Here is a 132327-nt window from a genome sequence, read left to right on the forward strand (position 1 = left end):
TGATGGCTGTCACATGGTACAGGGGGAGTGGAAAAGACATAACTTTTAAAATAGTCAAAAAAATAAATAAAAAAAATCTACTACTCATTTGAAGTATTCGTGTTATTGCATTGTCTTGTTATCTTGCATTTGTTGATTATGCAAATCTACTGTGTTGACTGGTCCTTTAAGATTGTCTAACTGTACAGCTTCTGTGACCGGGCTTTTAATCTAGCTAAGAGCAAACCCTTGCAGGGGAAGAAAAACTGAGTATATAGACCCACTTGATATGGGCTAAAGTGTTTTCTCATGTATAGAAGGAGCCAATATCAATACTGAGTTGCAGCTTGTTGTGGGGGCTCCAAAGAGGTGCTGCGGCGCTCATAAGTAAATTAACATGGGAATCTGATATCCTTTACATATCATGGAGGTGTGTATATGTAGGCTATCTATGGCATATCTTGACAGTACTTTATCTTTATATATGGAAGAGGAATACATGGTGTCATTGCACATAATAGGGGGGAGAGCTTTTCTTTGCATCAGGGCTGCAGGGCAAAATATAATCAGTGTTAGTATCTGAAGGTTAGACTGGTAGGAGCTATGTAGATGAGGGAGGTGAATGGTGAAGCCATATAAAAATAGACCTCAAGCAAACGTAATACATATATACAAACTTATTTCAATGAGTTTGTAGTCCAATTAACAGTCTGTGCAAGAATATGTTCGTGCATGAAACCAAAGAGTCATTGTTAAGAAATGCCTGCCAGATAGGATTGATGTAGATGCAGACCTTACACATACACCTGCCTGTGCGGTCAATAATAAAAAGAGACATTACCCAAACCCAGTACGTATGGTGATGAACCCATAGCAAGTAGAGCAAAAAGAGTAGTTGGGACAATGGCGCTGATGTTGTGGCTTTGTCCACCACGAAGCTACCGCAATACTAAGAACATGACTACCAGGTATCATACTTGATCTAAGCCTAGAAGTCACTGAACAGGGTTTGAATGTGAAGGTGGCTTCTAGAATGCAGAAATGGTCCGATCTATGATCCAAGCGGCCGGCCCCATACGCCCGGGCCACAAACAGTCCCTCCTGCGTTGCTGTTACGGTCTCAGGTGAAATGGCGGTATGGCAAATGATCCACGGTATCTGCATGTCCTTGTCGGCTCCCTGAGGTTTCTTGTGCGCATCTCGAGTCAGCAGCGATCTGTCGTGGACCGGCTTAGCCATGCGGGAAAGGGCTGCGAGTAGCTGTGTGGTTTTAAACTGTCTGCGTTAGCCACCATATTGCGCTCTACAGAATCTCTCTCCCCAAGTTCCCTGTACTCCTCTTCAGTTGGATCCAGCAAACTTGCTATGTTTAGCGCTGGAGCATGAGCCGTATCTTTTTCAAAGGGGTTAACAATCGCTGCCCTCAGACTCACGGACAGGGAGTTAAACATCTTGTGAGTGAGCTGATTCAGAAGCATCACTATCTGTCGCCATATTTGCATACAATAGCTGGTTCTCAGATGTCAGAGTTGTCTATGAAAAAGGAGTGTATTCAGAGCTGTTTAGTGTGTTACACTCAGCCGACTGAGGCTCATAACCGGTCTGACTTCTAACCAGGGGGGATAGAGATGGTGAGATATAGGCCGCCGCCTGCAGTTTGTCGATTCGGAGCTTCTAAAATCTGGTTCACAGTACAAGAAAAAAAAAAAAAAGAAAAAAAAAATTATATATATATATATATATTAATTATATCAGTAGACTCCGGATATGCTATTCAATGTATACCTTCAATTATACTGTTAGATCAACTGTTTGCTTATGACTGGTCATCATTTAGATCAGGATACAGTCGGAGCTACTGGAATCCGTGACTGAACATTGCGACAGCGTAACCACGCCCCCGTCTTTGCTTTACTTTTAACATTTTGCTACCCCTTTGCGAAAGCCAGTGTTGGTTACACTGTTCTTTCTTTTACATTCAGGTCCCTGTCTGCGGCCAGATGAGGCTGACAGACCTGCTGTAAATGCTCCACAGCAGAAGAACCTGGAGGGTAAGTCCTTTATTAAATTTTTCTTTGCACTAAGAGTGAAAGGAAGAGGACAGACCATCAGGGACCTGTTACCCACAAAAAGGGTTTGTATTTTACTGAAGTCATCTCCTCAAACTTTAGGAAATTTTTTGGCAGAGCAGATTCTTGGGTAATCCAGTGAAAGATTAATGAAATCTAATGCCACCTTTTTGAAGGGTCAAGTATCATAGAGACCCAGGCTTATATTGTATGGGGTCAGTATATATATATATATATATATATATATATATATATATATATATATATATATATATATATATATATATATATATATATATATATATATATATATTTGGCTCCGAGTCTTCCCACTGACGCACTTCACTCTTCTCTCCTCTCTCATTTTCTTTCTTACTCAAATGAACATTAACTGAACTTGTATATTTGTCAGGTATTCAGTAACAGTTATTAAGGACTACTCTAGGGCTTTAGCAGTTTCTTGTATATCAAAGTTAATAGTGAACTACCTTAGTGTCAATTACACATCCATGAGAGCAATAGTTTCGGTACACACTATAGCCGTTAGACATAGTATTTGCAAGCAAAGGTGTAGTTACCATCTAAGCTAAGAGTAATATGAGGAGATATGTATCAAACTTATTGCACACTTAAATATCAAAATAGAAGCAAAGTATCTACAATAGTATTATCATTTGGATACTAGTATGTAAAAGGTTAGCTCTCGACTACTTGATTTAAAATAAATAAATGGCTATATATTAGTTGATGTCTATGAGTTATTAAATAGGGCGCAATATATCACTGTTGATGTTTTGATTCATTGTAATAAAATTATTGTATGTAATAACACCTTAAAATATACAAGATGATATGGCACCGATACTGTAGACAATAGCGATACAGACTAGCAAAGGGTTAAGTATTTCTCCCATTAAGCAATTAGTTATAACCCAATGAAAATACAGCTAAGGGTATACATTTTAAATGTGATTGTTGTTTTAATTAAGTCTATGATTAAGGCCACAAGCCGAAACATGTTAGACCATTCTATATATATATACACACACACATATATATACCGTCCGTTGGATTCAGCTCATTTGCTCTAATATATATACACACACATACATATACACACACACACTTTTACATAAACTCACTAATGGTTTAGGTTGTATATAGGGAAACTAAGCTTCTTTACAATCAGGGGTTCTGTATTGACGACAGATTTTATTTATAATTATTTCCGTCTAAGGCTGAATGTGTACTAAGCTGTGGGCACTAAGACATTATTTATGCACACAAAAATGATTGTTAGGATCGTTGATACGATCAGGATTTTATGTCTGCACTCATGGGCAGATAGCATATTCTACAATCCTCTTTTTCACGCCTTTTGGAAAAAGGCACTCTTCTCCTCAATTTCTGTCCGGGTAAGGTAAAACATGAGAGCTCCTTATTGCATTAGCGGAGCAGATTAAAGTGCCTAAAATCTTTTAGCTGCCTTGCTAGCATTGTGGTACGCGGTTTAAATAAATTACTATGATGCGCAGTGTGGTAACCTAAGTGGTTACAATAACTTACTATGAGTTGCGCAGTTATATCTGACCGGCTTCGCCTAGAGAATTTGGTTTGGGTGCGTGTCTGCAGAATCTTCAAGAGAAGCTGTATCTATCACCAACATTTTGTCAGTAGAATTAACAGTTAGCGGAAGGGGTTTGTTTTTTATTTTTATATGGGACTAAGTACTTTTGAGCAATCTTAATATAGTTCTGGGTGCTCTCAGAACTTTAAATTGCTTGTCTTTTACAAATATGTTGTATTCTATGCCTATATCTCAGGTTCAAGTCAGGTTTTTCTAAGGAAACTGTAATTCTAGAGTCTAAGCATATATGTTATGACTGTATGGGGATTGTGTTGTTGGTGTGACGTACTTTGTTATAATGCTTTAGCCGTTATGTTAACCTCTTCCTTATCGGAGGTTTCACTTGAGTGCATTCCCTCTGCTCCCTGCATACAGTTGGCGCATATTTCCCTATTGGACCCTTTTTATTTATGCCGTTAAGAAGTATACAAACAGCGGTCCATTAGTTCTTTGTTGTAGGAATTTTTCAGGTAATCTTTACTTAAGGTGTTACACAGTATTTTAAATTATTATGTGTAATCTGACTGTAGCTGTATGCTTGATTAACTAGTTCCTGTATGTTTTTTGTAGTGGACTGGTTAGAATATAGTACTTTTTACCATCTGTACTTTTTACTGATATTCAGGAATTGTCAGTTCTTTGGTGAACCCAGTGGCGATTAAGAGTAACTATTATATATTATTAACTTTTCTCTCAGGGTTTTTTTGTGCCACAATTTTGTGGCAGTTCCTCAAATTCTTAAATATTTTTTCTTTCACCGTGGATTGATCTCCGTGTCAGATCACTGAGATTTTCTTGGGCATCCAGTGTCCTTATGGTGACAGGACTCCCTCTCTATATTTCAGGAACATGACTGGAGCAATCTTAGCATAGTTCTGGGTGCTCTCAGGACTTTATATTGCTTGTCTTTTATAAAGTTTTTTCTGTAAATTGGAACATGATTGCAGCTGTTTCATGTCTTGGCATTTTCTATGGCCACAGGTTTATGCAGTACTTATAATGTCTAGTGCTTTTTTCACTAAGACCTTATTTTATGTCCCTAGTTTGGGCATCGTTGCTCTAGATTATCAAAATAGGATATGTCTTGCCCTCCAAGGGGCAGATTTCTCCTGTCAAGACTATCCTCAACCCAGATAAAAAGAGAGAGGCCTCCTTAAATCGCGTAGAGGATCTATCCTCCCTGGGAGTTATTGTTCCAGTCCCTCTAGAGGAACAAGGTCAAGGATTTTATTTAAATCTATGTGTGGTTCCCAAAAAAGGAGGGAACTTTCCAACCCATCCTAGACCTCAAGTGTCTAAACAAATTCCTTAGGGTTCCATCCTTCAAGATGGAAATGATTCGTTCCATTCTTCCTTTGGTTCAGGAAGGACAGTTCATGACGACCTTAGACCTACAGGACATGTATTTACATGTTCCCATTCACAGGGATCATCATCATCAGTTCCTAAGGTTTGCCTTTCTGGAAAAACATTTTCAATTTGTTGCCCTTTCGTTTGGTCTTGCCACAGCTCCCAGAATTTTTTCAAAGGTTCTCGGAGCTCTATTGGCAGTGATCAGATCCCTGGGAATTGCGGTGGCACCGAATCTAGATGACATCTTGATTCTGGAATCATCTTTTCAACTAGCAAACTCTCATACAGAGATGTTCTCTTCTCAAAGTGAACTGGAAAAAGAGTTCTCTAGTTCCAGCTACAAGAGAGTATTTCCTAGGGACAATCAGAATGCCTGTCCAGGAAGATTTTCCTGACGGACGTCAGAAAGTCTGAACTTCTTGCTGCTTGTCTTCTCTCCAGTCTGCCTTTCATTCAAATGTGGCTCAATGCATGGAGGTGATTTGTGTGATGGTGGCTTCCATGGACATCATTCCCTTTGCTCAGTTCCATTTGCGAACAAAGCAACTTTGCATGTTCAGTCAACGGAACGGAGACCATTCAGACTTCTCACAGAGGAAAAATCTGGACTCCCTGAAAAGAGACTCTTTCGTGTTGGATTTCTCAGGAAAATCTTGCTCGGGGCACTTGCTTCCTGAGAACCTTCCGGGTGACTATGGATACCAGCCTATTAGGCTGGGGAGCAGTTTGGGGCTCTCTAAAGCTCAGGGTCTGTGAACTCGAGAGGAGTCGTCTCTCCCCATAAACATCTTGAAGGTGAGAGTAATTTTCCATGCCATTGTTAGCTTGGACTCAATTATCTTTAGTACGGTTTATCAGATTCCAATCGGACTACATCACCTCCGTGGCTTACATCAACCACCAGGGAGGAACTCTGAGTTCCTTGGTTATGAAGGAGGTAACTTGCATACTGCAGTGGGCGGAATCTCACAATTGTTTCCTATCTGCCATCCACATTCCAAGTATGGAAAATTGGGAGGCGGATTTTCTGTGCAGTCAGGCTTTTCATTCCGGGGGAGTGGACTCTCCATGATAACCCTCATGTGGGGGTTCCAGGGTTGGATCTGATGGTGTCTTGTCAGAACACCAAGCTTCCAAAGTATGGTTCAAGATCAAGAGATCCCCAGGCTGCCCAGATGCCCTGGCGGTTACGTGTTTTTTCGGTCTAGCATACCTATTTCCTCTGTTTGCTCTCCTTCCACGAGTCATTGCTCGTATCAAGCAGGAGAGAGCATCTGTGTTTCTAATAGCTCCTGTCTGACCTTGCATGATCTGGTTGCAGATCTGGTGAAGATGTCATCTCTTCCACCTTGGAGGTTACCTCTGAGGAGGGACCTTCTAATTCAGGGTCCTTTTCCTCCATCCAAATCTGGGTTCTCTGAAGCTGACTGTTTGGAGATTGAAAGCCTAGTTCTTTCTAGACGTGGTTTTTCGAAAGCGGTCATTGATACTATGCTTCAGGCTTGCAAACCTGTTTCTCGCAAGATTTTCCATAAGTTATGGAGTAAATATCTTTATTGGTGCGAATCTAAGGGTTTCTCCTGGAGCCGGGTATGGTTTCCCCATATTTTAATCTTTTCTTCATGATGACCTGGAGTAAGATTTATCAGTCAGTACTCTGAAGGGTCAGATTTCTGCATTATCTATTCTTTTGCACAAACGTCTGGCAGAATTACCAGATGTTCAAGTTTTGTACAGGCCCTGGTCAGAATAAGGCCTGTGTTTAAACCTGTTGCTCCTCCTTGGTGCTTTAATCTAGTTCATTAAGTTTTGCAGCAGGCTCCGTTTGAACCGATGCATGTTGTTGATATCAAATTGTTATGTATAAAAGCATGCAAAGAAGTTTGCAACGCAAAGAGAAAAGACTGCCTGTCTCTGAAACAGTTAATTACAAAAAACCCATTCAAATTGTATGTGGTCAGACAAACAGAAGGATCAGTGAAAAGATACAGATTATCACAGGCATACACACTTATACAAAATAACTTTATTGGAGAAAAAATATGAGTCCGACTAGACTAGTACTCACGCACACTGTTTAAAACTAGTTTGAACTCAGGTAGATATTTATACAAAATGCACATAGTTGATCGTTTTATATTTGCAACCATCCAGAATATATGTTGTATATACCTTTAATAAAATATTAACTGATGGTAGCAATAAGCTTTATACTACAGACAGTTACGTGATAATTTATCTTATTTGAGTTTTGGCCTGAAGCAAAAAACCCAACAGTTGTCTTGAGCAAAAGATAAGGGATAAAAAATAATTATACTAATATCGGTCTGTCCAAGTAACTTCACAGACAGATCGCATAAGCATAAATGTAACTCAGTTTTGACTCAATTGTTGCAATGTGTGTTGAGTTTTAAATTCGAATGTTGCCACACATATATGTGCAAAGGACTTTTTAAAGGGAACTCCTAACTATAAGGATATTTGCCAATTGTGGTTACAATATAGAGTATTCAGTAAATAAAGTCTATAGCTGTATATATTGGAAATAACAATGGGTTAAATTACCACTTATTTACCCTTACACCTGTATCAGGTAACTACCGGGAAGGTTATTTCTATTGCTATAAGACCTGTAATGTTCAACAATGTGAATCACTATATGACCCAACAATATGAAGCATCTCTCCGTGAGAGCAATAAAAGCGAGCCCCTGAAAAAGCCTCTACTATATTGGAGGCCACAGTTAATATCAATCTGAGTAGAACAACAGGCTAAGCTCAAAAAGGTCTCTTCTATAGCGGAGACCTGTTTAACGTTACACTGTCTGATTCAAATTAGATCAATAAGTTCGTAACATTTAAATATAGCTGAGTAAGCTTCTAAAAGCAGAGAGGTTCCATAACCTTGTGGTAGTGCCCCAAATTGTTATCTTGGAAGGTTTTAGTTCTCCTTGCTTTTTCTTCCGCTTGCAGAGTTTCAGAGCTTTCAGCTCTGCAGTGCGATTCCCTGTACCTTATCTTTCCTGCAGATAAGGCGGTCCTTCGTTCTTAAAGGACCAGTCAACACATTAGATTTGCATAATCATCAAATGCAAGATAACAAGACAATGCAATAGCACTTAGTCTGAACTTCAAATGAGTAGATTTTTTTATAACAAATTTCAAAGTTATGTATATTTCCACTCCCTTTGTACCATGTGATAGCAATCAGCCAATCACAAATGCATATACATATAGTCTGAATTTTTGCACATGCTCAGTAGGATCTAGTGACTCAAAAATTGTAAATATAAAAGACTGTGCACATTTTTTTTAATGGAAGTAAATTGGAAAGTTGTTTAAAATTTCATGCTGTATCTGAATAATGAAATTTTAATTTAACCTGAGTGTCCAACTTTAAATCAGGAATTTGTAATTCCTTCTTTTTGTCCTAATCCTTCTTCATAACTTGGATGTTATGCGTGCTCTAAAGCTTTACCTTCAAGCTACTAAAGATTTTAGGCAATCTTCTGCCCTGTTTGTTGTTTTCTCTGGAAAACTTATAGGTCAGAAGGCCTCTTCTTCTACTCTTTCCCTCTGGTTAAGGAGTATGATTCGTTTCGCTTATAAGACAGCTGGACAGCAGCCTCCTGAGAGAATTATGGCTCATTCCACTAGGGCTGTCTCCTCTTCTTGGGCTTTCAAAAATGAAGCTTCGGTGGAACAGATTTGCAAAGCGGCATTCTTATTCCAAATTCTACAAATTTGATACTTTTGCCTCGGCTGAGGCTTCTTTTGGGAGAAAAGTTCTTCTAGCGGTGGTGCCTTCTGTTTAGGTCCCCCTGCCTTTTTCTCCCCCCCGGTCATTCTGTGTCCTCTAGCTTGGGTATTGGTTCCCACTAGTAATTGGAATGACGTTGTGGACTCTCCATGTCATTGGAAAGAAAACAAAATGTATGCTTACCGGATACATTTCTTTCCGGACATGGAGAGTCCACGACCCCGCCCTCTTTTTAAATTATCATTCAGCAGTTTTTTTAGTAAACCTCAGGCACCTTTTCACCCTTGTGTTTCTTCTTTTCCATCGGGAGAATGACTGGGGATTATGGATAAGGGAAGTTACACTTAATAGCTTTGCTGGGGTGCTCTTTGCCTCCTCCTGCTCGCCTGGAGTTGAATATCCCACTAGTAATTGGAATGACGTCATGGACTCTCCATGTGCGGAAAGAAATTTAACATGTAAGCATAAATTTTATTTATAACAGTATGTGATTTCTTACAAGGAAAACCATGCCAATGCATGATAATTGGTGTCACTATGATCATATACTTTATGCTGACTACGAACTATCGCCTTGTAAAAAACAAAATATAAAATATTAGTTTTAATGTTGAAGACATAGGATATGTGATTACCTACTATCTATCTCCAGCTGTTGGTTTTAATATTCTCATGGTGTTATTAGTATAGTGTACATTGATTTATCACTTCTACCTGTAATAACTAGATACACATTATTTTGACATTACCCAGATGACATTTATTCTTTTTGTGTAACTTGTATTAGTAACAATTATTGAAAAGCCTCATGAAAAACAAACTATAGCTTCTGATTCCTGACAAGATCCTAAAAAGTTTCCCTTTCTCAAAGTCAATTTCTAGGTGCCATGTCTCATCCCATATTAAACAGAGTTTTTAATCATTAAAGCCACTAAAAATTGGGTTGCTTCGTTTGAAAAGTGTCTGTAAGCCAAAAGATTTTACATTTTTCACTCTTTTTAGATATGCGTTGGAAACTCTACTTTTATTCTGAGGTTAATGAACGACCTTTTGAAACTTATACTTGTGCAGCGTTTGTGCCCCAAAACCCTAATCCGAAAACTTAACATGGCTATAAAACAATATACTTACCTTACTGACTTGCCAAAAAAAAAAAATGCAGGCACTACAAGGTGTGAAGAAAATATAAAAACATTTATTTGAACTTCTTAAAAGTAAAATCCACAACCAAACATGGTGGCCAAACAGAGGGTGTCAGTCTGACACATTTTGTGCTTCCTAGTCTATAAATAAGCTCCACTAGGGGGCGCGAAACACTTCAAACTGACACCCTTTCGGCTAGATTTAGAGTTTTGTCTGTAAAGACCCGCGTAGCTAACGCAGCTTTTTTTCCTACCGCTGCTTCCAAACAACGCTGGTATTTAGAGTTGTCTGAAGGGCTGCGTTAGGCTCCAAAAAGGGAGCGTTGAGCCGAATTTACCGCCACTTCAACCCGCAATACCAGCGTTGCTTATGGTAGCAGTAAGCTGGCAAAACGTGCTCGTGCACGATTCCCCCATAGGAAACAATGGGGCAGTTTGGGCTGAAAAAAAACCTAACACCTGCAAAAAAGCAGCGTTAAGCTCCCAACGCAGCCCCATTGTTTCCTATGGGGAAACACTTTGAAAATCTTCACCTAACACCCTAACATGAACCCCGAGTCTAAACACCCCTAACCTTACACTTATTAACCCCTAATCTGCCGACCCCGCTATCGCTGACACCTGAATTACACAATTAACCCCTAATTTGCCTCTCCGGACACCGCCCCCACCTACATTATCCCTATGAACCCCTAATCTGCTGCCCCCAACATCGCCAACACCTACATAATATTTATTAACCCCTAATCTGCCCCCCCCCACAATGTCGCCGCCACCTAACTTCAAGTATTAACCCCTAATCTGCCGACCGGACCTCGCCGCTACTATAATAAATGTATTAACCCCTAAAGCTAAGTCTAACCCTAACCCCCCCCCCTAAATTAAATATAATTTTAATCTAACGAAATAAATTAACTCTTATAAATAAATTAATCCTATTTAAAACTAAATACTTACCTGTAAAATAAGCCCTAATATCGCTACAATATAACAAATAATTATATTGTAGCTATTTTAGGATTTATATTTATTTTACAGGCAACTTTGTATTTATTTTAACTAGGTAAAATAGCTATTAAACAGTTATTTACTATTTAATAGCTACCTAGTTAAAATAATTACAAAATTACCTGTAAAATAAATCCTAACCTAAGTTACAATTAAACCTAACACTACACTATCATTAAATTAATTAAATTAGCTACCAATACCTACAATTAAATAAACTAAACTAAATTACAAAAAAAAAACAACACCAAATTACAGAAAATAAAAAAATATTACAAGAATTTTAAACTAATTACACCTAATCTAAGCCCCCTAATAAAATAAAAAGCCCCAAAATAATAAAAGTCCCTAACCTATTCTACATTACAAAGTAATCAGCTCTTTTACCAGCCCTTAAAAGGGCTTTTTGCGGGGCATGCCCCAAAGTAATCAGCTCTTCTGCCTGTAAAAAAAATACAACCCCCCCAACATTACAAACCACCACCCACATACCCCTACTCTAACCCACCCAAACCCCCCTTAAATAAACCTAACACTACCCCCCTGAAGATCTCCCTACCTTGAGTCGTCTTCACCCAGCCGGGCCGAAGTCTTCATCCGATGGGGCAGAAGAGGACATCCAGACCGGCAGAAGTCTTCATCCTATCCGGGCAGAAGAGGACATCCGGACCGGCAGACATCTTCATCCAAGCAGCATCTTCTATCTTCATCCATCCGGATCAGAGCGGAGCCATCTTCTTCCCAGCCGACGCGGATCCATCCTCTTCAACCGACGCCTACTCGCCGAATGAAGGTTCCTTTAAATGACGTCATCCAAGATGGCGTCCCTCGAATTCCGATTGGCTGATAGATTTTTCCTACCTTAATTCCGATTGGCTGATAGAATCCTGATTAGCTGATTCAATCAGCCAATCAGATTCAAGTTCAATCCGATTGGCTGATCCAATCAGATTGAGCTCGCATTCTATTGGCTGTTCCAATGTTGGCTGTTTAGATTAGGTGTAATTAGTTTAAAATTCTTGTAATATTTTTTTATTTTCTGTAATTTAGTGATTTTTTTTTTTGTAATTTAGTTTAGTTTATTTAATTGTATTTAATTGTAGGTATTGGTAGCTAATTTATTTAATTAATTTAATGATAGTGTAGTGTTAGGTTTAATTGTAACTTAGGTTAGGATTTATTTTACAGGTAATTTTGTAATTATTTTAACTAGGTAGCTATTAAATAGTTAATAACTATTTAATAGCTATTGTACCTAGTTAAAATAAATACAAAGTTGCCTGTAAAATAAATATAAATCCTAAAATAGCTACAATATAATTATTCCTTATATTGTAGCTATATTAGGGTTTATTTTACAGGTAAGTATTTAGTTTTAAATAGGAATACTTTAGTTAAGAGTTAATTTATTTCGTTAAATTAAAATTATATTTAACCTAGGGGGGTGTTAGGGTTAGACTTAGCTTTAGGGGTTAATACATTTATTAAAGTAGCGGCGAGGTACGGTCGGCAGATTAGGGGTTAATACTTGAAGTTAGGTGGCGGCGACGTGGGGGGGCAGATTAGGGGTTAATAAATATTATGTAGGTGTCGGCGATGTTGGGGGCAGCAGATTAGGGGTTCATAGGGATAATGTAGGTGGCGGCGGTGTCCGGAGCGGCAGATTAGGGGGTTAAAAATATTTATTATAGTGGCGGCGATGTGGGGGGACCTCGGTTTAGGGGTACATAGGTAGTTTATGGGTGTTAGTGTACTTTAAAACACTGTAGTTAAGAGCATTATATACCAGCGTTAGCCCATAAAGCTCTTAACTACAGCCTTTCCATGGGCGTTAGGAGTCTTGTCGGTAGAAGTGTAACGCTCACTTCAGCCAAGACTCTAAATACCGGCGTTAGGAAGATCCCATTGAAAAGATAGGATACGCAATTGGGGTAAGGGGATCTGCTGTATGGAAAAGTCGCGGCTTGAAAGTGAGCGGTACACCTTTACCTGGCCGACTCTAAATACCAGCGGGCAGCCAAAAGCAGCGTTAGGACCCCTTAACGCTGCTTTTGACGGCTAACGCAGAACTCTAAATCTAGGCGTTTGTTTGGCCACCATGTCTGGTTGTGGATTTTATCTTTAAGAAGTTCAAATAAATGTTTTTATATTTTCTACACACATTGTAGTGCCTGCATTTTTTGTTTTTTTGGCATAGCTTTTGCTATGGCCCTCCAGACTAGGCGAGTATTGGGTAACCTTTTGTTTTACTTCCAGTACCATCCTGGATGTTTGCTCTGAGCCGTGGGACTTGTGTTACCTTACCGACTTCCCTGTCTCGGGATGTGTGTGGGCTTTGAGCATGTGCTACAGTCTGTTGGCATCACCGATGTAGCCAGTATGAACTAACCTTGTAGAGTAGCACACAGGGAATTAAGGTATGTGTGTGGGTGCATGCCAAAGCTACTTGAACTACTTTTTAAAATATGTTTATGGAGAGACATTAAAGGAATACAATAATCATTTCCCTCAAAATCATACAAAAACTCAAAACTTGCACTTACTTTTTGGCGATTTAATGAAAAACACTTGAATGGTTGGTGGTGGTCGACAACGTTTATGAATTTCAACCTACTTTATGGACTACCTAGGTCAACAGTGTAGAAATCAAGTTTTAAAGGGATACTAAAGTAAAAATTAAACTTTTGTGTTTCAGATCTACCATGCAATAAAAAAAAATACGAAAAAAACAAACCTGTCTGAAGCATGAAAAATAATTTATTATGAATTTACTGTTGCTTTAACCTTGAAACAATAAAGCCTAGAGAAATTATGTATAAAAAATATAAACTACCACATCACAGCGCAACATTCAGATGAAATCAAAAACATTCAGTAACTTGTAAGTATTCCAGAATAAAACTTTCATAATGTTCAACACTTGCTGTTACAAGGTGAATAAAATAAACAGCTCTGTAGACTTATAAAACACTAGGGTGAGCCAGAGGAGCAAGTCCTACAAAGAGAATATGTGTTCAGCCAATTTCCCTTCTAATTTGACACACTATAAAAGGTTACTAGAAGCCAGCGCTTCTCGGTGCCATATAGTGCGGCCCCCTGTTTAAAGGGCCAGTCAACACTGTAGATTTGCATAATCAACAAATGCAAGATAAGACAATGCAATATAGCACTTTGTCTGAACTTCAAATGAGTATTAGATTTTTTTTCTGACAATTTTAAAAGTTATGTCTCTTTTCACTCCCCCTGTACCATGTGACAGCCATCGGCCAATCACAAATGCATACACGTACCATGTGACAGCCATCAGCCATTCACAAATGCATATACACTTATTCTTGCACATGCTCAGTAGGAGCTGGTGACTCAAAAAGTTTAAATATAAAAAGACTGTGCACATTTTGTTAATGCAAGTAAATTGGAAAGTTGTTTAAAATTGCATGCTCTATCTGAATAATGAAAGTTTAATTTTGATTGAGTGTCTCTTTAACCTCCGTAAAATCTGGTGGATACAACTGGGAATTGCCAGGAAATCCCCGGGAGCCAATCAATTTTGTTTGAGTCACGTGATCACAGTGATGAGCAGTCAATGAAACCATGTGACATCCGGTCTGCATTTCCCTCTGCTTCTCTATCCTCGGTGTGATCTGAGGCAAGAAGCAGAGATTACTCCTACAAAAAGCCACTATACATCCTGCAGCATTTGGAATTTTTATGTAGGATCTGGCACAATCTAGATGTTTTGTAGGGATGTGCATTTGTCAGGTTCGTTAGCTGCCAAATACAGAAGGCAGCAACCCCCTTGAAACTTTCTGCTCTTTTTGTAGCCAATTTTTTTTTTTTAATTATTGTAAAAGTCCAACACGCTAAGATCTGTGCAAATCCAGATCGTATTGCGTTTCACTTTAACAAGAAATCCAGCTTGGAAAAGAGCCAAATGTCGAGAGCATCCGCCTTCTTCCAAAGTCGGCAGCTAACAAAACTGCCGAATGCACATCCCTAATGTTTTGTATAAAACAGTTTTGGCTCAAGAGTGTCTAGATGTGTTTGCGGAGAAGACACTTGGATCTGTGTGTATCTAAATTTGTCATGGATTCAGCTACTTTTCTGGAGGAAACAAGTTTTTGTTTTTTTTGTTTTTGTTTTGTTTTTTGAGTATAACAACAGTGTCTGGATGTCTTTGTTTGGACAAGACAGATCTGTGTTTGTCTAAATTAGACATAGATCCACAGGATCCAGCTGTTAACGGTAAAAAAAGAAAAAAATGTTATTGGATCTAACAGTGTCTAGATAGGTTTATGTGGAAGATTGGAAGATAGTTATTTGTGGGGAAAAGACTTGGATCCTTGCATATCTTTTGTAAATTAGGCATGAATTTAGAAGGATCCAGGTGGGTTTATGTAACTAACTCAGTATCCATGTTTTTTGTATGGGAAAAAAAAAAACAGATGCAGTAGGAACCAGCTTTTACCCACATGAATTACAAAATTATTATAGGTCATTAAAATGTAGATTTTAACATCAAAGGAACAAAAAAATGCCAATGTGTTCAGCTAGCTCCCAGTAGTGCACCGATGCACCTTCAATAAAAGGATACTAAGAAAATTAAGCAAATTGATAATAAATGTGTGCTTTACCGGAATCATAAAAAAAAAACTGGGTTTCACAGACATCCCAACTCTCCCTGAAGTCTCACTCATTGCAATAGCGGCTCCCTGAAGTCTGCACATTAAATACAATATCCTGGAAGTCAGCTGTGTCGGGATAGTTGTCTCCGTTACCATGATAGCAGGACGTGATGCGCTGAAGCCGTTTGAGAACGCACCAATGAGGAGCATGCAGGGTGAGCACAGAGCTGAGCTGCTGTGACTAAGTGCCGGTGAATGGTTTGTAACGCGGTGACCCGGAGAAGGCGAGTGTGCTTGGTGCAATTTAGAGTATCTAAAGTCCCATATAAGTAAACATCAAGGATTACACACGTTTTTATCATGTCAGCATTACTGCAACTTGCAATATGTATTTTACTGGGACACCCAATTTACAGAGTGTTCATTCACTTGTTTCATAGTACACATGTCTCTCAGAAAGCAATTTTTTCTTTTTTTTCTTCTTCAATTCATGGCTGAATATTACCTCTTGTTTCCCTGAGCCTTAGCAGCACCAATGCACTACTAGGAGCTAACTGGTGGTTGGCCGCAACACACATTTGTCTCTTGTCATTTGCTCACCAGGTGTGTTCAGCTAGGTCCCAGTAGTGCACTGCTGCTTTGGAGCTGACATCTAAATGACAGAGTGACATACAAGGTCTAGGAGGGGGACTTTAGAATCTGTGAGGGGGGACGAATTTTGCCCTGGGAGCCAGATTCTCTAGAAACGGCCCTGCTTGCAATTTATCTAACCAATGTGTCAGATAACTTGTACATCTACAACTATTCCAAATACTCATCCTTTTCCCACTCAGGTTGCATTGAGGCTGAAATCAGTATATTTTTAAAGTTTATATTAATCTGTCAATTGAACAGCTATTTATTTACTTGTAGATAAAACCAATGTAGAGATCTTTAAAAAAAAAAAATATATATATATATATATTCAGGACTTAAAGGGCCATGATACCCAAATGTTTAAACACTTGAAAGTGATGCAGCATAGCTGTAAAAAGCTCACTAGAAAATATCACCTGAACATCTCTATGTAAAAAATAAAGATATTTTACCTCAAAATTCCTCAGTTACATCCCATTGTAAAGGACTTCTAAGCAGCAAATCAGTATGTCTGTCTCGGGACAGCTAAGGGAGTGAGCTTACGTGCACACTCATCTTATTTCCCTATTAAGTTTAAGGAAGTTTACTATGAAATCTCATGAGATCACAGTAAAAGAGTTCATGACCTCAGCACTGCTGATGCCGATTGGCTGCTGTTCATTTCTTTATTTTTTTTTTACCTGCAGCTGAGCAACAGCCGAGTATAACTTTTTAGACAGAACTTACTCTGCTGAGATGAGGAAGTTGTGAGGTAAAATATCTTCCTTTTTTACATAGAGATGCTCAGGTGATATTTTTAGTTATACTACATCAGTTTCAAGTGATTTAGTATATGAGTATTATGTCCCTTTAAAATTAAAAAAAAAAAAAAAAAAAGTCTGAAATTATTTTTTGGAGGTTGGGATGTCTGGTTTGATGTCCATTTTAAAAAAAAAAAAAAGTGTGATTGATATTAGATTAAAATGTCTAAGACTATCTGTACAAAAAAAAAATATATGCTGAATAGCTGAGGAAATTCAAGGTTTTAAAAGGTCAGTACCTAAATGCTTTACCACACAGATTATATTTTGAGACATTCGTTAACACACACTTTCAAACTTTTTTTAAGTCATAAGATTACATTCACTGAAACACTACAAACTAACTTTAGGCAACAATAAGAAAATGAAATAAATTAATATGTTTCCGTAAAAAGCAACACAATTAAATGTTGGGGCACTGGGGTCGTATGTTGGACCATGGTATCAATTAAAAAGATCAATTTTTAAGTCGGCATATCTGTATTAAAGATAAAAAATAAACTAAATCACGTACCATGCGGTACCGGACAAACAACCGCTTTACTATCACTAATTTAGTCGAGAGAAGAACTCCAGTTGACCTCAGCGTTCGCGCCCTTAGTCTGCGCATGCGCAGGACAACCGCATTGATTCCTCAACCCCATTGGCTACTTATGGTCACTTCCTTACATTCCCAGGGAGTGCAGTTTTTTCCCCCCCACAGAGACAATTGCTGCTAGAAATGGCATAGTGTCACGTGATCTGAGATTACAGATTTGAGTGAGGTGAGGCCCTACTTCTGGCAGCTGAGTGGACTCGTGTTCTTATATTATCCTTACGGCGCATGGGAGGGGCTTGGTTATTAATTATGCATACGGAGGCTTTCCTTAGGACAAGTGGGTTGAGTTACCGTGATGTTTTTTGGGTTAAGGGGCGGATGGGCGGGGTTATCTCCATTGTCACTTTATAATAGCTTTTGGGCGAGGCTAATGTGTCAAGTTTTCTATTTCCGCTGTCAATCACAGCGAGTAGATGGACGTGCCTTATGGTGTTGACATTTAGTTTAGGCGTCGCTCATTTGCGGGGAGTGGCTTCTGCGCTTCGTTGTAATATGATTGGATAGTGTTTGCTAAGTGGGCGTTCCTTAGCGCGGATCGCTTTCTTTCCCTGTTCAAGTGAGTCATTCCACTGTCAGCCGCCGCCCTGTCCTATCTGGAGATAAGTGGGTGTCGGAGGTAAGTAGCTGGGGCCTTTATATGTGACACTGTGTTTAAATTCTCTTTTTAGTAGTGTTTGCTGTATAATGACTATAGACTGTGTTGTGGAATGTTTTACCAGAATGTGTGCTAGACTGTAAAGTGATGTGAGTGTGAAATAGATGAGCATCTGAGCCACCCTTTCTATGCCTAGGGCAGCAGGATGTAGAGGAATAACACATTTTGTTTGAGGGGTAGTGTTGTGTTATGATGCTTTCCTACTCCTATGCAACTCCTGATTGTCTACTAGGTGTGATTGACCCCATATAGATCCCTGGCATCTAGTAATCAGAAATGTATGATGAAAATAAGCTTAAATTATTTGGGGTGGGGTTTGTTGGGCAAAATAAATCACTTAGTGCAAATTAATTGAATACCCCATATGGGTCAATGCTTTTTTAAAGGGCCACAATAGTCTAAAAATGACATGTTCTAATTGGTTAGAGCAGCTAGTGAGCACCCTGCACTGCTGTGTGTTTAAGCCCTGCTTGTTACACAGCTGAGTTTTGCGACTACTGCTGCTGATTGGATCAGCATTGGCCTGTGGGGCCTGAGCGGTACTTCTACTGTGTGTTTAAACCTTTTTGTTTTGGTTAAAAACACAGTAGTGCATTGTTTATAGTCTTAAAATTACTTTCTCTAACAAATTAGAGTGTAATTTTTTTGACTACTATATCCTTTATTGTGTCACCCCCTCATAGGCTCCTTCTCTAGCTTTCCAGTTTGCCCACATTTTGCAGGGTCTGTAGCAATATTCCCCTTCCTGTATGTTCCTGTTCCCTTTATATAGTGTTCAAATTTGTCTACACTGTGCCAGCCATGTACTTTGTTTCCTTTTGCTTGTACTGTGCAGTGTCTGTCCTTATGCTCTTCTTTACCTTCTCTATGTCAGGCTTGTACCAGTGAGTACCCCCTTCCACTGTATCAGACCTATTTTGGCTTTCTCCCTGTGCTGGGCCTGCCTTGTTTAAGCCCTGTACTTTTTCCCTTCACCTATACTGTGCTGTGCCTGTCATAATGTGCTGAGCCTGCCTTGGCAATTCCCCCTGTGCCGAGCCTGCCTTGGCAATTCCCCCTGTGCCGAGCCTGCCTTGGCAATTCCCCCTGTGCCGAGCCTGCCTTGGCAATTCCCCCTGTGACAGGTCCTGTATTAGTGTGTGTGTGTATATATATATATATATATATATATATATATATATATATATATATATATATATATATATATATATATATATATATATATATAAATTTCCCACACATGCAGAATCAAGTGAAATTAACTTCCTTCAACCCCTAAGTAGCATCACTGAAAAGAGGCTTTGCAGGAGGTAATAGAGTGTGGGCTTGGCCAAAGGTGGATTTTTTTTTATTTCCAAGCTGCAAAGTCTAGAATCCAGCCACACCAAGCTAAATTTTAGGTGAGCTTGTGGAAGCCAGCGTGAGGATGTGGGGGGCACCCATGGGTGGAAACGAAGGAGCCAGGACCTAACTTTAAAGGGACATAAAACCCATTGTTTTTCTTTCATGATTTAGATAGAACATACCATTTTAAACAACTTTCTAATTTATTATCATATTTTCTTTGTTTTCTTGTTACCCTTTTTGAAAAAGCAGAAGTGTAAGCCTAAGAGTGTGCACGTGTCTGTAGCACTATATAGCAGCAGTTTTGCTTCAGGCATGTGCACACTACATAGGTATCTCTTCAACAAAGAAGAACATGATAATTGAACTAAATTTGATAATAGTAGTACATTGGAAACTTTTTATAAATTGTATTTGATGAATCATGAAATACATTTTTGGGGTTTAATCTCCCTTTAAGGTGCCAGTGGCTACTTGGCTCCTGGGCTTGTCAAGCTATATATTAGCTGCTCTAGTGTCCTTGTCATCTCTTTTTCAGCAAAATGTCTTATTCTAGGCAGATACAGAAAAACCAGTTCTCCTGGTCTTCTCTTTTTTTTAGAGCGGCGTGGACATAATTTATGCCCTTAGGAGTAGTGGATTAGTCTGTGTTCTCTGACAGTCTTCAGCCGGCTGCATTTTTTACATATGCAAACACTACACCAACTTGCCTAACACGTTTTTAACCCTATCTGTACACTCGGGTACAGTGAAGGCGTACAACAACCAAGGGCGTAACTGTGTACATGTAGCTTAAAAGTCATAATGCTTTGTGTATGTATTTGGGGCAGGTTAGGATTTCGACCATTTTTTGGTGGCCCTACTAAATTTGTGTAATACAGGTGTGTGCATTCATCTAGATAAGAGAGAGAGAATGAGGAACAACAATCGGTATGAATAAGCAAATTTAAAATGTTCTTATCTACAAAACTGGTGCACACAAAGAGAAAAGCACATGATAAACTTACAGTAGCAATTATTATATTTTAAAGGGACAGTCAGCGCAAAAATTGTTATAGATAATGCCTTTTACTACCCATTCCCCAGCTTTGCGCAACCAACATGGTTATATTATAACATTTAAAAGAACACTGAACCCAATTATTTTCTTTCATGATTCAGATAAAGCATTCAATTTTAGGCAACTTTCTAATTTACTCCTATTATCAATTTTTTTTTTCTTCATTCTCTTAATATCTTTATTTGAAAAGCAAGAAATGTAAGTTTAGAAGCCGGCCCATTTTTGGTTCACAACCTGGGATGTTCATGCTAATTGGTGGATAAATTCACCCACCATTAAACAAGTGCTGTCCGGTGTTGTGAACCAAAAATTGGCTGGCTGCTTAGCTTAGATGCCTTCTTTTTCAAATAAAGATTGCAAAAGAACAAAGAAAAATTGATAATAGGAGTAAATTAGAAAGTTGCTTTAAATTGCATGCTCTATCTGAATCATGAAAGAAAACATTTGGGATAAGTATCCCTTTAAGCCTCTAAATTTCTGTCTGTTTCTAAGTCACTAAAGACAGCCCCTTGATCACATGCTTTTTATTAGATTTTCAGAACAGGGGAGTACTAGTTCATGTGAGCCATATAGATAACATTGACCTCACACCCATGGGTTCTAACAACACAGCACTAATTTGCCTAAATGTTATAAAGTCATGTGATCAGGGGGCTGTCAGAAGATGCTTAGATACAAGGTAATCGCTGAGATAAAAAGTATATTAATATAGGGGGGGGCGTGTCTGAACAGTGACCTGGAACGGTCTCACTTTCTTTAGCTCCAGCGGAATCTCCAATAATCTGCCGATTACAGGAGTAATCCTACACATCACCTTCTACAGTGTACTATTGGATTGCGGAGCTACAGATATCCCACAACACGCTGTATTAATGAAGCTGAAGCGGGGAATATGACATCAAAGGCCTAAAGCGATGGCACACAAATAGGCAGCGCTTCCCCCTCTGTGATTCAAGGTTTTCAGTCACAGCTGAACACTCCAAAATACCAGCCAGCATCCACACATACCCAATCCTACCAACTGAAGGATACAGAGGAAGAGACACCGAAAATAGCCACACAAAAGTAGTACAGCGTAAAAAAAAAAAAAAAAAGACACAGGGGAACTAAAATGGCCGACACAGGAGACACTGGCTTTCAACGCATCTCTAATGATAGCTGGCGCAGGATTGAAGAACTTTTTCAGCGCCTTATTGAGAAGGCTCCGCTAGATACATTAATGAAACACTTCACCTCTATTAGCATAAACAAAGCTTTAAAAATTGATGTGTTGGAAGGCGACCAGCACCAAACAGAGCTCCCAGATACCGCTACCGCATCACTTCATAGCAGGCTGGACGACATGGCATATCCGGAAATGCCATACAGCTTACAAATGCCAACATCTGAGAGGAAAAGCCCATCAAAGGCAGTGATCCAAGATATCACCGGCTTCTCATGTGAATCTCAGCGACATGGGGACATTGCGCCGCAGCCCAGTGGGGGGGGGCCCCCGGGAGGTAGCGGCCAAAAAGCAAACGTCACACAGGCCTGCAGCATTGCATGATATCCGCGCCCGCTTTGGTAGCCGACCAGAGAATACAACCACTCCATACAGCTCCTCTCCCACAAGAGTTAACGTCAAGGGGGCGATTGAGGTACTCGCATTAAAGCCTCCTTTGGAACTGATTAGCTATCTATATTCCAAGAGACTTACTCGTTACCGATATGGCTCTTCTTTACGCCAGAAGCCCATGAGGCTCTCAGAACTTGATGACTATGGATAATCGCTTACGACAAGGGGACTTCATATAACATTCTGATCAGATATTGATGATTAGTATTAATTTCACACACAATCCTTTTTTCTAGTGAATATGTTCCTGTTAAGAGTATGATCGCATTAATTTGTGAATCTCTAGTTGTACCAGTATTTACAAGTTATAAGTAAGGCAATCTTTTTAGATGTACTTATTTTAGTTAGCGTGGAAGAGTATTTCAGTTAAAAATGTATAGCTCTATTTTTCTCTATGCCCCTCTAGTAAAGTGTAAATGTGCCCTGTTCCCATCTGCTTAATTTACTTCAATTGCTATAAATATTTTTTTTTTTCCTTTCACTACTATGTGCAACATGAAATCTACCAGCTACAAAAGCATGGGAGCTCACATATGACAGATGTAATGTCTAGCATGTTGTCAGGCTGAAACCCCTTGGTATATAACCTATACAGGGTTCATTATAAACATGGGAATAGTCTGAACACATTGATGTACACAACACTTTAGTCCTGATCCTGTGGCTTACGACCGGAGCCGCAGAGGAAAGGACATTCTACAGAGTCACAATCTACAGAGCTTCTAGCTATACTCAATATACTACACAGTTATATTATCACTGTCCATAATGAGCAACAATGATAGCTTAGTTGTTATTTTCCTATGTGTATTGTTCATTGTACTACTGGTATATTCAGTCCTAGGTTTTACTTATTTTCTATTTCAGGATGACAAAACTCCATACTAGATAGTTACCATAACACCACTGTTGATACTGTGCAAAACTGAAAGCATGCTTGCTCTTTTCCTCTGTGTATTGCACTGTTTTTTTGTTTTGTTTTTATTTATAATGTAGGCGTGTTTAGCTCTGATTATTGCATCTTTATATGTCATTTAAGCATACCAATATAGTATTGGTTAGTATTATGATGCAAATTGTTGCTTTTTTTTTTTTTTAAAGCTACCCCCTGATCACAATCTGTTATAACGCTTTGGGTCCAAAAGAGACCTTCACTGTTAATTAAGAGGAGAAAAATATGAGAACCATAATTTCTTGGATGCATTTCAGAACACAAATTATGTAAAATAAGGATTGTGTCCAGTATTATATATCTGTTTATGTGCAATCTTGTTCTCAATAAAAAAAAAAAAAGTATATTAATATAACTATGGAATGGGTAATAAAGGGATTATCTATCTTTTTAAACAATAAAAATGTTTGCCTTGACTATTCCTTTTAATTCTCACCATAGGAATTGCACTCACTAGTGACAAAGTATGATGCAGAACGTAAAATCCATCTGGTCATTACACACTTGGCTTTCCTATTCAAAATACCTTCCTATGGGTACCTTGTAGGGCCAAAAGTCAGTACAGTATATGGATGTGAATTGAGAAAGGTCTTTATTTCATACATCTGTTTTACCTTACCTTTTTTAAGTTCTTAGGCACTCTCAGTATCTGCTACATATTTTGTCCACATTGTTGTAGAGACTTTTTCAAGAGGGCAAAATATCTGAATATATCAGCTAGTGAGCTTGCATCCATGTAACAACTTTTGACCCTACAAGCTGTGTTCCCTCTAAGGCCAGTTTTATGTGCAGCCGAGCGGTGAAGCAGTTAAGGAAACCACGGCTTGCAGTCTGCATTGTGTTTGCTACACCTGAGTGTACACATAGGGTTAGTTCACTGCTTAGCCGCACATAAAACTGGTCTTAGAGAGAACACTGCCTACAAGGTACCTGTAGCAAATAAGCTACATTTTGAAATTATTATTATTATTATTTTGTAAAGCTGTGCCAAATTCCATGGAGCAGTGTTTAGAGCTTTATAAGTTAGGGACAACATTTTGAACTGGATTCGAACACAGGCATACAAATTTGCCCCTATCCGTCCCAGCTCACCTCTGGCGGGCAGCAATCCGCTGCTGGAATTTAAGATTGCACACAAGCATTATTTTTGCGCTTACGTGCAATCCCACCCGCGGACAGCCAATCGCGTGTGGGCAGGAGCTGTCAATCTCCCTAGTCCGGAGTTTGAAATTCTCGACCTAATAAGTGGAGAAGAGGCTAGGAAGCAGCGGTCTAATGACTGACGCTTGATAAATACTGACTGCAGGTTCTCTTGTGAGAACCTGCAGTCGTAGGGAGGTGAAGGGCTTGATAAATCGAGCCCTTAAAGTGATGGTAAAACTCTCCCCTTTTATAAAAACAGATCCGGAATGTTAGTGACATTTTAGATGGAGTTTAATTCATCGGTTGTAATAAAGTGGCGCAATAGCTTACTTTTTAATATAGATATGAAATTCAAATACCCCATGCTCCGCCCCCCCCCCCCCCCTTCAAAAGCCAATTTTTCTGTGAGCTAAAGATTTGAACTGTTTACTAATCAATGCTCTCCCCTTTGGACGCCCTTTGTTGTAGCTAGAGCGCTGATTGGACAACAATTCGAACTTTTAGCTCACGGAAAAATTGGCTTTTGAAGGGGGCGGCGGAGCGCAGGGAATTTGAAATTCATATCTACAATAAAAAAGTAAGTTATAGAGCATCTTCATTACAACTGATGAATTAAACTCCATCTAAAACATTACAGATATGTTTATATAAAGAGGAGATTTTACCATCACTTTAATGGACTACTAAATACAGTAGGATTGGCTAATTGGTAAATGCACAATAAGAAGACAATGCAATAGCACTTACTTCAACTTTGAAATGAGCAGTAGAATATTCTCTGGCAAATTTCAAAGTTAATCCAATTTTCTCTCCCCTGTATCATGTGACAGCCATCAGCCAATCACAAAATGCTTATACGTATATACTGTGCACTTTTGCACGTGCTTAATAGTAGCTGGGGCATCAGAAAGTGTGCATATAAAATTAATGTGCACATTTTTCTTAATGGAAGTATATTATAAGGGTTTTTTTCGGGGGGGGGGGGTTTAATTGCATGCTTTTATCTAAATCATGAAATTCCAATTTGACTTAAAGGGCCACTAAACCCAAAATCTTTCTTTCATGATTCAGATAGAGAATAGAAATTTAAACAACATTACAATTTACTTCCATTATTTATTTTGCTTCATTTTTTAAATATCCTTAGTTGAAGAAAAAGCAATGCACATGGTGAGCCAATCACACAATGCTTCTATGTGCAGCAACCAATCAGCAGCTAGTGAGCATATCTAGATATGCTTTTCATCAAAGAATATCAAGAGAATAAAACAAATTAGATAATATAAGTAAATTAGAAAGATGTTTAAAATTGCATTCTCTTTCTAAATCATAAAAGAAAAAATGTGGGTGGCAAGTCCCTTTAAGTAGAGGACTCAAGTTGAGGCGTTTGTTAGATTTGAGGAAGGAGACGTGGAATTTGGAAGTTCATCTAGGAGTAGTGTGCGGTAGTCAATACAAGGCAGAATGAATAAGTGATTTGGTATTGTGGTGGTGTCTTGGGTAAGTAAAGGCTGAATTGTAGAGAGATTCTGTAGGTGTACAGAGCAGAATTTGGAAAGCTCTCGTTTAATGAGAAATGAAGGACATTTCAGAGTTCAGTGTCCATTCTCACTTGTGTGCCTTTTTTTTTTTTTTAAGAAAACCATAGGAAATAAGATGTTACTTCTGTAGTGTTTGCTTTTGGATGGAGATCTCTTCTTTGCACTTAAGGAATTAGATGGTAGAGTATGTGGCATCTTGGTGAATGTGAGTATGTTGGCGAAAGGGTATCTGGATCCAGTCTGCAAGGCCCTCGGGTAGTGGAAACTCCTGTTACTAGTGCAGGGCCCTCGGGTAGGAGAAACACCTGTTACCGGTGCAGGGCCCTCGAGGTAGGGGAAATGCCTGTCGACAGTGCAGGGCCCTCGGGGTAGGGGAAACTCCCGCTGCCGGTTAGGGATGAAGGTGTGTCTGATATTTTCAGCGCCATTGGGGGGAACTATATAAAGCTTCAGTAAAAGGCAGCCTGTGTCAACTAACAGGCTTCTGGACCCAGCCATGAGATGCAAAAGATAGCGGTCATTGTGTGATGTGATTTTTTTTTTCTTTATATAACTTTTTTTCTGGTTTCAGTCCTAGGTTATCACCATGTTTATGATGAAGCAGCTTATGGGGGGTGGCGGAGGAGGATTCGGTTCTTCTGGAATCTTTGGAGGTCTTCTCAATGTAATCGGGTGAGTATTGTGTACTGATTACTAATATAAGCTCTTTGGTCACATGATTTATTTGTAATGTTCTAAACTGTATGTTTGAAGAACTACCAGAGAAGTTTAGAACTGGGATCATACAACATATTTGTAATAACTTTTATTAGAAGCATTTATGCTAAGGGAAGAATATTGCAAAAATGCTTCTGTTTAAAATTAAAATGCATTCATGCACACGTCACGTTTGACGTTTCTATCTCTTTAAGGACATTAAACCTTTAAAATTTTGTTTTCAATATTGAAACAACTAATATATAAAAAAATACATCTACATATTATACATTCCATCTAGCATTTGTTTATTGTTAAACGTCTCTTTTAAAGGGACAGTCAACACCAGAATTTTTGTTGTTTAAAAAGATAGATAATCCCTTTATTACCCATTCCCCAGTTTTGCAAAACCAACACTGTTATATTAATACACTTTTTACTGCTGTGACTATCTTGTATCTAAGCATCTTCTGACCGCCCCAATCACATGACTTTTAGTTATTATCTATTGACTTGCATTTTAGCCAATTAGTGCAGTGTCTGCCACTAGCCACGGGCGTGATCACAATGCTATCTATATGGCCTACATGAGCTTGCTCTCCCCTGCTGTGAAAAGTAAATAAAATAGAGGCAGTCTTCAAGGGCTTAGAAATATCATATGAGCCTTCCTAGGTTTGCTTTCAACTAAGAATACCAAGAGAACAAAGCAAAATTGTTGATAAAAGTAAATTGAAAAGTTGTTTAAAATTACATGCCGTATTTGAAAAATGAAAGTTTTTTTTTTTTGGACTTGACTGTCCCTTTTAACTAGTCATAGACTTAAAGGGACATGCAATTCAAAATTTTTCTTTTATGTTTTATATCGAGCATATAATCAAATTTGCTTCATTCTCTAAGTATCCTTTGTTGAAGGAGCAGCAAATATACTTCTGGGAGCTAAGCTGAACATGCATGAGCCAATGACGAGGCATATATGTGCAGCCACCAATCGGCTAGCTCACACTAGTGCATTGCTGTTCCTTAGCCTACCTAGGTATGCTTTTCAACAAAGGATAACAAAAGAACAAAACACATGAGATAATAGAAGTAAAATGGAAAGTAGTTAAAAAAAAAAAATGTATGCTCTTTCTGAATCATGAAAGTGTTCCTTTTAAATTCCCAATGGATTTCAACTAATCCCTTAAAGGGACAGTCTAGTATAAATTAAACTTTCATTATTCAGATAGGACTTTTAATTTTAATCATCTTTCCAAATTACTTTTATCATCAAATTTGCTTTTTTCTCTTGGTATTCTTAGTTTAAACTAAACATCGGTAGGCTCATATGCTAATTTATAAGCCTTTGAGGGCTGCCTCTTATCACATGCTTTTTAAATCTCTTTTCAACACAAAGAAACAAAGTACACGTGGGCCATATAGATAACACTGTGTTCAGGCACAGGGGGCTATTTAAAGGGACACTCAGATTTTATTACATTTTCATGATTCAGATACAGCATGTAATTTTAAACAACTTTCCAATTTACTTCCATTAAAAAAAATGTGCACATTCTTTTATATTTACACTTTTTTGAGTCACTAGCTCCTACTGAGCATGTGCAAGAACTCAGACTATATGTATATGCATTTGTGATTGGCTGATTGCTATCACATGGTACAGGGGGAGTGGAAATATACATAACTTTGAAATGTGCTAGAAAATAATCTACTACTTATTTGAAATTCAGAGTAAAAGCTATTGTATTGTCTTGTTATCTTGCATTTGTTGATTATGCAAATCTACTGTGTTTACTGGTCCTTTAAGATTTAGCACAAAACAATGCTAAATTTAAGACAATAGATAATAAACAGTCACAGTCATGTGATCAGGGGGCTGGAAGAAGGTTCTTAGATACAAGGTAATCGCAGAGGTAAAAAGTATATTAATATAACTGTTGGTTATGCAAAACTGGGGAATGGGTAATAAAGGAATTATCTATGTTTTAAAGCAATAACAATTCTATGGTAGACTGTCCCTTTAAAAGAGAAAGTTCTTTAAAGCCGTGTTTCTCAATCACGGCCCTCAAGTACCCCCAACAGGCCAGGTTTTCATTATAGCTGAACTAGAGCACAGGTTGAGAGCAGGTTAGTTACCATGGTTACTGATATGCTGATTATTTCACCTGTGCTCTAGTTCAGCTATAAAGAAAACCTGGACTGTTGGGGATACTTGAGGACTGTGGTTGAGAAACGCTGCTTTAAAGGACCTCGCAATGCAATAGAATTACTTTCTGAGAATTTTTTTTTTTTCTCCCATTTTCCAGCCCCTTGTATCATGTGACAGACATCAGCCAATCACATACTAGTATGCGTATACTTTGTGAGCTTGTTCACATGCTCAGTAGGATCTTGTCCCCCAAAAAGTGTGAATATAAAAAGACTGAGCAAAATGTGATAATGGCAGTAAATTGGAAATTGTCTTAAAATTGCTGCTCTTTCTGAATCATAAAAGTTTATATTGACTTGAGTGTCCCTTTAAGGATTTTAAACAGGACATTCCGGTTCCTTAAGGTTTTTAAATAGCATATTATTGGCTTTAGAAGGATCATACTTTTCAGTTGTTAAGAGTTATAATTACTGTCTAACTCAAACATGTCAGATCAGTTCTTTTACCGTTCATCAACAAACTGGCTCATTTATATCTGTCTGAACTCAGAGGTGATAAGCTAAGTGAAACCCTTTACTTTCTGATAACTAAAACCCATTTCTTTAAAGGGACATAATACTCATATGCTAAATCACTTGAAACTGATGCAGTATAGCTGTGAAAAGCAGAAAGGAAAATACCTGAGCATTTCTATGTAAAAAAGGAAGATATTTTACCTCACAATTTCCTCAGCTCAGCAGAGTAAGTTCTGTGTAAAAAGTTATACTTAGCTGTTGCTCAGCTGCAGGTAAAAAATAAATAAATGAAGAAATGAACAGCAGCCAATCAGCATCAGCAGTTCTGAGGTCATTAACTCTTACTGTGATCTCATGAGATTTCATAGTAACCTTCCTTAAACTGAATAGGGACATGAGTGTGCATGAGGCTTCCTCCCTTGCTTGTCCCGGATCAGACATACTGATTTGCTGCATAAAGTCCTTTACAATGGGGTGTGAATATGTAGGATATTTTGAGGTAAAATATCTTTCTTTTTTACATAGAGATATTCAGGTGATATTTTCTAGTCTGCTTTTTACAGATATACTGCATCGCTTTCAAGTGTATCAACATTTGGATATCATGGCCCCTTAATATTTAAATTACAATTAAAGGGATCCCTGAGCCTTCAGGGAGTTCCAGACTGCCCCCCCAGCCTAGAAGGCTGGCATCTGTCGTTACAATTGTCCAATCTGGCCTGCGAAAGGTCATACCTTTTGGACAGATGGACCCGAGATAGCCACCAGAGAAGAGAATCCCTGGTCTCTTGATCCAGATTTAGTAGAGGGGACAAATCTGTGTAATCCCCATTCCACTGACTGAGCATGCATAGTTGCAGCGGTCTGAGATGTAGGCGTGCAAACGGCACTATGTCCATTGCCGCTACCATTAAGCCGATTACTTCCATACACTGCGCCACCGAAGGGCGAGAAGTGGAATAAAGAACACGGCAGGAATTTAGAAGTTTTGATAACCTGGACTCTGTCAGGTAAATCCTAATTTCTACAGAATCTATTAGAGTTCCCAGAAAGGAAACTCTTGTGAGAGGAGATAGAGAACTCTTTTCTTCGTTCACCTTCCACCCATGCGACCTCAGAAATGCCAGAACTATGTCCGTATGAGACTTGGCAATTTGGAAATTTGACGCCTGTATTAGAATGTCGTCTAAATAAGGGGCCACTGATATGCCCCGTGGTCTTAGGACCGCCAGAAGTGACCCCAGAACCTTTGTAAAGATTCTTGGGGCTGTAGCTAACCCAAAGGGAAGAGCTACAAACTGGTAATGCCTGTTCAGGAAGGCAAACCTGAGAAACCGATGATGATCTTTGTGTATCGGAATGTGAAGATAAGCATCCTTTAAATCCACTGTAGTCATGTATTGACCCTCCTGGATCATAGGTAGGATGGTACGAATAGTCTCCATCTTGAATGATGGAACTCTGAGGAATTTGTTTAAGATCTTGAGATCTAAAATTGGTCTGAAGGTTCCCTCTTTTTTTGGGAACCTCAAACAGATTTGAGTAAAATCCCTGTCCCTGTTCCTCCTTTGGAACTGGATGGATCACTCCCATAACCAGGAGGTCTTGAACACAGTGTAAGAATGCCTCTCTCTTTATCTGGTTTGCAGATAATTGTGAAAGGTGAAATCTCCCTTTTGGAGGAGAAGCTCTGAAGTCCAGAAGATATCCCTGGGATACAATTTCCAACTCCCAGGGATCCTGGACATCTCTTGCCCAAGCCTGGGCGAAGAGCGAAAGTCTGCCCCCTACTAGATCCGTTACCGGATAGGGGGCTGATACTTCATGCTGTCTTAGGGGCAGCAGCAGGTTTTTTGGCCTGCTTACCTTTGTTCCATGTCTGGTTAGGCCTCCAGACCGACTTGGACTGGGCAAAAGTTCCCTCTTGTTTTGCATTAGAGGAAGTTGATGCCGCACTCGCCTTGAAGTTTCGAAAGGCACGAAAATTAGTCTGTTTGGCCCTTTTGGACCTATCCTGAGGAAGGGCATGACCTTTTCCTCCAGTGATATCAGAAATGATCTCCTTCAAACCAGGCCTGAATAGGGTTTGCCCCTTGAAGGGAATGTTAAGCAGCTTAGACTTTGAAGTCACGTCAGCTGACCATGATTTAAGCCATAGCGCCCTGCGCGCTTGAATAGCAAAACCAGAATTTTTAGCCGTTAGTTTAGTCAAATGAACAATGGCATCAGAAACAAAAGAATTGGCTAGCTTAAGTGCTCTAAGCTTGTCAAGTATGTCATCCAATGGGGTCTCTACCTGTAAAGCCTCTTCCAGAGACTCCAACCAGAAAGCCGCAGCAGCAGTGACTGGGGCAATGCATGCAAGGGGCTGTAGAATAAAACCTTGTTGAATAAACATTTTCTTAAGGTAACCCTCTAACTTTTTATCCATTGGATCTGAGAAAGCACAACTGTCCTCGACAGGGATAGAAGTACGCTTAGCTAGGGTAGAAACTGCTCCCTCCACCTTAGGAACTGTCTGCCATAAGTCCCGTATGGTGGCATCTATTGGAAACATTTTCTTAAAAATAGGAGGGGGAGAGAACGGCACACCTGGTCTATCCCATTCCTTAGTAATAATTTCTGTAAACCTTTTAGGTATTGGAAAAACATCAGTGCACACCGGCACTGCATAGTATTTGTCCAATCTACACAATTTTTCTGGCACTGCAATTGTATCACAGTCATTCAGAGCAGCTAAAACCTCCCTGAGCAACACGCGGAGGTGTTCAAGCTTAAATTTAAATGTAGACATATCAGAATCAGGTTGAATCTTTTTCCCTGAGTCAGAACCATCACCCACAGAAAGAAGCTCTCCTTCCTCAGCTTCTGTATATTGTGAGGCAGTATCAGACATAGCTCTTAAAGCGTCAGTATGCTCTGTATTTGTTCTAACTCCAGAGCTGTCTCGCTTTCCTCTAAACCCAGGTAGTCTGGATAATACCGCTGACAGGGTATTATCCATGACCACCACCATGTCTTGTAAAGTAAACGCTATGGGCGCACTAGATGTACTTGGCGCCATTAGAGCGTGAGTCCCTCGAGCGGGAGTCAAAGGGTCTGACACCTGGGGCGAGTTAGTCGGCATAACTTCCCCCTCCTCTGGTGATACATTTTTTAAAGACAGAATATGATCTTTATTACTTAAAGTGAAATCAGTACATTTGGTACACATTCTAAGAGGGGGTTCCACCATGGCTTCTAAACATAATGAACAAGGAGTTTCCTCTATGTCAGACATGTTTGTACAGACTAGCAATGAGACTAGCAAGCTTGGAAAACACTTTGAATCAAGTTAACAAGCAAAAAATAAAAACGGTACTGTGCCTTTAAGAGAAACAAATTTTGTCAGAATTTGAAAACCAGTGAAAAAAAGCAGTAAATCAAACTAAATTTTTACAGTGTGTATAATAAGCTAACAGAGCATTGCACCCACTTGCAAATGGATGATTAACTCCTTTGTTAAACGTCTATCGTTTTTTTGATCCGTTTTTTGAACTGTCACAACAAACTGCCACAGCCCTGCTGTGTGCCTACCTTCCCAAACAAACGACTTTGGAAAGCCTAAGAGCCCTTTAGAGATGTCCTATAGCATTCAGGGGACTCCTGGAGGAAGCTGGATGTCTCAGTCTGTAAAAGTTACTGCGCAATAAAGCACTAAATTAGGCCCCTCCCACTCATAGTAACACAGTGGAAAGCCTCAGGAAACTGTTTCTAGGCAAATTTAAGCCAGCCATGTGGAAAAAAACTAGGCCCCAATAAAGTTTTATCACCAAAGTATATATAAAAACGTTTAAACATGCCAGCAAACGTTTTATATTGTAAATCTATAAGAGTATTACTTTAGAAAGTAAGCATGATACCAGTCGCTATTAAATCACTGTATTCAGGCTTACCTTACATAAATCTGGTATCAGCAGCATTTTCTAGCATTCACATCTTCTAGAAAAAAAATTTAACTGCACATACCTCATAGCAGGATAACCTGCACGCCATTCCCCAGCTGAAGTTACCTCTCTCTTCAGTTATGTGTGAGAACAGCAATGGATCTTAGTTACAACCTGCTAAGATCATAGAAATCACAGGCAGATTCTTCTATTTTTCTGCCTGGGACAAAATAGTACAACTCCGGTACAATTTTAAAATAACAAACTTTTGATTGAAGAAAAAAAACTGTTTCACCACTTCTCTCTTACTACCTCCATGCTTGTTGAAAGTTGCAAGAGAATGACTGGGTATGGCAGTTAGGGGAGGAGCTATATAGCAGCTCTGCTCTGGGTGATCCTCTTGCAACTTCCTGTTGGGAAGGAGAATATCCCACAAGTAATGGATGATCCGTGGACTGGATACACCTTACAAGAGAAATATATGTATTGTAAAACAAATTGTTTAACTTGCAAATAAATGAACTGGTTTAGGCAAGTTGCAGCATTTTGCTTAATTTTTTATACGATTTTTAACATGTATTAATAATACATGTTAAAAATCGTATTAAAATTATGCAGCAAACTGTGAATTTAAATTACTCAGTAAAATATTTATTGAAAAGTACAGTAAATACACATGTTCTTTCTAAATCATGAAAGAAAAATGATGGGTTCATGTCCCTTTAATACATTATGTTGTATACGCTTTTAAAGGGACAGGAAACCCCAACATTTTCTTTAATGATTTAAACAAACAATAACTTTCCAACATACTTATTTTATCAAACTTGCTACATTCTCTTGTTGTTCTTTGCTGAAGGAACAGCATTGCACTACTGACAGTTCGCTGAACACATCTAGCTGACCAATCACAAGAGACAAATGTGTGCAGGCACCAATCGGCAGCTTGTTCCCACTAGTGTAGGATATGTGCTTATTCTTTTTCAACAAGGGATACCAAGAGAACAAAACACAAAAAAGTGTCTTAAAATTACGTTTCTATCAAAATCGTGCAAGTTTCATTTTGACTTTCTTATCCCTTTTAACAAATCTAATATGCAAATATAATTTTCACGTTTATTGTTCATTTAGTCATTTAGAAAAAATGCAATGAGGTACAATGTAGTTTTAAAATTGTACTGAAAAGTAGAAAATTCAAAGCATGCTTTTCTTTTGTAGAATGAGTCGCACATACCTGAACAGGGCTGTTGCTTTGTCGTGTCTGAAGTTTTAGGTCTCATCGTATACGCTAAGTGTTTTAGACCTGCAGGCCTAGTCGTTTTCTGTCACAAAATGTAAGAAGGCCAGTTTGTCTTAAAGGGACATTCAACACTTTGAGATAGTAATACAAAATGTTTAATTATATGTTGTAAAACAACTTGGCAATATACTTTAATTATTTATTTTGTTCCCTTTTCCTGTAATTTAATTCTGAATATAGTGGGCTTCCCAAATTCCTGTTAAAAGTGGAAGTGCAGACACAACTGTAATCCACACAGTGATTGGTTGCACACTCTAGTAAACCCTTTATAACTGTTCCTGATTGGCCTTAGCAGAAAACGAAACCTAAGTTACAATATGGTGGCACCCACTGCTTTTATGGAGATAAAAAGGTTACCTTTATTTTTTCAATATTTAAACTGTAATTTAAAAAAACATGTGTATGTATTATTATCAGGTTAATATTTGCTCTGAATACATAATTCTATAAATTATGTATTTAGTGTTTAATGTCCCTTTAAAGGACCATTATAGTAAAAAAAAAAATATCATGCGCTATTCCGTTAGACTGGGGTGGGGCAGACTTTTGTTAGGCAAGGCCTACCTCTAATTTTATTCCAAGTGACGTGGTCACCTAACTAAAAAATAAAACCCACCAGTTTTGATGATAATAATAATTACGATAATGTAATTTATTCAAAAAACAAAGAATAGTCCAGCATTGTCACAAATAGGAGCTACTGGCTGACACAAATAATACAGCTTTAAAAATCATCAGCGCTCTTTAATAACCAATACAGCAGCGTCCTGTCTTTACTTACTGCAAGAGCTCTCTCTTTACGTCACACTTGGACCGTCAAGCAACCTTTATCTGTGTTGCGCGCTTGCGTATGATAAGTAGTCTCGCAATCAAGACAGCTCGAGACTCATTCTACAAAGCAGCTTTATTGGCTGGATGCCATGTCAGGTTGATTAGGGGGCAGGTCCTGTAACCAAAGCTGGGGCAGCGAGTTCAGCTACAGCTGGGTCGCGCATGCTGAAGTACAGTGCCCATACCGCTGTCCTACACATAGCCGATTTCAAAAGTCTGAATAAGAGATTTTTTATTTTTTTTCACACATCTAGGGTGACGAGGCTTTTTCACTCAGAATCTAGAGTCTATCTAGAATTCTAGATTCTGAGTGAAGAGCCTCGTCGCCGTAGATGTCTGAGAAATCTTTCTCTTATTATGCAGACTTTTGAAATCTTACAGGCGGTCACCTCAAAATTCACTCGTGGTCCACTGGTAGACCGCGATCTACCTCTTGCCCACCCCTGCGTTAGAGCATGTAATGCTAAGACTATCAACCCCTGCAAAGGGTTTAAATATACAATAGTAAACACGGTTGGGACTAGTAGAACACTGCTGGTCCAAAGCGAAAAATTTTGCGGATTTAATCAGCAGCGCTACCACATGACTCCATTATTGTACTAGCACTGCTGATTGGATCATGTACATTTTCCATTCAGGACAAGCAGTGCTCAGTGAGTCCTGAGTGGTATTTCTACCAGTTTACAGGGGTTAAACACACAGTATTTTAGAGTAATTGCCTTAAAGGGCCAGTCAACGTTGTTATCAATGGTACTGAATTCTGCACAATGTGCAGCGTTATGTAACATAAGCCTAGCACTGCCTGTATAAAAAAAAAAAGACATATTAAACCCCCTCCTAACTTTATTTTCCTTCCGCTCCTCCTCCATTTATTTTTTTCTTTTCAAAAGTACGCCATGGGCACTGTGTCTAATCACAGGGCGCCTTATCGCTCCGTTGAACTACATGTAGTGTGCCCCCGCACTGGGTAAAACTGACTTCTGTTTTACCCAGAGTGGAAACACTCTACGTGTAGTTAAATGGGTAGGAAAGTCAAAATTAAACTTGCACAATTCAAATAGAGCCAGTCATTTTAAGACACTTTATATTCACTTCTATTTTCAAATGTGCTTTGTTCTCTTGGTATCGCTTGTTGAAAAAGAATACGCATATATCCTACACTAGTGGGAGCTGCTGCTAATTGGTGCCTGCACACATTTGTCTCTTGTGATTGGCTAACTAGATGTGTTCAGCTAACTGCCAGTAGTGCAATGCTGTCCCTTTAACAAAGGATAACAAGAGAGAGAAGCTTTGTGTGTGTATGTATATGTATTACATTACAGGTATTTCGAAAATAATTCCAGTTTTCCCACTTCTAAAAGCTTTGCACGTGTAGCCTGTTATGAATAAACCAACATTTTCCGGTTTGTGCATCCTCCTCTTCCAGTAAACGAGAGGGAGTCGGTTGGAATTGGCAAGAATTACAAAAGTGATACTGATGATTTAGTCTGTTTTTAGGTTAAACCGCTTTACTTCTTAATGGGGCAGTAAACCTTTTGAGCTTGTAATTTAAAAAAAACTTTGAGTAGCACAACATCTTTGCAATTTACTTTTCTTATTATTTTTTTATTACCCCACACACACCTTTTTTTACTTTTTTATAACATTAAAGGGCCATGATACCCAAATGTTGAAACACTTGAAAGTGATGCAGCATAGCTGTAAAAAACTGACTAGAAAATATCCCCTGAACATCTCTATGTAAAAAAGAAAGATATATTTTACCTCAAAAATTCCTCAGTAGCCACATCCCATTGTAAAGGACTTCTAAACAGCAAATCAGTATGTCTGTCTGTCTGTCCCGGGACAGCGAAAGGAGCGAGCATTTGTGCACACTCATCTTATTTCCCTATTCAGTGTAAGGAAGTTTACAATGAAATCTCATGAGAGTTAAGTCAAATCTCATGAGATCACAGTAAAAGAGTTCATGACCTCAGCACTGCTGATGCTGATTGGCTGCTGTACATTTCATTTTTTTTATTTTTTTTTACCTACAGCTGGGCAGCAGCTGAGTATAACTTTTTACACAGAACTTACTCTGCTGAGCTGAGGAAATTTTGAGGTAAAATATCTTCTTTTTTTACATAGAGATGCTCAGTTTATATTTCCTGTCAGCTTTTTACAGTTATGCTGCATCAGTTTCAAGTGATTTAGCATAAGAGTATTATGTCCCTTTAAGGCAAAACCTATTTTGAACATATTTAAACGCTGCTCTTGCATATTTTTCTAACCATTTAAAGTAACACAAGTCATAATTAAAGGGAAAGTCTAGTCAAAATGAAAGTTTCATGATTCAGATAAGGCAGACAATTTTAAACAACGCTCCAATTCACTTTTATCATCAAATTTGCTTTGTTCTTTTGGTATTATTTGTTGAAAGCTAAACATAGGTAGGATCATATGCTAATTTCCTAAGCCCTTGAAGGTTACATTTTGACAGTTTTTCAGTTACAGTGCTAGTTTGTGTGTGTCATATAGATAACATTGTGCTCACGCCCCGTATAGTTATTTATGAGAGGGCACTGATTGGCTTAAATGCAAGTATGTTAAAAGAACTGAAATAAGAGGGCAATCTGCAGAGGCTTAGATACAAAGTAATCACAGAGGTAAAATATATATTATTATAACTGTGTTGGTTATGCAAAACTGGAGAATGGGTAATAAAGGGATTATCTATCTTTGTAAACAATAACAATTAAGATGTAGACTGTCCCTTTAAACTTTCATGATTCAGATAGAGCACACAATTGTAAACAACTTTCCAATGCACATCCATTATCAAAATGTGCAGTCTTTTTTTTTTCTTTATATGCAAACTTTTTGAGTCATTAGCTCCTACTGAGCATGTGCAAGATTCACAGAATATATGCATTTTGTGATTGGCTGATGGCTGTCACATGGTACAGGGGGAAGGAAATTGAAATTTGTCAGAAGAAAATCTACTATTCAGACTAAGTGCTTTTATGTTGTCGTTAAACAAAGTAAAATTGCAAAATCAACAAATGCATAATATAATGGTCCTTTTTAAATATTTTGTACCTTTCATGCAGATCTTTTGCAATATAGTGATTCAGTATTAAAGGGACACTGAACCCACATTTTTTATTTCATGATTCGGATAGAGCATGAAATTTTAAGCAACTTTCTAATTTACTCCTATTATCAATTTTTCTTCATTCTGTTGCTATCTTTATTTTAAAAGCAGGAATGTAAATCTTAGCAGCCAGCCCATTTTAGGTTCAGCACCATGGATAGAGCTTGCTTATTGGAGGCTTACATTTTCCCACCAATAAGCAAGCATAACCCAGGTTCTCAACGAAAAATGGGCCGGCTCCTATGCATCACATCCCTGCTTTTTAAATAAAGATAGCAAGAGACTGAAGAAAAATTGATAATAGGAGTAAATTAGAAAGTTGTTTAAAATTGCATGCTCTATCTGAATCATGAAAGAAAACATTTTGGGTTTAGTGTCCCTTTAATGCATCAATAAAAAAATAGCTTTATTGTCCCTTTTAAAGGGACATAACCCCACTTTTTTTTTTTTCTTTAATTTTTCAGTTAGAACATACAATTTTTAACACCTTTCCAATCTATTTCTATTAAATTTTCTTTGTCTTTTTGTTATCCTTTGTTGCGAAGCAGAAAGATAAGTTCAGGAGTGTGCGCGTGTCTGCAGCACTATATGGCAGCATTTTTGCTACAATGTTATACATTAGAAAGAGCACTAGATGGCAGCACTATTTCCTGTTATGTAGTCCTCCAGATAGATATCTCTTCAACAAAGAATAACACGAGCACAAAATATAATTAAATTGGAATCTTTTTTTTATTTATTTTTTAAATTGTTTTCTCTATCTGAAAAAATTAAAGAAAAAAATAGGTTTTATGTCCTTTTAAAGGGACAGTATACACTCATTTTCATATAACTGCATGTAATAGACACTACTATAAAGAATAAGATGCACAGATACTGATATAAAAATCCAGTATAAAACGGTTTAAATACTTACTTAGAAGCTCCCAGTTTAGCTCTGTAAAAAAGGTAGCTGGAAAGCCCCCTGCAAGTGGTTCTATAGCAAAAGAAAAAAGTAGACACTCCCCTCTCTGCTTATGAAAAGACTCTTTACATAAACAGGAGCAAGCTGGAGTTTGTAGACATCGGTATTCTCCTAAAACTTTGAGGCTGGGTTAGGAGTCTGTAGTGTAAATCAGCACAAAGTTATTTAAAAATAAGTTTTTAACATACTGTATGGGCTATATAAATGGATCATCTACAAAACATTTATGCAAAGAAAAATCTGGTGTATAATGTCCCTTTTAAGGTCTAAAAATGTTTGTGTACTGGGTGTGACATCGCAACTGTCGCGTTTTACGTTGTCACTAACGATTACTCTTAAAAAAAAAAAAACTGTCAGCAAGTTAAATGGTAGCAAGATGCTGCTTTACCTGAAACATTTTAAAGGGACATAACATGTTTTTGTGTGTGTGTGTGTGTGTATGTATATGTGTGTATATATATATATATATATAACAATTAAATACTACATTGTTAAAAGTCGAGAGAGAAAATAATGGTTCCTTTAATTTTTAAAGGGACAATAAACACAATGAGATTTCTATATAAAATGTTATGAGTAATGAAACAACTTTGCAATGTATTCGTTATTTATCTTGCTCCCCTTTCATGTCATTTTAGCTTTAAAAATTGGGTCATTTCTAATTCTAAGAACTTGACATGCACACTCTGCTACATATCTGTCCTTAATTGACTTTATCAGCTATTAAAAAATAACTACAGTAAAAAAGATGTTAATTTGTTTTAAAAATGTGAAAACTTGGCTGAAATGTTCTATAGCAACACAACAGAAATGTCTTGTAATTGCACAGTTCTTACTGTCCTTTTTTAAAAGCCTCTTATTGTGTGTGTGCTGAGGTCAGTTAGGGATAGATATTAATTAGATACTGCATTGAGTAAACAATCCCTGTGTAGAGCAGTGTTTTTCAACGCCATTCCTCAGGGCACAACAGGCCAGATTTTCATGATAAACAAACAAAGTGGATTCCAGCGAGTCTCAAAGCACGTATAAACTTTATTCATGAAAAGCAAAAAATTGGTAAAAAAAAAACAAGCTAAGAACAACAGCGCAGACTTGTCTTACGCGTTTCGGCGTTGGAACGCGTTAATCATAGACATACTGTGGCTGCCATCAACCGGAAATATAAATAGTTAGCAATTAACATAATTACTCAAATCTGTGTTCTGTATAGTACATTAATTGACATAGTAATAAGAAATTATTACATAGTGCGAGTAAATTATGAAATCCAATATGCAAATTATTCAACTTATCTCCCTAGACTGACTCAGCATTGTACGGGGCCATAAAATTACTAGCTTATCAAAAAAACACAAATATACTGTGAATAAATCGGAGATTGTTGTTTGACCCCCTCTATCTTTGTATAAATTACTTATACTTTTTCAAATATGGAACAAGAATATATTGACTTTATGCAAAGTTCCAAAAGATATTGCAAAATTCATTCTAGCGTATCAAATCCTATTTAGTTAGAATGGGGAATATGATAATATGCCTCTATGTTAATGTGACCTCAATATCTATAACCTTATCATATTACAGTAAAAATATCTACATAGGTTCACACAGCTTAATGATGTTTCCAAAAATTTATAAAATCCCCTGTTATATTAAACCCTAAGGGCTTTCTGGTTTTAAGTTTAAAGATCCAAAAAGTTTGGTGGATCTATCTCCTCCTCTTGGAGGGGCTTTAACCCATTCAATAATCTGCCAGACTAAGCTAGTGGTGACCTTTTGATGCCTGTATATAAAGTGTCTCGCTAAATTGAGTATTCTACTCCTTGGTCTATGTTGTTGAGATGCTGATTCGTGTGCGTGCCTCTCTAGTGGTACACCCAACGTACTGCCTGTCACAAATGGAGCATTCCACTAGATAAACTACATATGTTGTGCGGCAGTTTGTACATGCCAATAAATCGTTTACCTTTTTTGTGTTACTTTAGACTGAAAATTCTTAGTAGGCTTGGCATGACAAGCTATGCATTTACTAAAATTGCATTTAAAGTGTCCTTTGACACTCAACCAGCTGCTGGTATTAGTCCTTTGTGTTTTTAGTACGCAGGGTAAAAGCATATTGCCCAGGGTACTACCTCGTCTAGCCACGTAATTACAACCTTTGGATACATAATCCTTAAGGCTTCAGCTGTTAAAATGGAAAGGTGTTTCCCTATTATGTTACACATTTCTTTCCTAAACTTTCCTTAAACTGTGGGTTGTAGGTGGTAACAAAAACTGACTTATTGTCATCAAATTTGTTGTTTGCATTATTGGCCCTACTGGTCTTGTCATTCTTTTAACTTCCAGGAATGCTCTATTAATAACCTTACTTGAGTGACCTCTTTGTATGAGTTGCAATTTCAAAATTTCACTTTCTTTTAGGATATCTGTTTCGTTCGTACAGTTTCTTTTAATACGGACAAATTGTCCCTTAGCTACACCAAACCCTGTATGTCGTGGATGACTGCTTCGTGCATGCATTAGAGCATTAGTGTTGATCGGTTTACTATATAGGGTGGTACTAATTGACTTAGAGGAAGCATTCCCTATCAGTAAAGCATCTAGATAGGGTATGCTCAATCTATCAAAGTTGTATGCAAATTGTAGATTTACTGTGTTAGAGTTCAGGTAGGCCACAAATCCCTCCATCTCTAGATCCGTTCCAGTCCAGATGTACAAGAGGTCATCAATGTACCTCTTGTACATACGTATATGTGAACGATATGGGTTAGTAACTCCATAGACACTGCACCGCTCCCACCAACCCATGAATAGGTTGGCGTAAGCGGGGGCAAACTTTGCCTCCATAGCGGTGCCACGTCTCTGGAGGTAGTAAGTACCTTCAAATCGAAAGTAGTTATGGGACAACAAGAACTTTAATGCTCTAATAAGAAAATACTTATGTACAGTATCATAATAACTGTGGTGTTCCAGCATATACTCTACTGCTTCAACCCCCAACGAATGGGGAATTGCAGAGTATAGACCCACCACATCTTTAGTAAGCCAAGAGCAATTTAAATCCCACACTACTTCTTCCATACTTGTTAGTAGATGTTTGGTATCTTTCAAAAAGGATGGTAACTGTAGCACTATTGGCTGCAAAAGTGACTCAAGCCAGCTAGACAATTTATCAAAAAGAGACCCTATGCCAGAGACTATTGGTCTTCCCCTCACCTCGACCAAGGACTTGTGAACCTTGGGGAGGTGATGGAAGATGGGAGACAAAGAAGTACTCTGATGTCTCTAAGTCAAAAATACCCTCCTCTAGACCATCATCCAGAAGATCCCAGAGCTTAGTTTTAAACTCATTAGTGGGATCCCTGTGTAAGGTGAGATAAACCTCTGTATCATTGAGTTGTCTCATGGCTTCAGAAATGTAATCCTCCCTATCTTGCACTACTATACTTCCCCCCCCCCCTTATCAGACTGTTTGATCACTATATCTTGCCTTGTATTCAGGGTATGTAGTGCTTGTGTCTGTTGGGGGGTCAAATTTGAGGAAGAGCGTTTATGAGATTTAGACAGCTCTATGAGATCCTCCTTTATCCTATGGTGAAAAGCCTCAGATTTTTATGATATCTGAACTAGAGCACAGGGGAAAAAAATCAGATGAGTGTAGCAAAGTTATACTTGTGAAAGTTTGCAGTGGTCACTTCTATTCTTAATGTGTAAAATCTGCATTCTTTAAAATTAAATTACAGGTATCAGATCCAAAATAAATAATGATAGTATAATATGAAGTTGCTGCGTGGGATTTTACATTTTTTTTTCTCCCCTACTTGTTTTACTACATATAACAAAAAAAACTTCCATGCAATATTAAAGGGACATTAAACACTTTGAGATGAAAATATAAAATGATAAATCCTATATATAGAAAAAAACTCTACAATATACTTTCATTATTTTATTTCATTCTAAAATTGTGAACTTTTCAGTTCCTATTAGAAATGGAATTGCAGAACACTCTGTTATATCCCACACAGTCATTGGCTGCACACTCTAGTGACCTATTTATAACTTTCCCTAATTGGCCACAGCAGAGAAGATAACCTCTGTTATCATAGCAGACATATATGGCTTTGGCATTACTTTTTGGTAATTAGAAGGCCGCTAAATGCAGTTGCGCACTACACTTATGCCCAACATTGAAGGGGTTAATTTTAGCTTTAGATTACCCTCCCACCTGACACATCCCACTCCCTAATCCCTCTCAAACAGCACTCTTCCCTTCCCCCATCCCACAATGGTCACCCCCATCTTACATACTGGTAGAAAGTTTTTATATATATTTTCTGCAGTGTAGGATCCACCCCCCCAACAGCTCTCTAATCCTCCCCCATCTACCTGTCTGCCAGTACCCAGTTTTTTGTTGTTTTTTTTTTAAAATGTTAAAATACCCAGTTTTTCTGTAGTGTAGCTGCCTCCCCCTCAATACCCTACCCCTTCCAGATCGATTTCCCACCCTCTTATCCCATCCCTCAGTATGATCCCCCTCTCCCTCCTCCCCACTCCCTCCTTCCCCTTCCCTGCCTCTCTAAGTGGGATTTTTCAGCAGCCGTAGTGGTCCTGCCCCTTCAGCAATGAGCCTCCCACTGCCCCACTCGGGCGTGCAGAAATAACGCAATCTCGCTAGTTTTAGCGAGATTGCGGCAGAGAGAGGCCCAGAACAGGGTACGGCGCTGGTTGTTAAGGTGTTAAAGAACTTTTGTAGGCTCAGGAGCTCGGAGTTAGCTGCTCATTGGTGGCTGAACATATATGCCACTTGCCAGTGGATTATACTGAAGTGTTCAGCTAGCTACCACTAATTTATTGCTCCTTGATCAAAGGATATTTAAAAGAATGAAGCAAAATTGATCATAGAAGTAAAATGGAAAGTTGTTTACAAATTGAGGCTCTATCTGAATCATGAAAGAAACCTTTTCGGTTTTGTATCCTTTTAATGTAATTGTATTTTGTAGTTACGTAATCCTGGCACCGGTTATTGCACTACTTGTTTTTACTGAAGTGTGACTGCGCATATCTGTGTTTCCCTTGGGCTTCTGGATGCAGTATTTTTTTTGTAATTGTTTTATTGAAAGCCATGGTAATCATACAATCCAGGGGTTAATGATGAGTAGGTTTCAGAGATAAATAGCTTTAGAACATGCAGACAAGGCTTGGCAGACGTCCCAGCAATGCTTTGTCGTCTGCCGCATTCCATGTAGTACTGTTGTAAGCCCTTAGCATGAGTACACATTTGTGTATGAAACACTTTCAGAACCTGACTAAGCTGGAACACACATGGGACATAAAACAAGTTTAAGATAGAGACAAAATATAATATGTACATTTAATTACTTTACCTGCAAACTTATACTGCAGTGCCTCGCCATTAACCCTTTCCTTTAAGTTTCCGAATTGTACAGCTCTAACTCCCCCCACACAATTCCTTTGATGGCTGTATCTATATCTACAATTTCTTTGGTAGAATGCAGAAGTACGCAGTGATTATCTGCTGTGAAATACAACGCCTGCTAAACACTGATGGGGGGGGGGGGTAGATCAGACTACTCCATACTGCATGGCTATGTAAGTCAGTTTGCTTATGTTTGAAAATTATTTTAAAATACTTGCCAACAATTTTTTTATGCAAACTAGTTTTACTTAATTAGCCCTTTTAGGAAATGCACAGATCTCAACATGTTTTATGGCACTTTAAAGGGACAGTAAGTAGACGTGCATTCTGCAGTTTTGTTATGCGGGAAGAATATGACCATTCACGGCATTCAGCTCTTTTCGTAGCCGGATATCTTCTTGTGAAAGTGCAACACACTAACATCTAGAATTGGCACAGAAAAAAAAATCTGGCTCCAAAAAGATCCAAATGTCTCATTCGGCAGCTAAAAATAACTGCAGAATGCACTTGTCTAATAGTAAGCACCTTGAGTTTTTAAAGGGCCATGATAGTAATTATAATACATGCACAGAGCCGAGAACCGAAACTAACGCTGAACCATCCAGCAGCGCTAGTCCCACAGCTGGGTCATGTGACTAGCCGCAGATTCCGCTCAGGACCCTTTCATTTAAAGGAACTGTAAACTCATTGAGATTTTAATATAAAACATTGCATTATCTTTCTGTTATGCATTTATTGATTCTGCTAATCAGATTCACTATTCTCATTAAAGGAACACTAATGGGTCGATTTATCAACCCATTCGCCCCACTACGACTGCAGGTTCTCACAAGAGAACCTGCCGTCCGTATTTAACAAGCAGTCGTTATCAGACCACTACTTCCCTAACCTTTCGCCACCTCTTAGGTGGCGATTTTCAATCTCCCCGGTCTCGTCCGACCGTGGAGATTGACAGCTCCTGCCCGTGCGGGATTGGCTGTGTGCGGGCAGGGGGCGGGATTGCACGTGAGCGCAAAATAGCGCTCGTGTGCAATGCTTAATTCCTGCCGCAGCTTGATAAATACATATTATGCACCTCCCTTTGATCAAGGGTGGTGCCATTATGGAACCTATGTTACACTGCAGGTATCTGAAGGAGACTTTCTGCACATGTGCAAACAGATCAACGCTGGAATATAGCAAAATATAGATTTAAACATTCTTCATAATTTTACATTTATTTTACCTTTTATTTGTGTAGTGTCCATTACTTCCTGTCAGAGCCCTACAAGGAGGCTGTGGCCTCTGCAAGAAGGTTTATCTTAGCCTGATGAGATGGTTTACTATAAAGTGAATAGACAAGATAAACTGAGTCAGTTGCAGGCTCTCTAACCAATTTGGAGTTGGCGGATGAAAATCATCCCAGATTTATTCGACTGGGGTGATTGACAAGCCCTAGTATCACTCAGTTGGTTGCGTGAGGGTAGGGGGGCGGAATGGAAAAAGCATTTGTCCATGCAATGCAAACAAATGCACCCCACAATCTGCGATCAAATACGGTCCCAAGTTTTTGTTTTTTACAAAATCTGTTTCTTTTTATTTTTACTTTGAATTAACAACATATTTATTTTTATCAAAGGAGTTCTATATAGTATTCCTTTTAAAGTTTAATTTTGAAAATTCATGTCAATAATTGTTTAACGCTATTTAATTTCTTGCAGTGAGGCTGCTTCTAACTACAACCCTGAGCCCCCGGTAAGTCCCACCTTCTTTTATTTGCACATTTTACACACAATCCTAAACCATCTTCTTGCACACTAACCTATCCTCCTATTCTGTTTCTACTGCTGCTTCCAACTTAAATATCACCTGAACATCTCTATGTAAAAAGAAAATTAAGATATTGTACCTCAAAATGTCCTAAGTATTCACACCCCATTGTAAAGGACTTTAAGCAGCAAATCAGTATGTCTGTCCCGGGACAGGCAAGGGAGTGAGCCTCATGCACACATGTTATTTCCCTTTTCAGTTTAAGGAAGTATACTATGAAATCTCATGAGAATTAAGTGAAATCTTATGAGATCACAGTGAATGAGTTCATGACCTCAGCACTGTTGATGCTGATTGGCTTTTTACAGTCATGCTGCAGCATATTCAAGTGATTTAGCATATGAGTATTATGTCCCTTTAACTACATATTATAACTTCCGTAATACCCTCAGTCTCCCTACACCTTAAAGGGGCAGTGTACACAAATTTTCATATAACTGCATGTAATACATATGTACATTATACTGATATAAAAATCTAGTATAAAACCTTTTAAAAACTTACTTAGAAGCTCCCAGTTTAGCACTGTTGATGAGGATAGGCTGGGACACCCAGTGAAAGGGGCTGGGGAAAAAGTAGAACAGACACTCCCCCCCTCCCCCCTTTCTCCCCCAATTCTCTGCATATAAAAAGACAGATAACAGGAGTCTGTAAACGCATGTATACATCTGACACTGTGGGTCTTGGTTAGGAGTCTGAAAATCATCACAATGTTATTAAAAAAAAAAATAAGCAAAAATATACATTGTTGCAAAAGCACTCCCAGATGGGCTATATAAATGGATCATCTACAAAACATTTATGCAAAGAAAAATTTAGTGTACAATGTTCCTTTAATACAGAACATCCTCTGCTCTGGCCTCTCTTCACATTTACACATACCCCCTTTTGTCTGATATACAGCGTGACTTTCTTTATCTTTCCCATCAGCCTCCACGGAGCCATTTTTCAAATGTTGAGGCAAACGAGAGTGAGGAAGTTAGACAGTTTCGCCGACTGTTCACCCAGTTAGCAGGAGAGGTAAGTTTCTGGTCTTCTCTTTTTTTTTTTTTTTTTTTTTTTTTTTTTTTATGCTTCTGTAGCAGATGCAGTACTCTAATTTCAATTTCTGTTAATAGGGATATGAAACCCAAATTTTCTTCTTAAACGGGGAGAGTCCACAGCTGCATTCATTACTTTTGGGAATTCAGAACCTGGCCACCAGGAGGAGGCAAAGACACTCCAGCTAAAGGCTTAAATACCTCCCCCACTTCCCTCATCCCCCAGTCATTCTTTGCCTTTCGTCACAGGAGGTTGGCAGAGAAGTGTCGGAAGTTTTAAGATAATCTCTTATGGAGGGTAGTACTCTTCGGAATGGGACTGGAGTTTTAAGTAGTCCTGTCACTCTCTCAGTGAGAGCTTGGATGAAAGATGGAGTCCGGAGATGCAGGGAGAGTCTTTCTGCGAAACCATCCCGACTCATATTAACAGCTCCTTAGCAATCAGCATTGACAAGTTTCGCTGTCTGCTTTGTTCTCTCAAGTCCATGTCAGAAGCGAGGCTACTATCTGTCACACCTAAAGGGCCGTGTACCTGTTCCACGGTGTAGATTCCTTTTAAGATCGTTTAATTTTACTTAAAATGTGTGAAATGTAATGTAAATGAAGAGTCAGGGTCTCAGTGGGACTCCTTTATCTTATGGAATCAAGGGTAAATATCTCCTGAGGGGGGTTATTGAACAGGGGGGACTTTAATCATGTTTGTTATGTGACTCTGTCTGCTAATGTGTTGTGATTTGTGGGCTCGTGGCTATATCGGAACATAACAGCGTTTTTTGTCAGGCTGCGCAGCCCTGGTGGTTTTAGTGCGTCTTTTGTTGGCCTACACGGTGTACCTTGTGACCGGTAGTGGTCACATTTCTAGTCACCATTTCTGTATTCCGGACCGTGTGGCTACGGAGAGAGTCTGTTTCGCTGGTTGTCTGGGTCATAGGAGGTGGTGAGTGCCCCAGCCATTGGTGGTGTAAGGTGCCATTTTATTTTGTTTTTCCTATCCATAATTTGTATCCTTGTTATGGAGGACTCTGATTTTTTGGAGACGGATGTCTCTGATTCAGATTCTACTTTTTGCGAAGAATATTAAATGGCCCGGGTAATCCATGCCCATCAGTTATGTTCCGCATGGCGCTTTAGAGTGCTCTTTTCTCCCGATCCGGGGAACTTAGAGTCTGCCGAGCAATCCGCCCCTGGGGACCCCATATCCGGTGTGGCGAGTACCCTAGAACCTTCTTTGACTACGCAAGCAGGTGTCCCTAATGCCGTTACCCCTTCTCCGGAAGGCGGCTTGTTTCCTCCAGAGGTTACGGCATGGTTCCGCATGGCCATTTCTTTGGCATTGGCACATTTACATCTTCCAGGGAGGGAGACATTAGTGAGATTCTGTCCGAGTTCGGTGAACCAGGGCTCGTCAGGCGAGGGATCGTCTGGGTCAGACCAGCCTTCTGGGGAAGCGGTTGCCTCTTAAGCTTCAGGGGCCCAATACTCAGGATCGGGGTCGTAAGTTTTGCCTTTTGTTATAGACTGGCGTGCCTTCGTGTCCTGCTACGACACGTTTTGGCAGTGCTGGAAGATCCCAGCCCAGAGGGGTTGAGGGGTTCTCTGTCTTCCGCTCCGGACGGCAAGCTGGGTTAGACGTGGGGGGATGAACTTAATCTCCTTATTGTCTCCAAGTTATCTTTTTTTCTTTGGGTTATCTTATTCCAGTTCTGAGTTTCGGGAACATGGGATCTCTGGTGGGCTGGCCCTGTCAGTGTGACCATTTTTCTTGGGCGTTCACCTGTGAGTGCTGCCCTCTTTTTCGTTGATCCGGTTAGGATGTATTTGTTTTTCTTTTGTAAGCTCATGGTTGTTATATTTTCTCCTGTTGGGGAACATTTCTTCTCTGGAATTCGATATTAGCAATTTTTTGGTCGCTTGAACACTTCTGCAGAAGTTGTAGGTTACGTTATTCGTAAGTTTTATCGATCCCTTCTAGGGTTTAGAAATTTCTGTGACCTGGTTCAGTTACGGAATGCCCTCTGTAGCAGACTGGTCCTGGTAGGGCGCTGGTTTCTGTTAAGGGTCTATACCATCCACGTGGTGCTGGAATATCTGAGTTACCCTGGTGGGTGGTGAGTTTTCTCTCAGACAAGAGCTTTATTATGCTTATGTCCCTGTGAATAGGGATTGCCAGGAATTCAATGTGAGTTTAATTTTTCCTTCAGGATTTTGCCCTTGACAGGGCTCATAGAGGAAGCCTTTTCGTTTATGTCAGGCTGGTTCTCGTTGTTCTTTCGGGTGGGGCTTCAAAAAGGTTTGTCAGTCCTCTTGGTCCTGTCCTCGATTGTATTATCTGGAAGGATCCTGCTAAGAGGTACTCCGAAGGTCCTCGGTTTTAGTTATTTCAATTTTCTTTTGGTCTGGAGGTCTAGTCGTCTCCTTACCGTGGAGTACCAGGTTAGGGGGGGTGTTTATCCCTCGTAGGGTATTCTTTTCCGATCTTCTCATTTTGAGAATCTGGACCTCAGTACCTCTTCTATAGGGGCGAGGGTTTTGGATTTCCTGTTTTTTCACCTAACCCCGCTGAGGAAGCATGAGCGAAACACGTGTCAGGGGTCTGGCTTCAGAGAGTTCATACTCTCAGTTTTTTAACCACTTACTCTCTATGATAACTGTTGATTGCCAATAGCTTGTAAATGTGTGTTATATTCTGAGATCAGATGCTATGTTAGTGAAACAAGTCAGTTAAACGTTAATCTAGCCCCCGCTATAGAAGGGGCTTAAGCAGGCAGAATCTATTGCACTGAATAGCTGTGCAAAAGTTAACTGTGCAAGCAAGGACTTTATAATTGCAGATAGAGTATTAGCTAGATAGCTTTAATCTCACAATCTGACATCCCACATATTAACAGGTCCTCTTGTTACAGAATTATTTTTTAATTTATGATTAGCCGGCTACAAAAGATATTTTTTGTATCTGACTGCTTGATATTATACAAACCAAGTACAATGTTTCATAACTAGATACAAGATTCTCAGAGGTGTTCTTCATACACCTATACTAAATATTAATATCTAGAGATTTGAAGCAGACAGAATCTATTACACTGAACAGCTGTGCTAAAGTTGACTGTGCAAGCAAAGAACTTATAATTACAGATAGAGTATTAGTTTATTAGCTTTAATCTCATAATCTGACATTCCACATATTAACAGGTCCTCTTGTTACAGCATTATTTCTGAATTTATTAATAGCTGGATACAAAAGATAATGTTTGTATCTAACTGCTTGACAAATCAAGTACAATGTTTCACATATAGATACATGATTCTCAGAGGTATTATTCACACACCTATGCTATATATTGATATCTAGAGAGTTTAAGTGTTTTTAAACATGTATGATTGAATAGTTAAACCAATAAAGATAAAGTATGAATGGTTAAAAAATTTTCCTAAATAATTGCAGGGGTAAAGCTTTTTTTTTTTTTTTTTTTTTTTTTTTTTTACAGACTTTGTAACTCATTTATCTACCTGTTTTTCCCCTTGTCTGGGGATGGTTGGTTGGTCTTCGGGGTGGAAAGATCAGGCTCTTGTGGCCGCCCCTTTCCTCATATTGCTTTTCGTCTGCTCCCATGTTTTGGAGACTGTAGAGAATGCATTGATATCTTTGGTGGGGTGCCACTTTTGCTTTCATCATATCACTTGATATTTGGTTCCCTCGAACAAGGGAAAAGTATATTTCTTTTTAAAGATACCATGAGTCCACAGATTTCATCCTTGTGGGATTACGCCTCCTGGTCAGCAGGAGGAGGCAAAGAGCATCACAGCAGAGCTGTATAAATAGCTCATCCCTTCCCTCCCACTCCAGTCATTCTCTTTGCCTGTGTTAGTGATAGGAAGAGGTAAAGTGAGGTGTGTGTTTAGATTCTTCAATCAAGAGTTTATTATTTTTAAAATGGTACCAGTGAGTGCTGTTTTGTTATAGGGTGTAGCCGTATTCATTGTCAGCCTCTAGAGTACAGCTACAGGTGGCTTTAAAGCAATGGGAACTGGTGGGATTACATTCTCACTGCGCCTCCCATACTAAGTGCTGCCCTTCAGAAAATGGTCTTAGCAAATATTAACTAAGGCCCTGTATGTCTCCACAGAACTGCAGGAGAGAGAAGACCTCTTGATCCTGTGGGACTGATCATGCTGTCGCTCAGCATAAAGGTATGTGCAGCTCTTTTATTTTTCTGGGACATTTATTACCTCAGAAATGGCTGTGTATATATTACCTATCTCATAGTGGGGTACTGTACTTTTTATTGTAAGGGCTCCCCTATTTCCTATGTACCACTCAGCTTTCGCATAACAGATATATGAAATTGTGGTGGGAGAGAGACACGACTAGGGGCTATAACTGACAGGGGCTCCTACTGTGCAATATGCTGTTAAATCAGGCACGGTGGGGAGGACATGCCCCTGATCCGGGACCGGATCTTGTGGAAGGCGATATTCCGTCCTCGCTCAGGCTTGGGTTCGAGATGTTCGGGATCCCTGGGAAAAGAAAAATAGTGTCCCAGGGACACAGATCAGGATTCAAGGAGTTTTTCTCCCAGAGGCTTCTGTTTTTCTGGATTATCTGCAGTTCAGTTAATAGGAGAGCCGTTCTTGCATTGTGTAAGAGGTCTCTCCTCCCTGGGTGTCATTGTTCCAGTCCTGGTACAGGAGCAGGGTGTTTTATTTAAATCTGTTGTGGTTCCCAAAATAAAAGAGGCGGAATCTTCAAATCTGTATTAGACCTTCCGAGTCTTAACAAGTTCCTCATAGTTCCTCGCAAGATGGAGTCTATTTTTACCATTCTTACATTGATCCAGTGGGTCAATTTCTGTCGACAGTGGATTTGAAGGATGCATATCTTCATGGTCCTATCCACAGATATCATCACAAGTTCCCGAGGTTTGTTTTTGGACAAACATTATCAGTTTGTGGCTCTCCCTTTCAGTCTGGCCACGGCGCGCAGAATTTTCACAAACGTTCTGGGGTCTTTATTGGTGGTTCTTAGTCCGCGGGGCATCGCAGTGGTGCCTTTTCCGGACAATATAGTGATCCAGGGAACAAATCCGTGGACTTATCGTATCTTTAAGAAGAAAAGGAAATTCATGCTTACCTGATAAATTTGTTTTTTATATCATTTTAGATATGAGTCCACGACCCGCCCTGTCCTTTTAAGACAGGTTGTTAATTTTTGTAAACTTCAGACACCTCTGCACCTTGGCTTTTCCTTTCTCTTTCTAACTTCGGTCGAATGACTGGAGTGGGAGGGGAGGATCTATTTATACAGCTCTGCTGTGGTGCTCTTTGCCTCCTCCTGCTGACCATGAGGCATAATCCCACAAGTAAGGATGAAATCCGTGGACTCATCGTATCTAAAAAGAAACCAATTTATCAGGTAAGCATAAATTTCCTTTTTCTGTCTCTGGGATGCTTCCCTCAACCTGGTGGTTTTGTGTTCACACTGTTGTGTCAGTGGGTGGTCTCCCTTTGGGAGCTTTCCTCTTTCCTTTTCCCTTCTGGGAATATGTGGAATTGTTACGGGCTTAGAGCCGGCGTGTTTTGATCTCTTCAGGGGCAATGTGCTCGGTGATCTCTAGTGCCTTTGAGCGGTCTTTATCGGGGCCTTGCTGAAATTAACTGTTGGACAGTTACATAGTCCTTTCTGTCCTTTTTGGCTGGTTTGGGTATTTTCAGGCGGTGGTGCCCTTCGAATGGGCTGCCTTGCTTACCCACCCTTTTTTTTTTTTTTTTTTTTTTTTTTTTTTTTTTTTTTTTTTTTTTTTTTTTTTTGCATTCAGTGTCCTCTATAGCTTGGGTATTTTCCCAAAAGTAATGAATGCAGCTGTGGACTCTCCCCGTTTAAGAAGAAAAACATAAATTATGCTTACCTGATCATTTTCTTTTCTTCTTACGGGGAGAGTCCACACCTCCCCTCCCACGTTCTTCTATGGGGGGCGGCCATGTTTTTTGTGTATTCTTCTGGCACCTTTTTTTTCACCTGATATTTCTCCTACTGTTCCTTGTTCCCTTTGGCTGGGGTGTCTTTGCCTCCTCCTGGTGGCCAGGTTCTGATTTCCCAAAAGTAATGAATGCAACTGTGGACTCCCCGTCAGAAGAAAAGAAAATAATCAGGTGAGAATTTGTTTTTTCCAATAAAGATATGAAGAGAATGAAGAAAAGTTGATAATAGGAGTAAAATAGAAAGTTGCTTAAAATTGCTGATTTATCTGAATGATGAAAGGAAAAAATGTGGGTTTAATATCCCTTTAAGTTATCCCCAGATTATGTAGCTTGTCTTTGTTTCCTAGGATATGGAAGTCAGTCCCACAGAACTGATGGGAATCCTAAACAAGGTGGTCTCACGGCGTGAGTATTGCAGGAGTAGAAATTTGTTCTTGTGTTCTGTAAATTCTAGTGTTTCTGAAACGCTAGAATTTACCAATGCAACAAATAAAAGGGACGTTTAGTCAGGAAGTATTTAATACTTCATGCTGAAAGTTCCTTTTCTCCAACATTGGTGTGTCCGGTCCACGGCGTCATCCATAACTTGTGGGAATATTCTCTTCCCCAACAGGAAATGGCAAAGAGCACAGCAAAAGCTGTCCATATAGTCCCTCCCAGGCTCCGCCCCCCCAGTCATTCTCTTTGCCGCTCTGAACAAGTAGCATCTCCACGGAGATGGTGAAGAGTATGTGGTGTTTAGTTGTAGTTTTTTATTCTTCTATCAAGAGTTTGTTATTTTAAAATAGTGCTGGTATGTACTATTTACTCTGAAACAGAAAGAGATGAAGAGTTCTGTTTATAAGAGGAGGATGATTTTAGCAGCAGTAACTAAAATAGATTGCTGTTCCCACACAGGACTGTTGAGCTGAGAGAACTTCAGTTGGGGGGAACAGTTTGCAGACTTTTCTGCTTAAGGTATGACTAGCCATTTTTCTAACAAGACTGTGTAATGCTGGAAGGCTGTCATTTTTCCCCTCATGGGGACCGGTAAGCCATTTTCTTAGTCTCAAACAGAATAAAGGGCTTATTATGGGCTATAAACTGGTAGACACTTTTATGGGCTAAATCGATTGCTTTATTTAGGTATTATATACTGTTTGAAGTTGAATTTCACACTTTTATAACTTTGGGGAACGTTTTTTACGCCAGGCACTGGTTTAGACACCTTCCCAGTCAGGAAGGGCCTTTCTCTGTAGTAGGCAGAGCCTCATTTTCGCGCCATTACTGCGCAGTTACTTTTGAGAGCAGTACATGCAGCTGCATGTGTGTGGGTCTGGAATTCACTGAAAAGGTTCCGAGAAGGCTTCATTTGGTATCGTATACCCCCTTTGGGGTGCAATGCTTTGAATGCTTTAAGACACTGTGGTGAAAATTTGGTAAAGATTGGATAATTCCTTCATAGTTTTTCACATATTCAGTAATAAAGTGTGCACTGTTTAACATTTAAAGAGACAGTAACGGTTTTGTTTTAAAACGGTTTTTGTGCTTTATTAACCAGTTTAAGCCTGTCTGTGCCTTCAGATAGATCATGTTCTGTATGTATGGAGGCCAATGTGATTCCCCCTTCTAATATGTGTGATAATTGTGCCATAGCGTCCAAACAAAGTAAGGACAGTACTGTCACAGATAATAGTTGCCCAAGATGATTCCTCAGATGAAGGAAGTAGACATAGTTCTACATCATCTCCTTCTGTGTCTACACCAGTTTTGCCCACGCAGGAGACCCCTAGTACTTCTAGCGCGCCAATGCTTGTTATTATGCAACAATTGACGGCAGTAATGGATAAATCCATAGCAAATATTTTATCCAAAATGCCAGCATTTCAGAGAAAGCGCGATTGCTCTGTTTTAAACACTGTGGAGCAGGAGTGCGCTGATGATAATTTTTCTGTCATACCCTCACACCAATCTGAAGTGGCAATGAGGGAGGTTTTGTCAGATGGGGAAATTTCTGATACAGGAAGAATTTCTCAGCAGGCAGAACCTGATGTTGTGACATTTAAATTTAAATTAGAGCATCTCCGCGCATTGCTTAAAGAGGTGCTATCTACTTTGGATGATTGTGACAATCTGGTCATCCCAGAAAAATTGTGCAAGATGGACAAGTTCCTAGAGGTCCCGGTGCACCCTGACGCTTTTCCAATACCCAAGCGGGTGGCGGACATAGTGAATAAGGAGTGGGAGAAGCCAGGCATACCTTTTGTCCCTCCTCCTATATTTAAGAAATTATTCCCTATGGTCGACCCCAGAAAGGACTTATGGCAAACTGTCCCTAAGGTCGAGGGGGCGGTTTCTACACTAGCCAAACGCATGACCATTCCTATTGAGGACAATTGTGCTTTCAAAGATCCTATGGATAAATTGGAGGGTTTGCTTAAAAAGATTTTTGTCCAGCAAGGTTACCTCCTTCAACCTATTTCGTGTATTATTCCTGTCACTACAGCAGCGTGGTTCTGGTTCGAAGAACTAGAAAAATCGCTCAGTAGGGAAACTCCGTATGAGGAAGTTATGGACAGAATTCACGCACTTAAGTTAGCTAATTCCTTTATTTTAGATGCCGCTTTGCAGTTAGCAAGATTAGCGGCGAAGAATTCAGGGTTTGCAATTGTGGCGCGCAGAGCGCTCTGGCTAAAGTCTTGGTCGGCGGATGTATCTTCCAAGACAAAATTACTTAATATCCCTTTCAAAGGTAAGACCCTTTTTGGGCCAGAATTGAAAGAAATTATTTCAGACATCACTGGGGGTAAGGGCCATGCCCTCCCACAAGATAGGCCTTTCAAGGCTAAGAATAAGTCTAATTTTTGTTCCTTTCGCAATTTCAGGAACGGACCGGCTTCCAACTCTGCAGCCTCTAGACAAGAGGGTAACGCTTCCCAGACTAAACCAGCTTGGAAACCGATGCAAGGCTGGAACAAGGGTAAACAGGCCAAGAAGCCTGCTGCTGCTACCAAGACAGCATGAAGGAGTAGCCCCCGATCCGGGACCGGATCTAGTAGGGGGCAGACTCTCTCTCTTTGCTCAAGCTTGGGCAAGAGATGTTCAGGATCCCTGGGCACTAGAAATAGTCTCTCAGGGTTATCTTCTAGAATTCAAGGAACTACCCCCAAGGGGAAGGTTCCACATGTCTCACTTATCTTCAAACCAAATAAAGAGACAGGCATTCTTACATTGTGTAGAAGACCTGTTAAAGATGGGAGTGATACACCCAGTTCCAAATGTGGAACAAGGTCAGGGGTTTTACTCAAATCTGTTTGTAGTTCCCAAAAAAGAGGGAACTTTCAGACCAATTCTGGATTTAAAGATTCTAAACAAATTTCTCAGAGTTCCATCGTTCAAAATGGAAACTATTCGAACGATTTTACCTACAATCCAGGAGGGTCAATTTATGACTACCGTGGATTTAAAGGATGCGTACCTACATATTCCTATCCACAAAGATAATTTTCAGTTCCTAAGGTTCGCCTTTCTGGACAAGCATTACCAGTTCGTGGCTCTTCCATTCGGGCTAGCCACTGCTCCAAGGATTTTCACAATGGTGCTCGGGTCCCTTCTAGCGGTTCTAAGACCAAGGGGTATTGCAGTGGCACCTTACCTGGACGACATTCTAATCCAAGCGTCGTCCCTTTCCAAAGCAAAGGCTCATACAGACATTGTTCTAGCCTTTCTCAGATCTCACGGGTGGAAGGTGAACGTAGAAAAGAGTTCCCTGTCTCCGTCGACAAGAGTTCCCTTCTTGGGAACAATAATAGATTCTTTAGAAATGAAGATTTTCCTGACAGATGTCAGAAAGTCAAAGCTTCTAAACGCTTGTCAAGTTCTTCACTCTATTCTGCAGCCTTCCATAGCTCAGTGCATGGAAGTAGTAGGATTGATGGTTGCAGCAATGGACATAGTTCCTTTTGCTCGAATTCATCTAAGACCATTACAACTGTGCATGCTCAAGCAGTGGAATGGGAACTATACAGACTTGTCTCCAAGGATTCAAGTAGACCAGATGACCAGAGACTCACTCCGTTGGTGGCTGACCCAGGATCACCTGTCCCAGGGAATGAGCTTCCACAGACCAGAGTGGGTCATCGTCACGACCGACGCCAGTCTATTAGGCTGGGCCGCGGTCTGGGATTCCCTGAAAGCTCAGGGTCTATGGTCTCGGGAAGAGTCTCTTCTCCCGATAAACATTCTGGAACTGAGAGCGATATTCAATGCTCTCCGGGCTTGGCCTCAACTAGCGAAGGCCAGATTCATAAGATTCCAGTCAGACAACATGACGACTGTTGCTTACATAAACCATCAGGGGGGAACAAGGAGTTCCCTGGCGATGAGAGAGGTGCCATCTATCTGCGATCCACATCCCAGGTGTAGACAACTGGGAGGCGGATTATCTGAGTCGTCAGACTTTCCATCCGGGGGAGTGGGAACTCCACCCGGAGGTCTTTGCCCAGTTAACTCAACTATGGGGCATTCCAGACATGGATCTGTTGGCGTCTCGTCAGAACTTCAAGGTTCCTTGCTACGGGTCCAGATCCAGGGATCCCAAAGCGACTCTAGTGGATGCATTAGTGGCGCCTTGGTCCTTCAACCTAGCTTATGCGTTTCCACCGTTCCCTCTCCTTCCCAGGCTGGTAGCCAGGATCAAACAGGAGAAGGCCTCAGTGATTCTGATAGCTCCTGCGTGGCCACGCAGGACTTGGTATGCAGACCTGGTGAATATGTCATCGGCTCCACCATGGAAGCTACCTTTGAGACAGGATCTTCTAGTGCAAGGTCCATTCGAACATCCAAATCTAATTTCTCTCCAGCTGACTGCTTGGAAATTGAACGCTTGATTTTATCCAAGCGCGGGTTTTCGGATTCAGTGATAGATACTTTGGTCCAAGCCAGAAAACCTGTGACTAGAAAGATTTACCATAAAATATGGAAAAGATATATCTGTTGGTGTGAATCCAAGGGATTCTCATGGAGTAAGATTAAAATTCCCAGGATCCTCTCCTTTCTCCAGGAAGGTTTGGATAAGGGATTGTCAGCGAGTTCTCTAAAGGGACAGATTTCTGCTCTATCTGTCTTGTTACACAAACGACTGGCAGCTGTGCCAGATGTTCAAGCTTTTGTACAGGCTTTGGTCAGGATCAAGCCTGTTTACAGACCTTTGACTCCTCCCTGGAGTCTAAATTTAGTTCTTTCAGTTCTTCAAGGGGTTCCGTTTGAACCCTTACATTCCATAGATATCAAGTTATTATCTTGGAAAGTTCTGTTTTTGGTTGCTATTTCTTCTGCTAGAAGAGTTTCTGAATTATCTGCTTTGCAGTGTGACCCACCCTATCTGGTGTTCCATTCAGATAAGGTTGTTTTGCGTACCAAGCCTGGTTTTCTTCCAAAAGTTGTTTCCAACAAGAATATTAACCAGGAAATAGTTGTTCCTTCTCTGTGTCCGAAACCAGTTTCAAAGAAGGAACGTTTGTTACACAATTTAGATGTAGTCCGTGCTTTGAAGTTCTATTTAGAAGCAACAAAGGATTTTAGACAAACCTCATCTTTGTTTGTCGTTTACTCTGGTAAGAGGAGAGGACAAAAAGCTACTGCTACCTCTCTTTCTGGCTGAAAAGCATTATCCGATTGGCTTATGAGACTGCCGAACGGCAGCCTCCTGAAAGAATCACAGCTCACTCTACTAGGGCTGTGGCTTCCACATGGGCCTTCAAGAACGAGGCTTCTGTTGATCAGATATGTAAGGCAGCGACTTGGTCTTCTCTGCACACTTTTGCCAAATTCTACAAATTTGATACTTTTGCTTCTTCGGAGGCTGTTTTTGGGAGAAAGGTTTTGCAAGCCGTGGTGCCTTCTGTTTAGGTAACCTGATTGGCTCCCTCCCTTCATCCGTGTCCTAAAGCTTTGGTATTGGTTCCCACAAGTTATGGATGACGCCGTGGACCGGACACACCGTTGGAGAAAGTAATTTATCAGGTAAGCATAAATTCTGTTTTATTTATCTGCAGCGTTCGCCACACTTGGCACCTCAGGCAGCCCACGGCAGAACCCTGTTTTATCACTGAGGTGATCTTGGCCAATAGCGTGCTAGCTATCCAGCATGATGCTAGCTGGCCTGCACGGCTATTGGCTAAGAGGTGGAAACGTCACCTCATTGAAAAATAACGTTCTTCTGCGGGCGGCCTGAGGCACCCAGCGTGGCAAGCGCTGCAGACAAATAAAGGAACTTTCAGCATATACACACACACATTGGAGCTTCCACTCTGTATGTAATATAATAAAGGAGGTGTTATATGGTTTAATACATTTGCCTTTTTAAAACTTTTTTTTTTTGTATCTCTCAGTGTATTATATTCAAACATATTGTTTATTTTATGATGTATTTACATATGTTCTGTCACTTTAAGAGGGGTGGTCATTATATGGTTACAATTTTTTGCCTATAAATAAGTGGTTGTGAAATGAGAGACTAGGGTCTATGATTAAAGCGGCATCCTTCTGAAACGCGTAAGACCTAGTCTCTCATCTTTTTTTGCGCTTTTATATGTATTCCATTTGATTGCTGGTCCCATAAGGTGCAGTAAAGTAGACCTTTTATTTCATCCTTGCCCGCCTTTCTTTTGACTCTTACAGATCAGGACCTGAAGACAGATGGATTTAGCCTTGATTCTTGTCGGAGTATGGTGGCTGTGATGGATGTATCCATTTATATTTGGGAAAGGGAAGCTTCCATAGAAGTTTTGATATTCCTATACTGTACTTGGCATTCATGGGGGGACAGGGGATTGAAAGGAAACTAATATGAGGGAGGTCCAAATGTAGTGTTGGCAGGGTACTGAGATATATTATATTATAATATATATATATATATATATATATATATATATATATATATATATATATATATATATATATATATATATATATATATATACACACACACACACTGTCATATGTTCATCCTGTATAAAAAACAGTGGCACAGTATGATCAAGAGGGGGAGGGGGGTGATCTCTGCCTGGTATACTCACAGCAGTGATGGTGAACCTTGGCACTCAAGATGTTTCAGAACTACATTTCCCATGATGCTAAGGTACTCTGAAGTCCAGTTGAGCATAATTTGAAATCTAGTTCTGAAACATCTGGAGTGCCCCGGTTTACCATCACTGGCTCACAGTATGGGGGACCACATAGCCTGGCTTTGTGATGAGGGCCTGATATGCAAACTGATAATGGTGGGTACTTGGTATGTGCAAATGAAACAGACTCACAGCCTCATATGTGTATCCTGTGGGTGAGGGCATATTCTATAGTCACTTAGACTAAGATGAATGCCATTTCAATTTCCTTAACTTACAAAACTACAGAGTGATAGCACTGGGAAGCTGGGATTTGATGAATTCAAATATTTGTGGAACAACATCAAAAAATGGCAGGTAAACCTTTTTTCGGAATGTCTTTGTACATTATAACATATTATGATTATTTCACATCTTTATGGGACTTAAAGGGACAATCTACACCAGAATATTTGTTTTAAAAGATAGATAATCCTATTATTACCCATTCCCTAGTTTTGCATAACCAACACAGTTATATAAATACACTTTTTACCGCTGTGATTATCTTGTATCTAAGCCTCTGCAGACTGCCTCCTTATCTCAGTTCTTTTGACAGACTTGCATTTTAGCCAATCAGTGCTGGCTTCTAGGAACTCCACGTGCGTGAGCACAGTGTTATCTATATGATACACATGAACTAACACCCTCTAGTGGTGAAAACTGTCAAAATGCCCTGAGATGAGAGGTGGCCTTCAAGGGCTTAGAAATTAGCATATGAACCTCCTAGGTTTAGCTTTGAACTAAGAATACCAAGAGAACAAAGCAAAATTGTTGATAGATGTAAATTGGAAAGTTGTTTAAAATGACATGCCCTATCTGAATAATGAAAGTTTGTTTTGGACTAGAGTGTCCCTTTAAACATCTAAGTTCACTTTTCAAAATTATCACAGGGATGTGTCTGTAGAACATCTGCCAGTATTAAAAACAGAGCATGTAAATACACAACTTATATTTGTTATAAAATTAGACTATTAAATACAGTAGAATATCTTTCTCCTGTTAAGTGTGATCAGTCCACGGGTCATCATTACTTCTGGGATATTACTCCTCCCCAACAGGAAGTGCAAGAGGATTCACCCAGCAGAGCTGCCATATAGCTCCTCCCCTCTACGTCACTCCCAGTCATTCTCTTGCACCCAACGACTAGATAGGATGTGTGAGAGGACTATGGTGATTATACTTAGTTTTATACCTTCAATCAAAAGTTTGTTATTTTATAATAGCACCGGAGTGTGTTATTCCTTCTCTGGTAGAATTTGAAGAAGAATCTACCTGAGTTTTTACTATGATTTTAGCCGGAGTAGTTAAGATCATATTGCTGTTTCTCGGCCATCTGAGGAGAGGTAAACTTCAGATCAGGGGACAGCGGGCAGATTAATCTGCAAAGAGGTATGTAGCAGCTTTTATTTTCTGACAATGGAATTGATGAGAAAATCCTGCCATACCGATATGTCATGTATGTATATTTTACACTTCAGTATTCTGGGGAATGGTACTTCACTGGAATTGCACTGTGTACATAAGACTTTAGCCTATTTTGCAGGGACTAGCAACAGGCTTTTTAATAACTCTTAATTTATGTTAAACGTTTTTTGCTGGAATGTAAAATCGTTTGCATTTTCTGAGGTACTGGGTGAATAAAATGTTTGGGCACTATTTTTCCACTTGGCAGTTGCTTGATCTAATTTCTGACAGTTTACTGATCTCTCTCACTGTTGTGTGTGAGGGGGAGGGGCCGTTTTTGGCGCTTTTGCTATGCATCAAAAAAATTCAGTCAGAAGCTCATTGTATTTCCTGCATGATCCGGTTCATCTCTACAGAACTCCGGGGTCTTCAAAACTTGTTTTGAGGGAGGTAATCACTCACAGCAGAGCTGTGAGATTGTAGTTGACTGTGATAAAAAGCGTTTATTCTGTAACTTTTTTTCTGCTATCAGGGTTAGTTATCCTTTGCTAATGGGAACAAACCTTTGCTAAAATTGTGTTTTTTACAAAGATTGATGCTATAACCTTTTCAGTTTATTAATTTTCAACTGTCATAAATCTTTCTGTGCTTTTTATAGGCACAGTACGTTTTCATATCATAGTATTTTACTTGAATAGTATTTCCAAGTTGCAAGTTTATTTGCTAGTGTGTTAAACATGTCTGATTCAGAGGAAGATACATGTGCTATATGTGCTAATGCCAAAGTGGAGCCCAATAGAAATTTATGTACTAACTGTATTGATGCTACTTTAAATAAAAGTCAATCTGTACAAATTGAACACATTTCACCAAACAGCGAGGGGAGAGTTATGCCGACTAACTCGCCTCACGTGTCAGTACCTGCATCTCCCGCTCGGGAGGTGCGTGATATTGTGGCGCCCAGTACATCTGGGCGGCCATTACAAATAACATTACAGGATATGGCTACTGTTATGACTGAAGTTTTGGCTAAATTACCAGAACTAAGAGGCAAGCGTGATCACTCTGGGGTGAGAACAGAGTGCGCTGATAATGCTAGGGCCATGTCAGATACTGCGTCACAACTTGCAGAACATGAGGACGGAGAGCTTCTTTCTGCGGCTGACGGTTCTGATCCAAACAGATTGGATTCAGATATTTCAAATTTTAAATTTAAGCTGGAAAACCTCCGTGTATTACTAGGGGAGGTGTTAGCGGCTCTGAATGATTGTAACACAGTTGCAATACCAGAGAAAATGTGTAGGTTGGATAAATATTTTGCGGTACCATCGAGTACTGACGCTTTTCCTATACCTAAGAGACTAACTGAAATTATTACTAAGGAGTGGGATAGACCCGGTGTGCCGTTCTCACCCCCTCCGATATTTAGAAAGATGTTTCCAATAGACACCACCACACGAGACTTATGGCAAACAGTCCCTAAGGTGGAGGGAGCAGTTTCTACTTTAGCTAAGCGTACCACTATCCCGGTGGAGGATAGCTGTGCCTTTTCAGATCCAATGGATAAAAAGTTAGAGGGTTACCTTAAGAAAATGTTTATTCAACAGGGTTTTATATTGCAACCCCTTGCATGCATTGCGCCGGTCACGGCTGCGGCGGCATTCTGGTTTGAGTCTCTGGAAGAGACCATTAGTTCAGCTACTCTGGATGAGATTACGGACAAGCTTAGAGTCCTTAAGCTAGCTAATTCTTTCATTTCGGAGGCCGTAGTACATTTAACTAAACTTACGGCTAAGAATTCCGGATTCGCCATTCAGGCGCGCAGAGCACTGTGGCTAAAATCCTGGTCAGCTGATGTTACTTCTAAGTCTAAATTACTTAATATACCTTTCAAAGGGCAGACCTTATTTGGGCCCGGTTTGAAAGAAATTATCGCTGACGTTACAGGAGGTAAAGGCCACGCCCTGCCTCAAGACAGAGCCAAACCTAAGGCTAGACAGTCTAATTTTCGTTCCTTTCGGAATTTCAAAGCAGGAGCAGCATCAACTTCCTCTGCTCCAAAACAGGAAGGATCTGTTGCTCGCTACAGACAAGGCTGGAGACCTAACCAGTCCTGGAACAAGGGCAAGCAGGCCAGGAAACCTGCTGCTGCCCCTAAAACAGCATGAATTGAGGGCCCCCGATCCGGGATCGGATCTAGTGGGGGGCAGACTTTCTCTCTTCGCCCAGGCTTGGGCAAGAGATGTCCAGGATCCCTGGACGCTAGAGATAATATCTCAGGGATACCTTCTGGACTTCAAATACTCTCCTCCAAGAGAGAGATTTCATCTGTCAAGGTTGTCAACAAACCAAACAAAGAAAAAGGCGTTTCTATGCTGCGTACAAGAGCTTTTGTTAATGGGAGTAATCCATCCAGTTCCACGGTCGGAACAGGGACAAGGGTTTTACTCAAATCTGTTTGTGGTTCCCAAAAAAGAGGGAACTTTCAGACCAATCCTGGATTTAAAGATCCTAAACAAATTCCTAAGAGTTCCATCGTTCAAAATGGAGACTATTCGGACAATTTTACCCATGATCCAAAAGGGTCAGTATATGACCACAGTGGATTTAAAGGATGCTTACCTTCACATACCGATTCACAAAGATCATTACCGGTATCTAAGGTTTGCCTTCCTAGACAGGCATTACCAGTTTGTAGCTCTTCCATTCGGATTGGCTACAGCTCCAAGAATCTTCACAAAGGTTCTGGGTGCTCTTCTGGCGGTACTAAGGCCGCGAGGAATTTCGGTAGCTCCGTACCTAGACGACATTCTGATACAAGCTTCAAGCTTTCAAACTGCCAAGTCTCATACAGAGTTAGTACTGGCATTTCTAAGGTCGCATGGATGGAAGGTGAACGAAAAGAAAAGTTCTCTCTTTCCACTCACAAGAGTTCCCTTCCTGGGGACTCTTATAGATTCTGTAGAAATGAAGATTTACCTGACAGAAGACAGGTTAACAAGACTTCAAAGTGCATGCCGCACCCTTCATTCTATTCAACACCCGTCAGTGGCTCAATGCATGGAGGTAATCGGCTTAATGGTAGCGGCAATGGACATAGTACCCTTTGCACGCCTACACCTCAGACCACTGCAATTGTGCTTGCTAAGTCAGTGGAATGGGGATTACTCAGACTTGTCCCCTTCTCTGAATCTGGATCAAGAGACCAGAAATTCTCTTCTATGGTGGCTTTCTCGGCCACATCTGTCCAGGGGGATGCCATTCAGCAGGCCAGACTGGACAATTGTAACAACAGACGCCAGCCTTCTAGGTTGGGGTGCCGTCTAGAATTCTCTGAAGGCTCAGGGACAATGGAGTCAGGAGGAGAGTCTCCTACCAATAAACATTCTGGAATTGAGAGCAGTTCTCAATGCCCTCCTGGCTTGGCCCCAGTTGACAACTCGGGGGTTCATCAGGTTTCAGTCGGACAACATCACGACTGTAGCTTACATCAACCATCAGGGAGGGACAAGAAGCTCCCTAGCAATGATGGAAGTATCAAAGATAATTCGCTGGGCAGAGTCTCACTCTTGCCACTTGTCAGCAATCCACATCCCGGGAGTGGAGAACTGGGAGGCGGATTTTTTAAGTCGTCAGACTTTTCATCCGGGGGAGTGGGAACTTCATCCGGAGGTCTTTGCCCAAATACTTTGTCATTGGGGCAAACCAGAGATAGATCTCATGGCGTCTCGACAGAACGCCAAGCTTCCTCGTTACGGGTCCAGATCCAGGGATCCAGGAGCAGTCCTGATAGATGCCTTGACAGCACCTTGGACCTTCAGGATGGCTTATGTGTTTCCACCCTTCCCGATGCTTCCTCGATTGATTGCCAGAATCAAGCAGGAGAGAGCATCAGTTATTCTAATAGCACCTGCATGGCCACGCAGGACTTGGTATGCAGACCTGGTGGACATGTCATCCTGTCCACCTTGGTCTCTACCTCTGAAACAGGACCTTCTGATTCAGGGTCCTTTCAAACATCAAAATCTAACTTCTCTGAAGCTGACTGCTTGGAAATTGAACGCTTGATTTTATCAAAACGTGGTTTTTCTGAGTCAGTTATTGATACCTTAATACAGGCTAGGAAGCCTGTTACCAGAAAGATTTACCATAAGATATGGCGTAAATACCTATATTGGTGCGAATCCAAAGGTTACTCTTGGAGTAAGGTTAGGATTCCTAGGATATTGTCTTTTCTACAAGAAGGTTTAGAAAAGGGTTTATCTGCTAGTTCCTTAAAGGGACAGATCTCAGCTCTGTCCATTCTGTTGCACAAACGTCTGTCAGATGTTCCAGACGTTCAGGCTTTTTGTCAGGCTTTGGCCAGGATTAAGCCTGTGTTTAAAACTGTTGCTCCGCCATGGAGTTTAAACCTTGTTCTTAATGTTTTACAGGGCGTTCCGTTTGAACCCCTTCATTCCATTGATATAAAGTTGTTATCTTGGAAAGTTCTATTTTTAATGGCTATTTCCTCGGCTCGAAGAGTCTCTGAGTTATCAGCCTTACATTGTGATTCTCCTTATTTGATTTTTCATTCGGATAAGGTAGTTCTGCGTACTAAACCTGGGTTCTTACCTAAGGTAGTCACTAACAGGAATATCAATCAAGAGATTGTTGTTCCTTCCTTGTGTCCAAATCCTTCTTCGAAGAAGGAACGTCTTCTGCACAATCTGGATGTAGTTCGTGCCCTAAAATTTTACTTACAGGCGACTAAAGAATTTCGACAAACGTCTTCCCTGTTTGTCGTTTACTCTGGTCAGAGGAGAGGTCAAAAGGCTTCTGCTACCTCTCTTTCTTTTTGGCTTCGTAGCATAATTCGTTTAGCTTATGAGACTGCTGGACAGCAGCCTCCTGAAAGAATTACAGCTCATTCCACTAGAGCTGTGGCTTCCACTTGGGCCTTTAAGAATGAGGCCTCTGTTGAACAGATTTGCAAGGCTGCAACTTGGTCTTCGCTTCATACTTTTTCCAAATTTTACAAATTTGACACTTTTGCTTCCTCGGAGGCTATTTTTGGGAGAAAGGTCCTTCAGGCAGTGGTTCCTTCTGTATAAAGAGCCTGCCTATCCCTCCCGTCATCCGTGTACTTTTGCTTTGGTATTAGTATCCCAGAAGTAATGATGACCCGTGGACTGATCACACTTAACAGGAGAAAACATAATTTATGCTTACCTGATAAATTCCTTTCTCCTGTAGTGTGATCAGTCCACGGCCCGCCCTGTTTTTTAAGGCAGGTAAATATTTTTTAAATTATACTCCAGTCACCACTACACCCTTTGGCTTCTCCTTTCTCGTTGGTCCTTGGTCGAATGACTGGGAGTGACGTAGAGGGGAGGAGCTATATGGCAGCTCTGCTGGGTGAATCCTCTTGCACTTCCTGTTGGGGAGGAGTAATATCCCAGAAGTAATGATGACCCGTGGACTGATCACACTACAGGAGAAAGGAATTTATCAGGTAAGCATAAATTGTTTTTTTATAAATACTGTACATAATAAAAAGAAAATGCAATAATTACTTAGTCTGAATTTCAAATGAGTTTGTTTTTTTTTTCTGACAAATTTCCTTCTTTTTCTCTGCCCCCTGTATCACGTGATAGCCATTAGCAAATCAGAGTCATATATTTTTATACACTGTAAAATCGTGCACATGCTCAGTCTGAGCAATTGCTTCAAAGTGTGCATAAAAAACATCTGCACAATTAGATAATATAAAGTAAATTAGATTTTAACTTTGACTGTCATGTTCTTTTAATTTGTTATACACCGCATACTTATTAATTGTCTGAGAAATAGTTTGTGTGGCCATGGCTTATACATGTTGGCAAAGGGCTTAGAAGCAGAATAGCCTCTATAGCTGGCGAAGCGCTGTAGCTGAAAGCAGGCAACTGTGGGCAGAAATACACCGTAGAGCATAGCCAGTTAAAGGGATATGAAACCCACATTTTTTTTTTCATTCATGATTCAGATAGAGCAGCAATTTTAAAGTGAAAGTAAATCCTAGCATTTTACAAACGCTAGGATTGACTATTGAAACAAATAAAGGGGACTTTCATTCATGAAGTATAAGATACTTCATGTAGACAGCTCCTTTATTTGTTTTAACCGATCGCCGTTTTTAGCTGCTACAGCAGCCCACGGCTAAAAACATTTCAGTTTTCACCTCTTAGCCGATAGCCGTGCGATAAATCCGGCTTGGCGCCCATGGGAGCTGGATTTACCGCACGACTATTGGCTTAGAGGTGAAAACGTCACCTCTTAGCAAAAAAATGTTTTAGCCGTGGGCTGCTGTAGCAGCTAAAAATGGCGATCGGTTAAAACAAATAAAGGAGCTGTCTACATGAAGTATCTTCTACTTCATGAATGGAAGTCCCCTTTATTTGTTTCAAAAGTCAATTTAGTTTCACTTTAAGCAACTTTCTAATTTTACTCCTATTATCAATTTTTCTTCGTTCTACTGGTATCTTTATTTGAAAAGCAGGTAAAAGCTTTGGTTCAGCACCCTGGGTAACGCTTGCTGATTGGTGGTTACATTTAGCCAGCAATCAGCAAGCGCTACCTAGGTACTCAACCAATGTTTTTTTTTTCTTCTTTTCTATGGCTCTCTGCACTTATGATATGAAAACACACATACAATATTTGTTAAAGGGACAGTTACATCAAAATTAAACTTTCATGATTCAAATAGAAAATGCAATTTTAAGACATATTTAAATTCACTTCTATTAAAATTTTTACTGCTTTCTCTTTGTATAATTTGTTGAAAAGCAAAACATATATATATATCCTCAGCAGCATTAATGCACTACTTTTGAGCTTGTTGGTGATTGGTGGCTACATACATTTTGTCTATTGCCATTGACTCACCAGATGTATTCCACTAGCTTCCAGTACCGGATTTTTGTTTTGGAGCTGACTTTTACTGTAGGTTAAATCTCACCATTATTAACCTGGCCCTCTACAGAAAAGCCTCTGTATTGTGATGAGTTTCGCAAATGTTTATCGTTTTTTTTTTTTGTTTTTAGTATTATACTCCCTTTTATATATTTTGATTTGGTTTTATACAGGGTGTATATAAGAGGTTTGACATGGATCGCTCGGGGACAATTGGGAAAAATGAATTGCCTGGAGCCTTTCAAGCCGCTGGTAATTTTGGGGGTGAAACCTTAATCTTGCATAGACTTAGGGGAGGATATAAGCAGGGAGAGAAGATTCTAAGGTGAGAATGCAAACTGTAAGAGCACCGGCAGAAATCAGAGGGGCAGAGAGTGAGGTTTGGGAGGGTCAAGGGCAGCCATCTTGGTGTTGGTAAGTAGGAGGCCTAGGGGCAGCTAGCCTAGAAAAGCGGGTTGAGCTAAAAGTGTGAGACCTTAAGAAAAATGGGGGCAAGTGTGAGGCCTTGAAGAGGAAGGTGAGGGCAAAATGGAAGGCCTTGGAGGCTGTTGGCTTTGAGAAGAGGGATGAGGGCAAATTGGGAGGTCTTTGGGGCATCTGACCTTGATGGGTTTGGGGCAAAGTGGTAGGCCTTGAGGGCAGCTAGCCTTGAATTGGGGGTGAGGGCAATGTGAAAGGCCTTTGGGGCAGTAAGGAGGGGAATGATAGCCTGAGGAGGACTAGCGCTTAAGGGGGTGGTGGAAAAATGTGGTGCCTTTTGGACTGCTGGCCTCAAGGGGTGGAGGCAAAGGGCCTTGGTAGGGTGGTGTGCAAGGTGAGAAATGGCCAAGGCTCTGCAAGCAACCCCAAGGTAGAGACATCACAGCCCAAACGGAGGGATAGGCATAAGTGAAATCTACAAGCCTATAAAGCCTAGATCTGCTAGAATACACTATTTGTATTTAATGTAACCGTCAGAGAGTAGGAAAAAAAAGCATGAATCATGGTCACAGTTAATAGAAAGCGGACAGGACTCTTAAAGGGATACTGAACCCAAATTTTTTCTTTCATGATTCAGATAGAGCATGCAATTTTAAGCAATGTTCCAATTTACTTCTATTATCAATTTTTCTTTGTTCTCTTGCTATCTTTATTTGAAAAAGGCATCTAAGCTAAGGAGCCAGCTATCTTTTGGTTCAGACCATGGGCAGCACTTGTTTATTGGTGCTGTGCTGTCCAATCAGCGAGGTTGTTCACCAAAAATGGGCCGGCATCTAAACCTACATTCTTGCTTTTCAAATAAACATACCAAGAAAATGAAGAAAAATTGCTAATAGGAGTAAATTAGAAAGTTGCTTAAAATTGCATGCTCGATCTGAATCACGAAACAAAAAATTTGGGATCAGTGTCCCTTTAATGTACAGAATGTTTTTTGAGATTTTATCCCCCTCTCCGCACCATACATGTTTTCTCTCTTTTCTTATCTCACCTCCTCTATTCTCTCAGGGTTTCCATTGAGTGGTCAATTGTATCAGATGATTATCAGACGATATTCTGATGAGAAGGGAGAGATGGATTTCGACAACTACATTTGCTGTCTGGTGCGACTTGACGCCATGTTCCGTGAGTATCCAGCAGTTTGTGATCATAAGCCATTTTCTTGCTTTGCTTGGTCAGCTCTCTGTGACCGAACTTTTTTGCCACCTTTTATTTATTTTTTCTATTGCTTTTAAAATTAGGGCCATTGAAGTAATTGTTTTAAAGGAACAGTACATATTAGCTTTATACACAAAACTACATACACAAATAAATAAATGGTTTTGTAAACATTATAAATTGCCATGTTGGCAAAATCTGCATTGTTTTGCTGTCAATTGGAGAGATATATAAATGAACTCCTGCGTGTACCACAGAATGCCTCTTTTGAATATTTAAAGGAACACAAAACCCAATTTTTTTTCTGTCATGATTCTGATAGAGCATGCAATTTTTTAATCTTCTCTCTTATCAAATTTTCTTCATTCCTGCTTTTCCAAATAAAAAGATACCAAGAGAATTGAAGAAAAAAGGAAATTTATGCTAACCTGATAAATTGATTTCTTTTACGATATACCGAGTCCACCGTTTCATCCTTTACTTGTGGGATATATTCCTCCTGCTAACAGGAAGTGGCAAAGAGCACCACAGCAGAGCTGCTATATAGCTCCTCCCCTAACTCCTCCCCCCAGTCATTCGACCGAAGGTATAGGAAGAGAAAGGGAAAGAATCGTTAAGGTGCAGAGGTGACTGAAGTTTATATAAAAACAAATCCTATCTCAAAATGACAGGGTGGGTCGTGGACTCTGTATATCGTAAAAGAAATCAATTTATCAGGTAAGCATAAATTTCCTTTTCTTTTACAAGATATTCCGAGTCCACGGTTTCATCCTTTACTTGTGGGATACCAATACCAAAGCTTTAGGACACGGATGAAAGGGAGGGACAAGACAGAAACCTAAACGGAAGGCACCACTGCTTGAAGCACCTTTCTCCCAAAAATAGCCTCAGAAGAAGCAAAAGTATAAAATTTGGAAAAAGTATGAAGGGAGGACCAAGTCGCAGCTGTAGCTTTTTGACCTCTACGCTTTCCAGAATAAACCACAAACAGAGAGGATGTTTGACGGAAATCCTTGGTTGCTTGCAAGTAAAACTTCAAAGCACGAACCATGTCTAAGTTATGTAACAGACGCTCCTTCTTAGAAGAAGGATTAGGACAAAGAGAAGGAACAACAATTTCCTGATTATTATTCTTATTTGAAACAACCTTAGGAAGAAATCCAGGTTTAGTCCGCAAAACCACCTTATCAGAATGGAATATAAGATAAGGGGAATCGCATTGTAATGCAAAAAGCTCAGAAACTCTTCGAGCAGAAGAAATAGCGACTAAAAACAAAACTTTCCAAGATAACATCTTAATATCTATGGAATGCATGGGTTCAAACGGAACCCCTTGAAGAACATTAAGAACTAGATTCAAGCTCCATGGCGGAGCAATCGGTTTGAACACAGGCTTGATTCTGACTAAAGCCTGACAAACTGCCTGAACATCTGGGACATCAGCCAGACGCTTGTGAAGCAAAATTGACAAAGCAGAAATTTGTCCCTTCAAGGAACTAGCTGATAAACCCTTTTCCAATCCTTCTTGGAGAAAAGACAAAATCCTAGGAATCCTGATCTTACTCCATGAGTAACCCTTGGATTCACACCAATAAAGATATTTACGCCATATCTTATGGTAAATTTTTCTAGTGACCGGCTTGCGAGCCTGAATCAGGGTATCAATGACCGGCTCAGAGAAACCCCGCTTAGATAAAATCAACCGTTCAATCTCCAAGCAGTCAGCTGCAGAGAACTTAGATTTGGATGTTGGAACGGACCTTGAATGAGAAGGTCCTTTCTCAATGGCAGTCTCCACGGTGGCAGAGACGACATGTCCACTAGATCGGCATACCAGGTCCTGCGTGGCCACGCAGGCGCTATTAGAATTACAGAAGCCCTCTCTTGTTTGATTCTGGCCATCACCCGAGGAAGGAGAGGAAAAGGTGGAAACACATAAGCCAGGTAGAACGACCAAGGTACTGCTAGAGCATCTATCAGTACCGCCTGGGGATCCCTTGACCTGGACCCGTAACGTGGAAGTTTGGCATTCTGTCAAGATGCCATCAGATCCAATTCCGGTGAGCCCCATTGACGAGTCAAGGCTGCAAACACCTCCGGAGGGAGTTCCCACTCCCCCGGAAGAAAAGTCTGACGACTTAGAAAATCCGCTTCCCAGTTCTCTACTCCTGGGATATAGATCGCAGACAGATGGCAAGAGTGAGCCTCCACCCATCGGATTATCTTTGATACTTCTATCATCGCTAGAGAACTCCTTGTTCCCCCTTGATGATTGATATATGCCACAGTCGTGATATTGTCCGACTGGAATCTTATGAATTTGGCCAAAGCCAACTGAGGCCACGCCAGCAGCGTGTTGAATATTGCTCTCAGTTCAAGAATATTGATTGGTAATTGAGACTCCGCCTGAGTCCACACACCCTGAGCCTTCAGGGAATTCCAGACTGCACCCCAGCCCAGAAGACTGGCGTCCGTTGTTACTATTACCCAAGATGGCCTGCGGATGCACATCCCTTGGGACAGATTGTCCTGCGACAATCACCACCGAAGAGAGTCTCTGGTCTCTTGATCCAGATTTATCTGAGGAGATAAATTCGCATAATCCCCATTCCACTGACTGAGCATGCACAGTTGTAGTGGTCTTAGATGAAAGCGAGCAAACGGGATGATATCCATTGCCGCTACCATTAGTCCGATGACTTATGACTGAGCCCCTTATGGCCGCTGAATGGACTGCAGAGCCCTGCAAGTATTTAGAATCTTTAATTTTCTGACTTCTGTCAGAAATATTTTCATGTTTTCCGAGTCTATCAGAGTTCCCAGGAATGGAACTCTGGTCTGTGGAACTAGTGAACTCTTTTCTACAGAGTTCTCAGAAATGACAACACGATGTCTGTGTGAGATTTGGACAGATGAAATGTTGACGCCTGAATCAGGATATCGTCCAGATAGGGCGCCACTGCTATGGCTCGCGGCCTGAGGACCGCTAGAAGAGACCCTAGAACCTTTGTGAAGATCCAGGGAGCCGTGGCCAACCCGAAGGGCAGGGCCACAAACTGATAATGTTTGTCCTGAAATGCAAATCGCAGGAACTGATGGTGATCCTTGTGGATAGAGATGTGAAGATACGCATCCTTCAGGTCCACCGTGGTCATGTATTGACCCTCCTGGATCATAGGCAGAATTGTACGAATAGTCTCCATCTTGAACGATGGGACTCTGAGAAACTTGTTTAGACACTTGAGATCTAAAATCGGTCTGAAGGTTCCCTCTTTTTTGGGAACCACGAAAAGGTTTGAATAGAACCCGATCTGGAACTGGGCAAATTACACCCATGGTGTAGAGGTCTTTTACACAGCGTAAGAACGCCTCTCTTTTTGTCTGGTCTACAGACAATCATGAAAGATGAAATCTTCCCCTTGGGGGGAAGTCTTGAATTTCAACTGATACCCCTGGGCCACAATTTCCAATGCCCAGGGATCCTGTACATCCCTTGCCCAAGCCTGAGTAAAGAAAGAGAGTCTGCCCCCTACTAGATCCGGTCCCGGATCGGGGGCTGCCCCTTCATGCTGTCTTGGTAGCAGCAGGCTTTTTTACTTGTTTGCCTTTTATTCCAGGCCTGATTAGGTCTCCAGACCGCCTTGGATTGCGCAAAGTTCCCTTCCTGCTTAGTGGAGGAAGGGGAAGCAGAGAGTGTTCCTTTAAAATTTCGAAAGGAATGAAAATTATTTTGTTTACTCCTCATCTTGAGGGGCTTGTCCTGAGGTAGGGCGTGACCCTTACCTCCAGTAATGTCAGAGATTATTTCCTTCAGTTCAGGCCCAAATAGGGTCTTACCCTTGAAGGGAATAGTCAAAAGCTTAGATTTAGACGATACGTCAGCCGACCATGACTTTAGCCATAACGCTCTGCGTGCTACAATGGCAAAGCCTGCATTCCTCGCTGCTAATTTTGCAAGTTGAAAAGCAGCATCCGTCATAAAAGAATTTGCTAGCTTAAGAGCCTTAATTCTGTCTAAAATGTCCTCTAAAGGTGTCTCAACCTTCAGAGACTCTTCCAGGGCGTCAAACCAAAAAGCAGCTGCTGTAGTTACTGGAACCATGCAAGCTATAGGCTGTAAGAGAAAACCCTGGTGAACAAAACATTTTCTTTAGAAGACCCTCCAATTTTTTATCCATAGGGTCTTTAAACGCACAACTGTCCTCAATGGGTATAGTTGTACGTTTAGCTAAAGTAGAAATAGCTCCCTCCACCTTGGGAATCAATTGCCAAAAATCCCTCATGGTGTCAGATATGGGAAACATCTTTTTTAAAATTAGGAGGGGGAGAAAACGGTATACCTGGTCTATCCCATTCCTTCTTAACAATTTCCGAAATTCTCTTAGGAACCGGAAAAACATCCGTGTAAGTAGGTACTTCCAAATATTTGTCCATTTTACACAACTTCTCTGGAGGAACCGTGATCGGGTCACAATCATCCAGAGTCGCTAGACCCTCCCTGAGCAATAAGCGGAGGTGTTCTAATTTGAATTTAAAGGACACGAAGTCCGAATCTGTCTGAGGTAATACATTTCCTGACTCTGAAAGTTCTCCCTCAGACATAAAATCCCTAACCCCCAAATCAGTAGCCATTTCCGATGTTAACTCCCAATGCTCTAAGGCGTCAGAGGGTTCAGAATTTGCATTAATATCTGACCTATGGCGTTTACCCTGCAAACCTGGCAGCTTAGACAATACCTCTGTAAGGGTAGTAGACATGACTGCCGCCATATCTTGCAAAGTAAAAGAAGTAGACGCACTAGAAGTACTTGGCGTCGCTTGCGTGGGCGTTAAAGGTTGTGACACTTGGGGAGAATTAGATGGCATATGCTGACTCTCTGCAAACTGAGAATCCTCCTGAGGCCCACTTTTTTTATTTAAAATATGATCTTTACAGTGTAAGGCCCTTTCAGTGCACAAAGGGCACAATGTAAGAGGGGGTTCCACCATGGCTTCTACACTGACTTCCCATGTCAGACATGTTGTACAGACTAGTAGTAACAGCACAAGTCTTTCCCAACCTTATTATATGTGAAAAAACATTCAGCACAAAAAACGGTTACTGCGCCTTTAAGATAAAAAAAAGTGTACACTGTTTTGCAAAGTCGTTAAAACGATAATCAAAATGACCAATTTTGTGATTTTTAGAGCCTAGTGTGGCATCGGATGTTGCACCACAAATAAAAAGGAGAGATAAATTTAAATTTGAGCAAATTAGGCAGTAAACGAACAATCTGCAGACAATTTTTCACTAAATGACTTCTGCACCTTCTGCTGTGGCGCCTACCTGCCCCCAAGACCTGTCAAAACGATCCGGTCTCACTCTAAAGTACAGCCTCACAGTCTGGGTCCAACCGGAGCTAATGGCTGCTACCTCTCCAGAAAAACTAACTGCGCACTGAAGCGCGAAAATAGGCCCCGCCCATCCTGTCTGATGAGCCAAAAATAAAGTAAACCGCATGGGAAGCGTTTTCAACTAACATATGTACACACTGCTTCTAAAATAAATATGCCATGTGAACCCCACAGAAATTATACAACTCAGCCTCAAAAAACCTCCATATATCGTTAACAGAAGGTTGCCTAGGGCCCAGTGTCTAACCACATAGCCCTTAAAGGGACACTGAACACAATTTTTTTTCTTTCGTGATTCAGATAGAGCATGCAATTTTAAGCAACTTTCTAATTTTACTCCTATTATCAAATTTTCTTCATTCTCTTGGTATCTTTATTTAAAATGCAAGAATGTAAGTTTAGATGCCGGCCCATTTTTGGTGAACAACCTGGGTTGTTCTTGCTGATTGGTGGATAAATTCATCCACCAATGAACAAGTGCTTTCCAGGGTCTGAACCTAACAAATAGCTTAGATGCCTTCTTTTTAAAATAAAGATAACAAGAGAACGAAGAAAATTTGATAATAGGAGTAAATTAGAAAGTTGCTTAAAATTGCATGCTCTATCTGAATCACGAAAGAAAAAAATTGGGTTCAGTGTCCCTTTAAGTACTCCCAGAAATTTAGACTGGGATAAAAATATACAGGCTACTACAGTATCACCCCATAATAAGGAGTACTGCTTACCCTTGCCCCTCATGGGGAATATGTCAGCCAGATTCTGATATATCATGTCTCCTCAGAATATAAATGACTGCACATAACTTGAAATTGCTTGCAGCAAGAAAACGTTCCCCCATACTGAAGACTTCTCCTGTACTTCCTCAGCATCACTAGTGGGAACGAACATCGATCTTAGTTACTACTGCTAAGATCATGAGACTCAAGGCATGATTCTTCATCCCTATCATGCCAGAGTAAAACAGTACACACCGGTACCATTTAAAATAAAAAATTCTTGATTGAAGAAAAACTAAACTATCTTTCTCTTGTTAAGTGTATCCAGTCCACGGATCATCCATTACTTGTGGGATATTCTCCTTCCCAACAGGAAGTTGCAAGAGGATCACCCACAGCAGAGCTGCTATATAGCTCCTCCCCTCACTGCCATATCCAGTCATTCTCTTGCAACTCAACTAAGATGGAGGTCGTAAGAGGACTGTGGTGTTTTATACTTAGTTTATTTCTTCAATCAAAAGTTTGTTATTTTTAAATGGTACCGGAGTGTACTGTTTATCTCAGGCAGTATTTAGAAGAAGAATCTGCCTGCGTTTTCTATGATCTTAGCAGAAGTAACTAAGATCCTTTGCTGTTCTCACATATTCTGAGGAGTGAGGTAACTTCAGAGGGGGAATAGCATGCAGGTTTTCCTGTAATAAGGTATGTGCAGTTAAAATATTTTTCTAGGGATGGAATTTGCTAGAAAATACTGCTGATACCGAAGTAATGTAAGTAAAGCCTTAAATGCAGTGATAGCGACTGGTATCAGGCTTATTAATAGAGATACATACTCTTATAAAAGTGTATTTTAAAACGTTTGCTGGCATGTTTAATCGTTTTTTACATATGTTTGGTGATAAAACTTATTGGGGCCTAGTTTTTTTCCACATGGCTGGCTTGAATTTTGCCTAGAAACAGTTCCCTGAGGCTTCCCACTGTTGTAATATGAGTGGGAGGGGCCTATTTTGGCGTTTTTTTTGCACAGCAAAAATTACAGACAGACATCCAGCTTCTTCCTGCATGATCCAGGACTTCTCTGAAGGGCTCAAAAGGCTTCAAAAGTCGTATTGAGGGAGGTAAAAAGCCACAGTAGAGCTGTGGCAGTTGTTGTGACTGTTTTAAAAAACGTTTTTGTCATTTGTTATTCCGTTTTTGGTATTAAGGGGTTAATCATCCATTTGCAAGTGGGTGCAATGCTCTGCTAACTTATTACATACACTGTAAAAATTTCGTTAGTGTAACTGCATTTTTTCACTGTTATTTCAAAATTTGGGAAAATTTGTGTTTCTTAAAGGCGCAGTAACGTTTTTTATATTGCTTGTAAACTTGTTTTAAAGTGTTTTCCAAGCTTGCTAGTCTCATTGCTAGTCTGTTTAAACATGTCTGACACAGAGGAACCTACTTGTTCATTATGTTTGAAAGCCATGGTGGAGCCCCATAGGAGAATGTGTACTAAATGTATTGATTTCACCTTAAACAGTAAAGATCAGTCTTTATCTATAAAAGAATTATCACCAGAGGGTTCTGTCGAGGGGGAAGTTATGCCGACTAACTCTCCCCACGTGTCAGACCCTTCGCCTCCCGCTCAGGGGACGCACGCTAATATGGCGCCAATTACATCAGGGACGCCCATAGCGATTACCTTGCAGGACATGGCTGCAATCATGAATAATACCCTGTCAGAGGTATTATCTAGATTGCCTGAATTAAGAGGCAAGCGCGATAGCTCTGGGGTTAGGAGAGATACAGATCGCGCAAATGCTGTTAGAGCCATGTCTGATACTGCGTCACAGTATGCAGAACATGAGGACGGAGAGCTTCAGTCTGTGGGTGACATCTCTGACTCGGGGAAACCTGATTCAGAGATTTCTAATTTTAAATTTAAGCTTGAGAACCTCCGTGTATTGCTTGGGGAGGTATTAGCTGCTCTGAATGACTGTAACACAGTTGCAATTCCAGAGAAATTGTGTAGGCTGGATAGATACTATGCGGTGCCGGTGTGTACTGACGTTTTTCCTATACCTAAAGAGCTTACAGAAATTATTAGCAAGGAGTGGGATAGACCCGGTGTGCCCTTTTCCCCCACCTCCTATATTTAGAAAAATGTTTCCAATAGACGCCACTACACGGGACTTATGGCAGACGGTCCCTAAGGTGGAGGGAGCAGTTTCTACTTTAGCAAAGCGTACCACTATCCCGGTTGAGGACAGTTGTGCTTTTTCAGATCCAATGGATAAAAAATTAGAGGGTTACATTAAGAAAATGTTTATTCAACAAGGTTTTATTTTACAGCCCCTTGCATGCATTGCGCCTGTCACTGCTGCGGCGGCATTCTGGTTTGAGGCCCTGGAAGAGGCCATCCAGACAGCTCCATTGAATGAAATTATTGACAAGCTTAGAACGCTTAAGCTAGCTAACTCATTTGTTTCTGATGCCATTGTTCATTTGACTAAACTAACGGCTAAGAATTCCGGATTCGCCATCAAGGCACGTAGGGCGCTATGGCTTAAATCCTGGTCAGCTGACGTGACTTCAAAGTCTAAATTACTCAACATTGCTTTCAAGGGGCAGACCTTATTCGGGCCTGGCTTGAAGGAAATTATTGCTGACATTACTGGAGGCAAGGGTCATACCCTTCCTCAGGACAGGGCCAAATCAAAGGCCAAACAGTCTAATTTTCGTGCCTTTCGAAATTTCAAGGCAGGAGCAGCATCAACTTCCTCCGCTTCAAAACAAGAGGGAAATGTTGCTCATTCCAGACAGGCCTGGAAACCTAACCAGTCCTGGAACAAAGGCAAGCAGGCCAGAAAGCCTGCTGTTGCCCCCAAAGACAGCATGAAGGAATGGCCCCCTATCCGGAAACGGATCTAGTGGGGGGCAGACTTTCTCTCTTCGCCCAGGCATGGGCAAGAGATGTTCAGGATCCCTGGGCGTTGGAGATCATTTCTCAGGGATATCTTCTGGACTTCAAAGCTTCTCCTCCACAAGGGAGATTTCATCTTTCAAGGTTATCAGCAAACCAGATAAAGAAAGAGGCATTCCTAAGCTGTGTGCAAGACCTCCTAGTAATGGGAGTGATCCATCCAGTTCCGCGGACGGAACAAGGACAGGGATTTTATTCAAATCTGTTTGTGGTTCCCAAGAAAGAGGGAACCTTCAGACCAATCTTGGATCTAAAGATCTTAAACAAATTCCTCAGAGTTCCATCATTCAAAATGGAAACTATTCGGACCATCCTACCCATGATCCAAGAGGGTCAGTACATGACCACAGTGGACTTAAAGGATGCCTACCTTCACATACTGATTCACAAAGATCATCATCGGTTCCTAAGGTTTGCCTTTCTAGACAGGCATTACCAATTTGTAGCTCTTCCCTTCGGGTTGGCCACTGCCCCGAGAATTTTTACAAAGGTTCTGGGCTCACTTCTGGCGGCTCTAAGACCGCGAGGCATAGCGGTGGCTCCGTATCTAGATGACATCCTGATACAGGCGTCAAGCTTTCAAATTGCCAAGTCTCATATAGAGATAGTTCTGGCATTTCTGAGGTCGCATGGGTGGAAAGTGAACGTGGAAAAGAGTTCTCTATCACCACTCACAAGAGTCTCCTTCCTAGGGACTCTTATAGATTCTGTAGAGATGAAAATTTACCTGACAGAGTCCAGGTTATCAAAACTTCTAAATGCTTGCCATGTCCTTCATTCCATTCCACGCCCGTCAGTGGCTCAGTTCATGGAAGTAATCGGCTTAATGGTAGTGGCAATGGACATAGTGCCATTTGCGCGCCTGCATCTCAGACCGCTGCAATTATGCATGCTAAGTCAGTGGAATGGGGGTTACTCAGATTTGTCCCCTCTACTAAATCTGGATCAAGAGACCAGAGATTCTCTTCTCTGGTGGCTTTCTCGGGTCCATCTGTCCAAGGGTATGACCTTTCGCAGGCCAGATTGGACGATTGTAACAACAGATGCCAGCCTTCTAGGTTGGGGCGCAGTCTGGAACTCCCTGAAGGCTCAGGGATCGTGGACTTAGGAGGAGAAACTCCTCCCAATAAATATTCTGGAGTTAAGAGCAATATTCAAGGCTCTTCTAGCTTGGCCTCAGTTAGCAACACTGAGGTTCATCAGATTTTAGTCGGACAACATCACGACTGTGGCTTACATCAACCATCAAGGGGGAACGAGGAGTTCCCTAGCGATGTTAGAAGTCTCAAAGATAATTCGCTGGGCAGAGTCTCACTCTTGCCACCTGTCAGCGATCCACATCCCAGGCGTAGAGAACTGGGAGGCGGATTTTCTAAGTCGTCAGACTTTTCATCTGGGGGAGTGGGAACTCAATCCGGAGGTGTTTACTCAACTGGTCCATCGTTGGGGCAAACCAGAACTGGATCTCATGGCGTCTCGCCAGAACGCCAAGCTTCCTTGTTACGGATCCAGGTCCAGGGACCCGGGAGCAACGCTGATAGATGCTCTAGCAGCTCCTTGGTTCTTCAACCTGGCCTATGTGTTTCCACCGTTTTCCTCTGCTCCCTCGACTGATTGCCAAAATCAAACAGGAGAGAGCATCGGTGATTCTGATAGCGCCTGCGTGGCCACGCAGGACCTGGTATGCAGACCTAGTGGACATGTCATCTCTTCCACCATGGACTCTGAGGCAGGACCTTCTAATACAAGGTCCTTTCAATCATCCAAATCTAATTTCTCTGAGACTGACTGCATGGAGATTGAACGCTTGATTCTATCAAGGCGTGGCTTCTCCGAGTCAGTCATTGATACCTTAATACAGGCTCGGAAGCCTGTCACCAGGAAAATCTACCATAAGATATGGCGTAAATATCTTTATTGGTGTGAATCCAAGAGTTACTCATGGAGTAAGGTTAGGATTCCTAGGATATTGTCCTTTCTCCAAGAGGGTTTGGACAAAGGTTTATCAGCTAGTTCTTTAAAAGGACAGATCTCTGCTCTGTCTATTCTTTTGCACAAGCGTCTGGCAGAAGTTCCAGACGTCCAGGCATTTTGTCAGGCTTTGGTTAGGATTAAGCCTGTGTTTAAAACTGTTGCTCCCCCGTGGAGCTTAAACTTGGTTCTTAAAGTTCTTCGGGGAGTTCCGTTTGAACCCCTTCATTCCATTGATATTAAACTTTTATCTTGGAAAGTTCTGTTTTTGATGGCTATTTCCTCGGCTCGAAGAGTCTCTGAGTTATCTGCCTTACATTGTGATTCTCCTTATCTGATTTTTCATTCAGACAAGGCAGTTCTGCGTACCAAACCTGGGTTTTTACCTAAGGTGGTTTCTAACAGGAATATCGATCAAGAGATTGTTGTTCCATCATTGTGTCCTAATCCTTCTTCAAAGAAGGAACGTCTTTTGCATAATCTGGACGTAGTCCGTGCCTTGAAGTTTTACTTACAGGCTACTAAAGATTTTCGTCAAACATCTGCCCTGTTTGTCGTTTACTCTGGACAGAGGAGAGGTCAAAAAGCTTCGGCAACCTCTCTCTCCTTTTGGCTTCGGAGCATAATACGCTTAGCCTATGAGACTGCTGGACAGCAGCCCCCTGAAAGGATTACAGCTCATTCTACTAGAGCTGTGGCTTCCACCTGGGCCTTTAAAAATGAGGCCTCTGTTGAACAGATTTGCAAGGCTGCGACTTGGTCTTCGCTTCACACCTTTTCAAAATTTTACAAATTTGACACTTTTGCTTCTTCGGAGGCTGTTTTTGGGAGAAAGGTTCTACAGGCAGTGGTTCCTGCCTTGTCCCTCCCATCATCCGTGGTGTACTTTAGCTTTGGTATTGGTATCCCACAAGTAATGGATGATCCGTGGACTGGATACACTTAACAAGAGAAAACATAATTTATGCTTACCTGATAAATTTATTTCTCTTGTAGTGTATCCAGTCCACGGCCCGCCCTGTCCTTTTTAAGGCAGGTCTAAATTTGAATTAAACTACAGTCACCACTGCACCCTATGGTTCCTCCTTTCTCGTCTTGTTTTGGTCGAATGACTGGATATGGCAGTGAGGGGAGGAGCTATATAGCAGCTCTGCTGTGGGTGATCCTCTTGCAACTTCCTGTTGGGAAGGAGAATATCCCACAAGTAATGGATGATCCGTGGACTGGATACACTACAAGAGAAATAAATTTATCAGGTAAGCATAAATTATGTTTTTTATCACCACATTAACTTTATCCTTCCTATTGCTATGCGGCAAAGAGAATGACTAGGGGAGGAGCTATATAGCAGCTCTGCTGTGGTGCTCTTTGCCACTTCCTGTTAGCAGGAGGAATATATCCCACAAGTAAAGGATAAAACCGTGGGCTCGGTATATCTTGAAAAAGAAATTGATAATAGGAGTAAATTAGAAAGTTGCTAAAAAATTGCTGCTCTATCTGAATCATGCCGCAGATAAACAGTAATAACTTTTACTAGAAGCATTTTTGCTAATGGAAGTATATTGCAAAAATACTTCTACTTCAAATTTGAAATGCATTTTTGCACATTTCAATGTTGACCTTTCTATCCCTTTAAACTACTAGCTTGAATTAAAAAGGATAATGAGAGTGCTTTATATGTTTGATTTGATATGTACATATATAATTATGAAATTATTTTATTTTTTTAATATTACTTTTGTTTGTTTCTTTTTTTTTTTTTTTTTTTATCCAGGTGCTTTCAAAGCTCTAGATAGAGATGGAGATGGACAGATTAAAGTGACGATTCAGGAGGTAAGTGATCGTATTGAGAGTTATGACTTTACATCCGAAGCTGATGTTGTCTAGAAACCTATTATGGGCCACATTACAAGTAGATCGCGAAAATGGAAGCTTTACGGAACGCTAATATTGCTGGACCTTTATCCAGAAGACTTTATAGTTTTGCATTGTCGTTACATGTTTCTTTCATGTTGGTGTGAGTCCAAAATCCATTTCGCATGGCATTCACTTCCTAGCCAGGCTAGGAAGTGAATCCCATACGTAATGAATCGTGGACTTTCACTACCTTATGAAAAAATTATATGTTCTGTTTCATGTAACCCCTTTAGTACGACTGAGCCGTCCACCTCTGAGGACTCGCCGTACCGCAAGGTGCATACCCATCAATCATCTCCATTGTTTCATCTCCATTGTCCCGTAGCACGCCTGATCCTCCCTCCGTCTGGAGGGAGCCTTTTACCATCAGACTTTTACTGCGCAGTTAGACAGCGGTGTCTGAAGCCTTTAGTGCTTTACCTCGCCCTGCTAAGCGCAAGCGAAATGTTAAACATAGCTCTCCGGTCCAGGGGACATCCAGTGATTTATTAGATTTGTCTGCCTTTCAAGTATCCCAGGATGGGTCACACTCTGAGTCTTCAGAGGGTGAAATTTCTGGATCGAAGTCTACCTCTAGGCCTCCGGCTGCAGAGGAACCAGCCTTTAGATTTAAAATTGAACACTTATGTTTTCTTCCAAAGGAGGTTCTGTCTACGCTAGAGGTTCCAGAGGCCAAGTTGCCTGATGAACCTTTGATCCTAAATTAGACAGAGTGTACAAGGATAGGGTAGCGCCGCTAACTTTTCCCGTACCTGTAAAGATGGCGAATATTATTAAGAACGAATTGGATAGAATTGGATCTTCTTTTTCTCCATCGTCTGCTTTTTAAAAGATTGTTCCCGGTCCCGGACTCTCAGCTAGAGTTGTGGGGTTCCATCCCTAAGGTGAATGGTGCTATCTCCACGTTGGCTAAGCGTACTACTATCCCTCTTGAGGATAGCTTGTCTTTCAGAGATCCGATGGATAAGAAAATGGAAACTTTTCTCAGGAAAACGTTCCAGCATACAGCATATTTATTTCAACCGGCAGCGGCTGTTGCCTCGGGTTGCTGGAGCTGGGGCCTACTGGTGTGACTCCTTAGCGGAATTGATCAAGGTGGAGGGTCCCCTCGACGTTATCAAGGAAAGAATTAAGGTTTTGAGAATTGCTAATTCTTTTATAAGTGATGCAAACATGCAGATTATTCGCCTGAATGCTAAGATATCTGGTTTCTCAGTACAGACGCGTCGGGCGCTCTGGCTAAAGTCCTAGTCTGCAGACATGACTTCTAAGTCTAGACTACTTTCCCTCCCTTTTAAGGGAAACATTTTATTTGGTCCAGGCCTGGACTCTATTATCTCCACGGTTACTGGGGGCAAGGGTGCCTTCCTACCGCAGGATAAAAAGAGCAAGTTTAAGGAAAAAGGATCTAATTTTCTTCTGAGAAGTCCCAACGTCAGCCGTCCTCTAAGCCAGAGTAAACCAAGAGCACTTGGAAGCCGGCCCAATCCTGGAATAAATCCAAGCAGAACAAAAAACCTGCCGAGAACAAGTCGGCATGAAGGGGCGGCCCCCCGTACTGATGAGCGTGTCTGGAGGAAAACTCACTTTGAACCTGATTTCATACACTATAAGTTTATTCTTCGTTCATACACTTCTGCCCTTCACTTAGCTAAGCAAACCTACTTCTCTTCTCTCATATCTACTCTTTCCTCAACCCCTAAATGACTCTTCTCCACCTTTTAACTCTCTCCTCTACCCACCTGCTCCACCTCCCCATCTGTCTTTAGTGCTCAAGACCTGCCAGACTACTTTTTAAACAAAACACGTACTATACGAAGCAACATCCCAACACCATCCTGCAATATTCCAACAACAGGCCCAGTAACTTCCTCTGCCACCCTCTGCATCTTCCATCCAGCCACTGAGAATGAAGTTTCTTTCTTATGATCTTCCTCATGCCTCACTACCTGCCCGCTCGACCCTATCCCTTCCCATCTAATACCTTCCCTGTCTTCCACCCTCAATCCTGCTCTTACTCACATCTTCAACCTATCTCTCTCTACCGGCTCATTCCCATCTTCTTTCAAACACGCAAAAGTCACTCCCATATTAAATACCTCCCTCGACCCTAATTCTCCTGAAAGCTACCGTCCCATATCACTGCTTCCATTAACATCAAAACTCCTTGAAAAACTAGTTTACAATTGCCTAACCCACTTTCTGTCCACCAACTCTTTGCTTGACCCCCTGCAATCTGGATTCCGTCCCAAACCGTCAACTGAGACTACCCTTAGCAAGGTTACTAACGATCTTATCTCAGCTAAAAATATTGGCCACTACTCTATACTCATACTCATCTTGCTTGACCTCTCGGCTGCCTTTGACACAGTTGACCACCCCCTCCTCCTACAGACCCTTAGCTCTTTTGGCCTCTGTGACACTGTTCTTTCCTGAATTCACTCCTATCTTTCTCACAGGTCTTTTTCTGTGTCATTTGCCGGCGACTCCTCTCCTATTCCTCTGTCTGTTGGAGTACCTCAAGGATCTGTTCTGGGTCCTCTACTCTTCTCCATCTATACTTCTTCGCTGGGTAAACTTAACAGTTATGGCTTCAAATATCACCTCTATGCAGATGACACCCAGATCTACCTCTCCACCCCTGCTCGCTCTCCCTCTGTCCTTTCTCATGTCAGCGACTGCTTATCTGGTATTTCTTCCTGGATGGCCTCTCACCACCTAAAGATTAACATATCCAAGACTTAGCGCTTTTTTTATCCCCGCCTCAAGCTCTACGCCGACTTCTGACTTCTCTATCCCTGTTGACGGCATCACCATTTCCCCATCACCCCAAGTCCGCTGTCTCTGAGTTACACTTGACTCAAATCTATCCTTCGTCCCCAATATCAAATCACTTTCTACATCCTGCCGCAACCTTCTACGCAATATTTCCAAGATTCACCCTTTTTCTAAGCGCTGACACCACAAAGGAAATAATCCACTCCCTTGTTATTTCCCGACTTGACTACTGTAATAACCTACTCGCTGGCCTTCCTCTTTCCTGCCTCTCCCCCCTTCAATCCATCCTAAATGCCTCTGCCAGGCTGATCCACCTTTCCCGTCGCTCTGGATCTGCTGCACCTCTCTGTGAGTCCCTTCATTGGCTCCCCATTCACAGCAGAATTAAATTCAAAATTCTCACCCTTACATACAAAGCTCTCACTAACGCCGCTTCCCTCTACCTATCCTCTCTAATAGACAAGTATACTCCAACCCGCCCACTAAGATCCAACAATGACCTGCTTCTTGCATTCGCGACTATCACCTCCTCTCATGCTAGACTGCAGGACTTCTGTCGTGTAGCACCTACCCTCTGGAACACTCTCCCTCGTGCTGTCAGGCTTTGTCCTAATCTTTCTTCCTTTAAATCCTTTAAATGTTCCCTGAAGACTTTTCTGTTCAGGGAAGCCTTCCACCCAACTAAATAATAAATTAATTTCACTTACCTAACATTTTCCTCATCCAACTCTGTATTAACATCTTTTTCTCAATCTTGCAGTCCTCCTGTTTCTCGACCTCCAACCCTTTCTAGATTGTTCCCACAGGAATAGGGCCCGCAATCCCTCCTGTATGTGTTTTGTAAATTTTGTCCTGTCTCTTACAAGTCTTATATTTTATTTAAATGAATTGTATCCATGGACAGCACTGCGGAATATGTTGGTTCTTCATAAATAAAGTATAATAATAATAATTTGATCTGTCTCAACAGATTTCACTGGACAACCGGTCGAGAGAATCACTCTCTTGGTGGCTCTGTCCAGATCATCTGTCCCGAGAGACATCCTTTCTCAGACCATTCTGGGAGATTGTGACTACGGACGCGAGCCTCTCAGGATGGGGAGCTGTTTGGGGTGCCAAGAAGGCAACAGGGCCTGTGGTCGCAAGAGGAAAGTTCCCTCCCGATCAACATTTTGGAATTTGGAGCAATTTACAAAGGTCTGAAGGCTTGGCCTCTTCTGGGTTTGGCCCAGTTTATCAGATTCCAATTGGACAATATAACCTTGGTGGCTTACATCAACCATCAAGCGGGAACGAGAAGCTCCCTAGCGTTGATGGAAGCATCTCGGATTCTGGAGTGGGCGGAGGCCCACAACTGTTCGCTGTCAGCAATCCACATTCCGGGTGTGGACAACTAGGAAGCGGACTTTTTCAGCAGACAATCCTTTCATCCGAGGGAATGGTCTCTACATCCTGAGATGTATGCGGAGATATGCTTCAGGTGGGGGACACAGGAGATAGATCTTATGGCGTCTCGTCTCAATGCCAAACTCACAGATATGGGTCGAGGTCCAGGGATCCTCAAGTGGAGCTAATAGATGCATTAGCGGTGCCTTGGAGGTTCAATCTAATCTACCTTTTTCTGCCTTTACCACTCCTTCCTCGAGTAGTGGCCCGCATAAAGCAGGAGCAAGCATCGGTGATGCTGATTGCTCCATCGTAGCCGCGAAGGACTTGGTTTGCGGGACTGGTGAGGATGTCATCTTCTCCTCCATGGAGGTTACCTTGTCGCAGGGATCTGCTGGAACAAGGTCCTTTTTGTTCACCAAAATCCAGTTTCTCTGAGGCTGACCGCGTGGAGATTGAACGCTTAGTCCTAGCCAAGAGAGGGTTTTCTGAGAGCTTTATTGATACTTTCATTCAAGTTTGTAAGCCGGTTACTAGTCACATCTATCATAAGGTGTGGAGAACCTACTTATTCTGGTGTGAAGAGCGTGGATTTCCTTGGCTTAAAGTGAAGGTAAACTTTGATGAATGAAAGCCCGGTTTTTAAAAGGAAGCCGGATTAGTCATTGATGACGTGGGAAGAGAGGATCTCCGGGTGGGGGAAGCTGCTCTGGCTGTGAAAAAAACAAAGGTAAGTTTTTAATCAAAACGGCTGCTTTATAAACTTTGATGAATGAAAGTGCCCCTGTTTTTAATAGCATTTTTGGAAAAACTGGCTTTCATTCATCAAAGTTTACCTTCACTTTAAGGTTACCGGGATTCTGATGTTTCTCCAGGATGGTCTGGAGAAGGGTTTTTCTGCCAGTTCCCTGAGGGGACAGATTTCGGCCTTGTCTGTTTTACTGCACAAGAGGCTCTCTGAGCTTCCAGACGTTTAGTTCTTTGTTAAAGCTCTGATTAGGATCAGACCTGTGTTCAGATCTTCGGCTCCTCCTTGGAGTCTGAATCTGGTTCTTAAGGTTTTGCAACGGGCTCCGTTTGAGCCTATGCATGAAATCGATTTTAGGTTGTTGTCCTGGAAAGTTCTCTTTCTACTGGCTATTGCTTCGGCGCGCAGAGTGTATGAGATTGCCGCCTTGCAATGTGAGCCTCCTTATCTGGTGTTCCATTCGAATAAGGCTGTCCTACGTACTAAGTTAGGGTTTCTCCCTAAAGTCGTGTCAGACCGTAACATCACTCAAGAGATTATGGTCCCTTCATTATGTCCTAATCCTTCCTCTTTGAAGGAATGTTTATTTCATAATTTGTTCGTGCCTTGAAGTTTTATCTTCAAGCTACTAAGCATTTTAGACAAACTTCTTCCTTGTTTGTGGCATACTCTGGGAAGCGCAAGGGCCAGAAGGTCTTTTCGACTTCCTTATCTTTTTGGTTGAGGAGTCTTATCCGCTTAGCCTGTGAGACAGCGGGACATAGACCTCCTCAGAGAATTACGGCTCATTCTACTAGAGCAGTGGCTTCCTCTTAGGCGTTAAAGGACGAGGCCTTTATGGAGCAGATTTGTAAGGCGGCCACTTGGTCCTCCTTACACACTTTTTCTAAATTTTAAAAGTTTGAGGTTTTTGCTTGAGCTGAAGCAGCCTTCGGGAGAAAGATTTTGCAGGCTGTGGTTCCCTGAGATTATGGTCCGCCTCTCTCTTGTCATCCAGTGTCCAGTAAGGAATGATGCAGTGGACTCTCCTTATATTAAGAAGGAAAACATAAATTATGCTTACCAGATAATTTAATTTCTTTCTGTGCAAGGAGAGTCCACGGCCCCCGCCTGTATTCTCCGATGGGCGGCCCCCTAAATTATAATTTTCTTCTGGCACCTTTTATACCCTGATATTTCTCCTACTGTTCCTAGTTCCCTCAGCAGAATGACTGGGGGATAGGGGAAGTGGGAGAAATATTTAAGCCTTTGGCTGGGGTGTCTTTGCCGCCTCCTGGTGGCCAGGTTCAGTATTTCCCAACAGTAAGAAATTATTGCCGTGGACGCTCCTTGTACAGAAGGAAATTAAAATATCTGGTAAGCATAATTTGTTTTCAACAAGGGATACCAAGAGAACAAAACACATTTAAAAATAGAAGTGAATTTAAAAGGGTCTTAAAATGACATGCACTATCTGAATCATGCGAGTTTACTTTTGACTTTCCTATCCCTTTAACTAATATGTCCAAAATAAGCTACTGGTGATTTGCTATGGCCATTCATTTGTATAGCATCATGAGCTGTCAGTAGGACTCAACTTGTAATCTAATCCTACATCTTTAAAGGGACATGAAACACCAGAATTTCCTTTCATGGTTCAGATAGAGCATACAATTTTAAACCACTTTCCATTTTACTTTGTTCTCTTGGTATCTTTCCCTGAAAAACATAGGAGCTGGGAGCTGATTTGTGGCTGCACTTATATACCTCTTGTTTGCTTACTGATATATTCAGCTAACTCCCAGTAGTGCATTGCTGCTCCTTCAATAAAGGATACCAAGAGAATGATGCAAAACTGGTAATAGGAAGGTGTTTATAATGACATGCTCTATCTGAATGACAAATGAAACACTGGGTTTCACGTCCCTTTAAATAGACAGTGTACTGTAAGACTTTCTCCCCTTTAATCACTCAATGTATTCAATTGTTTAGAAATAGCTACTTTTAAAGGGATATGAAACCCACATTTTTGGTTCCACCAATCACCAAGTGCTACCCAGGGCGCTAAACCTAAAATGGCACAACTCCGACATTTACATTCCTTTTTTTTTTCAAATAAAGATATTAAGAGAACAAAGAAAATTTGATAATAGAAGTAAATTAGAGCATTCCATTTTAAGCAACTTTATCTGAATCATGAAAGAAAACATTTGGGTTTAATATCCCTTTAACTTTGTTGGTGTATTTGAAATAGCTGTTTTTGCCGGTTGAAACTGCCACCTATACTAAAAATGTCAATACTGCAGTAATGGGTACAGAAAAGCTACGTAAACATGATCCAGCAGAAAAACAAATTACACCCCAGTAAGAGTTTGACAGATAGTTACTAAAATGTTCATTTTAAATTGTTCTCTCAGAGATAAGATCAGAAAGTCTTTGCATTTATATTGGACTAGACAATAAGTCTGCCCAAAGGGCAGTCTATGTTTAATAAAATACAAACCCCCAAGATAAAGTTAGAAAAAAATTAAACCTAAACTAATACCCCTATAAAAAAAAAAAATCCCCCATCCAAAATAAAAACACCCCCTAATCTAATACTAAACTACCAATAGCCCTTAAAATGGCCTTTTGTAGGGCATTGCCCTAAGTTAAACTGCTCTTTTACTTACAAAAATTACCAATTACCCCCTAACCGTAAACCCTCCCCCACCCCACCAAACCACCCAAAATAAAAAACCTAACACTAAAAAAAAAACCTTAACTACCCATTGCCCCTAAAGGGGCATTTGTATGGGCTTTGCCCTTAAAAGGGTAATCAGCTCTTTTCCAGCCCAAAAACCCTAATCTAAAAAAAAAGCCTAAAACTAAGCCCCAAATAGGTACTGACCGTTCCTGAAGTCCGGCGGAGGTCTTCTTCCAGGTGGCTCCATCATCTTCTATCTTCATCCGGAACGAAGGCGGTGCGGAGCTGTCTTCCCCGAAGCGTGGATGTACCGCATTTAATTTGGGGTACCTTGCATTCCTATTGGCTGAAATATTGAAATCGGCCAATAGGATTAAAGCTACTGAAATCCTATTGGCTGTTCAAATCAAGATTTCAGTAGCTCTCATTCTATTGGCTGAAATTTTGAAATCGGCCAATAGGATAAGAGCTGCTGAAATATTATAAATATGGGGTACCTTGCATTCAATCTTCAGTGGAAGAGGACCACCGCTGAAGATCCGTGCATCGGGGTAGCCACCTCCGCTCCGCACCGCCTTCACTCCGGATAAAGATAGAAGATGTTGGAGCCGTCTGGAAGAAGACCTTCTCCACCGGACTTCAGGAACGGTGAGTACCTATTTGGGGCTTAGACTTTTTTTTTTTTTTTTTTTAAGATTAGGGATTTAATGGGCTTGAAAAAGAGCTAATTGCCCCTACAAAAGGCCCTTTAAGCGCTATTGGTAGTTTAGATTGGGGATGTTTTTATTTTGGGGTGGGGGGGCTTTTTTCTTTTCATAGGGATTAGGTATAATTTTTTTTATTTTTGATAATTCTGTTTATTTTTTCTGTAATGTTAGACTTTTTTATTTTTTGTAATTTTAATGTTAGTTTGTATTTTAATTGTAATTAAAGTTAATTTAGGGGGTGTTAGGTTAGAGGGCTTAGTAATTTAAATTAGTTATTTGTGTTGTGGGGGGGGTTTGGAGGTATAGGGGTTCATATGTTAGGTTTATTGCGATTGTTATTTGCGGATTAGGGGTTAATTACTTTAATGTTTTGCAATTTGGGGATTGGCGGTTTAGGTGTTTGTTAATACTTTGTATGGGGGGTTAGTTTTTTCTTGTTATATTTCGTGCGGGCGGTTATTGGTTTTGTGTTGTGTGTGTGGGGGGGGGTTCGGCTTCGGTTTGCCTACGCTGCATCCAGGTGGATTCTTTTGGCTGCCTCGCGCAGCCAACATTCCTTTGAGGATCCGTGCGCAACTGGCAACGGACGCGTTACAAACGCGATTATAGTATAGATAAGATAAGAGCTCTGTTCTCCCTGCAAGCTCAGGCAATTTTAATGGGTTGTGGTTTCAAAGAGCAAAAGCTGGTATTTCATATACATAAATAAACAGAGCTGTTTTCCATACATTTATACTCTGTAGCTATTATACCAAGTAATTGGAAAGGGGAAGCCAATTGTACGTTATACGCCCACTTTAATACTGCCACAGAAAGCAAATATTGAGGCTAGTAACCCCACCGCTTTCTACTAGTGTGTCACGGAATGCCTTAGCGGAATCTTGTCACAATACTGGGTACTAATCTGTCACTAGGTTGAAAAACAAAATTAACATTTTTAATTAATTTATATGTTTACCCACGTTAATTTGAAATGATTTTTGGCAGTGCAGTACTTGATTCACCTCACACACATTTTAAATGGTTTTATGCCTAGCTACTTACCTCAACTCTTATTAATACCACTTTATGAGCTGTCACTCAAAAATGTCTTAAAGGGATAGTCTAGTCAAAATTAAACTTTCATGATTTGAATGTAGCCACCAATCAGCAAACGCTATTCAGGGTGCTGAACCAAAAATGGGCCGGCTCCTAAGCTTATATACTTGCTTTTTCACATAAAAATACCAAGAGAACGAAGAAAAATTGATAATAGGAGTAAATTTAGAAAGTTGCTTAAAATTGCTGCTCTATCTGAATCATGAAAGTTTAATTTGACTATACTATCCCTTTAAGTGGTTTGTGTGTGTGATTTATGTTGGTGGTTTATTGTCGACTTGCTTTGGATATGTGGTGATCTCTGCAGAAAAGTCGAAAACCTTTAGATTACTATGAACACATTTCTATTTTCAGCTTTATTTAGACTTTCTTTTTTTTTCTCTTATTTTTTTTTTTTTTCCATTGCTGTATTTTGTATAGTTTGAAAATCTTTTCCTTTTAGCTGTTATGTAAAATGATCAACCGTGTTCTGGTTCAGTTTCTGGCGACCTTTCTTCCCCTTTTGGCTTGAATTAGTTTTTTTTATTATAATGACGACTTTCCTTCCTGTGGTTAACATGTTTTGTTTTTTCTTATCATGCAGTGGCTGCAGCTGACAATGTATTCATGAAAGGAAAATCTGTCAACAACCTGAAGTGGAACATTCGCCAAAAAGATTTCTATTTTTTTTTTTTTATTATTTTTTTTTTAAATCCCTCCTGCTGTAAAACCATTTTTTTTTCTCTTTACGTCTTCAGAGTTTAAAATCTGAGTGTCCGAGCGAGCTGTGAATGTACTGCTGTCTATGGCGATACAGCTGTGTATAAGGATATTAAAGGGACAGTCTACACCAGAATTTTTATTGTTTTAAAAGATAGATAATCCCTTTATTATCCATTTCCTAGTTTTGCATAACCAACACAGTTATAATAATATACTTTTAACCTCTGTGATTATCTTGTATCTAAGCCTCTGCAAACTGCCCCTTTTTCAGTTCTTTTGACAGACTTGCAGTCTAGCCAATCAGTGCCTGCTCCCAGATAACTTCTCGTGCACGAGCACAGTGTTATCTATATGAAATACGTGAACTAACACCCTCTAGTGGTGAAAAACTGTTAAAATGCAATCTGAAAGAGGTGAGCTTCAAGGTCTAAGAAATTGGCATATGAACCTCCTAGGTTAAGATTTCAACTACGAATACCAATAGAACAAAGCAAAATTGGTGATAAAAGTAAATTGGAAAATTGTTTAAAATTACATTCTCTATCTGAATCATGAAAGTTTATTTTGGCCTAGACTGTCCCTTTTAAGTGCTCCCATTTCATGTATTCATCACAGATCAGAGTTGAAGCTGAATGCGTGACATTCCACCCTACCTGTACAGCAACCATATGGGGCATTTGCTATGGTCAAAGCAGTGTGAAACTTTTCATATGTTACCTGATCTGTAATACTGAATAAATAAAAGTGTAATTAAATTTCTCTTATGGCGTATCAGACCCTTCTGTAAACCCTGACTCCTAATTCCCTGTACTTTAGATGGTGGCTTCTCATCAATTCTATATCTTCCTGTCTACAATATCTTGTTGTAATACTGACATTAAAGGGACAGTCAACATCAGAATTTTTGTTGTTTTAAAAGATAGATAATCCCTTAATTACCCATTCCCCAGTTTTGCAAAACCAACACAGTTATAATAATACAAGTTTTTACCTCTGTAATTACCTTGTATCTAAGCTTCTGCTGACTGCCCCCTTATTTCAGTTCTTTTGACAGACTTGCATTTTAGCCAATCAGTGCTCACTCCTAGGTCACTTCACATGCATGAGCTCAATGTTCTCTATATGAAACACATGAACTAATGCCCTCTAGTGGTCAAAATGCATTAAGATTAGAGGCAGTCTTTAAGGTCTAAGAAATTAGCATATGAACCTCCTAGGTTTAGCTTTCTACTAAGAATACAAAGAGAACAAAGCAAAATTGGTGTTAAAAGTAAATTGGGAATTTGTTTAAAATTACATTTCTTTTACAAGATATGACGAGTCCACAGATTTCATCCTTACTTATGGGATTACGCCTCCTTTTTAGCAGGAAGTGGCAAAGAGCACCACAGCAGAGCTGTATATATAGCTCCCCCCACCAGTCATTCTCTTTGCCTGTGTTAGTGATGGGAAGAGGTAAAGTGAGGTGTTAGTTTAGATTCTTTAATCAAGAAGTTTATTTTAAAATGGTGCCAGTGAGTACTATTTTTCTCAGGGAGAAATTGTTAGTCTATAACTTCCCAAGAGGAGTGGAGACATTTTATTTTTTCTGCCCTGATGTTGATGATCTTAGCAAATGTTATCTAAGATCCATGCTGGTTCCCACAGAGCAGTTGAAGGTAGTATAAAGAGAGATCTTCAGTGTGGAGAACCGTGTCATGCTAGAAGCAGCATTGAGCTATGTTCAGTCCTTTGTTTCTGGGGAGACTTGATGCATCTGAACAGGCTGACATTTTTCCCTATCTGGGGAGGGGTAATCAGTATGCACTATGTATAGGTGATAGTATACATGGAATTCCCTTTATATTGACTACTAAATATAAATTCATTTGGGTATGTTTCTCTATGGGCTAAACAATGGGAGATGCGGTTGCTGTATATGGACTGTCATTGTCTTTGTTACAAGTGCAGTTTTTTTCATGCAATAACGCTTGTTTTTTTGTGTGACATGCTTATGACTGTTTATGTAAGAGGGGCACATGGGTCATAATTTTATTAGGTATGACATGTTTTGTTTTTTCGGCTACCCATGCGGGTCTCAGCAAGGGCTAGAGTTACGCCCACGGTGGGCGGGGCCTAATTTTGCAAGCTCAGACGCGCAGTATCATCCGGATCAGATACACAGCAAGGTTCTGGGCTCCGGTCGGGCCTATGTAGTTCTGCCACACGAAGTGTCTTGAAAGCTTCTCAAGCAGCAGCAGTGTGTTCCGGGGGCAGGTAGGCGCCGCAGCAGAGCTGTGGCGAGGTGCAGGGGCCTTTATCGATAGGGTTTGTGATAACTGATAAAATCGATATAGTTTGACAGTTTTCTATAGTTAAGCATATTGGTGCAATACTGTTAGATTTTTGGGGCACATTACAATAGTTTTTATTGCCGTAAACGTTGTTTTTTAAGATAGCAGGAAAATTGTTGCGCTTTTATTATTTAAAGGCGCAGTACACTTTTTAAAAAAAAATTTTTTTGTCTATGTAATTTGACTCCAGAGCTCAATATTTCAAGTAAAGAACAACTAATATTGCTATTGTTAGTCTGTTTAACATGTCTGAACTTGAGGAAACTACTTGTTCTATGTGTTTAGATGCCATTGTGGAACCCTCTCTTACTTTTTGTCCCTCATGTACTGAAAGGGCCATACAATGTAAAGAGCGGATTTTCTTTAAGGAAAATGTGCCTAAGGATGATTCTCAGTCTGATGAGAATCAGGGTATGCCGCTAATTTCTCCCCAAGCGTCACAACCTCTAACGCCCACCCAAGCAACGCCGGGTTCTTCAACCGCGTCTACTTCATTTACTCTGCAGGATATGGCTGCAGTTATGTCATCTACTCTTACAGAGGTGTTATCTAGGTTGCCAGTGTTACAGGGCAAACGCAGCAGAACAGAAGTCAATTTAAATACTGCGACCTCTGATGCTTTGTTGGCTATTTCCGATGTACCCTCACAGGGATCTGAATTGGGGGTCAGGGAACTTTCCGATTCGGGAAGTGTGTTACCTCAGACGGACTCCGACATCATGTCCTTTAGATTTAAGCTTGAACACCTCCGCCTGTTACTTCGGGAGGTTTTATCGACTCTGGATGACTGTGACTCTATTGTGGTACCACCAGAGAAATTGTGTAAGATGGACAAATACTTAGAGGTGCCTGCTTACTCTGATGTTTTTCCGGTTCCTAAGAGAATCTCGGAAATTATTACGCGAGAATGAGAAAGACCGGGTATCCCGTTCTCACCTTCTAATTTTAAGAAAATGTATCCCGAAGGTGGAGGGAGCTATATCTACCCTGGCTAAGCGTACTACTATTCCTATTGAGGACAGTTGTGCTTTCAGAGACCCTATGGATAAAAAATTGGAGGGTCTTCTAAAGAAGTTATTTATTCATCAGGGTTTTCCGTTACAACCGATGGCCTGCATTGTGCCAGTCACAACTGCAGCGGCCTTTTGGTTTGACGCCTTAGAAGAGTCTCTTAAGACTGAGACTCCTTTAGAGGAAATTTTAGATAGAATTAAGGCTCTTAAGCTGGCTAATTCTTTTATTAGACGCCGCCTTTCAGATTGCCAAGTTGGCGGCTAAGAATGCCGTTATGGTTAAAGTCTTGGTCTGCTGATGTGTCATCTAAGTCAAAGCTTTTGGCTATTCCTTTCAAAGGGAAAACCCTATTCGGGCCTGACTTGAAAGAAATCATTTCTGACACTACAGGAGGTAAGGTAAGGGTCATTTCCTACCTCAGGATAAAGCAGCTAAACTACGGGGTAAACAAAATAATTTTCGTTCCTTTCGAAACTTCAAAGGAGTCCCTGCTTCTTCCACTAAACAGGAAGGGAATTTTGCGCAAGCCAAGGCCGTCTGGAGACCCAACCAGGCTTGGAACAAAGGTAAACAACCCAAGAAGCCCACTGCTGCTCCCAAGACAGCATGAAGGGGCGGGCCCTGATCCGGGACCGGATCTAGTAGGGGGCAGACTTTCGTGTCCCAAGAGTATCAACTGGAATTCAAAAATTCTCTCCCAAGGGGGAGGTTTCTTCTTTCACGATTGTCTGTAGACCAGATAAAAAGAGAGGCGTTCTTACGTTGTGTAAAAGACCTCTCTACTATGGGAGTAACTCGTCCTGTTCCAATACTGGAACAGGGGCAGGGGTTTTACTCAAATCTTTTCGTGGTTCCCAAAAAGAGGGAACGTTCAGACCCATTTTAGATCTCAAGAGTCTAAACAAGTTTCTCAGAGTCCCATCCTTCAAGATGGAGACTATTAGAACAATTCTGCCATTGATCCAGGAGGGTCAATATATGACTACCGTGGACTTGAAGGATGCATACCTTCATATTCCTATCCACAAGGATCATCATCAGCTCCTAAGGTTTGCCTTCCTGGACAAACATTTTCAGTTTGTGGCTCTTCCCTTCGGGTTGGCCACAGCACCCAGGATCTTCACGAAGGTTCTAGGGTTCCCTTCTGGCGGTTCTCAGGCCGCGGGGTATTGCAGTGGCGCCTTATCTAGATGATATTCTGATACAGGCGTTGTCTTACCATCTGACAAAGTCTCATACAGGGGATGATAAAAATCTGTTAAAATCTGACAGCGCTCAACCTTGTGTCTGTAGCTCCTAGTATTGTGGGTACCAGCGCCCCCAAAAAGGTGAATGTAGTGCTAAAAATAAATACACAGAGCGCCTCCTAAAAGGCTAAGACACTAGTAGTGACAAGATTATTTAAAAAAAAATATATTGAAATTCTATAGGGGTATATAAAATATTTTATAAGCTACTTTATAGCTAAAATATACAAACAAGATACAAAAGTGGATCCACTTAAAATTAACAATAAAATATGCATATATCTATATAAAAAACAATACAATTGTGGTTAAAAACCACAACAATATACAATCTTAATCACAAAATAAATTACAATAAAACAGCTGTTGATGGTTGGATAAAAAATAAATATAAAAACATCAATTTACTGAGTAGGTGTCCATAAATATGTAGGTCCCAAACTTTAAATTCTTTCCAGAGAGTGAATGAATGTCCAATATGAAGATTCTATTTTAAAACAGTTATCCTTATATATCCCTCGATAAACGGTGAAATGATGAAGTGTGTAAAAAAGAAAAACGTAGTGGTTTTCAAATCAAATTTCAAAAATTATTGTGAATATCCAAAAAATCCTGAAAAGATGATGTGATGAAGTGGGCGTGAACAATCAAAAATGTGTGTACACAAAAATGAAAAAAGGAAAAAATGTGAAAAAATAATCCAAATGAATATTTAGGATGTGTTAAAGTGAATAACACACTTATAAAGTGTGTAAACGATGAAAAAATACAGAAATGGATCCTATGTCTCAGGGATCAATTCATTCAAAGATATACCTGTAATAAAACAAATATAACATAGTGCAAAACTGCTATTCAAACTTAGTCAGTAATTGAAAAGAAGCTTACCATATATGTCAACGCGTTTCGGCCCTAAGAACTGGGCCTTTATCAAGACTATCATAATATCTTTGAATGAATTGATCCCTGAGACATAGGATCCATTTCTGTATTTTTTCATCGTTTACACACAGGAATAACTTTTTAGGAGCATCTCTTCACATCTTGTATTCACATAAGGGTCACTTTATAAGTGTGTTATTCACTTTAACACATCCTAAATATTCATTTGGATTATTTTTTTCATTTTTGTGTACACACATTTTTGATTATTCACGCCCACTTCATCACATCATCTTTTCAGGATTTTTTGGATATTCACAATAATTTTTGAAATTTGATTTGAAAACCACTACGTTTTTCTTTTTTACACACTTCATCATTTCACCGTTTATCGAGGGATATATAAGGATAACTGTTTTAAAATAGAATCTTCATATTGGACATTCACTCTCTGGAAAGAATTTAAAGTTTGGGACCTACATATTTATGGACACCTACTCAGTAAATTGATGTTTTTATATTTATTTTTTATCCAACCATCAACAGCTGTTTTATTGTAATTTATTTTGTGATTAAGATTGTATATTGTTGTGGTTTTTAACCACAATTGTATTGTTTTTTATATAGATATATGCATATTTTATTGTTAATTTTAAGTGGATCCACTTTTGTATCTTGTTTGTATATTTTAGCTATAAAGTAGCTTATAAAATATTTTATATACCCCTATAGAATTTCAATATATTTTTTATTTAAATAATCTTGTCACTACTAGTGTCTTAGCCTTTTAGGAGGCGCTCTGTGTATTTATTTTTAGCACTACAAAGTCTCATACAGACATGGTTCTGTCCTTTCTGAGGACTCACGGGTGGAAGGTGAATCTAGAAAAGAGTTCATTAATTCCACAGACCAGGGTTCCATTCCTGGGAACTTTAATAGATTCCATATCCATGAAAATTTTCTTGACAGAGGTCAGAAAGTTAAAGATTCTGACTACATGCCGAGCCCTTCGGTCCAATCCTCGACCATCAGTGGCTCAGTGCATGGAGGTGATTGGATTGATGGTGGCGGCAATGGACATCATTCCGTTTGCTTGTTTTCATCTCAGACCGCTACAACTGAACATGCTCAGGCAGTGGAATGGAGATTATGCAAATTTGTCTCCTCAGATAGATCTGGATCAGGAGACAAGAGACTCTCTTCTTTGGTGGTTGTCGCTGGATCATCTGTCCCAAGAGACGTGCTTCCGCAGACCCTCATGGGTGATAGTGACAACGGACGCCAGCCTACTAGGTTGGGGTGCAGTCTGGAATTCCCTGAAGGCTCAGGGTGTGTGGACTCGGTCAGAGTCTCTCCTTCCAATCAATATTCTGGAATTGACAGCAATATTCAATGCGCTTCAGGCTTGGCCTCAGTTGGCTTCGGCCAAATTCATCCGTTTTCAGTCGGACAACATCACGACTGTGGCTTACATCAATCATCAGGGAGGAACAAGAAGTTCCTTAGCGATGACAGAAGATAATTCGGTGGGCGGAGGCTCACTCATGTTATCTGTCAGCAATCTACATCCCAGGAGTGGACAACTAGGAAGCAGACTTTTTAAGCAGACAAACGTTTCATCCCGGGGTGTGGGAACTCCATCTGGAGGTCTTTGCCACCCTGATTCTCAGATGGGACAGACCGGAATTGGATCTGATGGCGTCTCGTCAGAATGCCAAGCTCCCAAGATACGGATCCAGGTCAAGGGATCCTCAGGCCGAACTGATAGATGCCTTGGCAGTGCCTTGGTCGTTAAACCTAGCTTATGTGTGTCCACCTTTTGCTCTCCTTCCCCAGGTGATTGATCGGATCAAACAGGAGAGGGCTTAAGTAATTCTAATCGCGCCTGCGTGGCCTCGCAGGACTTGGTATGCCGATCTAGTGGACATGTCCTCTCTGCCGCCGTGAAAGCTTCCATTGAGGCAGGACCTTCTCATTCAAGGACCATTCCAACACCCAAATCTAGTTTCTCTGCAACTGACTGCTTGGAGATTGAACGCTTGATTTCTCCTACATTGGTGTGTCCGGTCCACGGCTTCATCCTTACTTGTGGGATATTCTCTTCCCCTACAGGAAATGGCAAAGAGAGCACACAGCAAGAGCTGTCCATATAGCCCCCCCTCTGGCTCCGCCCCCCAGTCATTCTCTTTGCCGCTCTGAACAAGTAGCATCTCCACGGGGATGGTAAAGAGTATGTGGTGTTAGTTGTAGTTTTTATTTCTTCTATCAAGAGTTTATTTTAAAATAGTGCCGGTTTGTACTATTTACTCTACAACAGAAAGTGATGAAGAGTTCTGTTAAAAGAGGAGTATGATTTTAGCACCAGTAACTAAAATCCATTGCTGTTCCCACGCAGGACTGTTGAAACCAGAGAACTTCAGTTGGGGGGAAAAGTTTGCAGACTTTTCTGCTCCAGGTATGACTAGTCTCTTTTCTAACAAGACATAGTAATGCTAGAAGACTGTCAGTTTTCCCTTATGGGATCGGTAAGCCATTTTCTTAGACTCATAACAGAATGAAGGCTTATAAATGGGCTGGTTGACACTATTGTGGGCTAAATCGATTGATTTATATTATATTTATATGACATTTGGAGTGTTTTGTGACTTTGAAACACTTTTGGGAACGTTTTTATTACGCCTGGCAGTTGTTTAGACGCCTAATCTAGTCAGGAAGGCCCCTTCACTCTGGTATGCAGAGGGAGGAGGCCTCATTTTCGAGCCTCAGTTGCGCAGTTACTTCTAGAGGCAGTGCATGCAGCTTCATGTGAGAGGGTCCTGTGGCTAAAAAAACGGACTCAGGGAGGCTTATTTCTGTGGTGAATAACCCCCAAGGAAGGTAAAAGCCGCAGCAAGTCTGTGGCAGGGACTGTAGTGTGTTTAAACCGGTAAATTGAACAATTAACTCCGGTTTGCTCATTTAAGGGGTTAGAGACTTGAAATTTGGTGTGCAATACTTTCAAAGCATTAAGACACTGGGGTGTAAATTTTGTAAAGATCGGATATTTCCTTCATAGTTTTTCAAACATTCAGAAATAAAGTGTGCTCTTTTTATTATTTAAAGAGACCGTGACGGTTTTGTTTAAAAACGTTTTTATTGCATTAATAGCCTGCCAAAATCTGTCTAACATGTTTGTACCTTCAGATAGCATATGTTCTGTGTGTATGGAGGCCAAGGTGGTTCCCCCTTTAAATGTATGTTCAAATTGTGCCATGGCGTCCAAACAAAATAAGGACAGTACTGTCACATTTAATAAGGTTGCCCAAGATGATTCTTCAAATGAAGGTAGTGGGGATAGCTCATCATCCTCTCCTTCTGTGTCAACACCAGTTTTGCCCGCGCAGGCGATACCTAGTACATCTAGCGCGCCAATGCTTGTTACTATGCAGCAATTAACTGCAGTAATGGATAATTCTATAGCAAATCTTTTATCCAAACTGCCAGCATTTCCCAGGAAGCGTGATTGCTCAGTTTTAAATACAGAGGATGAGCAAGTGGGCGCTGACGATAATTTATCTGTTATATCCTCACATCAGTCTGAATTGGCGGTGAGGGAGGGTCTGTCTGAGGGAGAAATTTCTGATTCAGGAAAAGTTTCTCAGCAGGCAGAACCTGATATCGTGGCATTTAAATTTAAGTTAGAACATCTCCGCGCCCTGCTTAAGGAGGTGCTAACTACTCTTGATGATTGTGACTCTTTGGTGATTCCAGAGAAGTTGTGCAAAATGGACAAGTTCTTAGAGATCCCTGTGCACGCTGATGCCTTTCCGATACCCAAGAGGGTGGCGGACATAGTGACTAAGGAGTGGGAGAAGCCAGGTATACCTTTTGTTCCACCTCCTATATTTAAGAAAATGTTCCCCATTGTCGACCCCAGAAGGGACGCATGGCAAACGGTCCCTAAGGTTGAGGGGGCAGTTTCAACGTTGGCCAAGCGCACAACTATTCCTATTGAGGACACTTGCGCTTTCAAAGATCCTATGGATAAAAAATTGGAAGGATTGCTTAAAAAGATATTTGTTCAGCAAGGTTTCCTTCTCCAACCAATTTCGTGCATTATTCCTGTCACCACGGCGGCGTCTTTTTGGTTCGAGGAACTAGAAAATTCGCTCCAAAAGGAGACTCCATATGATGAAGTCATGGACAGAATTCACGCACTAAAGTTGGCTAATTCCTTTATTTTGGATGCCGCTTTTCAATTGGCTAAATTAGCTGCGAAAAATTCAGGTTTTGCAATAGTGTCGCGCAGAGCGCTTTGGCTAAAATCTTGGTCGGCGGATGTGTCGTCCAAAACAAAATTGCTTAATATTCCTTTCAAAGGTAAGACCCTTTTCGGGCCAGAATTGAAGGAGATTATTTCAGACATCACTGGGGGAAAGGGCCATGCCCTCCCACAGGATAGGCCTTTCAAGTCTAAGAACAAATCTAATTTTCGTTCCTTTCGCAATTTCAGGAACGGACCGTCTCCTAACTCTGCAGCCTCTAGACAAGAGGGTAACACTTCCCAGCCTAAACCAGCATGGAAACCAATGCAAGGCTGGAACAAGGGTAAACAGGCCAAGAAGCCTTCGGCTGCTACCAAGACAGCATGAAGGGGTAGCCCCCGATCCGGGACCGGATCTAGTAGGGGGCAGACTTTCTCTCTTTGCTCAGGCTTGGGCAAGAGATGTTCCGGATCCCTGGGCACTAGAAATAGTCTCTCAGGGGTATCTTCTAGAATTCAAGGAACTTCCTCCAAGGGGAAGGTTCCACATGTCTCGCTTATCTTCAGACCAGATAAAGAGACAGGCATTCTTACATTGCGTAGGAGACCTATTAAAGATGGGAGTGATACACCCAGTTCAAACAGCGGAACAAGGTCTGGGTTTTTACTCAAACCTGTTTGTAGTTCCCAAAAAAGAGGGAACTTTCAGACCAATTCTGGATTTAAAAATTCTAAACACATTCCTCGGAGTTCCATCATTCAAAATGGAAACCATTCGGACGATTTTACCAACAATCCAGGAGGGTCAATATATGACTACCGTGGACTTAAAGGATGCGTACCTGCATATCCCTATCCACAAAGATCATCATCAGTTCCTAAGGTTCGCCTTTCTGGACAAACATTACCAGTTTGTGACTCTTCCATTCGGTTTAGCCACTGCTCCCAGAATTTTCACAAAGGTGCTAGGGTCCCTTCTAGCGGTTCTAAGATCGAGGGGCATTGCTGTAGCAACTTACTTAGACGACATTCTAATCCAAGCGTCGTCCCTTTCCAAAACAAGGGCTCATACAGACATTGTGTTAGCCTTTCTCAGGTCTCACGGGTGGAAGGTGAACGTAGAAAAGAGTTCCCTGTCCCCGTCCACAAGGGTTCCTTTTCTGGGAACAATAATAGATTCTGTAGAAATGAAGATTTTTCTGACAGAGGTCAGAAAATTAAAGCTTCTAAACGCTTGTCAAGTTCTTCAATCTATTCCTCAGCCTTCCATAGCTCAGTGCATGGAGGTAATAGGATTAATGGTTGCAGCAATGGACGTGGTTCCTTTTGCTCAAATTCATCTAAGACCATTACAACTATGCATGCTCAAACAGTGGAATGGGGATTATGCAGACTTGTCTCCCCAGATTCAAGTAGACCAGGTAACCAGAGACTCACTCCGCTGTTGGTTGACTCAGGATCACATGTCTCAGGGAATGAGTTTCCGCAGACCAGAGTGGGTCATCGTCACGACCGACGCCAGTCTTAGGCTGGGGCGCGGTCTGGGACTCCCTGAAAGCTCAGGGTCTATGGTCTCGGGAGGAGTCTCTCCTCCCGATAAACATTTTGGAACTGAGAGCGATATTCAATGCGCTCCTGGCCTGGCCTCACCTAGCGAAGGCCAGATTCATAAGATTTCAGTCGGACAACATGACGACTGTAGCGTACATCAATCATCAGGGGGGAACAAAGAGTTCCTTGGTGATGAGAGAGGTATCCAAGATCATCAAATGGGCGGAGGATCACTCCTGCCACCTATCTGCAATCCACATCCCAGGAGTAGACAACTGGGAGGCGGATTATTTGAGTCGTCAGACTTTCCATCCGGGGGAGTGGGAACTCCACCCGGAGGTCTTTGCCCAGTTAACTCAACTATGGGGCACTCCAGATATGGATCTGATGGCGTCTCGTCAGAACTTCAAGGTTCCTCGATACGGGTCTAGATCCAGGGATCCCAGGGCGACACTAGTGGATGCATTAGTGGCGCCTTGGTCGTTCAATCTAGCTTATGTGTTTCCACCGTTCCCTCTCCTTCCCAGGCTTGTAGCCAGGATCAAACTGGAGAAGGCCTTGGTGATTCTAATAGCTCCTGCATGGCCACGCAGGACCTGGTATGCAGACCTGGTGAATGTCATCGGCTCCACCATGGAAGCTACCTTTGAGACAGGATCTTCTAGTACAAGGTCCATTCGAACATCCAAATCTAGTCTCTCTGCAACTGACTGCTTGGAAATTGAACGCTTGATTCTATCTAAGCGTGGGTTTTCAGATTCAGTTATAGATACTCTGGTTCAAGCCAGAAAACCTGTAACTAGGAAAATTTACCATAAGATATGGCAAAAATATATCCGTTGGTGTGAATCCAAGGGATTCTCTTGGAGTAAAATTAAAATTCCTAGGATTCTTTCCTTTCTCCAAGAGGGTTTGGATAAAGGTTTGTCAGCTAGTTCTTTAAAAGGACAGATATCTGCTCTGTCTGTTTTGTTACACAAACGTCTGGCAGCCGTGCCAGATGTACAGGCGTTTGTACAGGCGTTAGTTAGAATCAAGCCTGTATACAGACCTATGACTCCTCCTTGGAGTCTAAATTTAGTTCTTTCAGTTCTTCAGGGGGTTCCGTTTGAACCAATGCATTCCATAGATATTAAGTTACTATCTTGGAAAGTTCTGTTTTTGGTTGCTATTTCTTCTGCTAGAAGAGTTTCTGAATTATCTGCTTTGCAGTGTACTTCTCCCTGTCTGGTTTTCCATACAGATAAGGTAGTTTTACGTACCAAGCCTGGTTTTCTTCCAAAGGTGGTTTCCAACAGGAATATTAACCAGGAAATAGTTGTTCCTTCTCTGTGTCCGAATCCAGTTTCAAAGAAGGAACGTTTGTTACACAACCTAGACGTGGTCCGTGCTTTAAAATTCTATTTAGAAGCAACAAAGGATTTCAGACAGACATCATCCTTGTTTGTCGTTTATTCTGGTAAGAGGAGAGGGCAGAAAGCTACTGCTACCTCTCTTTTTGGCTGAAAAGCATCATCCGATTGTCTTATGAGACTGCCGGACGGCAGCCTCCTGAACGAATTACAGCTCACTCTACTAGAGCTGTGGCTTCCACATGGGCCTTCAAGAATGAGGCTTCTGTTGATCAGATCTGTAAGGCAGCGACTTGGTCTTCTCTGCATACTTTTGCCAAATTTTACAAATTCGATACTTATGCTTCTTCGGAGGCTGTTTTTGGGAGAAAGGTTTTGCAAGCCGTGGTGCCTTCCGTTTAGGTAACCTGACTTGTTCCATCCCTTCATCCGTGTCCTAAAGCTTTGGTATTGGTTCCCACAAGTAAGGATGAAGCCGTGGACCGGACACACCAATGTAGGAGAAAACAGAATTTATGTTTACGTGATAAATTTCTTTCTCCTACGGTGTGTCCGGTCCACGGCCCGCCCTGGCTTTTAGTCAGGTTTCAAATTTTTATTTCTGTACACTACAGTCACCACGGCACCCTATAGTTTCTCCCTTTTCTCCTAACCGTCGGTCGAATGACTGGGGGGCGGAGCCAGAGGGGGGCTATATGGACAGCTCTTGCTGTGTGCTCTCTTTGCCATTTCCTGTAGGGGAAGAGAATATCCCACAAGTAAGGATGAAGCCGTGGACCGGACACACCGTAGGAGAAAGAAATTTATCAGGTAAACATAAATTCTGTTTTTATCTAAGCGGGGGTTCTCTGATTCGGTCATTGATACCTTGATTCAGGCACGTAAGCCTGTTACTAGAAAGATCTACCGTAAGATAGGGCGTAAATATCTTTATTGGTGCGAATCCAAGGGCTACTCGTGGAGTAGAGTTAAGATCCCCAAGATTCTGTCTTTTCTCCAAGAAGGATTGGAGAAAGGGTTATCAGCAAGTTCCTTAAAGGGACAGATCTCTGCTTTGTCAATTTTACTACACAAACGTTTGGCAGACTTTCAGTCTTTTTGTCAGACTCTAACCAGAATTAAGCCTGTGTTTAAACCAATTTCTCCACCCTGCAGTTTGAATTTAGTTCTTAAGGTTCTTCAAGGGTTTTTTTGTTGTTTTTTTTTACCCATGCATTCCATAGATATTAAGTTGTTATCTTGGAAGGTTTTATTTTTGGTTGCTATTTCTTCTGCTCACAGAGTTTCTGAGCTTTCAGCATTACAGTGTGACTCGCCTTATCTTCCATTCTGATAAGGTGGTTTTACGTACCAAACCTGGTTTCCTTCCTAAGGTTGTTTCTAATAAAAATATTAATCGGGAAATTATTGTTCCTTCATTATGTCCTAATCCTCCTTTTAAGAAGGAGCGTCTGTTGCATAACTTGGACATAGTTCGTGCCCTGAAGTTTTACTTGCAGGCGACTAAAGAATTTCGTCAATCTTCATTATTTGTTGTTTTTTTTGGAAAGCGTAGGGGACAGAAAGCTACTGCTACCTCTTTCTTTTTGGCTGAAGAGTATCATCCATCTGGCATATGAGACTGCTGGACAGCAGCCTCCTGAAAGAATTACGGCTCATTCTACTAGGGCTGTGGCTTCCTCATGGGCATTTAAAAACGATGCTTCTGTTGAACCGATTCGCAAGGCTGCAACTTGGTTGTCTCTTCATACTTTTTCCAAATTTGATACTTTTGCTTCTTCTGAGGCTGGTTTTGGGAGAAAGGTTCTTCAAGCAGTGGTGCCTTCCGTTTAGATTCCTGTCTTGTCCCTCCCTTTCATCCATGTCCTATATATAGCTTTGCTATTGTATCCCATAAGTAAGGATGAAATCCGTGGACTTGTCATATCTTGTAAAAGAAAAGGAAATGTATGCTTACCTGATAAATGTATTTCTTTTACAATACGACGAGTCCACGGCCCACACTGTTTTTCTAAGACAGGTATTTATTTTTGTTAAACTTCAGTCACCTCTGCACCTTTGGCTTTTCCTTTCTCTTCCTAATTTCGGTCGAATGACTGGAGGGGGAGGGAAGGGAGGAGCTATATATACAGCTCTGCTGTGGTGCTCTTTTCCACTTCCTGCTAAACAGGAGGCGTAATTCCATAAGTCCGTGGACTCGTCATATCGTAAAAGAAAACAGAATTTATGCTTACCTGATAAATTACTTTCTCTTGTGGTGTATCCAGTCCACGGGTTCATCCTTTTATGGATGGGATATTCTCCTTCCCAACAGGAAGTGGCAAAGAGAGCACACAGCAGAGCTGTCCATATAGCTCCCCCTCTAGCTCCACCCCCCAGTCATTCGACCGAAGGTTAGGAAGAAAAAGGAGAAACCATAGGGTGCAGTGGTGACTGTAGTTTAAAAAAAAAATCTACCTGACTAATAGCCAGGGTGGGCCTTGGACTGGATATACCACAATGGAAAGTAATTTATCAGGTAAGCATAAATTCTGTTTTCTCTTGTAAGGTGTATCCAGTCCACGGGTTCATCCTTTACTTGTGGGATACCAATACCAAAGCTTTAGGACATGGATGAAGGGAGGGAACAAGACAGGTACCTTAAACGGAAGGCACCACTGCTTGTAAAACCTTTCTCCCAAAAATAGCCTCCGAAGAAGCAAAAGTATCGAATTTGGAAAAAGTATGCAGCGAAGACCAAGTTACTGCCTTACAAATCTGTTCAACAGAAGCCTCATTTTTAAAAGCCCATGTGGAAGCCACTGCTCTGGTAGAATGAGCAGTAATTGTTTCGGGAGGCTGCTGGCCAGCAGTCTCATAGGCCAAACGGATGATGCTTTTCAGCCAAAAGGAAAGAGAGGTAGCAGTCGCCTTCTGACCTCTCCTCTTACCAGAATAGATAACAAACAATTAAGTTGTTTGTCTGAAATCCTTAGTTGCTTGTAAATAGAACTTCAAAGCACGAACCACATCAAGATTGTGTAACAGACGTTCCTTCTTCGAAGAAGGATTAGGACACAGAGAAGGAACAACAATTTCCTGGTTAATATTCTTATTAGACACAACCTTAGGAAGAAAACCGGGTTTGGTACGCAAAGCTAGCTTATCTGCATGGAAAACCAGGTAAGGTGAATCACACTGTACAGCAGATAACTCTGAAACTCTTCGAGCAGAAGAGATAGCTACCAAAAACAAAACTTTCCAAGATAATAGCTTAATATCTATGGAATGTAAAGGTTCAAACGGAACCCCTTGCAGAACTGAAAGAACTAAATTCAGAGTCCATGGCGGAGCCACAGGTCTATAAACAGGCTTGATTCTGACTAAAGCCTGAGTAAACGCTTGAACGTCTGGTACCTCCGCCAGACGTTTGTGTAAAAGAATAGACAAAGCAGATATCTGTCCTTTCAAGGAACTAGCTGACCATACTTTCTCCAATCCATCTTGGAGAAAGGACAATATCCTGGGAATCCTAATCTTACTCCATGGGTAACCCTTGGATTCGCACCAACAAAGATATTTCCGCCAAATCTTATGGTAGATTTTCCTGGTGACAGGCTTTCTAGCCTGAATCAGGGTATCAATAACCGACTCAGAGAAACCACGCATCGATAGAATTAGGCGTTCAATCTCCAAGCAGTCAGACGCAGAGAAATTAGATTTGGATGTTTGAAAGAACTTTGTATTAGAAGGTCCTGCCTCATTGGCAGTGTCCATGGTGGAACAGATGACATGTCCACTAGGTCTGCATACCAGGTCCTGCGTGGCCACGCATGCGCTATTAGAATCACCGACGCCTTCTCCTGCTTGATTCTGGCAACCAGACGTGGAAGGAGAGGAAATGGTGGAAAAACATAAGCCAGATTGAAGGACCAAGGCACTGCTAGAGCATCTATCAGCACCGCCTGGGGATCCCGGGACCTGGACCCGTAAAGAGGAAGCTTGGTGTTCTGACGGGACGCCATCAGATCCAATTCTGGAGTGCCCCATAGCTGAGACAGCTGGGCAAATACCTCCGGGTGGAGTTCCCACTCCCCCGGGAGAAAAGTCTGATGACTTAGAAAATCCGCCTCCCAGTTGTCTACTCCTGGGATGTGAATTGCTGAGAGATGGCAAGAGTGATCCTCCGCCCACCTAATTATTTTGGTTACTTCCATCATTGCTATGGAACTCCTTGTTCCCCCTTCATGATTGATGTAAGCTACAGTCGTGATGTTGTCCGACTGAAATCTGATGAATTTGGCCGCAGCTAGCTGAGGCCATGCCTGAAGCGCGTTGAATATTGCCCTCAGTTCCAGAATGTTTATCGGGAGAAGAGCTTCTTCCCGAGACCATAAGCCCTGAGCTTTCAGGGAGTTCCAGACTGCACCCCAGCCCAACAGACTGGCGTCGGTCGTTACGATGATCCACTCTGGTCTGCGGAAACACATTCCCCGAGACAGGTGATCCTGAGACAACCACCAGAGAAGAGAATCTCTGGTCCCCTGGTCCAACTGTATTTGAGGAGACAAATCTGCATAATCCCCATTCCACTGTTTGAGCATGCATAGTTGCAGTGGTCTCGGGTGTATCCGAGCAAAAGGGACTATGTCCATTGCCGCTACCATTAGTCCGATTGTCTCCATGCACTGAGCTACAGATGGCCGAGGAATGGAATGAAGAGCTCGGCAAGTGGTTAAGAGTTTTAACTTTCTGACCTCCGTCAGAAATATTTTCATTTCTACCGAGTCTAATAGAGTTCCTAGGAAGGAAACTCTTGTGCGGGGGGGAGAGAGAACTCTTTTTGATGTTCACCTTCCACCCGTGAGACCTCAGAAAGGCCAATATAATTTCCGTGTGAGACTTGGCTCTTTGGAAAGTCGACGCCTGAATTAAGATGTCGTCTAGATAAGGCGCCACTGCTATGCCCCACGGTCTTAGAACCGCCAGGAGGGACCCTAGCACCTTTGTGAAAATTCTGGGAGCAGTGGCCATCCCGAAAGGAAGAGCCACAAACTGATAATACAACAATTAGTACAACTGGAGACACCAGCGTTACCAGAGTACTACTAAGAGGCGCCAAGGGCAAATGAGATATGATAAGAATGTTAAGTATAGTGCAATTAAGAGAGGTATTTACAGTAGATACTGTGGATAATGAATTACTATATAGAGATTATATAAGGCAAAAAATACTTAGTAACAAATGGAGATCCTAACTCCTGACAGATGGAGACAAAATTCAGATTATAAAAACCAATTCAAAATAACAATAGAATGATGATGTGTATGAACTATAATAGTCCAGTATAGGTATTTGGTTTAACAAGTCCAGCAAAGTCCGGATATTAGTGCCCAAAAGGATATATGTGGTGGGCAATATTCCCAAATAAGGTAGGCTGCTCCTCCAGAGTGTTATGCCAGGAACACAGATGGAAAATCTAGAAGAGAATAGATAGAGGGCGCCACATGGTGCAGATCAAATGTGATAAGAGCAAAACAACAATATGAACAGAGGAATCCTACTCACAAGTTGTAGCGCACATCAAAGTGCAGTAATCGCAATCCGGAACCACACGTCGTCCGGTAGACCACAATAGGTAGATTCCACTGATGGAGGTCCTCGTCTCGCCAGGGAGAGTCCAGGGATACCCAAGATAATAAAGTGAATATGGATCAGTACACCAGAGATCCAGCAGGCAGTCCAAAAAGGTGCTTGAAAGGAGCCAAATGTATATATCAAACCACAGCCCAAAAGGGAAGAAATGTGATCGGCAGCAAAGAGAGAATTTAAAAAAAAAATTAAAATTTAATAATAGTAAAAACAACAGCAACGCGTTTCTCAGTGTAACACACTGTTTCATCAGGCTATACAAACGTTCTCTAAGCTGCCATATTTAAAATAACTAAGAACCAATCAATGATCAGACAATCACACACCCCTAATGGGGCATACCAATATACAAATGGTGGAGTCAATTGGACAAAAGTTAGTTAGATATGTAATAAATGTACATTAACATAGATCATACAAACAGACCCTTGTTAGAAACAACATATTATTAGTATACATCTATTTGGGTAATATATTGTAAAGCATTACATGATTTTATTTGACTGTGCAAAGAATGTAATAATCAGAAACAAAAATGGTATGAACCTCTCTTGGGCGATAATCTAATTTTATTCTACAATGTTACTCTGATTTAGTTTATATATGTGGCCATTGTATGATAAACTATTGACCACAAAAGTATGGATGTATTAATAAGGTGCATATAAATAGCGTAAATAACATTAGTGTATTCGTTGCGTGATTGAAGTGATGTCAAAGAAGGGGCGTGACTGACTACACTGCATAAGAAAGTGTCCATCGAGTGCAATCGGTGAGACACTTAGCTAGATATTGGCAAAATAAAAGCAGACTGCAAGAAGGCTGAAAAGGCAGTAATACAAAACAAAGCCGTGGTGTTAATTGTAGTCGGGTGGCGTAAACATACAAGAGGGCTAAGATCGGGAGGAATAAAAGGGGTGTGATGTATAATCAACCAATAGCGTGTAGCTAAAGTAATAACATTGGGGCGTGCGGCACCAGAACAAAGCGTGATGTCAGAGAAGACAAGACTGACTAAACCAATAGCAGCCAAGATACGAGGTAGATGGGGAGGCACAAAACAATGTGAGGGGAGGATTAAAACTGGAACGGCCACTTACGTATGGCCATTGGGTAAAACAAAGGGGCATGGATAGCAATCTAGTGCGTGACATTGTATCAGTACAGGTTTCAGGTTTGCTTAGCTACGCTGCATAGATGGGGAAAGAGACATAAATACATAGAGCCCCTGGTGACTAAATGTGTGTAATAACGGAATGTCTCATCAAACAATAAAGAGACAAAATTCCAATAATAAATAATATTGATAATCAGTGTTCTAAGGTATATATGATAATTAAATAAGAATACGTTAAGAGATATTTGAAGGGGTGATAAAGTGGATGAAGGCAAAATGGGAGATATGAAAGAAACAATAAATCTGCCGATATATGCAGATATAAATACTTCCCAAAGGAGTGAATAAGTGATGTAAAGGAGAGAGGGAGGGGGAAATATTATTGTTGAATAGCTGATCATCAGCTAATCTCGATACTCAATCAATGTGGTGAGTATAGAAAACTGTAAAGAAACACAAGGGTTCCCAGATACACAGTGACAGGTCCAGAAATAAAGGACCAGAGAATAGAAAAATATATACCAGGTGGAAATACATATAAAGAGGTGAATGGGAAAAATAATGCCAGCAGGAGTGTGATAGGGGAATGGACTGGTGGATATACATTTACTTAATATTATTAAATGTCAACAATTGTACTGGTAGAGTGGGTAAATAATAGAGGAATTAATAAGAGCCATGCCGACGTGCAAAGGTTAGGTGGGGGGACAAGGGCCATGATTAAATGAATCTAATAGGTGGTGTGAAGCTGGGGGGGGGCTGACAAACAAATTACAAATAAAGGGAAAAAAATGATGAGATATGAATGGAAATAAAAATGGAAATAAATGAGAGAGATTGTGACGGTGTATAGTTGATATGACTAGCGTGGAGAGAAGGGGCGAATGTACCAAGATCGTGACAAACATAAATATTAACATAACAGGTGATAAGAGAGAGTGAAAGACATGGTATAGAGGGGGGTATATCATAGGTATCCAGTGTATTCAATATGTCGATTGAGTTTCGTATTCATAAGCCAATAAACTATATATAGTCAAGAATGTAGTTCAGAATGCTGCTAAGTCCATATTAAGGTTGAGACCAGAGGGAAATAAGGTGTTCAGTTTGTAGATCCAATATGTTTCCCTCTGTCTCAACCTATTGAATCTATTATACAGATGGGAATGGGGAATCATCTCAAGTGGACAAATACTAAATGTGTTAGTTATCCTGTTATGTGTATTGTTGCAGTGTCTGGGAACACTATGATTGCGAAATTTGTTTTTAATATTTCTTAGATGTTCATTCCATCTATTCCTTATCAGTCTGCAAGTGCGGCCTACATATTGAATCCCACAAAGATTGCAGGTCAATAAGTAAATAACATAAGTGGAGGTACAAGTCAGAAATTGATGAATGTTATATGATTTCTTTGTGACACTGGAAGAAAAGGTTTTACTCCCAGGTGAAATATGTTTACACATATTGCAGTTTTTCAGTGGACACTTCCCTATTCCGTTCTTTTTAGTTGGTATAAGTGAATTTGCTCTTCTGTTAAGTTTATGAACTACAACTTTACTGGGTGCTAAAACACTTTTAAGTGTAGGTGCACGTCTGAACACACACTTGGGTTCAGAATCTACTAGTTTTCCTATAATTGGGTCCTTTTTTACTAGATCCCAATGTTTTTTGATAATGTGTTTTATCTTGATAGGATTCACACTATATTGGGTAATGAATAATGGGTTAGAATGATTAACAGTTGTAGTATTAGTATAATGATCTTTTTTGTTGTTCTTTGGTTTATATACAAAGTAAGAATCTCTGTTGTCAAATTTAGCTCTTTCGTACCCAATATCGATTATTTGTTGGGGATAACCTTTTTCTTTAAATCTGGTTTTCAGGATGATACTTTGTTGTTCAAAATCCTCAATATGGCTACAGTTTCTACGTATCCTTTTAAACTGCCCATATGGGATATTGTTAAGCCAAGGACTATAATGGTTACTCCTATAGTGAAGGTAACTGTTACAGTCCACAGTTTTGAAATGTGTAGTCGTGATAATTTTATTCTCATTAGAGAAAGATAGACATAGATCCAAAAATACCACTGATTGATGTTCAATATTACTAGAGAAAGTAAGGCCCATACTGTTAGAATTAAGATGTTTAACAAAGGATTCGGCAGACAAAACGTCTCCCCTCCATAGGAACAGCAGATCATCTATGTATCTGCCATAGAAGGCCAGGTTCGCTCCAAAGTCAGAACTGTAGATGTATCTATCCTCAAACAGCCCCATAAAGAGGTTGGCAAAACTGGGAGCGAACCTGGTCCCCATGGCAGTACCTAGTATCTGTAGATAATATTCGTCTTGGTAGACAAAATAGTTATGTTCCAAAATAAAAGATATCAATTGCACGATAAACTCTTTCTGTAATGCTGGAATGTAGATATCACTTGCCAAAAACTCAGATACAGCTTGAATACCCAATTGGTGTCGTATATTGGAGTATAAAGCGTGAACATCACATGAGATCCATATCAATTTTTCATCCAAAATGATCTATTCAAGCTTTTTTATCAGATCAGGGGAATCTTTGATATAGGAGTCTAATGTGATGACATAGCGTTGAAGATACCAATCGACATATTCAGATACGTTGTCTGTTAGGCTCCCAATTCCGGCTATGATGGGTCTCCCGGGTGGACATTGGGTGTCTTTATGCACTTTTGGCAAGTGATAATAAAAGGCACAATTGGGTTTTATGGGAATTAGACAATTTCTTTCTGCTATGTTAATAATACCTTCCTGGTATCCAAAGTTGATAATACCTGTCAAAATTTTAAGGAATTTCTCAGTAGGGTCAGTATGTAGCTTTCTATAGTATTTAGTATCACTTAGTATCTTATTTGCTTCAAGCAAATAATCTGATAAATCTTGTAAAACAATACCTCCGCCCTTGTCTGCCTGGCGCATCACGAGGTTATGGTTGTTTTTAAGAGCTTTAAGTGCTTTCATCTCATTGGAATTGAGATTATTATTTTTGAAATGGGAAGTGGTCGGGAGTCTCTCTAGGTCTTCTAATATATATTCCTTAAACAATTCCAGATGGGTATTATTTCTAAGAATGGGACTAAAGTTAGATTTCCTTTTCAGATCAGTGTGGACATAATCATTAAGAAGATGGTTAGTCAGATTTTCAGGCTCATGGTAAATAATATTATGAGATATTCTGGTCTCCATATTATCTGTTAATATGGGACATGTGTTTGATTTGAGTTTTTTCTCAGCAAAGTATTTTTAAGGTGACAGTTTACGAACGAACCTGTTGACATTTACATATAGTTCGAACATACTGTGGGAGTTGGAAGGGCTGAAAGACAAACCTTTTCCCAAGAGTCTAATCTCATCGTTGGACAATTGGTGCGAGGATAAATTAAAAATGCCACTAGCTAGTTTCTGAAGTCTACTCTTTTTGAGGGTTGATTTTCGTCCCCTATTTCCCTGTCTTCGTGGGCCCTTTTTCCCCTCTGGTCAAAATTGGTCGATGTCGAGGGTTGGTTAGATGACGAGTCATCTGATCTGGGTCTTGGTCTTATGTCGGGGGAATGTTCGTCCTGTCTGAAACGAGGTCGTGTGTCAGAGTGCGGATGATGAGAGGATAAATTAGAATTGTAATTGGAATTTGATGAAGTGTTATGGTGATTTGGACGTCTATTCGTATATGAATAGTGTTCTGGCATGTTTTTCTGATGCTGACCGTTCTGTTTGTAATTAGAATGATTATTATTATCATAATTAGATCGATTTGTATAGAAATATCTAGGGCCATACTCATATTCAGATTTCGATTTATGAGAAATTTCACATCTACAAGGGGAATTATTTCTCAAGGTAATGAATCTATTCTTAGATTCGTATCTATTATATTCTGTATTTCTGTCTATGTGGTGTAGTGGTTCCCTATGAGGTTCTTCTCTGGAGTGATGTCTATTATAATAACTACCATACGAGCAGCATTATTTTTATGTCTATTGCGGGTTCTATCTACTAATGTCCATTCGGATGTGTTATGTGGTTGAGTTGTTCTAGATGTTAAATCAGCTCTAGTTCCCTCTCTTTGATTGATCACATTATTATCTTGAGGTGTTTTTTTCATATAAGTATAAACCACACCTTGTTTGTAGTCTTCATTATCTCTAGCTAATTTCTTTTTTTTTAAGATTAATAATATCTTGTTCATATTTGTCAATCCTATCTAATACCAACTGATTCAGACCCTCATATTTCTCATCATTTTGTACCAATTGCAGTTGTTTCTGTATTGATTCAATTTCTTTACTTGCTATATTAACTAGTTTTTCTCTATGAGATATTAATATATTGATAAATTTAAAAGAACATTCATTGAGTGCTATCTCCCACTCAGACAGGAGTGCAGGATTGTTCAAAAGCTGCTCCTTCAAGGACAATCCTGCACTCCTGTCTGAGTGGGAGATAGCACTCAATGAATGTTCTTTTAAATTTATCAATATATTAATATCTCATAGAGAAAAACTAGTTAATATAGCAAGTAAAGAAATTGAATCAATACAGAAACAACTGCAATTGGTACAAAATGATGAGAAATATGAGGGTCTGAATCAGTTGGTATTAGATAGGATTGACAAATATGAACAAGATATTATTAATCTTAAAAAAAAAAGAAATTAGCTAGAGATAATGAAGACTACAAACAAGGTGTGGTTTATACTTATATGAAAAAAACATAATTTATGCTTACCTGATAAATTCCTTTCTCCTTTAGTGTAGTCAGTCCACGGGTCATCCATTACTTATGGAATATATCTCTTCCTAACAGGAAACTGCAAGAGAATTACCCAGCAGAGCTGCTATATAGCTCCTCCCCTCACATATCATACTCAGTCATTCGACCAAAGCAGACGAGAAAGGAGGAACCATAGGGTACAGTGGTGACTGGAGTTTAATTAAAATTTAGACCTGCCGTAAAAACAGGGCGGGCCGTGGACTGACTACACTACAGGAGAAAGGAATTTATCAGGTAAGCATAAATGATGTTTTCTCCTGTTAAGTGTAGTCAGTCCACGGGTCATCCATTACTTATGGAATACCAATACCAAAGCTAAAGTACACGGATGAAGGGAGGGACAAGGCAGGAACATTAAACAGAAGGAACCACTGCCTGAAGTACCTTTCTCCCAAAAATAGCCTCCGACGAAGCAAAAGTGTCAAATTTGTAAAATTTTGAAAAAGTGTGAAGCGAAGACCAAGTCGCAGCCTTGCAAATCTGTTCAACAGAGGCCTCATTTTTAAAGGCCCAGGTGGAAGCCACAGCTCTAGTAGAATGAGCTGTAATCCTTTCAGGAGGCTGCTGTCCAGCAGTCTCATAGGCTAAGCGTATTATGCTACGAAGCCAAAAAGAGAGAGAGGTAGCCGAAGCCTTTTGACCTCTCCTCTGTCCAGAGTAAACGACAAACAGGGAAGAAGTTTGACGAAAATCCTTAGTTGCCTGCAAATAGAATTTCAGGGCACGGACTACGTCCAGATTATGCAAAAGTCGTTCCTTCTTTGAAGAAGGGTTAGGACACAGAGATGGAACAACAATCTCTTGATTGATATTCCTGTTAGTAACTACCTTAGGTAAGAACCCAGGTTTAGTACGCAGGACTACCTTGTCTGAATGAAAAATCAGATAAGGAGAATCACAATGTAAGGCAGATAACTCAGAGACTCTTCGAGCCGAGGAAATAGCCATCAAAAACAGAACTTTCCAAGATAACAGCTTGATATCAATGGAATGAAGGGGTTCAAATGGAACGCCTTGAAGAACATTAAGGACTAAGTTTAAGCTCCACGGCGGAGCAACAGACTTAAACACAGGCTTAATCCTAGTTAAAGCCTGACAGAAAGCCTGAACGTCGGGAACTTCAGCCAGACGTTTGTGTAGAAGAATAGACAGAGCAGAAATCTGTCCCTTAACGAACTAGTAGATAAGCCCTTTTCTAAACCCTCTTGTAGAAAGGACAATATCCTAGGAATCCTAACCTTACTCCATGAGTAACTCTTGGATTCGCACCAATGTAAATATTTACGCCATATCTTATGGTAAATTTTTCTGGTAACAGGCTTCCTAGCCTGTATTAAGGTATCAATAACCGACTCCGAGAAGCCACGCTTTGATAGAATCAAGCGTTCAATCTCCATGCAGTCAGCCTCAGAGAAATTAGATTTGGATGTTTGAAAGGACCCTGAATTAGAAGGTCCTGTCTCAGAGGCAGAGACCACGGTGGACAGGACGACATGTCCACTAGGTCTGCATACCAGGTTCTGCGTGGCCACGCAGGCGCTATCAGAATCACCGAAGCTCTCTCCTGTTTGATCTTGGCAATCAAACGAGGAAGCATCGGGAATGGTGGAAACACATAAGCCATGTTGAAGACCCAAGGGGCTGTCAGAGCATCTATCAGCACCGCTCCCGGGTCCCTGGACCTGGATCCGTAACAAGGAAGCTTGGCGTTCTGACGAGAGGCCATGAGATCCAGATCTGGTTTGCCCCAACGACGAATCAGTTGAGCAAAGACCTCCGGATGAAGCTCCCACTCCCCCGGATGAAAAGTCTGGCGACTTAGAAAATCCGCCTCCCAGTTCTCCACGCCTGGGATGTAGATCGCTGACAGGTGGCAAGAGTGAGACTCTGCCCAGCGAATTATCTTTGAGACTTCCAACATCGCTAGGGAACTTCTGGTTCCCCCTTGATGGTTGATGTAAGCCACAGTCGTGATGTTGTCCGACTGAAATCTGATGAACCTCAGAGTTGCTAACTGAGGCCAAGCTAGGAGAGCATTGAATATTGCTCTTAACTCCAGAATATTTATTGGGAGGAGTTTCTCCTCCTGAGTCCATAATCCCTGAGCTTTCAGGGAATTCCAGACTGCTCCCCAGCCTAGAAGGCTGGCGTCTGTTGTTACAATCGTCCAATCTGGCCTGCAAAAGGTCATCCCCTTGGACAGATGTGGAAAGCCACCATAGAATAGAATCTCTGGTCTCTTGATCCAGATTTAGTAGGGGGGACAAATCTGAGTAATCCCTGTTCCACTGACTTAGCATGCACAATTGCAGCGGTCTGAGGTGCAGGCGCGCAAATGGTACTATGTCCATTGCCGCTACCATTAAGCCGATTACTTCCATGCACTGAGCTACTGACGGGTGTGGAATGGAGTAAAGGACACAGCAAGCATTTAGAAGTTTTAATAACCTGGCCTCTGTCAGGTAAATTTTCATCTCTACAGAATCTATAAGAGTCCCTAGAAAGGGAACTCTTGTAAGTGGTAATAGAGAACTCTTTTCCACGTTCACCTTCCACCCATGCGACCTCAGAAATGCCAGAACTATCTCTGTATGAGACTTGGCAGTTTGAAAACTTGACGCTTGTATCAGAATGTCGTCTAGGTACGGAGTCACCGCTATGCCTCGCGGTCTTAGTACCGCCAGAAGTGATCCTAGAATTTTTGTAAAGATTCTTGGAGCCGTAGCTAATCCGAAGGGAAGAGCTACAAACTGGTAATGCCTGTCTAGGAAGGCAAATCTCAGATACCGGTAATGGTCCTTGTGAATCGGTATGTGAAGGTAGGCATCCTTTAGATCCACTGTGGTCATGTACTGACCCTCTTGGATCATGGGAAGGATGGTTCGAATAGTTTCCATTTTGAATGATGGAACTCTTAGAAATTTGTTTAGGATTTTTAAGTCCAAGATTGGCCTGAAGGTTCCCTCTTTCTTGGGAACCACAAATAGGTTTGAATAGAATCCCTGCCCGTGTTCCGTCCGCGGAACTGGGTGGATTACCCCCATTAGTAAGAGGTCTTGTACACAGCGTAGAAACGCCTCTTTCTTTATTTGGTTTGCTGATAACCTTGAAAGATGAAATCTCCCCCGTGGAGGAGAAGTTTTGAAGTCCAGGAGATATCCCTGAGATATGATCTCCAACGCCCAGGGATCCTGGACATCTCTTGCCCAAGCCTGGGCGAAGAGAGAAAGTCTGCCCCCCACTAGATCCGTTTCCGGATAGGGGGCCCTCTCTTCATGCTGTTTTGGGGGCAGCAGCAGGTTTCTTGGCCTGCTTGCCCCTGTTCCAGGACTGGTTAACTTTCCAGCCCTGTCTGTAACGAGCAACAGCTCCTTCCTGTTTTGGAGCGGAGGAAGTTGATGCTGCTCCTGCCTTGAAGTTACGAAAGGCACGAAAATTAGACTGTTTGGCCTTTGATTTGGCCCTGTCCTGAGGTAGAGCATGGCCCTTACCTCCCGTAATGTCAGCAATAATTTCTTTCAAGCCGGGCCCGAATAAGGTCTGCCCTTTGAAAGGAATATTAAGCAATTTAGATTTAGAAGTCACGTCAGCTGACCAGGATTTAAGCCATAGCGCTCTGCTCGCTTGGATGGCGAATCCGGAGTTCTTAGCCGTAAGTTTGGTTAAATGCACAACGGCATCAGAAACAAATGCGTTAGCTAGCTTAAGTGTCTTAAGCTTGTTGATTATTTCATCCAATGGAGCTGAGCGAATGGCCTCTTCCAGAGACTCAAACCAGAATGCTGCCGCAGCAGTGACAGGCGCAATGCATGCAAGGGGCTGTAAAATAAAACCTTGTTGAACAAACATTTTCTTAAGGTAACCCTCTAATTTTTTATCCATTGGATCTGAAAAGGCACAACTATCCTCCACCGGGATAGTGGTACGCTTAGCTAAAGTAGAAACTGCTCCCTCCACCTTAGGGACCGTCTGCCATAAGTCTCGTGTGGTGGCGTCAATAGGAAACATTTTCCTAAATATGGGAGGAGGGGTAAAAGGCACACCCGGTCTATCCCACTCCTTGCTAATAATCTCTGTAAGCCTTTTTGGTATAGGAAATACGTCAGTACACACCGGTTCCGCATAGTATCTATCCAACCTACATAATTTCTCTGGAATTGCAACCGTGTTACAATCATTCAGAGCCGCTAATACCTCCCCTAGCAATGTGCGGAGGTTCTCTAGCTTAAATTTAAAATTGGAAATCTCTGAATCCAGTCTCCCTGGATCAGATCCGTCACCCACAGAATGAAGCTCTCCGTCCTCACGTTCTGCAAACTGTGACGCAGTATCTGACATGGCTCTCATCTCATCCGCGCGCTCTATCCTTAACCCAGAGCTATCGCGCTTGCCTCTTAATTCTGGCAACTTAGATAATACTTCTGTCATAACAGTAGCCATGTCTTGCAAAGTGATTTGTAAGGGCCTCCCTGATGTACTTGGCGCCACAAAATCACGCACCTCCTGAGCGGGAGGCGAAGGTACTGACACGTGAGGAGAGTTAGTCGGCATAACTTCCCCCTCGTCGTCTGGTGATAATTTCTTTACATGTAAAGATTGACTTTTATTTAAAGTAGCATCAATGCAATTAGTACACAAATTTCTATTGGGCTCCACATTGGCCTTTAAACATAGTGAACAAAGAGATTCATCTGAGTCAGACATGTTTAAACAAACTAGCAATGAGACTAGCAAACTTGGAAATACTTTTCAAAATTAATTTACAAGCAATATAAAAAACGTTACTGTGCCTTTAAGAAGCACAGAAAAACTGACACAGTTGAAATAACAATGACCAAAATAGTTATAGCAACCAAATTTTCACAGTAAATGTATTAAGTTAGCAAAGGATTGCACCCACCAGCAAATGGATGATTAACCCCTTAGTACCCAAAAACGGATAACAATGATATAATTAACGTTTTTCTCACAGTCAAATACACTGTCACAGGACTGCTGTGCCTGATTACCTCCCTCAAAATGGATTTTGAAGACCCCTGAGCTCTCTAGAGACGATCTGGATCATGGAGGATGAAGTAGACAGATTGTGACTGAATTTTTACTGCGCAAAAAAGCGCTAAAATAGGCCCCTCCCACTCATATTACAACAGTGGGGAAGCTCAGAAACTGTTTCTATGCAGAAAACAAAAATGGCCATGTGGTAAAAATCATGCCCTAATAAGTTTTATCACCAAGTACCTCACAAAAACGATTAACAAGCCAGTAAACGTTTTAAACATACATTTGAAAGTTATGTATTATTATTAATAAGCCTGCTACCAGTCGTTTTTACTGCAGTTAAGGCTCATACATTATTTCAGTATTAACAGTATTTTCAGAGTCAATTCCATTCCTTAGAAAAATACATTCAGTGTACACACACACATCAGCCTGATACCAGTCGCTATCACTGCATTTAAGGCTGAACTTACTTTACAATGGTATCAGCAGTATTTTCTCAGTCAATTCCATTCCTCAGAAAACAAATTACTGCACATACCTCATTTGTTGCAGGGGAGCCCTGCATGCTATTCCCCTTCTCTGAAGTTACCTCACTCCTCAGATGAGAAACAACCAGTGGATCTTAGTTACGTCTGCTAAGACCATGGAAAAAAACCCAGGCAGATTCTTCTTCTAATGCTGCCTGAGAATAAACAGCACACTCCGGTGCCATTTAAAAATAACAAACTTTTGATTGTAGAAATAAACTAAGTTAAAAAACACCACAGATCTCTCACAGCTTCCTTTTTAGTTAGGCTGCAAGAGAATGACTGAGTATGATATGTGAGGGGAGGAGCTATATAGCAGCTCTGCTGGGTAATTCTCTTGCAGTTTCCTGTTAGGAAGAGATATATTCCATAAGTAATGGATGACCCGTGGACTGACTACACTTAACAGGAGAAAACACCTCAAGATAATAATGTGATCAATCAAAGAGAGGGAACTAGAGCTGATTTAACATCTAGAACAACTCAACCACATAACACATCCGAATGGACATTAGTAGATAGAACCCGCAATAGACATAAAAATAATGCTGCTCGTAACTATTATGACAGTGGTTACAATAACTATTATCATAAATCAAGAGAACACTTTCAAAGAGATAGTTCGAACTACACCTTTAGGAATGGCCCTAATTATCAACCTAATAATGGTAGTTATTATAATAGACATCACTCCACAGAAGAACCTCATAGGGAACCACTACACCACATAGACAGAAATACAGAATATAATAGATACGAATCTAAGAATAGATTCACTACCTTGAGAAATAATTCCCCTGGTAGATGTGAAATTTCTCATAAATGGAGATCTGAATATGAGTATGGCCCTAGATATTTCTATACAAATCGATCTAATTATGATAATAATAATCATTCTAATTACAAACAGAATGGTCAGCATCAGAAAAACATGCCAGAACACTATTCATATACGAATAGACGTCCAAATCACCATAACACTTCATCAAATTACAATTACAATTCTAATTTATCCTCTCATCATCCGCACTCTGACACACGACCTCGTTTCAGACAGGACGAACATTCCCCCGACATAAGACCAAGACCCAGATCAGATGACTCGTCATCTAACCAACCCTCGACATCGACCAATTTTGATTCATCTAGAAGAGACAGTGATAGTTACGACCAGCCTTTTTTAGACAGGCGCCCAACACCCAGACTACACCAACCGAAGATAGCAGAATTCTTGCAACCACTAGTTATCAATACCCCAAACCAGAGGGGAAAAAGGGCCCACAAAGACGGGGAAATAGGGGACGAAAATCAACCCTCAAAAAGAGTAGACTTCAGAAACTAGCTAGTGGCATTTTTAATTTATCCTCGCACCAATTCTCCAACGATGAGATTAGACTCTTGGGAAAAGGTTTGTCTTTCAGCCCTTCCAACTCCCACAGTATGTTCGAACTATATGTAGATGTCAACAGGTTCGTTCGTAAACTGTCACTTTAAAAATACTTTGCTGAGAAAAAACTCAAATCAAACACATGTCCCATATTAACAGATAATATGGAGACCAGAATATCTCATAATATTATTTACCATGAGCCTGAAAATCTGACTAACCATCTTCTTAATGATTATGTCCACACTGATCTGAAAAGGAAATCTAACTTTAGTCCCATTCTTAGAAATAATACCCATCTGGAATTGTTTAAGGAATATATATTAGAAGACCTAGAGAGACTCCCGACCACTTCCCATTTCAAAAATAATAATCTCAATTCCAATGAGATGAAAGCACTTAAAGCTCTTAAAAACAACCATAACCTCGTGATGCGCCAGGCAGACAAGGGCGGAGGTATTTATCCTCTCATCATCCGCACTCTGACACACGACCTCGTTTCAGACAGGACGAACATTCCCCCGACATAAGACCAAGACCCAGATCAGATGACTCGTCATCTAACCAACCCTCGACATCGACCAATTTTGACCAGAGGGGAAAAAGGGCCCACGAAGACAGGGAAATAGGGGACGAAAATCAACCCTCAAAAAGAGTAGACTTCAGAAACTAGCTAGTGGCATTTTTAATTTATCCTCGCACCAATTGTCCAACGATGAGATTAGACTCTTGGGAAAAGGTTTGTCTTTCAGCCCTTCCAACTCCCACAGTATGTTCGAACTATATGTAAATGTCAACAGGTTCGTTCGTAAACTGTCACCTTAAAAATACTTTGCTGAGAAAAAACTCAAATCAAACACATGTCCCATATTAACAGATAATATGGAGACCAGAATATCTCATAATATTATTTACCATGAGCCTGAAAATCTGACTAACCATCTTCTTAATGATTATGTCCACACTGATCTGAAAAGGAAATCTAACTTTAGTCCCATTCTTAGAAATAATACCCATCTGGAATTGTTTAAGGAATATATATTAGAAGACCTAGAGAGACTCCCGACCACTTCCCATTTCAAAAATAATAATCTCAATTCCAATGAGATGAAAGCACTTAAAGCTCTTAAAAACAACCATAACCTCGTGATGCGCCAGGCAGACAAGGGCGGAGGTATTGTTTTACAAGATTTATCAGATTATTTGCTTGAAGCAAATAAGATACTAAGTGATACTAAATACTATAGAAAGCTACATACTGACCCTACTGAGAAATTCCTTAAAATTTTGACAGGTATTATCAACTTTGGATACCAGGAAGGTATTATTAACATAGCAGAAAGAAATTTTCTAATTCCCATAAAACCCAATTGTGCCTTTTATTATCACTTGCCAAAAGTGCATAAAGACACCCAATGTCCACCCGGGAGACCCATCATAGCCGGAATTGGGAGCCTAACAGACAACGTATCTGAATATGTCGATTGGTATCTTCAACGGTATGTCATCACATTAGACTCCTATATCAAAGATTCCCCTGATCTGATAAAAAAGCTTGAATAGATCATTTTGGATGAAAAATTGATATGGATCTCATGTGATGTTCACGATTTATACTCCAATATACGACACCAATTGGGTATTCAAGCTGTATCTGAGTTTTTGGCAAGTGATATCTACATTCCAGCATTACAGAAAGAGTTTATCGTGCAATTGATATCTTTTATTTTGGAACATAACTATTTTGTCTACCAAGACGAATATTATCTACAGATACTAGGAACTGCCATGGGGATCCGGTTCGCTCCCAGTTTTGCCAACCTCTTTATGGGGCTGTTTGAGGATAGATACATCTACAGATCTGACTTTGGAGCAAACCTGGTCTTCTATGGCAGATACATAGATGATCTGCTGTTCCTATGGAGGGGAGACGTTTTGTCTGCCGAATCCTTTGTTAAACATCTTAATTCTAACAGTATGGGCCTTACTTTCTCTAGTAATATTGAACATCAATCAGTGGTATTTTTGGATCTATGTCTATATTTCTCTAATGAGAATAAAATTATCACGACTACACATTTCAAAACTGTGGACTGTAACAGTTACCTTCACTATAGGAGTAACCATTATAGTCCTTGGCTTAACAATATCCCATATGGGCAGTTTAAAAGGATACGTAGAAACTGTAGCCATATTGAGGATTTTGAACAACAAAGTATCATCCTGAAAACCAGATTTAAAGAAAAAGGTTATCCCCAACAAATAATCGATATTGGGTACGAAAGAGCTAAATTTGACAACAGAGATTCTTACTTTGTATATAAACCAAAGAACAACAAAAAAGATCATTATACTAATACTACAACTGTTAATCATTCTAACCCATTATTCATTACCCAATATAGTGTGAATCCTATCAAGATAAAAGGCATTATCAAAAAACATTGGGATCTAGTAAAAAAGGACCCAATTATAGGAAAACTAGTAGATTCTGAACCCAAGTGTGTGTTCAGACGTGCACCTACACTTAAAAGTGTTTTAGCACCCAGTAAAGTTGTAGTTCATAAACTTAACAGAAGAGCAAATTCACTTATACCAACTAAAAAGAACGGAATAGGGAAGTGTCCACTGAAAAACTGCAATATGTGTAAACATATTTCACCTGGGAGTAAAACCTTTTCTTCCAGTGTCACAAAGAAATCATATAACATTCATCAATTTCTGACTTGTACCTCCACTTATGTTATTTACTTATTGACCTGCAATCTTTGTGGGATTCAATATGTAGGCCGCACTTGCAGACTGATAAGGAATAGATGGAATGAACATCTAAGAAATATTAAAAACAAATTTCGCAATCATAGTGTTCCCAGACACTGCAACAATACACATAACAGGATAACTAACACATTTAGTATTTGTCCACTTGAGATGATTCCCCATTCCCATCTGTATAATAGATTCAATAGGTTGAGACAGAGGGAAACATATTGGATCTACAAACTGAACACCTTATTTCCCTCTGGTCTCAACCTTAATATGGACTTAGCAGCATTCTGAACTACATTCTTGACTATATATAGTTTATTGGCTTATGAATACGAAACTCAATTGACATATTGAATACACTGGATACCTATGATATACCCCCCTCTATACCATGTCTTTCACTCTCTCTTATCACCTGTTATGTTAATATTTATGTTTGTCACGATCTTGGTACATTCGCCCCTTCTCTCCACGCTAGTCACATCGACTATACACCGTCACAATCTCTCTCATTTATTTCCATTTTTATTTCCATTCATATCTCATCATTTTTTTCCCTTTATTTGTAATTTGTTTGTCAGCCCCCCCCAGCTTCACACCACCTATTAGATTCATTTAATCATGGCCCTTGTCCCCCCACCTAACCTTTGCACGTCGGCATGGCTCTTATTAATTCCTCTATTATTTACCCACTCTACCAGTACAATTGTTGACATTTAATAATATTAAGTAAATGTATATCCACCAGTCCATTCCCCTATCACACTCCTGCTGGCATTATTTTTCCCATTCACCTCTTTATATGTATTTCCACCTGGTATATATTTTTCTATTCTCTGGTCCTTTATTTCTGGACCTGTCACTGTGTATCTGGGAACCCTTGTGTTTCTTTACAGTTTTCTATACTCACCACATTGATTGAGTATCGAGATTAGCTGATGATCAGCTATTCAACAATAATATTTCCCCCTCCCTCTCTCCTTTACATCACTTATTCACTCCTTTGGGAAGTATTTATATCTGCATATATCGGCAGATTTATTGTTTCTTTCATATCTCCCATTTTGCCTTCATCCACTTTATCACCCCTTCAAATATCTCTTCACGTATTCTTATTTAATTATCATATATACCTTAGAACACTGATTATCAATATTATTTATTATTGGAATTTTGTCTCTTTATTGTTTGATGAGACATTCCGTTATTACACACATTTAGTCACCAGGGGCTCTATGTATTTATGTCTCTTTCCCCATCTATGCAGCGTAGCTAGGCAAACCTGAAACCTGTACTGATACGATGTCACGCACTAGATTGCTATCCATGCCCCTTTGTTTTACCCAATGGCCATACGCTATTGGCCGTTCCAGTATTAATCCTCCCCTCACATTGTTTTGTGCCTCCCCATCTACCTCGTATCTTGGCTGCTATTGGTTTAGTCAGTTTTGTCTTCTCTGACATCACGCTTTGTTCTGGTGCCGCACGCCCCACTGTTATTACTTTAGCTACACGCTATTGGTTAATTATACATCACACCCCTTTTATTCCTCCCGATCTTAGCCCTCTTGTATGTTTACGCCACCCGACTACAATTAACACCACGGCTTTGTTTTGTATTACTGCCTTTTCAGCCTTCTTGCAGTCTGCTTTTATTTTGCCATTATCTAGCTAAGTGTCTCACCGATTGCACTCGATGGACACTTTCTTATGCAGTGTAGTCAGTCACGCCCCTTCTTTGACATCACTTCAATCACGCAATGAATACACTAATGTTATTTACGCTATTTATATGCACCTTATTAATACATCCATACTTTTGTGGTCAATAGTTTATCATACAATGGCCACATATATAAACTAAATCAGAGTAACATTGTAGAATAAAATTAGATTATCGCCCAAGAGAGGTTCATACCATTTTTGTTTCTGCCCTGGGGCCCAATGTATTATTACATTCTTTGCACAGTCAAATAAAATCATGTAATGCTTTACAATATATTACCCAAATAGATGTATACTAATAATATGTTGTTTCTAACAAGGGTCTGTTTGTATGATCTATGTTAATGTACATTTATTACATATCTAACTAACTTTTGTCCAATTGACTCCACCATTTGTATATTGGTATGCCCCATTAGGGGTGTGTGATTGTCTGATCATTGATTGGTTCTTAGTTATTTAAATATGGCAGCTTAGAGAATGTTTGTATAGCCTGATGAAACAGTGTGTTACACTGAGAAACGCGTTGCTGTTGTTTTTACTATTATTAAATTTTTAATTTTTTTAAATTCTCTATTTGCTGCCGATCACATTTCTTCCCTTTTGGGCTGTGGTTTGATATATACATTTGGCTCCTTTCAAGCACCTTTTTGGACTGCCTGCTGGATCTCTGGTGTACTGATCCATATTCACTTTATTATCTTGGGTATCCCTGGACTCTCCCTGGCGAGACGAGGACCTCCATCAGTGGAATCTACCTATTGTGGTCTACTGGACGACGTGTGGTTCCGGATTGCGATTACTGCACTTTGATGTGCGCTACAACTTGTGAGTAGGATTCCTCTGTTTATATTGTTGTTTTGCTCTTATCACATTTGATCTGCACCATGTGGCGCCCTCTATCTATTCTCTTCTAGACAAACTGATAATGCTTGTCCAGAAAGGCGAACCTGAGAAACTGGTGATGATCTTTGTGGATAGGAATGTGCAGATACGCATCCTTTAGATCCACGGTAGTCATATATTGACCCTCCTGGATCATTGGTAAGATTGTCCGAATGGTCTCCATCTTGAATGATGGGACTCTGAGAAATTTGTTTAGAATTTTGAGATCCAGGATTGGTCTGAATGTTCCTTCTTTTTTGGGAACCACAAACAGGTTTGAGTAAAAACCCAGCCCTTGTTCCGCAATTGGAACTGGGTGGATCACTCCCATAGTATGTAGGTCTTCTACACAGCGTAAGAACGCCTCTTTCTTTGTCTGGTCTGTAGACAGACGAGAAATGTGGAACCTTCCCCTTGGAGGGGAGTCCTTGAATTCTAGAAGATATCCCTGGGATACAATCTCTAAGGCCCAGGGATCGTGTACATCTCTTGCCCAGGCCTGAGCGAAGAGAGAGAGTCTGCCCCCTACTAGATCCAGTCCCGGATCTGGGGCTACCCCTTCATGCTGTCTTGGAGGCAGCTGCAGGCTTCTTGGCCTGCTTACCCTTGTTCCAGCCCTGGTAAGGTTTCCAGGTTGACCTGGGTTGTGAAGCGTTACCCTCTTGCTTTGTAGCAGGGGAGGATGAAGCGGGACCGCTCCTGAAATTCCGAAAGGAACAAAAATTATTTTGTTTGTTCTTAGTCTTAAAGGACTTGTCCTGAGGGAGAGCATGGCCTTTTCCCCCAGTGATTTCTGAGATAATCTCTTTCAATTCAGGCCCGAAAAGGGTCTTTCCTTTGAAAGGGATGTTCAAGAGTTTGGATTTTGACGACACATCGGCCGACCAGGACTTTAGCCATAGCGCCCTGCGCGCTAAAATGGCGAAACCTGAATTCTTTGCCGCTAACTTAGCTAGTTGGAAAGCGGCATCTGTGATAAAAGAATTAGCCAGCTTAAGAGCCTTAATTCTGTCCATAATGTCCTCATATGAGGTCTCCGTCTGGAGCGCATCTTCCAGCGCCTCGAACCAGAAAGCAGCTGCAGTAGTTACAGGAACAATGCACGCAATAGGTTGGTGAAGAAAACCTTGTTGAACAAAAATTTTCTTAAGTAAACCCTCTAATGTTTTATCCATAGGGTCTTTAAAAGCACAACTGTCTTCAATTGGTATGGTTGTGCGTTTAGCAAGTGAAGAAACAGCCCCCTCCACCTTAGGGACCGTCTGCCACGAGTCCCGCATGGGGTCAGATATGGGGAACATTTTCTTAAAAACAGGAGGGGGAACAAAGGGAATACCTGGTCTGTCCCACTCCCTAGTAACGATATCCGCAATCCTCTTAGGGACCAGAAACACATCAGTGTAAACAGGGACCTCTAGGTACTTGTCCATTTTACACAATTTCTCTGGAACCACCATAGGGTCGCAGTCATCCAGAGTAACTAATACCTCCCTGAGCAATAAGCGGAGGTGTTCTAGTTTAAATTTAAAAGCCAACGTATCTGAATCTGTCTGAGGAGCAACCTTTCCCGAATCGGAAATTTCTCCCTCAGACAGCAAATCCCTCGCCCCCACTTCAGAGCGTTGTAAGGGTATATCGGATACGGCTACTAAAGCGTCAGAATTCTCAGAATCTGTTCTTAAAACAGAGCTATCACGCTTTGCAGGTAACACGGGCAGTTTAGATAAAAAACACTGAGAGGGTATTATTCATAACTGCCGCCAAATCTTGCAAGAGTTAGACGCACTAGAGGTGCTAGGCGTCGCTTGAGCGGGCGTAACTGGTTGTGACACTTGGGGAGAGGTTGACGGGCTAACCTCGTTACCTTCTGTCTGAGAATCATCTTGGGCCACATTTTTAAGTGCAACAATATGTTCTTTAAAGTGTATAGACATATCAATACAAGTGGGACACATTCTGAGAGGAGGTTCCACCATGGCTTCTAAACACATTGAACAAGGA

General features: G+C 40.7%; 1 protein-coding gene across 1 annotated transcript; it reads left to right on the forward strand.

The window, feature by feature from the left end:
* The first annotated feature begins 18059 nt into the window (after nt 1-18059).
* CAPNS1 (calpain small subunit 1) lies at nt 18060-94608 on the forward strand. The gene is made up of 11 exons (XM_053721727.1): nt 18060-18212; nt 26478-26578; nt 46558-46591; nt 47597-47686; nt 54033-54090; nt 60346-60410; nt 61080-61148; nt 69341-69419; nt 70653-70769; nt 83623-83681; nt 93731-94608. Exons 2-11 carry the CDS (start codon nt 26493-26495, stop codon nt 93755-93757), a joined length of 684 nt encoding a protein of 227 aa, XP_053577702.1. The 5' UTR covers nt 18060-18212; nt 26478-26492; the 3' UTR covers nt 93758-94608.
* The last annotated feature ends 37719 nt before the right edge of the window (nt 94609-132327 follow it).

The sequence above is a fragment of the Bombina bombina genome, chromosome 7, assembly GCF_027579735.1.
Source record: "Bombina bombina isolate aBomBom1 chromosome 7, aBomBom1.pri, whole genome shotgun sequence".
Classification (NCBI taxonomy): domain Eukaryota; kingdom Metazoa; phylum Chordata; class Amphibia; order Anura; family Bombinatoridae; genus Bombina; species Bombina bombina.

Bases quoted from the DNA above. Each gene is read 5' to 3' on its own strand.
- CAPNS1 (XM_053721727.1), top strand. From the start codon at position 26,493: ATGTTTATGATGAAGCAGCTTATGGGGGGTGGCGGAGGAGGATTCGGT. The intron at 46,592-47,596 runs GTAAGTCCCACC...CTTTCCCATCAG, and splicing joins ACTACAACCCTGAGCCCCCG to CCTCCACGGAGCCATTTTTC. The intron at 60,411-61,079 runs GTATCCATTTAT...ACAAAACTACAG, and splicing joins GTATGGTGGCTGTGATGGAT to AGTGATAGCACTGGGAAGCT.